A 144,179-nucleotide genomic window follows, 5' to 3' on the forward strand; every position below is an offset into this window, starting at 1 on the left:
AGACTTTTGCTTTTATAGTTTTTCTTTTAGATCGATTAAAACAAGGTCATGTAAGAGACCGCAGGGTGAGTTTTCAAAGTGTTATTCGATCCGAAGCTGAAAAGCTGACAGATGTAAAAGTATCCAATGACATCTAAACAAAAGACATTTAAGAAAAATACTGAAAGAAAAACAAAGAGCATAGTCCACTGTTAACAGTGTCATTCTAACCCTCTGAGTGAGTAATCCATTTTGGACAAATCCAGTGGACTCCCATAATCCTCCTCTAACTCTCAGTCGGCCAGCCCCATGAGAAAAACCCCTTCAAGATTGCCCCTGTAATCCTCGTATCCTGTCCTATTACTGCCGCTTGTTTCGGGGGATTGTTGGTTTGTTGAAGGCTTTTGTGTGTGTGTGTGTGTGTGTGTGTGTGTGCGTGTGTGTGTATCCAACCTTTAACATTATGTTGAAGAGAACTCCAAACTTCAGTACAGCTTTATCTTAAAACGTGTTTAACGGCATTGCGAGATATGCAAATAGCTGAATACGGGGCGACAATATTATCAAAGTATTATGCATCTAATTCACCCAAAATGTTCATTATTCCAAAGGCTGCTCTATGCAATCGCCAGCAGACAGATGGATGAAATTAAACTCCTAATGATGCCTCCAATGTGTATTAATTATGTTATAACAAGGCTTTGTGCGACTTCAAGTGCAGTGAAATGACTGAGAATAGCATTTGAGCCTTTCAATTAGCGGCTGAAAAGAGGCCTTTGCATTCAGTGTCACAGCACTGCTGTACACCGGGGGCCGCATGGGCGCAAGATTCATTTACATTTTGAATTAAAATGTTGTTGCCATATCTGTTGCGGACACAACCACAGAATCAAAAGAGATGCCACATATACGCCGGTCTACCTTTGGTCTCAAAGGCCTGTTCAGGGTGGTGAAACTGGGACAACAGTTGCATTCTAGTGGGACACGTTTATCGATTATTTTCGGCAGGGGAACTCCACTTCTGTTTCTGCTTCTTTTTGTCTACTGTAGCAACTTTACTCAGATTTCTCAATCATTTAAAGGTTTCCACCACGGACTGTGTCAGTGGCCCTTTACTAATCCCCTGACCCTCCTCTGGTATATTGATTTTCCCAGCTTGGAGGCTTAACTTGAATACTCTCCCTGCCTGGGTTTGTTTGTGCTCCATCTCTTTATTCTTTTTTTTCTGCTTCTCCTACCTTACCCTGGAATACTATTACATGTGACATTATTGCACTTTATTGTGCGTAATCTAATAGAGCATGTAAAGTTAATTTCAGCTCATTAGCATCTGTAACAGCCTGTAATAACTAACACGGGTAATTAATATCATAGATGAAGTTCTGGTTAGCATTCATGGCATGCGTCATATTCATGCCATGTTAAAGCTTTAACCGTTCAGTCCCCAATGGCTTGTAGGATGTTGTGAATCCGAAGTTAAAATGAAACTTCCTCCAACACTGCAAAGAAGAAACTACAATAGTGTGGCAGTAACCTTGGCCTCACACTGCCCTCGTGGTGTTTCGCACGCTACTGCAGCACCGAAAATCGAGAGGAGGCTTGCCTGTTTTCACTGCGAGAGATAGACGGTGAAAATGATATGTGAAGGGTCATATTGACCGCTTATGAGCACTATTTAATGTCTCTGTCTGCAATCTGTCCTGTAGAATATGTCGCAGACATGGAAAATAAAGTACCTCTACATTATGGTATGCTTTGCAAAGTAAAACCCTGATCTGGCATTTCTGCCCTCGTTGATTTTTCCAGGGCAGTTATTGACTTATTGCTGCTCCTGCTTCATTTTCTTTGAGAAAAAAAACATAGACATAAGTCTCATCTAGGCCATAAGTACATTATGTCATGAATAGCATGAGTTTATGGACGTTATTTCTTTTGGTGTTTATGGCCTGTATTAAAGTAAAACTCATGTAGAAAGCCAGGGCTGGCATGAGCAGCCCAGCTGCAGGCGCAGCCGACACGCACACAAGCCGGAGCAGTTCAGCGACGATCCATGGAGGCCCCACCTCGCAACTTACAGGACTTAAAGTATCAGAGGTCTAGTGGAGTCCATGCCTTGATGAGTCACGCCTGTTCACCTACACAATATTATGCGGCTGATTGGTGAATACCATGCTTAGACTTTATTTTCCATCTTTTGATACATTGGGAAAATGACAGATGCTCCCAGGGGATATAGTGAAACATAGAAGGAGTACCTCCAGGGTCAAATGGGGTCTGAAAGATAAAGACAGTAAATTTAATGTACAGTTTGTTTTCACACTTTATGAAACTTGACAATGATTCAGTAAAAGATTGAAGCTGAAACATTTTAAGCAACTGTAAGCCACAGATAATGTGATTCATAGGGCAAAGTCCATCAGCTTTCAATATGTTGTCACGCCAAAATGTGATTCTATTGTATGCTTTAAACACTGCAGGTCAGTACTTCTAATATCCACTTGTCAGATCATAAAATAAAGCAAAAAACACTTTAAATGTCATCAACACATCTTCTTATGTATGTATTACATAGACATAAAGCCCTGCTGAACATGTCAGAGTACATATATCTAAACGAGTCTGCACAATGAAGCACAATGCAGTTTCGTCAAGCTGCTTCCCCTCACCACTCAAACAGTTCTCTCATTAATCACAGTGTATTGGCTTATTATCTTAATGACTGCTTAATTAGTTGGTGCTGTAGCTGCAGATTGTGCTAACAACACTACTATAGACTCAGGCCCAGTTCAAAAGTACATGGAAAATACGTAGAAAAAGCTGCCACTTTCAAAGTAGCTCAGATGTAGCCTTGGTTGAACTTATAAGACGAATACATTTCAAATGCACAATACGTGGGCTTCAAATCAGGGTTTAAAGTGAGCGTCAGAGTTCAAAGGTTTAAAGTTTAAAAGGGGAGAAATTTCCAACACATTTTTTCCTCAATTCCCTGAAGTAAGCAGTTCTGGCACTCATTGTTTTTGCCTGGTGGCGAACTGAAATCACACAGAGCTTAGCAGATTGAACTAAAAGCACAGACTTTAAAAAGTACAGGATTAACATGTTTTCTTCTTTACATATCTAGGAAATAAAAAAGGCAGCATGTCAATGGCTCCAATTCAACCCCTGCTTCCGTGATAATTCACAAAATTCAGTACTTTCTTCCAACTTTTCAGTGGAATGGTGATACTCGCGGCAATTTCTCATCTTGCTGGTAAAATGGAGCCAGTAAAATCGCATTATATCTGTGGGCAGTGAGGCGCACCATCATTTGAATCCCCTTTAATAGGAAGCAGACATGGCTTAATTGCAGCTTTAGTTCAAACGCAAAAAAAAAAAAAAAAAAGAAGACCCAATTTTTTCTCTGGCTCGGGGTCTCGTTTGTTGCTGACAAAGGCTACATTAGTTGTGAAGCAGTATTTTTTTGACAACAGCAAACAAACAGGGAAGTGTTGCTGCGAAGCAAAACAAGCCCAATTTACTGCATTTCATATTACGCTTCGGGTGATGTTTTAAAGGTACTATCTCTAACAAGCTTGAATGCTTTGAAGCACTTTGAGGCAAGCTTTTCCACTAAACACATAAACATTGGGGAAACATGAGTTGACATTTTTGTGTTTGTCCCCATGCTAGTGGCATGCCTCAAGTGATGGAATACTTGGTCTGTTGCTTGGGCCAACAGATTGTTCTATTCTGAAATATCATTAGACCTAATGAATGTAATGCAACAACATTTTCTGCAGCTATGCATGGTCCCCAGAGGATTAATCTACTATGCATCACTAACAAGCAGTTTAGGTTAGGTTACTTTATTTGTACCCGGTCTAGGGTTTAGGGTTAGGGTTAGGCCCTACTCGTACACACACAATAGACAGCACAAAACAGACTTGTAAAACAAAGTGATGACAGTGCTCAAGACTAAAAGGGAACCCTGAGTAAAAACAAGATATCAATGAAATGTGCCATCTGTATAAACAAGATAAATGACAAAATATAAAGACATCCATACATAGTCGATCAGTAACACAGGATTTTGCTAAAACTTGTTGCTCTCACTGATGGCTGCTGGGACAAAGCTTTTTTGTACCGCTTGGTTTTACAGGCTGGTACCATATACCTTTGTCCAGAAGGAAGAAGCTGAAATTCCCCATTTAAAGGGTGGGAGTGGTCATTTCAAATGGAGCCAGCCATCCTCTGTAACTGTCTAGTGTACAGTGATTCTGTCCCCTGGATTGGGACACAGCTATTGTCAGAATGTTAGCTTTGTGAGTGTCAGCGAATAAACATTGGCATTTAGCTCAAAGCATGTATAGCTTCAGTGAGCTACTAGCATGGTGCAACAAGAGGTGAGATGTTTAACCATGGGCTAATTTTTTTCAGCCTTGGTTACTGAGAAGGGCAAAATGTTTTTGTACAGGCACAGTGGAAACACATTTGCTAATGTTATCAAGCAACCATTTCCCAGCAGCTTATGTCAATGATACTACTTGTTGTACAAGACTTGAAAGTTTTAACATAAAATAGTGATTTTCTGGTTGAGTGGAAGTCCTGTTAATGCGGTACATTAGCTCAGTTTATTGGGATTATCACAAACCAGTTGTTTTTATGTTGCTAGCTTTGTTCAAAATCATGCTAAACTATGTAAGTGAAATTTCAGGTATCATTGTAGGGCAAAGAATGTTGGAGGGCAAATTCCATTTGAATCCAATTAATATGAATGGGTTAAACAAATGCTTTATTATAAACAGAATAATATTTAACCACACCATGGTACAGAAATATGTAACAGTAGGCTATAAGAGTATTTTATTATGAAGTCTTTTGGCCTGTCTTTTAGCATCATATATAGCCATGCCTTTAGCCAAACACATGCAAATACATGCCTTCTCTGCACCAACCTTTTATTTTGCCAACTTCTGCACACATCTCTGGTTTAACACCATTTTAATTGCATTATTTGCTTCAATAAGGCTTGAATTGAACATCTGTTCTCGCATTTATGTCCCCAAAGTATATCCTTCCTTCCTCCATCCTGCTGGGTTTTTTTTCTGTATTCAGTTTTCTTACCTCTCTTGATCCATTTCTCCTTCACACGTCTCTCCCTTAAGTTCAAAGTAAGCCTTGTTTACTTCCTTCTTTCCTCCAGCCCATGCTTGCTCACTCTGCTAGTTTGCCTTGCCTCCAATCTTTCCAAATTTCCATCTCTCCCCCTCTATGACCCCCTGCACCTTTTTTTTTGTCTTGACAGCACTCTGCAGCTCACCCGCCTCCGCCTCCCGTCGTCTCTCTTCCCATTCTCCCCTGACTTCCGTAATTTCCTCCCCGTTTCTACCCTTACCCGCCTTGTCATTTTCACTTCTGTTCCTGTTCCCCACCCCCCCTTTCCTCCCCCGTCTCGCCCTCATTCGCCCCTGTCTTCATTTAGAGACTTGGTGTGGCTCTGATTTCTTTAAATAGCTCTCATTGCCTCCAGGAGGTTGAAGCTGCAGTCTGGTTCTGCTAATAAATGACAGCGAACAAATGTGAACACTGAATCAATTGAAGGCAGGCACAGACACACTCACAATACAGTAGGTGCGAGCACACACACACACACACACACACATAAGAAATCAGATCACACAACACTGAAGCACCGCTTTTGCAGAAAAGTGACATGATGTGACATGTTTTGGCTTAAAAGACATTTATAGAAAGACAGCTTAAAGGTGTGTGTGTGTGTGCGTGTGTGTGTGTGTGTGTGTGTCCATGTGGCTGCCTGATACAGGCCTACCCTATTCCATCTTCTACCTAAATCTATTGCACTCTTCCCTTTTCTGTTCACCCAGCGTGGAAATAAATGACAATAATAGATTGCACAGTCCTAGTAATTTTGCACATTACTTCTGAGCCATTGCCTTGCATAATGAATGCCTGCTAATGCACTTTTTTTCGTTAATTCATTCTACAAAGGATTAAAAACGCTCTGCTGATATGAATAACTGCAGAAAAATGCTCATATTCTTAGCATACTGTACGCATATTTTCTCAATGGAAGTCTTGAGATGAGACCTGAAGCGTGGCGCCTTTATTCATTGTTTATCTGTGGCTGTGCTTTGCACAGAATTGTGTTATCATCTTAGAGGCTGATATACTGTCTAAATATCTGATTCAATTTATCTTAAAGCATCAGCCTGGCGAGATTCCTAGATTTTGTCCTCATTTTTTATCTTCATAAGTGGTGTGCAGAGAGAACAGATAGTAATAGTTACACAGCACAGAAAAGCAACCTCTAACACCCAGAAGACAGCTTCCATAAGGATAAAACATCACCACATTTCATTTTAAATGACTAATGTACACTACAGTAATGGATTTTCTTTTAAAGGATCAGTCATCTTGAAGCTAAAAGGAAGGCAAATGGAGCCCTTATTTTCTCTATTATCATGCTAATATTCCGATCTCATCTTCAATTAAGAGAAAAGAGTTACTCTACATCAAATTTACCATTAGCTTAACTAAGGTAAAACTACGTCCCTCAGAGAAATGTAGTGCGCTAAGCTGCCAGTTACTTTACATTAAATTTACCATTAGCTTAACTAAAGTAAAGCTACCCCTCAGAGAAATGTAGCTCTCTAAACTACCAGTTAGGCTACTCTACATTAAATTTAGCTTAACAAAAGTAGGCTAAAGATGCCCTTCAGAGAAATGTAGTATGCTAACCTACCAGTAATGCTACATTAAATTTAGCTTAACTAAAGTAAAGCTACCCCTAAGAGAAATGTAGATTGCTAACCTACCAGTAATGCTACATTGAATTTAGCTTAACTAAAGTAAAGCTACCCCTAAGAGAAATGTAGTAGAAGCTAATATCAAATAAAATAAACAAAGAAAAGAAATTAACTTTATTGCCTTATGATAGTGTAAGTTGAACAACTGGCTGAATTTACCCCACAGCATTTGGCTCACTTTGCCTCATAGCCGCCATTAAAAAAAAACAAAGGCTTTTGGCTAAATGGGTGCTTCCTTAAAGTAGCTTAACTAACAAAAAGTGAGCACAGTTGCCCAGAAACGGGAGGTGGGGCAATTTACCCAGTGGCTCACCTTGCCCCACTCTCCCCTAATCCAAACCTTCCAGCTTTTTCACTGTTGCTTGAGTTTTTGTGCACCTCTCCTTCATATGTTCTGTAGTTAGCTCTTGACAAGTTGCTAACTGCTGTTAGCAGACTACACTGATTATGCTAACTTGGTTTGGTTGGTTGTGTTAGCTTATTCACTGGACCATTCTGGTCTAACTAGGTCTCAGGACCACATATATATATTCATATCAATCCACAGAAGGAAGTCAGGTACATTTACCATCAGCCTGTTCATAGTTACATGTCTATGAGCCTGTTGACACCATAGCTAAAAGAGAAGAAGAGCTAGACAACAGAAATTAAAGAACAATAGAAAAACAGACAAAAGATACTATAAATAGACATTGTCAGTTACAGGGTAGAAAGCATGTGTGGATACTTTCTGGACACGTTTACCTCGTCTCCCTTCGCCCATCAGTGGTGTACTTTTTCTTGCACGCCTCTCATGTAACATGAGACAGGAAATCATTAGCATAATCAGATTTTTGCTCAAGCATGCTTCAGGGTTATGGCTGAGTAAGGCTGATGAGATGGATTGAGATGGAATTGTCAAAGTTATTTGGTCGGTGCCCCAAAAGTTTCAAAGTTATGCACCCAGCTCTAATCAATACTTCCATACATAAAGCACAAAATTAGAATGCAGCCTCTTGTGTCACTGAACAAACATCGCTTAGGGCTAAAAACTCAAGTGGAAATCCTAGGAGGGATGTTGAATAAAAATCTGTACCCTTTAAATTCCAGCAACACCAAACACAGCAAGACCTCGTGTAAAAATGGAAATAAATGACAAGCTGATACATGCGATTCATCTCTTGTTCATGTAGTCACTCCACTTCCAGTCGCATGCCCAAACCGTCTTATTGATTCCTCGACTTCATGGCAGGACACTCCATTTGCTTGTCTGCCTACAACTGCAATTTCTCTGTATGAAATTGCACGCTGACAGTTCCGATGATGACCTCCGATCGCAGAAACAGAAGAGAAGAAAGGGGGCGGTGGAAGGATACAAAGCGATGGGGAGACAGAAGGCTCTCGGAGTGACCAGCCAGGCGTGGGCCCCTAACATCAGTCACTATAAATATCGCCTTCAGCCAAGACCCTGATAAGTCACGCCGTCTGCTCTCCATCTCAATGGGTATATGGATTTGATGGCAAGTATGTGGGGATGGTGACAAGGATGTATTCTTGCATGCAAGGAGTATACCCGTCTGTCACTCCTAAGGTCGGTACCTTTTCTGTCGCCTGTCACTTCGAAGTAATACTTATAGGATCAATCCGGCCCATAAAGCAGACTCTCCGTTATGATCGTCTCTTTTTAAAGTACGCTCTGTAATTTCCGAGCAACTTTGGTTTTATCCCAAAATTGGGTTCAGCTTTTATGTCAACCAGCAGAAGAATGTCTCTGCAAGTCGCTGAGCAAAACCGGTAATTATGTGCACTTTCAAAGCCGGAAGAGCGCAGCTTTTGTTATTCAGATTCAGAGCAATTGTAATAAATACTGTAGCTGAAACAGAATAAAGAATAATTCCATCAATGGTCTACAAATTGTTTTGTCACCATTCGGGATGGAAGTGATCTGCTGGTAATGCATTTCTAATTAAGTAGCAGTCTATTTTCTGAGGGGGTTTTTTGTGTCAACTTGGCAGCACCTTTAATCAAATCCCCGGCAGCTGTTTGACCCAGTGTTGTGGCTTTCTGTCTGACAACCTCTGACAGATGCTAATTTGTTATTTTTTCCTGCAAACAGCATCACCTGGAGGCATGATTGACACCACGGCTTACCAATTCGTCTGTCAACAGAGGCTGTGCTTGAGTGAAGTTGTTTTCCCTCTGGTGGGACCGTTAGAAATATTGGATACTGTATGTATGCAATGTGTAGCGTGGCAAATATTGATTTTGTTTTTATTATTTATACGCTCCAACAGAAATCAATTTAACGAGATCATGTATATAGTTATTCAATTCAGAGTCTAGCATCAGTGTCACTGCCTGGGGTGAAGTGAAAGGGGCCTCAATGCAGGACTACAATATAAATGAAGGCCATTTACATTATAGATAAGGTCTATTATTAATCTCATTTGTCCCTGTATTAAAGGGACACTATGTAACTTTTTCAAGAAGCACTAACCCTCAAATTCCACAGGATCTGTCTCCAGTGCGTTCCGTGTGTACTGCAACCTCCGAAGTCGATCTCGCACATTCAAGTCAGTGCTCCTGATTCGCTCGCGCCGTCTGACGGACCAGAACCGCGGCGCAGATGGAACGCGCCGCACACGGATCCTGTGGGATCCAGGCCTAAGACAGTTGCATACAGCATCATCCTCAAGGTACAGAGGTGAAACTTGTCTCCAGCTACTGATACCTCGGAGTACAGCTGGATAACAAATTGGCGCTGCACAGGAAGGGACAGAGCCGTGTAATTCTTTAAACAAGGCTTAGGTCCTTTAACACCTGCAGGCCTCTTTTGCGCACCTTCTTTTAGGCAGTAGTGACCTGTGCTATGTTCTTTAATGTGGGACACGGTGCTCGCACTACAGACAATAAGAGAGTGGATAAACTGATCAGGAAGGCCGGCTCCATCATTGGGACAGAAATGGACAATATTCAGGAGGGCGACAGAGGCAGGAATGCTCTCAAAACTGAAGTCCATCCTAAAAAAATCTCACACACCCGCTCCACAGCCTGGAGGTGATTCAGCAGAGCACGTTCAGTCACAGGGTGATTCCACTGAGGTGCAGGACTGGATGCTACAGAAAGTCCTGCACCTGTTAGCTGCCTTCAAACTGTTAAAGAATGTACACTCATGTATGGGAAACAGTTGCATATGCAGATATTATACTTACATTTGAATATCTATTTATCAGCCTGTCTAATAAATAAATACAAAAACCTTGTTGATTTGGTACATTCATCGGTTTGCCTATAGTCAGAAAGCCCACACTGTTGTGGTGCTAAGCCTGCCTGTATCTCTCATTGCTCCCTTTCCATGGCAACTCATTTGTCGCGCACGGGTGACGCCATGGGAGCAGCTGCTTGACCTGCCTCACAATTACTCTTTGCTGTGCATAAATGCATATAAGGTGAGTGTAAGTGTAAATGAATGTATAAGTCGTACATGACGTGTGTCTTGTTACATGCGGTAACTTCTCTGCTAACTATCACTGTAGCTAATAGCCTCATGTGGCAGCATGCTAGCTGTGCGATGATCGTTAATGTTGAGTTGTAATTACTTTCCTTATCTGCATACGTTTGATTGCATATGTTTTTAGCTGTATGTACTAAATTGTATTGTGTTCATCATTATGCTGATATACTTTCCCTTGCTTGTATTATTGTTCCAGACCGCAGCCAAAATAAACCACCTGAACTGGGAAAGTTCAGATTTTTCCATCCCAATTCCAAAACCTGAACTTCCACTTCCAGTGCCATCAAACATATTTAACAGCTGTAGGCCTATCCCAACAACTCACTATGGCAGCACCTATCTATCTAAAACAACAATGTGCCTATACGTTTTTAAAGGGTAGCACCAGTATGGCAGAATTGGTGCGATACATTAGTGTGATACAAAAGCATACATATTTAACAGCTGTAGGCCTAGCTCAACAACCCAGCATGGCAGCGCGACCCCTTGAAAATGTAGCCTAGCATTCTTGGCATATTGTTGTTTCACTGTTGGAATGGTGGTCTTACATATTGGAAAAATTGCCACTACATTATTTGTTTTGAATTGCCTCGTTGTTGTTTTTGCTGGGGTCATGTGATACATTACCTAAAATCAGCTTTTGGTTGCTTCTATAAAGCAGTCGTTGTCAAAGGTAAAGTATGGCATACCCGCCAATACTCTGTATTTTAGGTGGCATCATAGGCCTTTCTGATACAGATATTGGAACAATTCTTACAACGCAACAAAGTCTGTAATCTGAATACTGCCTTAATTCACTACAGAAGAGTAGAAAAGACCTGGTTTTAACCTAGAGCACTCGCTAATGGTTATGGTTAATTGTGTTCCCAGCTTTATGTAAAAACCAATTACAATAAATGTATTTCCTGCTATAGAGAGGCTATTTAAAGAAGAAAACAAGTCCGCCAGATGATGCATGAATACATGCGCACATTTCCAACAATCAGCCCACATGTCATTCATAGTAACCTAGATGTCTCGCTCAACCATGGCAGTACAGTTTGTGCTCGATACATGCACTTCTGACTGACAGACAGCGCTGATGGCCTGAAAAAACATCTGCGTGACCAAGTGCACTTAAAGCCCGCAAGCGCATCCACGTCCATAATAATGACTTATGTGAAATGAATTAATAGCCAATCCAATGTTTACTATTCTAAAATGAAGAGGACCATAATTCTAATAAGGGTAGATAAAGTGCAAGCAACATATACTATTAAGAAAATGCATTCATTGCACATGTTTTATGCCCTTTATAATCTCCTGTATTAATTGGAAAATACATGGCGTCAGCGAAAACAGGCTTTTATTTTGTTAAGTGTTCTCTTGGCTCTAGGCAACTTACAAAAAATGTATATTTCAAAAAGTAAACAGTGTCAGACGCATGTGCTTTGCTTCGAGGTTCAGTCCTTGAAAAATGTGCTTAAACATTCCTTTTATTGTTTGAAGTTTGGTCCTTAGAGGACACCGTACTGTTTCGTTCATTCATTTCCTGTTTTATTTTTGTACTCACCTTTCCTCTCGTTTCAGACACTTTACACCCCCCCCCCCCCCCCCCCGTACTTACAGTAGGGACGTACGGTGTTAGATATCTCCTCATTTCAGAAGATTAATCGCGAGCCGAAAAGTGTTATTGCACCTGTGAGGGCGGGACAACTGCGGTTGATTGGCTCAAAGAAATTTATGACGTCACACGATATCACACATAACCACGCCCAGTTTAACCCCAGCATCAGGGAAGTTAACAAAGAAAGAATGGCAATAGCTCGAGTTTGGATTAAAACTAATTTCTAAAACTTTTAAGATGCTGACTAGTATGTACATAAAACCCTAAATTACACAGTTAGAAGGATTTTGTGGATTTGGGTTTACAGGGGCTTTAAAGTCAAACATACAAGGATTTTTTTCCTTTGAGTTAGAGGTCCTGGTTGTCTCATTGCTGCCTGTTTTTTGACCTTGCCTTTCTCTTCTTTCTCCTGAAACTGTTTTCCTTCTTTCTTCTTTTTTATCACTTGTGTCTGTCTTTGTGTCGTGAGTCTTTGTGTGAGTCCAGTTGGTACAGGCACAAGGTTATCACAGCTGAGATTAAATTTAAAAAAAAACTTTTAAAGGATTTTCATGTCTGTAGCAAGTAGACATGTTTTCTGTTTGAGTCTGAGTTTTGCTATGTGACACATTACACAGCATCTATAACTTCTATTATGTAATGTGACCTTTTGACCTTTGCCTCCAAGCAGGAAAAAGGTTCATACCTATGGTATAATAACTGACATTATCATAAACATTATAATTACACTTAAGGACTAAATTACAACATTCACACAGAGTGCTATAGAGTCATACAGAGTGCTAAGTCATTTATAGAAGCTGCCTGACCAGCTGCACACTCTGCATTACAGACACTGTGCTGTGCTTTACAGCCATAAGCACATTTTTTACAGCATGCAAGCATTTTCCTTTCTGTGTGAAAATATCCCCTCCAGATTGCCTGTAATTTAAAGCCACTATCTGGTGACATAAATTCCAGCTATGTATCATCTTAGATTCTTAAAGTGGAGAAAAACTTCTTAATGTAAGCATTATTTTTCTGCCATAGTCATAAACAAGAATATTATTTATTTCAATTCATCTCAAATAATACTTTAGAGAGAGACTTTAGAGCAAACAAATATTGTGGACGACAGGCAGGAAGAATTGGCGATGATAGTTTTTGGACTTTTTAGTGAAAATTCAGGAAGAAAAAAGAACAAATTGTACATGAAGTGGTGGAGACAGTGTGAGCGTGTGCTGTACATGTTCCGTCTTCAGTCAGCTTGCTTCCCCATTGGCTATTGTTTCGTTCCACGTGACAATCCACAGACTGTGTGCTCAGTAGTCTTTGGGGTTCCCCCCAGACAACAGGATAATGGATTGTAAATATTCAACATCTTTAATATTTACCATTAGAAATCGGTGCGGCGAAGACGGCCTTCTGAGCAGATTGGGGGAAGTAAAACCACTCTTAACAGACCTCACACCACAGGAACATCTGGCAAGATAATCTTTAGAACCGTCAACAAATCGGGACTTTGCTTACGATTGTTGGAAGGGGGAATCGGGCCCAAAATCAGCCCCGTATGTACCCCGCTTAAGGGGTTCTGTTTTAGCTCAGTTGGTAGAGCAGACGCCCCATATACAGAGACTACAGTCCTCCACACCCCCGGTCTGCCGATCATGTGGTGCATGTCATCCCCGGTCTCTCATCCCCACATTTTTGTCTCTCTTCAGCTGTCTAAACGAATAACACACAAAAAAAAATCTGAACTCACCTAATGAGATGGATGAGATGAGTGCATTCTGGGTTTAATTTTGGAGACGGCCACTCAGAGATCATCCTCCACGTTTAGTCGCAATCTGTATTTAACCTAAGATATCAAAAAAGAGAAATCTTTCAGGACACCAGTGGTTAATGGATCAAAAAGTATGGTTTGAAAATGTATAAAAGTTTTAAAGGGTCGTTGATGAGTAAAAGGTCCATCCATCCATCCATCCATCCATCCATCCATCCATTATCTCCCGCTTATCCAGGGCCGGGTCACGGTGGCAGCCTACAGTAAGGTGACCCAGGTGTCCCTCTACCCAGCAACATTTTCAAGTTCCTCCTGGGGAATTCCGAGGCGTTCCCAGGCCAGACGGGATATATAATCCCTCCAGCCTCCAGCGAGCCCAGGTCTGCCCCGGGGTCTCCTCCCAGTTGGATGTGCCCGGAAAACCTCCAAAGGGAGGCGCCCAGGAGGCATCCTAACTAGATGCCCGAACCACCTCAACTCGCTCTTTTCGATGCGAAGGAGAGGCGGAATAAAAGGTTTTAACCATAATACTCACCATCTCCAAAATACCACAGAGTAAAAACTCTGTCACAAGTCATGTCTGGTAGGCATAAAGTAAGTCTATTTAAGAAAATATACTGTGTGTGTGTGTCTGTGTGTGTGTGTGTGGCTTCCTCCAGTGAAACTCTCCGGCTCCTTCCTGATTGCTGCTCATGCAATACACCTGCTCTAACCTGCATACCTGCTCTCCATCTACTCATCAGCCCAACAGTATATGAACCCCGGTTCTCCATCCACTCATCGCCAGAATGTTGTTTCAGCCACTGTGGTAGACTGCATCTCATCTTCTTTGATTTTGATACAGAGGTGAAGTGTTTTTGCTCTGTATTGTTTGACTCTGATTGCTCACTGTGTTCTCCATGTGCCATAGCATTACCACTCTCCCCATCTGCCTTCCTGCCTGGCTGTCTGCCTTAACCTGCCTGCTGGAGCCTCAACTCCTCAACTTGCCCTACTCACACCCTCACCTCGCCATATCACCTTTCCCTCTGCAACCTTCTGGACAACATCCATCTGCCTTTCCCTGCAATAAACCTCATTACTATCCTAAAACCTCAGAGTCTGTGTTCTGACTCTGGATCCTCATTCACTGATCAAAGCAGACCTTTTTAGCCTGGTATGGCCTTCAGCTTATGATGGCTAATGTTAGGCAAAGTTAGCAAATTTTAGTTATATATTTTTGCGAAACTGACATCATGGAATAAATATGCAATGTTCTTTTGTCCCAAGAATCCTACTGTGCTCTGATTGGCTAGTAATTGTTGCCTCACAATGATGATTCATGGCTAGAGCCCCAAAGAAAATAACTTTCACAGCTTGCCGTTTGAATACAAGGGATGACTAAACTTTAAAACAGGAAGTTCAACATTACTTTGGTGTGGAGAGATATGGTGGCTAAGGTTCCTCACCGCTGCTGTATTGACCATCCGCCTCGTCCCTCTTGTCTGCGCTTCATCTGGAGTGCATATATAATATAGCATATATCATGCATATCGTGTATGGCACTGTAGCCGATCTGCTCATCGCAGAGGGACTCTTGAGAGTAGCGTTGGAGGCTCTTGCCACGACAACATGACCCCACTCCTGGCCAAGTGTGATGTTCTTGTTTAACTCACCACTCAAGAGCTCATTGTTGGCTGGGTGGTAAACGGAAAAGTGGCCTCTGGTAAATGGAATCAGGGCTGGAATCTTGCCCGCCTCGAAGTAGCCTGCCACCGGCACGTCTAGAAAGTGAACAAAGTGGGCAAACAGGAGTTTGTTCAAAGCGTGGAAGTCTAAGACAAAAACTCCAGGGGGTCTGTGCCAGCCAGAACCAGGTGATCCCTGATCTGTGCATACCAGCCACACCTCTGTACTCTATAAATCTTCTGAGGCAACCTATCATTCTGCCAGTCTGTCCACCGAGATGCAGATCGATGTAGACGATGGTGTAGCGCAGGAAATGGGTCTGCTGGATGAGACCTACCACTAGAGTCGTCCAATTGTGTGTCCCATACGTCAAACTGCGTTAGCAGGCTGTCCTTATATAGCGCTTTTCTAGCGTTCCTACCACTCAAACCGCTTTTACAGTACAGGTCCCTTTCACACACTGATGGCAAAGGCCTAATTCTCCAATCAGATCTGTGCCCATTCATACCTCACAGCTATGTCTTCGGGAGAAATTTGGGGTTCAGTGTCTTGCCCAAGGACACTTCGACATGTGGACATCAGGGATCAGCCCCCAACCTTCCGATTGAGAGACGATCGACCACTGAGCCACAGCCGCCCTGTACCTACTTTTTCTTTTCCATTATGGCTGCAAGTACATCATCTGGCTGTTGAAAGCCACTTGTCAGGACTGTAATTAGGGCTTGTTCGGAAAGAGTAGGGTGATCCCTATAGCAAGTGGCAACAATATCACACAGACTCAGCAACCCCACACCTAAATTCTCACTCTGATTTAAAAGCAACCACAGGTGCACTCCCTCCTCTCCAATTAACGCTGGACCTTGCTCGCTTTTGAACCCTAGTGCCTTTTGGTCTGGGACAAGAGCTGAGTCTCAAGGCTTTTGTACGCTCCATGAAGCTTTGAAACAGTGTAGCCATTGTAGATGTTGTTCACAAAGTTTTTCTAAGCCAGAAAGTCCTTTCAACCAGAGACGGCGTAGAAGTCCAAACTAACCAAAGCTATGATTTTGTGGTTAATTTAAGGTTGTAGTTTAGGTCTTTCCTATTTTCTGTAATATTCCTGTTAATTATGGCTGCAGCAGCTGCTGTTGAGTGAAAATGAAGTAGTGTTGCACTATGTGAAGTACCTCAGAATTGTACTTAAGTACTGTTGAACAAATTTTCGCCACCAGATGAGACCACTTCAGAGATAACAAAACTTCCCTGAGTGCAGTGTTAGTTTAATGAGGTAACGAATATCAGCACTTCACAGATAATACTTGTGAAATGTAATTTAATTAACTACCCTACCGTCCTCCTCTGTTATAATGCAACTTTATTGTTTGTGTCAATTACAATCAATTGATCGTCAATCATTCTCAGGCATGTCTAAATCGCATCACTGTAAGTTAGATCCTGCTCTAACTTAATTATTGGCGGCACACAGTGTACACAGGGAAAGAATGAAGTACAAGGCTGTAATTATAAACCGAAGTGTATGTGTGGAGCCTGGATTGAATACAGAAAGTGATGGGTAAATGGGTTTTATAATGATGGGTTGACTTCTAATTCCATACAGGACAGGTAATAACTAGCAAGTTATGGAACAGAACTGAGCCGAATAGCTGCTATTAAGGGAGAAGATTGTGGAGCTAACTTTATTTCAATTATACATGGTAATTTAATATCAAAGCATAATTATAATGATTTTACACTTCACCTCCGATCCTCCTTCACCTTCCTTTCTCTGCACTCTCTTCCAGTCTTCTCCCTCTCCTGCTAGAATCCTCCCTGCACTTAGCTGAGGTCTCGACACAGCCGGGGAACCCTGGCTTGTCTCCAGAATTGTCAAAGTAGCCTGAAGTGATTCGACTCAGCGAGCACAATCCTGTGATGTATTAACTGTCAATACAGGGAGCTCCGCTGTAAAATCAATGTGTCATTAGGTAAAGGAGAAAAACAACATTCACCTGGAATAATCTTGAAAAGGTCACGATTACCTGATCAACTAAATAGCTGTAATCATGACTAAAATCATACATGCTAACATGGTTGAGCACAAGGCTTTCAGCACAGTTAGATGAAGGTTAAATCCTCATTTAGCATGGAGGCTGTCTTACAAGAAATAAAGTTAGTCTTTTTATAAGACAGGTCTATTTGTAAGTTGTTCGTGATAGTATGGCACAGTAGGCAAAAGCATGCTGTCTTGGTTTTGCTAGCAAGCATGTTCGTTAGCAGTAAGACTTAAGCTAGCACAAGTATGGGCCAGTTTATGATCATTTGTTGGCCACTTTTGCCCTCAAAGTCAGTGTGTGTGTTACTAACTCCTGATAAAAACACAAACCTTCAACACAATATGGCAATAGGGGTAGAAAATATGAGCTTAACTTTTTAAGGTAAGGGATTAAACATTGAAACAGCTAATTTCAAAGCAACGCTGACTAGTGGCATTCCTGTCATATTTTACATGTTTGGTAGACTTACTCCTCACAGAATCTATTATATTTAACACACAGCACTATCAGCTCTTTGTCCACAAAACAAGACGAGCAGACAGGGGGAAATAAACCATATCAAACTGCTTCTTGGGTTATCAGTTTTGCATTCCCTTCCTAATTATGCAGCCACTTAACTATCCATTCATGAAATGAAGTTTCCACACGTCCGGATTCTCCTTACCCATAGTAAATAAACAGACATAAATGGTTTGCGAGAGTGGCCCAGAGCAGCTTAACATGGCATACAACAGAAGTAATCCTGGCCATGCATTCACAACAAAACAGTGCATTGGCCTTTCAAAATAAGACTTTTCCTTCTCCATATTAACTGGGTATTAAAGAAAACACATTCTGTCGACCTTGACTTGTTACCTTGGTTTCATGAAGAACTGACAGTGGATTTTAATTCGACAGTTTCCCACTGACCTGGCACTGTGTTTCCAATTGGATTACATATCTAACCAATTGGGCCAGCAAATTAGCTGCATGCTCAGTAAACTAGGCTCAATCCTGTCCGGTGAGCACTGATTACAGAGCTACAGGTTCCATTAGGCTTTTAGTTGTCAGTACTGTGCTGGTCAAATTAAACCCTCTACAAATAGATACTGCTGCCAAGAGACTCTGCTTGGCTGCTTGCTTTTAGGATGTCAACCATACCTGACACCAACACAAACTGACAGCCTAGCTGAGTAGACGTATGTGTGCACACAGTAACAATACAAAAACAACAATAAAAAATGTCAAATCCATTTTGGATGTCCCACTTGTTTGCAACACACTTGTCAAAACTTAATTTAGGAATCTTCCAGAATGCCAATCAGCTTGTCTGTTTGTCCTTCATTTCCATTGTTGCCTTGTTTGTGCTACTTGCTAATGGTGGCATCACAAGAGCAGCAACTGTCTCGAGAATAATCAGTTTTATTTCTTATATTGCAATATTGGAAAATACCAATTGGATTACAACATGAGACAACACTTAAATGCAATTGCAGACTTGGGATATTTCAAAATGCTATTTGAATGCTTTCAATAAAGGAAATCAATCAAAGTGACACCTGAAAAGAACTAACTCTCGTGCTGCTAAGACCCCCTGCAAAGTAGTCTCTTCTGTAGTGGCAAACGTAGTTATTAACCTCCCCTTACAGCGGCTCCAGATTGCATCCACTTGACTTGTAAGACATGACACTTATGCCAGTGGTTATGTGCTATAATAATTACCTTCCACTGAATTTCCTCCAATCTCATCAACCTTCCATCAGAAAATTACAACCTAAAGCATCAATTCAGGGATGTTTCTCATTTTCACATCTAAGTAGAAAGAGATGCAATCAGATGCACATTTATGTTCTTATCTCTAAAGTGGCTTAGGCCTGTGAGCACAGATCAAAATGCACCTGGAAGGAAGCCAGACCGGAACATAATGCCAACTCTAATGCTGTTGAGCGTTCTTTTTGTCCCCAAATGAAGGCCTTTAAACAAAACAGCTCAGCAGGTGGGATCGTTTTTGAGAGTGCTCGTAAACTACTGAAAAATTAAGCATAGAAATGTCGAGATATTTATAGATTTTTCTTCTGGCTTTTATGATTTAGCTGGATCTTGCATGCCCCAACCCAAGAACCCCCCAGCTTCCTGGTAAGCCATTGTGTATCAGGATAATGTAGCAATATAGAAAGTGGAAGGGTGGGTGGAAGACTTCCAGTCCCGTTGACAATCATTGTACATTCCAACAAGCAACTTGACAAGTGGTACAGGAGTTATGTTGAGAGACCCCGGATTTTACTTGCATGAAGAAGTTTTTAAGGTTTATCATCAGCCAATTGGGTCCGCGATTGCATTTTGGCTAATGGTTTCCACCTTGTTTGCTCTCCACTCCACTGCTCTTAACTGTTTTATTGCATGCAACCCAAGCCTGCTCAAATGTGATTGGTATTTACTACTCTGACTCCAAACAGATTGAAATGGAATGCTTCCAATACCAAACTCTTGTCCCTCGCCAAGAGATTTGCCATTCATACGCAGATATCTGTTCATAGGGATTATGTAAGTCTATGCAGGCTTGGCATAGTTGTCTCTAAAAACGATTCATTATTTCAATATTATCTGCTCCACAAAAGAAAAGTGTCATGGTTTGCGTGGGTTCCCACAGTCCCACAGTCCAAAGACATGCTTGTTAGGTTCATTGGTGACTCTGAATTGCCCGTAGGTGTGAGAGTGAACGTAAAGGGTTGTCTGTCTCTATGTTTCAGCCCTGTGATTGACTGGTGTTCTGTCCAGGGTGTACCCCACCTCTTGCCCAATGACAGCTGGGATAGGCTCCAGCACCCCGCGACCTTGAACAGGATAAGCGGTATAGATTAATCAATTATCCTAGCTTATCTGCTCAGCAACCAGCACAAGTGGCCTTCAAGCTTCCAGCAACTTTCCATTTCCCTACGACAAGAAAACATGTTTGTGTTTGAGACACAAATTGCAATCTATCCACCACTTGCATGCTATAAACACCAAAGAAGCCAACCTTGCCGGGTTGCCTGGGTTTTCAAGCTTGATTACAGCAGTTTCATTAATTGGACTTAAGAGGAAACTCTTAGATCCAAACCTTTAGTGCCATTTAGTAGAACTTGTAGTTTTTAGATTAGATACTTTGTGATAATGGCCCCTGTTCTCTTGTTGAGTGGACTGTTCTAGGGCATTTAAAAATAAATACAACCTCTGGCTGAGGATGTCGATTAGCTGAAAATTTGAAGAGCAGAGACCATCCGAACTGCAAGTAAGAAAAGATGGCAAAATAGTGTATTATCGTCTCTTGTGGAGAAACATCTATAGTTAATTTTGACGATTCAAAATCTGAAGTGCACTCTTGATCACTGCTTCATGTTCCAACTTTTATTTGCTCTCCATAAAGAGAAGCCATAATCCTCTCAGGCCGTCTGAAGAGGCCTTCTCATCATAGGTGAGTGGTGTAATGGAGGGCTTTTGTCATTGTCCTACTACTTTCCTAATCAGTGGCCCAAATCTAACCGTGTCATTCAATCAAATGACGACTGATGTTTCATTCATGTATCAAGTGCAACTGACTAATTTAATGCACTCAGACTGAGGACGGGGAAACATAACTCTCTGCTTTGATAAAATATTCGGACCCGAATTTAAGACGGACTAATGCAAGCCCTCAGTAAAAGACATGAAATAAATCGAGTCGGACGTATCATACGCTTGCTTTTTCTGTACTTTTTTGTTTTTATATAACACATTTTCTTTGTGGTATAGATGAGAGAGAGGCTGAAATAAAGGTTTAAAGTGTTTATTATTTCAGCTTTGACTGACAGTGGCTTTTTCCAGGGGTGATCTGCTCCTTTAACTCTCTTAATTTAGGAATAATTATATACACAAGACAATATTTTATGACTTCTCTAACTCAAAAACAACAAATACAACTCTCAAATGATGTGGTCATGACAGTCAGTATCCTTACAATTGAATCTGTGCCTTTATTTTTTGTGCTTTTTTCTATCTTTGAGCTTTTGCAGCCGAGATAATTCACCCGAAATGACTCTCACTTAATGCACTGTTTGCTTGGCTACATTACAACAAGAGCATTAGTATTTTATAGGTGCTGAGGGGGGAGGGGTGAAGTTGAAAAATCTACCAGTCGACATATAATGTGCTGCGCCTGCACTGTGTTGAGGTGTGATGAATGGAATCGCTGAATAAAATATGCATTTAAACAGACTGGGAAAAACAACTATGATAGCAGATGTGAAAGTGTTCTGTGGTTTGTAGGTTTGAAGTGTAAAAGCAAAAGAAGTGTGGAACATGAAGCATAGGTGTTGGACACAAGTATAGCCCACGGGCACTTTGTATGATCTCTTGCTGGAGTACATGCACTCTCCTGGGAAATGTGAAAAATAAGGGTATGTATAGTTTACGTATACCGACACATTTTAGTGTAATTGTACAAAAGCACTGGGCCAAACATAGTTACAGAGATTAGGACGAGTAAGCAGGGAGAAGCCATTCATCCACTCCCTCTCCGCCTGCGCTACAGAGCCTGGATCGATACAAGGGAGAGCTGCATCAGGCAAAACTAATTGTGGAGGTGGAGGTCGGGCAGTTCGTCTATTCTTTAAAGTGCTTTAAAATGTGCAGTGAGCTTTCCGTACGGGAGGGAGACCCCTTCAAAAAACACAATGTTCCGAATGACTGTTTGATTGCCTATCTGCTGTGTCAGTGAAAAATAAAAGGATACTAGAAGTCTGAAGCCAAAATGATTTAGAAGTTATTTGAGTCTTTTACAGCAGGTGGTGGCACAATGGTTGGAACTGTCACTTCACAGGAGCCAGCCCATCCGAGGCGCACTCTGCAGGGATTTTGATTGCTCTCCCTGAACTCCTTCCTTCATTTCAAAGTCTGATTGATCAAAAGCTGTGGGGACAAATGTGAGTGTCGAGGGTGAATTCCTCCTAATGTATGCTGGAGCAGATTCAAGCCCCAGTTTCAGCAAGGATTTATTCAGCAAAAGTGCCCCTAAGCAAGACATTGAATGTCAGAATGTGCTCCCGATGTGTGACCCCTGCAATAGTCTATCAAGCTGTGTCCAAATCAAGATGGGTGACAATTCAAAGAAAAAAGGCAACTTCAGGTTTTTTAGGTAAGTGGATAGGATAGTGCAAATCTCTGCAGTGCTACTAGAGGGATTAACAGCATTCTCCTGTAACATCTAACCTTATACGGGAGTTATATTTAACCACTTAGGCTTTTGTTGACTGCCATTTTGAAGCCTCAAGTTAGGCATTTTGGGCTTCGCTTTTCCGAGCTCAAAGTGACCGTATCTGGACAAATGCTGGAGAGAAGCAAGGGTTCGCCCTAATGTCAATCATTGCTAAATACTCTGTGCCTGTGGCTAATTCATTATCTGGCGAATTCACCAGTGAACTACCATGTGTCTTTTTGTGGTCGTAGCTGGAGTAGAAGCTAAGAGAGCTTGTAGAACGTTGAATGAGCTAACAATGCTAACGCAGACACCCACACCTGCTTATTACACAACACACAGGCTGATCCGAAGTTTTTGGAGGGCCTGTTGGTACAAAAAGTAGCCATGTATTTGCATGGTTTAACTCAGCGGTCCCCGAACGGCGGACTGAAGTCCAGATCCGGAGACAACGGCAGTTGGGTTACCCAGAGCTTGAATCCCCCACCGGCCATGTGCCTATAGAGCATGCGCACTAGACTCCTGTCGCCCGATCGGGCTAACTTCTGGTTTAGCACGGCGCTAACATCAATGGACAAACAAGTTACACCAACTCTGAGGGAAAAAAAAACCTCTGGTGTGCAATTGTGGTCTTAAAATGATTTTATTTAGAGCTGTTTGTTGATAAAGTCCATCAGTCTGCTTAACAGGCGAGTGATTTGTGCGGTGGGGGCTCCATGGTTTGTTGGGAGAGTGGGTACTGAGTAAGCGAATGAGTGATTCAGTGAGTGATCCGTGTAGCTCGTGTCAGACACTAGCTCAGGGCAGGGAGCCATCTCCAGGCGCGGGACGCAGCAAGTACTGAGTTGAAACAAGCGCCAAAGTGGTTGTTTGTCTCACAGGGCGAGGCTTATATGGTGGTCTCACCTCAAATTCACCGTTTGCTGTGGCTAGTAGCGGGTAGGAGGGGTGAGTCAGGGAACGAGTTAGTAGAGACAAGGAGTCTCTACGTGAGTTTGACCGCCAGATAAAAATTTGCGTTTAAATAACAGGCGAATATTCGCCCTTCGCTTCCGGAATGGAAGAGAGGAAGAGGGGCTTATCTTTGGGTTACCAATGGTGTCAGGAGAATCTCAATGTGATAGGCTTTCGCTACACCACGCGAAATCGCAGAGGAAGTAAAATTTTTTCAACTCGTGCGAATATGCGCCTTCTTGTGTCATTGCATTGACTTTGTATGGAATCTTGCCGCAGATTCACGTCTATTCGTGTTCGGTGTGAACGCACAGTTAAGCTCCGAGGGATTAAAACTACCGCAGACTTTATTTAGCAAAAGGCTGGGGCAGCCACGGACACTCCTTCACCGACACTCTGTGAGCCGCCATCGTGCTTCACCATTTTTAATATTCGCCTGCAGCGTCATGACAGGGAGCCCATTGGCTAACAAGGAAATTGATTGGGGTCTGAATAGGTAACGTTGGACGGAACAGCAATTTGGGTGGATCGCTACGAGTTGCATGGGGCTAAGAGTTTTTGTTTTCTTGCTATGAGGGCCAGCCTCAAGTGGCTACTCAAGGAACTGCCATTTTTGGGCACTTCTCTTTTTTAGGAAGTTACAGCATTGTCTTGTTTTATTAAGGAACTTCCAGTCCTTAAAATATGTCTTGGAATACGTAGGGAGGGAGGAGAGAGGATGATCCAAGAGGAGCTCAGAGCAAGGGATCACAAACAGATCGACTCATATTCATACGGCATAAAATATTATAAATGGGTGACCTACAATCACATTTATGAATCATGAGAACATCCTTGCCACTTTGGCCCACAGGGAAAAAGGCTTTCTTTAACTCTTGATTTCGTATTTATGTGCCAAGTGCATCTTGGGTCCTTCAGCAAAATGCATACATATGTATAGCCACACTTTCGCATATGTTAATTATTGTCCTTATGTTACATATATGATCAACCAGTGCCAATTGTATGTAGTATGGTAACCTTGGAGCCGTGTGGATGTACTTCAGTCCTTGGTATTCAATGGTAAATGTACTGCACTTCAGGCACTTTACATTATCTGTCATATGTTACAATTAAAACACACATTCATACACTGATTACAGAGGTAGCTACTGCTGCAAAGAGCCAGTCTACTCATTTAGATGCAATCTATTCACATTTACACACATTCATACAACTTGACCTTGCCTTTGCCAGCAATTAGGAGTTCAGTGTCTTGCCCAAGGACACTTGGACGTTTGGACTGGAGAAGCCAGGGATTGAATAGCCGGGCCAGTGATTATTGGACGACCCAGTCTAATTCTCCATTCACAGCCCTGGACAAAAGAGGAGTCCACTTTTCATGTAATTTCGGTCAGGGGGCTCAGAGGTTGAGTGGGTCGCCCCCCCAATCAGATGGCAGACAGTTGGATCGCCAGCTCCTCCATTTCTAAGTATCCTTGGGCGAGATACTGAACACCAGAAACAGAAAGGAAGCATCTATACAATAGTTGGTATCACACATATGACATAAGATTGTTGACGTAAAAAATTATCATTATTTTAAGAACAGAGATATGTAAGCTTGCACATTAATTTAACATAAATTCTCCTATATTGCCTGAGTTTGTAGGGTCCTTTTACAGCTTCTTATCAAGTCTAGTGCCTCATCTCCAGCTCTTGATTTAATCACAGGGATTATTGTGCAATAAGTCTTAAGATCAACTTATTTTCAGGCAATTCTCCAGTGCCTAATAATACAGATATCTGAGTGCACTCGCACTATAGAAAGCTTTGGAAAGCACCCAATAAAGTCCAATAAAAACCATCTTCAATTACATATGGAGTGAGTAACATAGTGGGTCCACCAGCATGCATATCTAAGTTTCCTCAAATCCAATCACATCAACTGGAGCTCATGGGTGATCAGGGAAATGGTATAATCATCCGAAGACATTCGGCTATTGTAGCCTTCTAATGCTTAAATTGAATTTTTGGTATTGAGACTCAGTTTAGCGTATGAAATTGCTGTTTCATTAGATTCTAACTGACCCCACTTTGGCTTGCTGAGTGGACGACAAGCAATAGTGAAAACAAAACAGTCATTGGTGGATGAATACAGAAAAGGGCCTTGTCTATTCTGATTTAGTCAGTGAAATCCTATTTGAAACTATATAATGTATCAGATGAGAGTCTGCTAATTGATAACAAACGGTTCCTCTAAACCAATTGTCCAATTACAAAGGCTATAAAATCTAACAGAATAAGGCAAGTTAAAGGCTTGATAATTAATAGCTGGGTAGGATGACAAAATAAACCGATTCCCACAAATATTTCTCTTTTGAAACGGTGCTTCCTTACAGTATTCTTCACAAAGCACATTTATTTATTGCCTCTATTAAGAGAAGTACTCATTGACCAGTGATATGGCCCTATGAATCGTTTTCTCATGGTAATTATTTTGACCGGAGGGTTCATTTCCAGCCTAAAGGGATTCCGCCGCAAAATCAACTTGAGAAGATTGTATTTCCGTTTTCTGTTCAGAAATAGTCCGGTACACTCACAATGAGAGCTGCGTCGATAGGAACATGGTAAATGGTAAATGGACTGTACTTATATAGCGCTTTTCTAGTCTTTGCAACCCCTCAAAGCTGCTTTTACACTACATATCACATTCACCCATTCATACACTGATGGCAGAGGCTGCTACATAAAGTGCCCAACTGTCAATCAAATATCACATTCATACCTGTTGGCTATGCCACCGGGAGCAATTTGGGGTTCAGTGTCTTGCCCAAGGACACTTCGACATGTAGCCTGAGGGAGCTGGGGATCGAACCTCCGACCTTCCGATTGAAAGACGACCAACTCTACCACTGAGCCACAGTCGCCCCAGGAACAGTGAACTTAAAATGAGCTAAACGCGCTGTTTTAACTCACATTAACATGAGCTAACCTAACTGTTAGTACTCACATTAACATGAGCTAACCTAGCTGTTAGTACTCACATTAAAACTAGCTAATCTAGCTGTTTTAACTCACATTAAAATGAGGTAACCTAACTGCTAGTACTCACATTAAAATTAGCTAATCTAGCTGTCTTAACTCCGTTAAAATAAGCTCAGCTAGCTGTTTTTTCTCACATTAACATGAGCTAAGCTAGCTGTTTTTACTCACATTAAAATGAGCTAAGCTAGCTGTTTTTTCTCACATTAACATGAGCTAAGCTAGCTGTTTTGAACCGGGCCGCATTAAAATGAGCTAAGCTAGCTGTTTTTTCTCACATTAACATGAGCTAAGCTAGCTGTTTTGAACCGGGCCGCATTAAAATGAGCTAAGCTAGCTGTTTTTACTCACATTAACATGAGCTATGCTAGCTGTTTTGAACCGGGCTGCAGGAATCAGCGCAGCACCTGATCAAGGTTTTCTGTCTCATCACTGTCAGTCTGTTGACATTTTCTTTTCCATTCACCGTCTTTAAACATCGCTGTATCATGTACCATGTTCCTTCCTGTGTTCAGTTTCATAGATCTCTATCTTGTAGCCCACAGACTTTACATCATTTAACCTTTCTTGTTTTCTCTCCTTTCTTTTTTTCCCTCTGGCGGATTGATATGATTAAATCTTGTGTGATTAGAGCTGCGTACCTAGCAACGGAATGCCATCATTAACCAATCAGTACCAATTATTTAACACAGCCATGTAATAAAGGCAGTTAACCAGCAGGGGCTTATATGTTAGCTGTTGCTTAGCTACATCTGTAAATTGAGCTCTAATAAATGTTGTCCTGGTTGACATTCTGTACATGACTTCGTGTTGAAGGACAGTGTATTGAGGTCATCGTTGGTGATATAATATAAAGTTAGATAAGGAGCTGGGCAGTGTTTCCAAGGGGAACTACTGCTTACAATCAGCTGTATGAGTTAAGAGCCTCATCAGAATTGACATTTCAGTACTGTTAGGAAATAGTATGTTAATTGCCCGTTATTGTCTAATTTGTTATTTGATGGCAGGTAATACAGTAGGTGGATTTTTTGTTGGGTTTGGCTCCTGCTACCCTGGGGCCGACCCTCTGTAACCCCATCTCAGGCCTCCAGAGGTGGGCTGACTGATGCCTGACCTCCCACTCACTCCTCTATTGTTTCACAACTCCCCTGAACACGCTGTGCCTTTGTCGTCCCAAGAGTCATAGCAACATTATTCTCTTTCATAACACTGGCCTCCATCAGTTGGAAGCTGTGTCTGCTGGGAGGGCTGCTGAGCCTGATTCCAGTGCCCTTTCACGCTAGCCGTCTCAGAGGCATCCCCTCTTGACCCTAAATTTTATGAATTAAATGTTTATAAGACTACATTTTGAGCTAACTCGCTAGCTAGTGTGCTATATTCTAAATATGTGGGAATCTTTAAATGTAAAAGACACTTTTGGTTTTCATTTTATACATTTTTTAGTTTAAGATATTTTCTTGTAAATTTTCGAGGTTTTTTGTAAATAACCCTTTTTTATCTTAGAATACTGACTAATTAGAATTGCTTTGTAATGTAAGGAATGCTAACGTTACAGCCCACATATATGCATTTTGACACTGTTGTATGCTATAACTGGACCCATAAAAAACCCACATAACTGAAAAAAACACATGAATTTACCACCATGTGAAATATGTTTAACACAAATGTGAAACATGTATAGAGACATGGGAAATGTGGTTTTGGAGCATGTTGTGGTTTGATGTGGGAAACCCATTTTAATTCTTAGCATGTGTATTACAGTACATACTGCATCAAATTTAAAACCCTGTTGCTCATTTACAAAACAGCAACAAAAACAGCTCCTGCCTACCTGAACTCCCTCATCCAGGTCTACACTCCCTCCCGCCCACTATGCTCCTCCAATAAAAGGCGACTGGTTCTCCCATCATAACAGGGCCCTAAGTTGCTAGCTAGACTCTTCTCCTTGTAGTCCCCCGGTGGTGGAATAAGTTACCAAACACCATTCAGTCCGCAGAGTCACACGTGAACACGTGGATAACATGGGAATCCATGTGGTGTTCCTGTCCATCCTTCAGGTAAAATACTAACAACACATGCAGCACTATGTGCGTAGGTGTACATTTTAATATACATAACCATCACTTTGGGCTTGTTCAATACAGGGGGGTTGACGGTGGGAAGGCCATCCATCCATCCATTATCTATACTGCTTATCCTGTTCAAGGTCGCAGAGGAGCTGGAGCCTATCCCATGTGAGATTGGGTGACAGGCAGGGTACACCCTGGACTGTTCACCAGTCAATCACAGGGCTGACACATAGAGACAGACAACCTAGGCCCACCGGGGTTCGAATTAGGAACCTTCTAGTCGTGAGCCAACAGCGCCAAGCGCTGCACCACCATGCATCCCGGGGGGAACCACTAAAGCTCCATGTATGCCACATAAGCAAATGAGCTCTTTCTGTCTAATCCTGTTTTGGGACACATCCTAACGAATTTGACCAAAATAACACTCTTCATTAAAGTGTATATTTCCATATACAAAATTAAAGTTCAAATTCAGATCGGCTTTTAATTAATAATACAATACAAAAAAGAAACTATATTAAATTTCACTTTCATTTCATATTCATAAATAAATGAAACTGGGAATGGAAATGTCTGAACTCACACTCTTTAGAATTGAATAATCGTCTTCTCAGAAGTAATTTTGTGGAACTATTAGAATTTCTGTTGGATTTCATATTGAGTCGCTATTTCCACGGATGATTTGATGAAAAGCCTCAGCTTTCCAATTCATGATATTTGATACTTTTTTCAGAACGAAACCAGAGGCAAACAAACCAGCTATGAAAATATCCTTGCAATAAAAAGCGGCTGACACGTGCAATAACGGAGACAAAAATATCTGCTGCATGGTGTGCGGTTTTATCTCGGGGGATGATCAACAAATCTGTTTAGCCGCAAAGGAAAGGAGCCGCTGCGAGAACATCCAAGAGAAGTCTTTCAACACATCAGAGACCCACCACTAAGAGTTGGATCTATTTTTCTGTCTTGCCTGCCTTTGTACTGCTACCACTCCCTTTCAACATCTGAAAGGGGAGGGATGATGGAGACAGAGAGATGTAAGTCCTCTGGCATGACTTTTTATCAGAAATGCCTTTTCGATTTGCTGCTGCGGCTGATCTCCTCCTCACCTGGTACAGAATGTCACAGAGAGTAAAAGTGAGTGCGATCATAAATCCTACTGATGACTAATTTACATCTATGATCTGCACTCTTCTCCACATTCATACATAAGTGCTTTAGGCAATTCTCAGAGGTTGTGAATTGTATTTTTTTTAACTTGGCCTCCAGTATATTCCTATATGAAGTGGGGGAATATAAAATGCATTACTGCGTACTTCTCGGCCCTTTGTTGCAGCCACCTACGCTACAGTACCTTGTCAAGTTGTTATTGTAAGCCTTTAGAATCTGACAGGAGCCTCTGGAGGGCTCATTTTCTCTCCGAAACAGGCTACAATTTGAGATTATGTAAGCATGAAAGTTTTAACCGCATGCGGTCTTCTTTCAGTGAATGCTGCGGACCTCCTCGCTGTCTGTGACTGAGATATTTTGTGGATAATTGTGTCATTTGCATGTGTACCTGCTGGTTTGGCATGTGGGTGTATTTACACAACAAAGGCGTGTTTTACTTTTGTCATTTTAAGAAACTCATGTACGATATGAAGGAGATAATTATACGGTATAAATATGTCGTTTTTGGCTCACTGCAAAGTGTAGTAGTCTTTTTAAAGAGCAGGCTCCGTATGATACTATCAGCATGCTCACAAGCACAGGGGGATGGTGTAGAGCACATTTCATGTCTCTATTTTACAGTTTAGTGTCCATCCTGGCATCTCATGTCCATATAATAAAAAAAAGTACAGAGTGTCTTACTGTCAAAATATTTTTTATCCATAGTTCTGTGATTAAAAAAACATGTTTTTCAGCATCTTCTCAGAGAGCGTTGGAGCAAAACATTACACGATTTACCACAGAGTCTGGCTGACCTTGTTCGTAACTTAGAGCTGCAGAGCAACAACTGCACAGAGGTAAACATGCAAGTCTGGTCTGTTGGAAGAAAGCAACAGTATCGGATAACAAATTTGTTAAAAAAAACGAAAAGACAAAAAAAAAAGTTGGTTATGCTCTGCCTCCATTGGGCATATCATCGCAAATATAGTTTTAGGGACACCAAAAGGTAAAAGAATTCAAAATGCTGCGAATGCTCGAAGTTACTGTATTTACCCTGAAATTCCACAGGATCCGTCTCTGGCGGGTTCCGTGTGCGCCGCGACCTCTAGAGTCGATCGTACCCATTCAAGTCAATGCTTGTGATCCCACAGCATGCGTCGCGGTCCGTCTCCGGTGCATTCCCAGAAGCGTCTCTCCGCTCTGCACCGCTAAAATGCGCACCAGGTCTATTTGTGACGGAGGCCGCTTCAAGCACACGTCAAGCTGATCGTTCCAAACAGGAAGTGACACACGAAAACAGCAAAGAGGAACGCATGCACAGCCCATGTTTGCGCCGTCTCCACGACTTCATCCATAGTTTGTGACTTTCAGGAAAAAAGTCCAAAAACATCAACGCAAATTCCTCCTGCCCGTCATCCACCATATTTGTTTACTCTAAAGTCGCGTTTGATCACGAGACATTTTGTACGATTTCCAGCCGTTAGAGTCAGGACTCTGACTCTGTTACTGTTAGTGTGTGGTGTGCTGGTTTGTCCATATTGGTGCTCTCCCAAAACTTTAGGAACAAAACTGTTCAATCTATCATTTCTTGTCATCATGTGGGGTCTCTCACATTTTCAACATCTGCTCAGGTTTTCAAAATCTGTTAGTGTGGGCCAGGCCTAAGGGAGGCGTGGGTGGTGGAAAATAGTCCCCAACAGCGCCGGGTCTGCATCACTGACTTCTGTTGAGTTGAAAAATCCCCTGAAACAGCTCCAACTTCCATTTTCACTTTGATACAAGGTTGAACAAAACCAAAACTCAAAACAACATTTTTATAAAATGTGTCTCTTAAGTGTTCACTTTCAAGTCACTGTGACTTCTGAGTCAATAAGACTGCACACGTAACAGGTGCACAAAGCCAAAAATCAAAATGCACTTAGTGTATTATGCTTTGGCCAATTCACAGAAAGCTGAACAAAACCACAAGCTCCATTTTTGGTCCTCTGAAACGGTCACTCTGTTCAGTCACATAAAAAGTTTTCAACAAAGCACTCCACTCAGAGCCCACCACGGGGTCGCAATTTTACATTCGCCCCACAGCGACTCGCTGAAAGGCTTGACCTCAGCCGGGCATGCCCCACTGTCAAGCTGGCAAGCTGGGACCGATTGCTAACCTGGCAGTCTGACTAGCAACAGCTCGTACCAATGAGAGGTGGCCTCACAGCATCACAACAAAGGGGGGGCGTAGAGGCCACAAGCAGAAGCAGGACCTTCATGTGAGGTCAGAATAGGCAGAATGGCCTTTTATCACTGACCTAAAGGTATTTGCTATTTTGTAGTTTTCTATTGTATTATATCAAGCCATATAACAGCAACTTTAACTTAAAATGTATTTTGTAAAGCCTTAACAGTACAGATCTAGAATATACTGTACATGCAGATAGAACATATCAAATTTAATCCACAATAGGAGGTTGAACACAGCGCCTCAACGAAGCATCGCCTTATCCCGCCTTTGCCATTTTACATTGGACCAAGCAACGTCAGCGTAAAGCCAGTGTGTGTTTTTACATTGCGTTCCGGCATTGCATAAAAAAGGTTTCATGCTATTCAATGCTGCGTGTGTCTCTACGCTTCACATAGACACACGGCGCTGTTCAGCCCTGCCGGCCTCCGTTTGGCCTCCGATGTTGGCTCATAGGTGGAACAACTTTGCTCAGCATTCCGCCTCTGTGCGTTTTATATAGATGATGAGGTGTAATAATCTGGCTTTGAACTGGCAGTGTAAAAGGGGCTATTTTTTACTCGAGTAAAAGTACAAATACGTATGTAAAAAAATACTGGTGAAAGTAGAAGTACTAATTTAACTACTTAAAGCTCCTGTGAGGAACTTTCGGTTTGCGTTGATTTTGGCGTCCCCTGTGGACAAAGCTGTCATGTGTATCACAATTTTTGCCCTGGAAAATGTAAACAAAGTCAGCGTGCAGCTAATCGCTTCGTCTGACACCTACCCCCCATCAGCGGTTTCAGGCAATAAAAATAACTATAGAAATAATCAGTCTTGTCACTGATGGTCTGGTTTGCTTTTGTAGGTCATATAAAGTCATCAGAATTCATTTAAGTCTGTTTCATAACCAGCGAAAAACTCCTCACAGGAAGTAAAAAGAAAACGAGTACAGGCCCTGAAATGTACTCAAAGTATAAAAGTCAAAAGTCCGCCTCTGAAGGACGTTTTCTACCGCCTGTTTTTGTGTAAAGCTAACTGAACCTCACGTCACATTTGCTACATTATTAAACTTAAATCATTCTTACTAAAAATGAAATATAGATTTAAAAAAAATCAAATTTGAATTTGACAACCTTTCATGCTCACATTCAACCCTACGAGCAAGTTAGAGTCACCAATTAACCTTCCGAACCCATAATTAAAGCAGGAACCTTCTAGCCGTACAGTGACATCGCAATCACAAGACACGATCAAAACTTTCCCTGTCTTGTCTGTTTGTTGTTTTTATGTTTTATACATTGTTTTGAGATGTTACATCTGTCATATTTAATAAGAGATGGATACACAAAGGAATCATCCCGTCTGATTAGGTTGTAATTGGTCTTAATGATGGGAAGGAAACGTGCCATTAATGCAAGGGGAAAGTAGCAAGTTGTCAGAGAAATAACCTCACAAGTACAGCGCAAATACCTCTACTTAACACAGGAAGTGTTTGTACTTACTTTCACCCCTGCAGGCAAGTAGATAAATTATTTGAGAATTTAAATATGGCCACTGTTATATATGTTGAAACTTGTTAAAATAGTCTGGTTGAAACTTTGGGGTGGAATTCGGATATGGCCAAATTGGTTCTTCTGTTTGATATTCTCTCAGTGGTTTTTAACTGTCCTTGAGCCTGCAGTTAAAAAAAAGTGAACTGGACTCGAAAAAAGATGGAAATTGTCCACAATAAATTCTCCCGGCATCTGGTCAAATGCCTCCAAGATCTTAGAAACCCTTCTCCAACAGGACGAGTGTTTCAGGGGCATAACTATCATTTCCTGAACAAATGTGTGCTGTGCGAAAGCCATGATAGCTGCCCGACTGAAGTGGTAAAAGAGTTGGACCTATCCATGGGCAGAATAATGGGAGACCGCGCTGATAAATATTGAACATCCTCTAATGAAAGAAGATCAAAAAGCCTGAGCTAAAGACGAGCGGAGCAGACACATCTTTGGCCATAAATAAAACATGAGATACTGCAGGCTTCGACTCCCAACCCAGATTTAATGAGAGAAAAAATAACAAACACATATGGTGAGACATAACATCACTCTGCACCCCCAGATTAGCTCACAGCGGGGAAAACTGGTAAAGGAAAGCCTAAAGATTATTTTAAAAAATGCAGTTATTAATGTATTTGCTCCAGTTAGAAAAGCACCGTGTTAAATTGAGAGCAGGAAGTGATAAATGAAATAGTTTTCTGAGGCCTTGGGTATTTCATTTTGCAAATCAAATTGTCTACATTAGTGATATGTAATAGGAAGGTGAGGTCTACATGCAGAAAGCAGAGCTGTTATCATATTTAAAAGCCTCTCTAGGAATCCCATGTTGCTTTCTGCTGGTGGCGTAATAAGAATCAGAGCTCCACACCATATATGTTTATGTTAATTTATGCACATATTGACGAGAATGCATAATTCTGAAAGTCTTTTAATATTAAACGCAAGGTCTGATTCAATATCTATTTCTTTACACAATATTAAGCTATAGGCAAAATAAGGCTATCAGCATTAATAAAGTGATTTAATGAGGTTGTTAAAAGAGTCGCTCTGCTTTTAGAAAGTTTGACCTACTTATAAGGTTTGTCGGTTGATATTTTAAGTATTCCTATAGTAGAACTGAGTGATATGGGCAAAGATAAAATGTTTCGGGATGATTCATGGCCCTAATTTTGAGTTTTTCTGCAAAATGTAGGTCGCTTGTAGTGTTCTTGTGGAGGGTGTCGAAACTCTGGCGAAACACTAAGTTGAACCGTAGTCGCTGAAGACAGACTCTAAGTAATTTTATCGTTTACAATCCTCACTTACATGCTGATGAAAACTGTCAAAGAAAATAATAAACATTCAGTTTCTGTGTTCTTTCTCTGGGTTATATTGTACATTTTCAGAACACGAATACTGTAAATTCTCAAATAGTGGGCTGGGCCTTTATTTACCTCAGCTGCAGAGAGTACAGGCCTTTATATAAAGCAGGTTTATATTAGAGAGAGGCTGTTATTTCTGATTCCCTCTGTACATGTTTCTTTTCGGATCAGTGTTAAAGCTCTAAGCTAGATCTAAAATTCAACTTGAGATAAATTCTCTTGACGCTGCGTCACGAAAGCCATTTGAATGCATCAGATTGATCCGACCTCGAGCATTTTAAAAATAGTTTTCTTCACCTCTTGACAACAGACCTGACAAAGCTTGCATATTTACTTTTTACTAATCTGCATCATGATGTTGAAATTTCAGCAAAGGTCAGACCTGTTAATTAGAGTCAATCACAGGAAAAAACAGGGTTCTTTTTCTGTAACAATGCAGCATGCATGAAAGTTCATTGCCGCTCCGGTTAGATTGCACCCGCAGTGACTAACACAGCACACTAACACTGAGTAATGAGTAATGAGTAATCCACAAGAACAAAGTGTTGATTTGTTAAAAGTAACATGATTGTATGATTATTCGCTCATATTTGTAAATAAAAAGTGATCAAATTCATCACTCTTTTTTTTTCACTATAATTCAAAAATATAAATGATTTGATTTGACTTTTTTCCCAGCCTGCGTTTGGAGCCGGCCGACTATTTATAGAGAGCCGGCTTTTATTTGACTACCTGCTATTATGTGTTCATGTCATAGAAGCATACTGTAAATTCTCAAACATATTTCTTGCAACTAAGTACTGAAATATTATCTTTAAAGCTTCTGCCATCAAATAAAACAACTTACAGCATTGCCTCTACGATGCCATCTTGACCGAGAGTCTATTGGCTAACAAGTGAATTGCTTCCAGGCGTGGGAGGTAACGTGGAGGGAAGACCAAATTACGATAGTCATTGTTAGCAGCAGACAAAGTAAAGTGGTAAATGGACTGTAATTATATAGCGTGCCTTTCTTGTCTTCGGACCACAATGACCCAAGTGCCAATTTCCAATCAGGATCTTCGCATAGCGTTGGCTATGCCACCAGAAGCTATTTGGAGTTCAGTGTCTTGCCCAAGGACACCAAGGGGGATCGAACCCCCGACCTTCCAGTTGAGAGACAACAGTGATGTGCATCTATGGAGCACTGTCCCATGGATCCCTCTGCACCAAGCAACTTACCCAGTCCCAGTGTCCAAGTGGGCGATCACTCTAATCACTGGGGTCTACCATCTTCACACTTGTGGGCAGAATGACCAAGAAGCTCTACAATGGCATCTTGCCATTGTATGATGAATTGGACACTTTGTCTTTGGGTCTGCAAGCTGCTTGATGAGCAAACTGGTATACTCCTCCATCTGCTGCGAATGTGCTGGAAGTGTTGGAATATTCCATCTGATTGTTTCAGAAAATAGGTTACTATCATGAATCCACAAATGCCACCACTGTCCATTGCCTGCCTCTACAACACACAGTTGAATTACCCATTCAGCTGGTTTCATCACCTTAAGAACTCCCATGCCTGTGTCATGTTGATTGACATGTAAACACCCACATGTACATAATAAGAGATATTTATGAAGCTTTTATTATCATGTGTCTGTCAACACTGCTGGTGAATTCATATCTTTTCCTCACAGACTTGCTGCAAAGCTAAATACAGAAACCAGAATCCTTATTGCATAATACAGTACCCGACAGAATCATTATACTAGTTATATATGCAAAGAGACGGCAGTTTTAATGAGTCATTTTGTTTGGATTAGTTACTGTGATTCATCGTTAAATTATTATATATGAAATCATCTGAGGTGAGTTCAGGTTTGCCAATACGTACCAGAACAATATATTTATTTTTTCTTAAAACATTTGGAAATAATAGAAATTTGAAAACAACAAAACCCATTAGAAGAAAAAAAAACAGCAGTTGCAGCTCCGCAAACGGAAGCACTCAGCCCGAGCATGCTCGTACGTCACGCCGCCCTCACCTTAACCTCTCCGATCTGGACATATGTAAGCGGACGCCTGGGAATCTGATCTGGAGATATTTCTGAACACAAGGTTCACAATGTAGTGCAGATTCCCAGACAAGTGAAGTCGCAGCCCATTGGCTGATGGTCCACACTCTGGCTGGGGAACAAATGGTTGGCCAAGAGTTTACAGGCTTTCCTTCAATATGGAAGCCAGTCCCCGCTGAAGAAACGTGTGAACTGGCCCAAAAGAAGGCTCAACATTTGTCACGGCTTTGCTCATCCAGACATGACGCCAAGCTGGACAAATTTAAAAGTGCACTTAATAAGAGATATCCAAACTTAGCCACTGTGTGAGAGGACAATGAATGTTTCCAAGTTGAAAGCACTAATGAGTTTCAGTATCTTGCTGCCTGAGTTGTATTAATTGTAATGAATGTTTATGCATTACAGGAGGTGGGAAGTAACAAACACTTTTTCTTTCACTCTGCATTTCACACAAATATCTATTTTTAAACAATTTGCATCATTCTGGGCCAACTTTTAAAACACCAGATTTCTACCTAAACGGATGGAAAATTACAAGATGATTTCTTAGCATCAGTGAACATCACATGACAGATGTAATATGACAAACAGGGAAAAACAAGGAGAACGACATTGAGACATGAGTGAAGCAGCCAGTATTGCTGCCATGGTCGTAGGAGCCGAGGATGGTCGAGCATTCCGAGCGGCAAAACCTTCTCCATCCAACTGATTTGCACATTGGACTACTACTATTAAGATCAATCACTGGTTGCCAGTTTAGCTCAGCGGTTAAATAGCAAGTTATTATGAGAACCAACCAATCTCCAATCAGTATCTATCCCCATTCATACTCCGTGTCTTGCCCAAGGACACTTCAACATGAGCCCAACCTTCTGATTGAAAGTCGACCAACTCAACCACTGAGCCACAGCCGCCCTCTAAAATCAAGCACGTACTATGTTTGTTCAGGTTTTTTGTGCTGAACCCTTTTTTTTCTTTAGTAGATCTCTAAAAATGTAACGTCCCATAAACAGAGGCCACAGTCCTTCGACTCCCACCCTCGGCACTTTGCTGCGTGTCGACCCCACTCTCTCTTCCCCTGTTTCCGACACTCTCCACTGCCCTCTCGCTCTCTGTAAGGGAATAAAGGCCAAAATATAAATCAATAAAAAACTGTTAATCACTCTGTTTAAAGTGTCTCAGAAAACTGTTTGCGACATCAATAAAAAAAACATTGAAAGATTGATTGGTTGAAGGATTGGAGCGAAGTTACAGTTCATTATTTTCAGTTTATATATATATGTAGTATATATACATATATATAAATTGGTATGTGCTTACTGCACACCTCTGTATGCTGCACACCTCAAAGGTACTGCATGCTCAAAATATGCTGAAAGCAGAACATGGCAAACTGAAGCCCAACAAGCAACAGACGGCATGTTGACCTGAATGTAACATTCCTAAATAATAAGTCACTGAGTCTGCAGTAGGAGATAAAAATAACATCATTTTAGTCAAACTTTAATCACTTAAAGATATGTTTCACAACCTGGGGCTCTCTGCATCAGCTATGTGCTCGGCCAGCAACTGGTGTTTAAGACTCAACACACTCCGGTGGTAACTCTGTTCACATCGACAGTAAATACAAAGAACTCCAGAGAACCATCTAGCAGGGCATTGAGGCTGAACTTGCCATTTAAAAGATTCTTTTCTTTATCCATTTCTGCTCACGGAGGTTTGTTTCTGCATGCTATCCACAACATTGCGGCTGCATCGCTTCCTGATTTCTTAGACTATATATCTATCTATATATCTATATATAGATATATAGATATATATAGATATATTTCTTTTTTTTACTTGACATTGGTATGATTAGGTTTTATAGTCTCCCAAATATGGCGTGAGGTTCAGTTAGCTTAACAGAAACAGGAAAATTATCCTTTACAGGGCTACTTCTTACTTCCATACAGAGCCTGTACTTTTACACTTTTACTTCAGCCATTAGGTTGAATAATTACATGACTTTTACCAGTCTTTGTTACGTAGGTTTCTGTACATCTACTGGATTAAAGAATATGTGTACTTCCCTCCCATCTGTTCATAATACAGTTCATTTTCCCATTACATTTTTTTAGGTCACGACTGTTCTGTTGCCCCCTTACTGTTTCCATGTATGTTAATGAAGTGCATTAACCACCTGGCTGCATACATAAAAGTACCAAGTCGTCATGACAGCTGATCTAGAACACCTTCTCATCAATCAGGAGTCATTATGTCCCGAGCTTAACGAAGGTTTCTGTGCCTCTCACTCTGCTTTATTCACTGATTAGAATACCTTCAGTCAGTGACGTGAACAACTCATTGAAATCAGCTTGCAATAGTGTCAAGTCTGAATGAAAACCGACGTGTTCCGCGATCGTGGCTGAATGCTGCGAGATGTTCAAAAGCAAGGTGAAGCGTGCGTTTGTAAAGACGGATTGTGGAAACAGAAGCAGCAGGAGACAGGTGGCATTGACATCAAAAAGTAGACGTATTGTGCTCATTAGTCAAAGTTATTTTACAAAGTTTAAATAGGCAGTATTTATCTGGTTGGTTTGAGACCATCCAAGGTAACAGGGGGAACATAATGAAAAGCTACAACCATAAAGCAATAAACAGTGGATTTAAAAAAAAAGTTCATTTCATGTACAAAGGTGGAAATAAGTAAAGTTAATTGAAGCAATTTACATTTTTCGGGAATCTATGAGCTTCCGTAAGTAGGTCGAAGCAAATAATGACTTTGGTCTTTAAACAGGGGCAACATCCAAATTGAAATTATAATGGGTTAGCATAAAATTCCAATAATGCGTGTTTAGCTTTGAGCATTCATAATCAGACCACTATATCTTTAATTGCTTGTCATATAGGTAAGAGGCGACCGGCCTAATTTGTCATGGAAATTATGAGCCCCATTTTCCTGGTCGGCCAATCGCATCTAAAGCCACTAAAGGCACTATTTGTTTCCGTGGAAGGGGAATGGGCCTGGACGGCTGCCAATCAAATGTACTAAAAGGGTTTTGAGGGCCACATTAATTAATAGTCCATAAATACTCGTGACGCTGTTTAAGAGGTGAGCTTTCCTTCTCTTACTGCATTACCATGCCAGTCTCAAGCGTTGCCATCTCCTCCGTGCTTCGTTCACATGGTGGACTATGTCAAAGGAAAAGTAGGGCAGTTTAGAAACAGGCATGCAGGGTGACTCATCACTAGAAGAAATAGGAGCAGCACCACCGGGCAGAATGTTCACAGTGGAATCAAAACTGTTCATTGAGTATGACTAAGGCAGGTTAGCTTTTACACGGATCATTCTCTTCAAAAGAGCCGACTCGATGCTTCTCTCTGCTATGTGGTATTTGAATGCATGCTATGAATGTGAATTGATTCTGTGTCAGCGTCATGTTTTAAGCCATATCCACCATGAAAAATAACATGTTGGATTAGTTATTACTAGAGAGAATACTATGCAAGGCCTACATGACCTTTGGATCATTGAATTCAGCAGCAACAGCAAGAGTTCCGGTTTCCAACTTTCCACGTCTTATTCCCTTTTGTCCTTGTAGTGGTTTTATTGATAAGATATTCTTTCTCAAAAGTTTTCTCCTCTAGTTCCAAACAATAAAATCTCAGAGGCAGACATCAAAGCAGTCATAATGCCGGCATGTCCAGCTAGGGATGAAAAGCCAACATCTAACCCTGAGACCAAAACTCTTGCCAAAGTTGTATTAATGAGATTTGAGCTTGTAAATAGTGTTCAAAGGCGAAAGAAAGACAGCTTACCAGATGTATCAAGCTGTGCTTTGATGTGCAAGCTTCACTAACCAGGTAGTATTGATTGAGAAAATGTTTCCTCAGTGCCAAACAACTTGACTTTTACCAACATTACTGCCACCTAACCATGGATGTATTTTATCACCCCCAATCTCTGAACCCATCGGCTATTGTCTGAGGACGATATAACCAGTGTAGCTAGCTGTTACAGCCAAGACTTCCTTTTCCGTGTGTTGCATTGTTTACAGCCCTGAGAAGTGACCGTAGTAGTACCCTGGAGGACTGGCTGTTTCTCTGTTTCTGATGATTATCAGTTCCATTGTTTGGCGACACAGCGTCAAGAGAATTTACAATTGCATTGTTACAATTTCATTAAGCAAACTCTTTCGTCCAAAGCGACATATATCTGAGAGCAAGGATCAAGACAGGAGGGAACAAAGTCAGTAAGTGCAAGTAAGTTAGCTGCACCCGCATGCAAAAATGTGTTTATAGAGACAAATAAATTATTGTCAGATTACCGCTGATGGGAGCCACCCAGGCCACTCAGGCTCTATGCATTCAGGGGCGGCTGTGGCTCAGTGGTAGAGTCTGTTGTCTTTCAATCGGAAGGTCGGAGGTTCGGTCCCCAGCTCCCTCAGGCTACATGTCAAAGTGTCCTTGGGCAAGACATTGAACCCCAAATTGCTCCGGGTGGCATAGCCAACAAATGTGTGTGTGAATGGGTGAATAAGACATGTAGTGTAAAAGCAGCTTTGAGTGGTCGCAAAGACTAGAAAAAGTGCTATATAAGTACAGTCCATTCATACCTGATGTCTATGCCACCGGGAGTGATTCAGGGTTTTGCCCAAGGACACTTGTGACAGCAACATGTGTAGCAGTCGGGGATCGAACCCCCAGCCTTCTGAGTGCGAGACGACCAACTCCACCACTGATCCACAGCCACCCCAAGATAAAGTGGATTTCTTTCCCCCTGCTTTTGCTCTCCTCACGGACTGCTTTTAATGCATACACCGAAGCCTGCTGATACGTGATTGGTCAATACTACTCGGACTACAAACGGAAACTAGAACAATTCTGTCCGGTCCTGAGTGTAGTGATTCTAGATTTTTATGAATCTCTAAATAGAGACTATATTGCACCAAACACAAAACTACAATGCATTGTGGGTGATATACACTTCAAGAGTGACTATTTTTGTTGACTTGCTCCCTCAGCCGTCAAAGGTTCAATCCTGCTAAATTTGCTTCTATTTTTAGGGGATAAAGTATGACATGTATGATTCCTACCAAGACTATTGTCAAGGGAAATGAACGAGGGCACGTCAAACAACCAATAAACCAGCCTGTGACTGCCTGTGTGGGCGTGGCTTCTTCTTCCTGCTGCTGTGCTCTGGTAATCAACACACCTGTACATCATTATCTCGTTAACGGTAGCTTGGTTGTTAATTAGCAAAGAAATAAAATGGCTCTTACCAAGCCAAACAGTAGTTGCCAGTGGACATTTAGCTTTAATTTCACACTCCACTTTTAATAGACATGGTGTTTCCATGTGTGTATATTGTAAAAGCAGAGCATTATAATCCTTACAATTGTATGCCAGTAGATATTTTACACATTTGGTTCAGGGGAACAACATTTTTACTCATACAGATGAAACGGTGCCACTATGTTTATACAAAAGAAGCCAAAACCTACCAATGTTAGCAGGACCAGAAAAACCAGGTAAATTACAGGGTGCTTGAACCATCCACAATTATACCTGCCATGGTTTAGATTAAATGAATTGGGAATTAAATGTTCCATTCCACTAAAATCTCTAGTCACACAACAATTTCTGTTTTGCTGCTGCGCTTGGCAGTTAACCATCTTCCACACTGACCAACTGTGCTTCTGTGGCTCCACACATTGGCGTTTAACAGCCAGGAGGATATTACTACCTCCTATCAAAGTCTGCCTCAGAGATATGTGTGTATACCGGGGAGCAGTAGCAGAGGCAGTATATATACCATAAGAGCGCTGCCGCATTTATTGCATACTGTCACATATTGTTGCCTGCAGGTATAAAGGTGGGTGTAATCTTGTACTCCTTAGAACCCCGTTTCCCATATCATAGTCTGCAGTAAATGCTGTTCATGCATGTGCTATGCTGTTTTATCTTTACGATGACTAACATCTCTCGGTGGATTCCAAAAACGCTATATTTTCCCACTTGTATTGGTTTCCTCTTCATACATTTAAACCTACCATTAAAACAAGGAAGAGGAGAAAAATGAAGATTAGACATATTAAAAAAAAAACAGATCTCAGTTAGGATACCTAATCTGACATATTATAAACGTGTTAATGCCTTTTAACATCTGCTATTAAAACCCAAAGCCCCTGCATTACAGCACAGTAATGTAAAAATGTTAATATCAACAAGGCCTGTTAGTATTAATGTCTATATCAAGCTTAATATCACCCCATATGCTGCACGGAATGCATGCCCAGACACGTCTTCCATCTGTTTAAAAAGATTTCAGTTCAAATTATGCCCAGTGAAGAATAAAAAAACAATCCAATGTACAAGCCCCTCTTCTAATTTAAGATATTGATTGCAGCCCATTTAACATTTGGTTGCATCAGAGGGGAAATGGATCCGCTTGAGGGGAAGATAATGAGCACAAGGCTTTCCTTAAGCACTGATTTTCTTAATATAAACTCTGCAGAAAGTTAAACTGTCAGGATGAGCTAGTAGTTTGTCTAATTTTGGGGATAACAGCAGGTCAAATAAGAACGAGCAAACAGTGAAATAACAGTTGTACTGTTGGCTACTATTTTAAAAATCTTTTTACTTTCTGTGTCAATAATTTCTTTAGCTCCAAATCATAACAAAAGTTATCTCATGAAACATTACAGAAGCACCAGAGGCTTGTTGTCTGGCTCCAGAAACCCTGACAAAGGAGATGGTGCTAGGCGGTCACAGAACTAAGTGCGCTTTCAGATAAAAGGGGCGGAGTTAGCAGCATATGTCCAAGCACACACAGGGACAAGTCTGCCTTAAGCTGAGTGGCATTTTTTACAACTTCAGAGCAAACTATGATGTTTAGAAAGATATCAAGAAGCAGTGTCGTGACCAAGTCATCTTTGCTCAAGTCCAAAGTAAGTCTCAAGTCATTTGGTTCAAGTCTCAAGCAAGTCTCGAGTCTTGGACAAGCTGATAGACCAAGTCTTCAATCATCCACATCTGTACGATGTGTCATTGCCATTGCACAGAGACAAACATGCCTGTCAACATAGTTGGCGAGAGTTCCATTTTAGAAGTCGACTTGGAAACTTGCAAAACTCACATCCACTCAGCTGCAGCTGCCAAATGCAGGAAGGACAACTGGCAAAAATAGCACTGTGGATGTGCAAATTATGTCTATAATGTCACTGCTCCATCATTAGAGCACGATATATTGTCTGTAATGACACTCGTGTATTACATTTAATAAATTGGCTGGGTAGGTGTATTTTTGTGGCGTTTCTGACAGATTTAGACTCATTCTTTCAGCTTCAGCCGTATCAAACGGACTTATGGAGCGAATAAAAAAATAAAGCAGTGAAAAGGCTTACTTTCATACAAGTACAAGGCTTTGGTGCTTTTATCAGTCCCTGTTGTAGGTGTAAAGCACAATGAAAACCTTTCATGAATATATTGCAGATCAAAAATCATGGTAAAGTGAAAGAAGCGCTTTATCAGTCTCTCTCCCTCCTCCCTTTGGGGCGGCTGTGATTCAGTGGTAGAGTCGGTCGTCTCTCAACGGGAAGGTTGTAGGTTCAATCCCTGACTGCCACAGCCACATGTCAAGTGGGCAAGACACTGAACCCCAAATTGCTCCCGAAGGCATAGCCATTGGGTATGAATGTGCATAGATACTGATTGGAGATTGGCACTTTGCCATTGCCATCAGTGTGTGAAAGGCTGAATGTGACATGTAGAGTAAAAGCAGCTTTGAGTGGTCGGAAGACAGGAGGAGTGCTATTTAAGTTTAGTACGTTTAACATTTACCATTCCCTCTCACCATCTGGTTACCATGGTGATCTACACTGATGATCAGTCCTGTAAAAAGTGAACCACCTTCGTAGTACTGGCCTTTGGCCAAGACTTTATGCTTTGTTACATATTTAGAGTGACCCAACATTAATCCACCAATAAGTTAGTGCTTTGCAACAATGGCAAGGAAAACGTCCTTTTACCAGCAGAAACCTCAAGCAGAGTAGTACCAGGTTGGACCACCTTGCAGCTGTAGCACTGCTCCCCTTGCTAAAAGTATCACTATCGCCTTCCACTTGGTTTTTGTTGAAAAATGTCAAAATGGAGGGTACTTGATGTACCAAAGCCGCATCTTTAGCATCTCTTTCTTTCTGCATTTTGTGGACCCGCTGAGCATTTGTTTCACCATTTTAAAAAGAAATGTAACATACCTCACAGCCTACGTCATGACGTCTATGGAATTGAATCGTTAATTTAAAAAAAGAAAAAATAAGATAGTCATAAGTTTTAAGGCCATTGGCTCAGGGCCCTGCGCATGTGCCCCCTTTGCACATGCGGTAATCTGCCTGTGGCTGCACATCCATGATACCAATCTCCCATTCCATCACATCCCAAAGGTGCTCTATTGGATTGCGATCTGGTGACTGTGGAGGCCATTTGAGTACAGTGATCTCATTGTCATGTTCAAGAAACCAGTTTGAGATGATTAGAGCTTTGCGACATGGGAAGACATTGTGGTCATAAAGGGACGGACGTGGTCAGCAACAATATTGGAGGCATTTTCGCCCAGAGAACTGCCGCTCACTGGATATTCTCTCTTTTTCGGACCCTTCTCTGTAAAACCTAGAGATGGTTGTGTGTGAAAATCCCAGTAGATCAGCAATTTCTTAAATACTCAGACCAGCCTGTCTGCCACCAACAAAAACATGCCTAAATGCAGTGAGTTGCTGCCATGTGATCGGCTGATTAGATATTTGCGTTAAAGAGCAGTTGACAGGTGTACCTAATAAAGTGGCCGGTGAGTCTATGACTAATATTAGTAATATAAACTCTAATAATGACAATATAAGAGACTGATAATAACAACAATGGCAGCTGGAGACAAGCAGGCCCATTGCTGTGCTGCTGAATGGACTATCATTAGGCTTAAATGCACCACAGTGTTGTGACACATCGATATCCTTGTAAATAGTGACGTAAAACTTTGCAAATCTCCAATTCCTCTGATGTGTTACTACTGGGAGGGATCATTCCACATCCAATACTGTAGCGCAAATGCACTATAAAAAAAGGGTGACTATTGAACTATAACTCAGACAGCTAAACCCAACCAAGTACAGCTGGCTTTTCTTCCCCTTCCATATGTTAAGCCCCTTCTCTTTAATAGAATGTCTTTAATCCGGAGGCATGTTGTGCAAAGCGGTATGAAAAATCATGTTTAGGAGATTAGCATTGGAATCCTCGTTCTTCTCGCCAAAGCTTATCACTTGAGGGGCTTTTTGATGCAGACTGCGGGGCAGCGCTGACTCAAATGTTTGTGTGCATGCGCATGGTGTGTGTGTGTGTGTGTGTGTGTGTGTGTGTGCGCGCGAGTGAGTCTGCAGGGACCCACAAGTGGTGCATTACTCAGCAGTTTTGGCTGAGGCTGTTTCCACAAAGCTGAGTCTGTATACAGTTCAGAGCGACCCCTCCTTCTTTTACACGCTATCAGAATTTCAGAAATTCTCTCTTACACAACCGACTACTTGGAATTTTAAAGTCCAAATGTGACCCTATATTTGCTCATGCAATTAAAGATATAGTTGCTAAAGTCACACTACTCTCAAAAACAGAAGAATGCATTATGATTCAAGAATCTTCATCTTTCCTTCCATTCAGTCTGAAGTCTCAAGTGAGCTGCAATGCAACAACACTCATGCAAACAGTAGTGTAATTAATGTAGTTATCTTGAGAGGCTTGTTTAATTGATCAGAGACCTTGCTTCAGAGGCACACACGCTATGAATAGCAACACAGCCCAGAAAAGAATTAAGGCAGACAAGCTGATTGAAAAATAGGCAGAAGATAGTGTTCTTTCCAAAGCTCTGGGACGGCTGCAACTTTTAATAGTTTAACAACTTTCAATTTTAAATTATGTTCAGAAATGAAAATCAGATTGTATCAAACAAAATCAGCAAGCAGTTCAGTTTAACGCTAAAGTACAAGCAGTGGTAGCAGCTGATTTGTGGTGCTCCTTCAATTAGTTTTACTTCCCTTTTTCTTAAATTTATTCAGTCTTTTTGGCTTTTTATCAACAAAGCCTCAAGACGTTCAAATATGTGTGTCAGTCAATTCTGAAATAAAGATTGCCTTGTTTCTCTTCTATTGCAGCAAAAACACTGGACAAGATCCAGTTCAGTCAATCTTGGCGTCACCAATTCCCCCGAATCACTGTTGCTTGTTTCTTTTGAGGAGCTGCCATTATGTCGGACAAACCCTTCAAATATCCCTTCAAAAGTCCTACAAATCCTGATGAGCTTTATACAAACTCATTTGTTTAAATGGACCTCTACCATTGTTTAAACAGGTCACAATATACTTGCAAAGCCATCAATATACTGCAACTTTATTTGGCAACCAATCAAGGCCCAAGATGTAACACAGGCAGACAGACCCAGATTAAATAACTCTGCATTGCGAGGACAGTTTATTCATTATATTGAACTTCGAGTTCTTCAAGTTTTTACTTCATTCAGAGTGATTTATGCACATCGAATTGAGGCACAAACAAGTCCTCCAAAAGAACCCTGCACACACAATTATCCCCAGGCAAATTGGGTGACTCAGGCTTCGAGACTAATCCACCAAGGCTGGTTTTGAATGAAGGAAACAGGTGCATTGGGCGGTCAATTTTCAGACATTTTTATTTGTGCATTGGTATTGAGTGTTTAGTTTAACAGTTTGAAGGCTAGCTGTTCCCTGAGAGCTAACTAAACTCCATTGAAAGGCTAAAGTGTCTGTGATCAACCCATTTAAAAGAAGTACCCAGAGAAGGGGAATTTCAACAAGTTCAACAAGTTTGAGGTTAGCAGAAGCTAAATGCTTGGACGCTAATGCTGTGTTTTCAGGAGCTCTTTGAAGGTTAGCCATTCCCTGAGAGCTAATAACTAAGCTTCATTGAAAGGCTAAAGGATCTATGGTTGACCTATTTAAAAGAAGTACCATGAGAAGGGAAATTTAATATCTGATTATAGATTTTACACCTAGAGTTCGAACCCACTTAACAATACTCAACAAAAACGTCATTCTAGTCCAACAAGTTTGAGGTTACTAGAAGCTAAATCCTTGGAAGCTAATGATGTGTTTTCAGTAGCTCTTTGAAGGTTAACTGTTTCCTAATAATTAAACTTCATTGAAAGGCTCAAGTGTCTATGGTCGACCGAAAATAAGTACCAAGTTAAGGCAAGTTTAATGTCTGGTTAGAGATGTTAAAACTAGAGTTTGAACCCACTTTACATTACTCAACATAAAAGTCCAACAAGTTCGAGGCTCGCAGAAGCTAAATTGTTAGAAGCTAATGCTGTGTCTTCAGGAGCTCTTTGAAGGATAGCTGTTCCCTGAGAGCTAATAACTAACCTACACTGAAAGGCTAAAGTGTCTATGGTTGACCTAAAAGAAGTACCAAGGGAAGGCAAGTTCAATGTCTTGTTAGAGATGTTAAACCTAGAGTTTGAAGCCACTAAACAAAAACATCATAAAAGTCCAACAAGTATGAGGTTAGCAGAAGCTAAATCCTTAGGAGCTAATGCTACAAGCTACATAGACAGACAATCAGCCAAAGGATGAAAGCTGGTTAGCTACTGCTCGACTACAGAGTTTGATTAGGTAATGAAACCTAGCTGGGAGCAAAGCTAACAAAGTCAGGTGACGTTTGAAGTAAGAAACTCTACAGTGACGACTTGTGGACAGGTGAGGAATGACAGACACTGAAAAAGGACATTCAGATTGCCGATTAGGTTAGTCAGAGGATTTTGGAGAGTAGAAGAGTTGAGCGGTAGTCATAGCAGCAGGTAATTTAAGTGGATAAAAGCAAAGACATCGCTATCCCTGATAATTAAAGTAAGCTGGCACCTCATTGACCTCAGAAGTTTAAATTACTCTCGGTACAGGACTTTTTCTCCTGCCTGAGGGGACTGAGGTATCTGAGGATTTAATGCTAATGCCTAATTTAGTTCCTCAGTGTCATAACCTTAAACTTCAGAGGGCTGACTTTGACCAGCAGCAGTTTTAAAAGAGCATATAGTACTGTACTCTTCTGAAGTCAGTCCAGCACTCTTTTCCCTTCAATCAACAGCATATGTCATTTTTGCTATATTTTCCTTGACAAGCAATATACAGTTAGCTCCATATATTACATGAGACATTGAGGCATTATTGATCAGCCTTGACCTGTTGCTTAGTGCGATAGCTGAACCGAGGCTCAATATTTCCTAGGTTTGCAGTTATGTTTTCAATTTACTCACTTCTTTTTTGATGGATGTGTTTTCCAGAATTGATAAATAGATGGAAACAGCAGAGATTCCACTGCCTGCATGTGCAGTGGAAGGCAGAGAGCGCATGTTTTTGGTCTGGCGAAACACCACACGGGTTGATTTTATTGATTTGTTTCCGAGGGTTGGAAAATCTCAGACTTCTCTGCAGGTTTTTCTCTGCACATGTGACCCTTGGCATAGCAAAAGAAATATAAAAGGAGGAAGAAAAAGAGATGAGAAGTTCAGAAAAAGATGAAGTGAGGGACTGAACTTGTAAATGAGAGAAAAATCAGTGAGGCTGTAACTTTGGACTATAAGGTTGATGTTTAAAAGGAAGATGCACCTGGTTCTTTCTGTAGCATTACAGTGTTATATTAATGTTAAAGCGAATACAACTCTGTCTTTAGATAGGTCACATTAGCTAGCTGAGAAGCCAATTATCTTATCTGGGCGAGCATCATCCACAAGTCCGATGTGCCTTCTCTTCAAATGCTTGTGCATTACCGACGTGCTCCCGTGATAAGCAAGGTCCGCTTTACAAATCTTGCAGGTGATCTTTTTCTTGCTGCTCCCGGACGTGATGGTGTTGCATCAGCCGCCACCATTTTGCAACGTTTTGGCAACCTTCTAGGGTCGCTTTCACACCTGAGCTGTTTGGTCCATTTAAACCAAACCCTGGTGTGTTTAGCCGGATAGTCCGTTCCGTTCGGGTTTGTGTGAAAGCAATCTTGCACTTTGGTGCGGAATCAAACAAACTGTGGTCCGCCTGAAAACGGGGGTCTCGGTTCGCTTGGGTTGGTAACGGTTGTTGACACTTGCAGAGACAGCCACGCAGCAAGGCAGCAATATGAGTAAGGGACAGACGTGGGGGGAGCGACGGGGAAATAGGAATATGAGGTGACAAAAATGCTTGTTGAAACGCACCGGAGCACAGAGGTATTCAAACTGTTCAGTGAAAAACCAAAGGAGCATGGAACTGATCAAACTGTGGAACAATGTCGGTTAAAAAACAAAACTCGTCTTTGTTTGATTCAGGGAGTTTTCCCACGTGGAAATTCTGACCAATCAGAGAGCAGTTTCCCCGCGCATCAAAACTTTTGGGCCGCTGGTAAAAGCTGCGTGTGAAGGCAAACCAAACTCACATTACATTAGGTGTGAAAGCTAGTTGCTGTTTTGCATGTGCAACTCTCAGCAGAGATAGTAAGGATGCGAGATGGCTCACCCCTAAGCAAACGATGTCATGTCTGCGCACAGCATGAAAAACATGCACGGTGACGCAAGCGACTATCATCAATTAAATTTGTTGTCATTGATGTCATAGATTTTTGTTGCCAATGTCGAATAATCGTTGCACCCCTACTCTGAAACAGGAACTGTCTCAACTTTTTGTCACCATCTTATCATCTTTTCAAAGCAGGAACTGTTGCCATGATCCACCAGCTGTTGGAAGATAAGGAGAGTAAATGAGGTGTCAACGTTTGAGCCTTCATACATAATTCATCAGCAAAGGTAGATGGTTTTTTTTGATGCTATTGCATTTTAGAACTGTTGCAAATTAATTTCTTATCTATGCCTAGATTGTTTTTCTTCATTATTAAGATCTACCATTGATTAGTTTGGTGCAATCATTTAATTATGGAGATTTAGCTGCTGTTCTTTGTTATAAGTAAATGTAATGTGATAAAAGTGTTGTCCTCAATAAGATAGAAGACAAGGTTAATATTATGAAAATGTCAGAGCAGCCAACATTATTCTTCAGTAGATGAGTCCAAAGGAAAATGAAAGATGTTTAAATAACATTTTGTCGTTTTTCATCAAGAGGGTGAGTTGTAAATGCTGGTAAATGCTGAGACCATTATTTAGGTCTGTCTGACACTTTCTTGGCGTGAAACATCTGTGGCAAACTTGCTGCAGTTAATTTCTTTACCAAAGGACCATGCTTGGCGCCAAGAGATTGAGGTTCTTTTTTTTTCTTTCTTCATAGCTTTGCCCATGGACTTTCACTTCATGTGTTAACTCCTGCCTTTGGAGTGCCAAGAAGCACCATGCACAAAATGTTCCACAGAGTTAGCAGGGAGATAAAGGCCAAGCCCTCCACTGTAATTCCACTGCCATCGCCGCATGAGACCCCCTGCCAATGCCTAAGGCTTCAGTCAACTTGCAAGGAGTCCTGCTGTTGCCCATGCTGCTGGTGACGTATATGGATGTTTCAAACAGATAAAAGTGCCAAGGAACTAGCACCGTGCACACTATAAGAACTACTTTGGGCCTATACAAATGCAGACCTTCTTTAATGCAAGAGGAAGATGTCTAGAGATGTTTTTGGGCTATCCAGGCTTGGTAAATGTTCTGCGCAACAGTCCCATCTTCTTTCAGAGCTTATACCCTCCCAGCTGGTTATACCATCCTTGAGGGTTGTACCCATCCTTGCCTGGGAACGCCACTTGGTATCTTGGACAAGCATTCTCTGCAAGGCTGGATGTATGCCTGGTTTAGTGCAGAGGGCAAAGCAAAGGATCATTACCATAGGTTAACTTATACTATACCACTCATCCTGTGCAGGGTCGCAGGGGGGCTGGAGCCTATCCCTGTCAGCTGTCATTGGGCAAGAGGCAGGGTACACCTTGGACTGATCGGCAGTCAAAGGGCTGACACATTGAAACAGACAAGTTATCACGCTCAAACTGACACCTACGAGTCACCAATTGACCTAACGAGCATGGCTTTAGACTGTGTGAGGAAGCCGGAGTACCTGGAGGGAACCCACACAAACATTTCATTGTATTGTTTCGCCATTAAAAAAAGAAATGACCAAAAAGAAGAAACAAAAAGAACATCACATTTTCTCACATAAGGTCAGAAATGCATCTGTTCGTCATGCAACTTCTCACTCTGCTCCTTTCTCTAAATAATCCATCAGTCCTCCAGCAGTCTGATGTCTGGTTCTGGCAGCTGGGGGCTGACGGGGTTCAGATGAGAATGTTAAGCATTGGATTGAGTTGGGGGGCTTGACTTGCATCATTCAACAAGACAGGAGGGGTTACAGATGGCTTACAATCCCTAGCCTTGTGCATTTCATGACAAAATGTGGCAAGGATTTCCTCTCCCTGGTGTTTTCCCAACCCAGTTACAGGCCTTCTTAGTTCCTAGTGCAAACAAAGGCATGTTAGAAATCTCTTTTCTGCATTTAAGATAATAATAGTATATTGATTCTCTGTCAAGTTTACCCTGTTTTCTTTAAAGTTCTCCCATTTCTTTAGGCCTGTTAGAGCGACACAACAGCCTCTGCTTTATCTGCCTTACTTTGCTGGTGTAGTGCTTTCTGACTGGTGCTGTGCTTCGGCACCGGGTTATCAGCAACATTGACAACACCTAGGCCCGGTGTGCCACTGCTCCTCTGTAACCTGAGACACTCCGGTAATGAGGAAATGTGCAACATTGTACTATCATAATTAAAAATCTAGCATTCTAACCAAGAGAAGGGTTACATGTGGTGATGTGGGGGAAAAAATGTGACCTTTAAGTTTTAATTGTAAATGTCCATCTAGGTTTAGTAATTTACTTTTGTAGACTAAAACGTAATCCATTACTTAGTTACTTTTTCATCAAAAGTAATCCGTTACTAAGAAAAAACAAGTAGTGCTATCAAAATTAATGTGTTAATTTTTGCGATTAATTTGAAATATTTAACGTCTAAAAAAAAAATAAAGCAATTAACACAGCTGTGTTTACTTCCTTTCACAATTCCTGTGAGTGTTTCCAATTCAGCGACTCTCTCTCTCCCTCTTGGCGACTTTTTTTCTAAAAAAACTTTTTCAGACCAGTGAAATGTATTATATTAAAATTCATTCCCGTGTATGCTGCTCAGAGTAATCGCAGTTCACGGCTCCTCTGCCAACAGCTCCGAGTTGCCCTCCTCTCTCCTCTTGTCCCGTGCGCACAGCACTGTGCAGGCAGTCAGGGGCGGGCGGGAGCTGCATTGGGCAGGAAGAGGGCAGTGGCCAATCAGGCAGCTCGCTCGCCGCAGCAGTGCCATGACAACCGCCACACCAAACCATCCTGGCTACAGATGGATAAGGACAATGATGGTTTTGAAATTCAACTGGCCCTTATAGGCCTGGGTTTGTTATTATTTCTTTTAGTACATATAAGAAATATGCCTTTCAAGCTGACAGTTAATTTTGATGGACTTGAGGGTTTTATTGGAATTCTGTGGTTCACAGGAGAGAATCTGTGTGAAAAATTAAAAAAGATGCTACTATACAATAATACTTCTTTTGTGTTGATTCAAAATGAATTTCCTGATTTTACATTTAAATATCCATTATTACAAGCTGCAGTCTTAAGAAGAATAAAAAGTGATTAATCACCATATTTCCCTTATCCGTTTTTCCGCCACAAAAAGAAGAAAATCCCTGAAGCACTGTTTCTGTTTCTCTCCTCCTTCTTGGCAGGTTGCTGCGCACCAGCAGAAGGTAAACACAGCTGTGTCAGTGCGCATGTGTAGCTAGCTAACTCAAAGAGCAAGATGGCAGAGAGGACAGCGTTTACTTCGTGGAAATATTCCCATTATTTTTAATATTTGGGTGAAAGGGACCAGAACAACATTGCAGTGAAATGTAAGTTGTGCCTGGAGGATAAGTGCTTGTCAGCTGCAAAGAGCGCTACTTCTGAAGTAGCACCTGCAGCTACTATCTGCAGCTCTGCAACAAGAGCCCGTGTTGTAATGTTGTCTTCGAAACAGCTGTGCCTAATACTGTATGCCTCTGCCAAGCTCACTGTCACATTGTTGGCTGATAAAGAGCTGTAAAGGTCATATTGCGTCTGCAGCGTAATAACAGGAATGACAGAGTTACAGATTATGGGCCGTAAACTAGGCTGCAATGACGTTAGAGTCAATACATCCAAATGTAGACGTACAGTAGGCTACATGCTGTCCTGACAATATAACCATCATGTAACAAGTTGCAAAGGGGTCATTTTTTTAAATATTGGTGACGCAAAAGCACTTTTGTCAGTAGGTAACGCAGTAACTTAACGAGTAACTTTTAAAAGTAACGTTGCCCAACACTGGTTGTTATTAAGTCAGCATCGATGTACACTTTCTGTTGGACAGATTTCTTTCTCACTCTCAATGCTCGCTACTCTCTTTGGGGTGGCAGTTAATGTGGTGGACCCTCCATAAGGGCAGGTTAACAGAGTTGAAGTGGGTAGGGAAAGAGGGTCAGTGGTTGAAATTCTTAGCCTCACTGAAGGCAAACACCCAATGAAATAATTAAATTCTAGTTTAACGCGCTGGTCGAACCTGCAACCAGCGTGCCGAGGACCACAGCCTCTTCACATGGGGCGTCCGCTCCATTAACCGAGCCAAACCAGTGCCACTAAATGGGGCCAGTTAGCTTTTTCAAACCCAGTTTAAAACCCCACTCATTTGTCATGCCTCAAAGTACACAACACAAAGATTATAACTACTACTGCATTGTAGTGCTACCACTTTCAGATAGAATGGCTGACGGAGACTGTTAATGATAGCTATGACCGCAACAAAATCATTTGGTTGTTAAACAAATAGCCAACAAGAACAATCCAGGACCACCTGAAAGACAGGATAAAAACAGAAAATGCTCGAGCATGCAGGAGGATACGATGGACAACTGTGGCTGACTGTCCAGAAAGTATCCTCAGTGTTACCAAGGCAACTTTCAAGATGAGCCGAGTTAAGACGTCACTGCCTTGAAGGTGACATGAGATCAAATTACACAAGGCTCCCTGTTTATGTATGCAGCATATTTTCTCATTCTGAGGCTGCACACAAGTAAAAACAGAGTTGCTTTCCGGGCTCTGCACTGGAAGCATTCGTCTCTTCTCCGAGCTGTGGCTGTTGAGCACACTTGACACGGCTCTGCTCGCACAGGGTTGAGAAACAGCCATGGGCTGTTTCAAAGCGCGAGTCCTCAGAACTTGCGGAGTTGTGAATGACTTGAACAAGGCTGGTACAGCTTGTGATATGTGGATACTTGGTTCAGTGTCACATTGAATATCATTCAGCAGTTTAACGATTGAATGGATATTTAAAGGCTGAGGAGCAGAATGCTTTCTTGCCTGACTGACTGCTTTAAAATGACGACTGCGTCTTGAATTTAGCATGCAAGTGTTTTTTGCGCACTCGGTTAGACAGGCCAGACATTCCCGTGAACAAGCTATTCAAATTCTTGTCACTAGGTTTGATTGGATGATTGAATCATGGATGTGCTTGTTAAGGTTTTTGAATGGCAGTAATTGAAACTGTAGTTTTCTAATTGTCTAAAACCCAGAATGCATTAGGGCCTCTCTCAACTTGTTCCAACTTTGCCACTCGGCTCCAACACCGTTTAACCAAGCAGTATATTTTGTGGGTCTATTTTCGGAACACCTACGCCTCGGAACTTTCGCTACTATGTCCTCAAAAAATGTCAAGCACACTTGAGAGTAAGAGTAAGTACATCAGAGGAAACATAACTTAAATAAAATGTATAAAACTCCCACGCAGTCTCTCTTACTGCTGAATTTACAGTGTTTCCAACTGTTCAATCTTCCCTAGGCATATGAGCAAGCAATGGGAGCGTTCCAAATGGTAATGCTGCCCAATTATCCAATCCAAGGACCAAAAACTTTATCAAGAGTAAACTTCCAAACGTCCAACATACATTTAACGCAGCAAAAATCCAGATCTTTTACATTATCACCACAAATCAGGGAGAACATAAAAGTCGCCACACCAGCCCCCTATTTATTTACGTGTCCTACATTGCTGTTGCCCTTGTGGGGTTGCAGAAGGCCGCCAAAACTGGCAACACTGCAATGTAAAGTCAATAAATGGAAGCCAGAGTCTGCGCAGTAGAGCCCGGCGGGTGGAGCGGCCGTAGCCACTTTCACTAACCAAAACACACACTTAACTTACCAAAAAACCAGCAAGGACCCGCTCATTGGCGTGTTTGAGATCAGAATAGCTTATATTGTTTTCTGATGGGGAGTAGTGTTCTGCGTCTGTCCAGTATTTCTCGGGGAATTGATCATTGCGTCCAAAGTCCGTGCCTTTAAGTTGTCTGCCGTGACGCTGTACCTGCTGTTTTTGCTTGAAGTGTTCGAATATTGCGACTATGTGACGAGGGTGTTTGTTAGTGGGGTTTTTGGGTCAGATGCAGTGTACTCTGTGGAAGGTAATGTCCTATACCGGGCCTGGGGGGATTTTGAGGTGAGTGGTCATGAAATCCTTAATTAGCCGTTCTGGGCTGTCGTCTTGTGTGCATTCAGGGATACCAGACAAAATGAGAATATCTCGTATGCTGCGTGACTGAAAATCGAGTAAGGTTTCTTTCATGTCCTTATTTTCTTTTGCAACGGAGGGGAGCTGAGTTGTGAGTGAGGTAAATCCCTCCAAGGTAAAGTGTTGGAGGGATTTGTTTATTATTGTATCGAGTCCGAAGAGTTTTTGTCTATTGCGATGAGAATGTCACTGACCTGTGTACAACATGATTTGTTCGGGGAGTTGTGAATGGAGTCTGACAGTCGGCATCTCTTACTGTTTGGTGTGGAGGTGTAGTTGTCCTTGTCCTGGTTTATTTTCAGGTCGTCCATGGTTCAGAGTCGGGTGAAACATTCATCAATATAGTCCACAAGGTCTTCTTGATCGAGCGGTTGTGTAATTTCACTTGAAAAGTGTGCAGAAAGGGAGTTTGTTTCGTGGAAGAGAAGATGTTTGTTAACTAGCAGCAGGGGGCTGCCATCTTGGATATACACTGGTCTCGGATCTTGCGGTCACAGAAACAGAGAGCCCTGTAACAGCCAGAGACAGCTTCTTTGTGTTGGTCTGAGCTGAACTCTGCTAATCCGGAACTGATTGGCTGCAGGAGCTGTATTGGTTAACAGAGCTGTCCATTTTTACAGCATCAAATAACTAATTAAAATTAAACTTGTCAGTAAATGAACACTTGGACATAAATCAGCAGGCTAACAACTAACTATAATGACAGAAACCATGTTTGAGAAATATGTATTTGACGTGAATTTTGATTTTATAGTTTGACCCATTTCCCATCTGTTAACATGGAGGAGGCGGGCTTTATGACCTATACAGCAGCCAGTCAGCAGGGGGCGCTCAAAATGTTTTGGCTTGACGATTAGGGAGCTGTCATGTCATCAATCTTTTTATACAGTCTATGTGGACAGTCGGAATGAGCAGATTTTGGCAATACCGCCATCTAATGTAATGAAAGCGCAGCTGTTCATAGAACTTTAATGAATTATTTGTATTGGCTGCATCATCGTAGCTGTTATTTTACATGCCATGCGAGCCACCACTTGAGGCTTGCTCTATACCTATAAGTGCTACCTTCAGGGAGACTTAACCTCTGCCCTGATGGAACTCAATATTCAAAGGATGTTGAGAATCTGAAAAAAATAGTCTGTGCTTTTAAAATGACCCTCACTTCATAAAGGTACAAAAGATGCAGCAATCCCACGACCAAGCTTCAAAATTTCCTCTAATGCTTTCCTATTTAAGACTAAGACTGCCACAGCAGTAAAAGTAAGGACTTTAATCATTAATAAGTCAATATCAAAACTTTGTAACTTCCTTAAAAAAGAACAACCTTTTTACATCTGGAAATCAACGCCAATCACTTAAGTTGCTGACTAATCTTGTGCAGCAATAACCTTGACCCTCATCCGTCAGTGCTGTATTAAAACTATCTTTTCACTCTCAGTTCTGTTGCCTACACCAATATTCAGATGTTATTTAAGTGGATTATCAGTACATCAGGTTACTACTGCCTAAAATATGTTCCCAATAAAGCTAGACCAATATATCAGACATGCTGACATATAGGCCGAAAAAGTATAAGCTGAACTTACCAGATGTATTTATTATTATACAACACTTTGTTCCGACCAAGTGATCCGATTGGATAAGATGCATTGCATGAGTGCTGAATTAGAGTACAACATCACCGGGACTTTTCAGTCAGTATCACTCTGCCAGGTGTTCTGAATACTGTTAATTAACATTACAGCAGACCGTGTACTGTATGTCTACATTAGTCAAGCGGGTACCTCTGAATCACACAGCAGACTCTTATATCACTGGTTAATGGTCAATTAAAACCTACAGATAAATGTACATGATAAAAAACAGCTGATATGGAGAATGTTTGGGTTGCTTGGCAACAACAGTCCAGTTGGGTTGGCGGAGTGAAAAAATAACCTGTGTTTGATATCACACTCCAAGTCGTGATGTTGTCTTGAATGTCAACGTGCTGATATTCAGTACATCACGACCTCGAGTGTTATATTTCATAAATTATATTTCATGTCGTTATTTCTCGGAGGCAGGGTTGCGGAGGTATATGTAGTTAACAAGTAGGCCTCACCATTATAAAATGTGATACAACTTTAAGCCTTGTTTTTCACTTTGTGTGAAGCTTAATTAGCGTGTTAGGAAGATAAATAGATGGAATAAATGATGCACGTGAGCTGGTGAACAGACTGTTCATCTAAATGAAGGAATATATCACTCAGTGCAACATGACTCTGTTTCTAAATTCTCTACATCATAGGTCTCTGGAACAAAGAAAAAACTGATTTTTTTTTAAGGTTTAAGAACAGATAAAACTAAGTTCGAACGTGTTATTGGAGGAGGTTTTCAGAGTTTAACGAGATGGTCCGTAAGAAGCAAAATAAAAAGAAAAACTCCCTATTCCAGAGCGAAAAAACTTGTTCAGGATCAACTTCAAACTGACCAAAGAGAACTTTCACTCTATTCCACTGTGGCATGCCGTAAGCCTAAACATGCATCAAAGCTGTGTCGGGCCAATTTGAAGTCTTCAGGAAGAGCTGACTTGCAAGGATTTCCTTCTGCAGTCAGCAGACCCGAACCCCACTGAGCATCTATATGAAAGGAGACGAGGGAAAAGGGAGTTTTTTTTGGAATATTTTAAACCTGTACATCTTGATTTCTGCTGAAAGTTTCCACGTGAGAACTTGACACTCAACTTGAGTGACTGTCTGCCAATTTTGTTCAATTGGAGGGTGTTTGTGAAAACGCCGTTATATGCTGAAACGGAGAGTGAAAGCAACAGTACAGGGAGTTATTTTTACGCCAGTTCTATTACTCTAATATTATATTTCTTTATGATCTATAAATGTGATAAATCAAAGTGATCTTTAATATATGCCTTGCCCTTCATTTTTAGCTCTGGCTTCAAAGCAGCCTTGGAATAATGGCTCCCAAAGATCTTTAAACTGTTTGTTTTTGCTTTATTTCCTTCACGATAAATTAAGTTAGTTATGGATTCGGATGCCGCCTCCAGTGCTGACCTTTACTTCAATGCTTAATCACTGTGCTAATCCCAATTTGACTTATTTATGTTTTTAGAAGCAGCCGGATTCAAGTCAAAAACAGGATGTGAGGATCTCTCCCAGTGGCCTCAGCATTTCAGCTCGATGACAGTGATACATTGTGATAAGTTAATTAATATGGCTGTGTCTTTATAATGCGTCTGGTGTTCCAGATAACAGTGAAGTCATAATAGCTGTGAGCAGAATTTTAGAGGCCACACGTGCTATCCTTCTCGTAATGGTTGATGCTTGGAATGAACCAGTTTTCGTTGTATTTGAGGGACAAAAAAAGACGTCTTTGCTGGTTCGTTGGTCAAAGTGAACATCATCTATTTGCGTCAGAACGTCTCCTAAGACTAAGATTTTTATAGCAGCTGTGTAAAAAGAACTTCAGGGCCTTCTGAAAAATATGAAAGAAAGGGTTTGATTGTGTTTTGATCCATACTTGTAGGGTTTTTGTGATCTGCAGTGCCACAACAAAACACTACAGATCTCAAGGCCTCCAATTAGAGCCATGGTTCTCGGCTGCGACGGCTCTAATTGTCTGGCTACTATTGAGTCAACCAAGTCCTCATTAAAAACAAAGTTTTGTTCAATTGTTGAGGCTCTACTTATTGTCAGAATCATTTTCAGACCAAACAGGTTTGCAGTGATGTAATTGGCCTCAATTTGAAGAAGCTTTTATGTTTTCTTTTTATTTAGAGTTTGGAGTGTCTTTTTCTATCAGCAGGCTTGAGTAAAGTTGATGGGAGGAGAAATTCTCGAAATATACTGTATTTGTCACATGTTTATACAGATGGCCAGTGAAATGCAATAACTGTATCACAAGGCCCTGCAATAATGTGCATCAGTGCCACGGTTTGACCTGAGGGTGCTGCCGGGTGGTGCAGATCATTCATGGTCCTGTTTGCCCTGGTCATGCTCCTCCTTGTAAAGATGTCTTGGAAGGTAGGGAGTGTTGTACCCACTCACCGCTGTTCTGACTTCAGCACCCTCTGCGGGGTTCTTTGGTCATGCCCACTGCTGTTCATATACCACTGGGTGAAGTTCCCAGTCAATACACTCTCCACCACTCCAATATAAGAAGTCTGTATGATCTTCAGAGAGACTCTGAATTCCATCAGCGGTCGAAGGTGATAGAGGCGCAGGCTCTCCTTCTTCACCTGACTATCAATGTGGGTGATCCATGACAGACCCCCAGGTGCTTAAAGCTGCATACCCTCTCTATCCTCCTTGGGGTGAAATCCCTCTGCTCTCTCCTCCCTAAGTCCATGATCAGCTCCTTGATTTTGCTGATGTTGAGGAGAAAGTTGGTTGGCATAGATTCATCTGCAAACATAATGATGTTGGAGGGGTATGTGGCTACACAGTCATGCATGTACAGGATGAAGATTAGTTGGCTAAGGACACTGCCCTGTGGAACGCCGGTGTTGAGAGTGCAGGGGCTGGAGATGTCTTTGCCCACTCGGACTGTCTATTGGACACGAAGTCCAGGATCCAAGCATACAGGGAGGTGTTAAGCCCTAGGTTGACCAGCTAGGAATGGAATTTGGCAGGGAATATACCGCTGAAAGCTGAAGTAAGTCAATGAACAGTAGTCTCGGATTGTCCCCCACCTTCCCCGTCCAGATGAGCGAGGGTCAAGTGTCATTGCACTGCTAATGAACTGAATGCAGTGACAAATTCCAACTTTAGAATACCTTTTTCTTTGGTTAACAATATACTAGTGATTATTTTTCTGTTTGTTTATTCTTATCACACCACTGCTGTCAAATTAATATTGATTTCCTCCGGTCTTCCATCCTCTTTAATCATGTAGAGTTGTGTGGCATGATAGAATTCATGTGGTTTTCTTAGTTGTTCTTTTTTAGAACATGCCTTCCGCTGATCCGTATCCACTCTTCCAAGTGTCTTGTGCTTCTGTAAACTTACAATTCCCTTATCAGGCTACGCATCTAATTTTATTTCTGGATAATGCTACATTGTGAACAACAAATTCATTCTGAGTACACAGAAATACAAAAAAAGAAAGTGAAAGCGAGGTTTCTTGCGAAAAAAACACCAACTGGTCATAATTTTCTTATTATCATCTTTCTCATGTCCTTGATGCAACAGGAACAATCCTCACTTCTGATTACAATATTTTTATTTCTGAGGTTTCATGGTTTTGATGAAAGTGTCATGCAGTTTTGCACACTTGGGGCCTAATTAACTAAAGAATTGTGCAGCTTTTACGCCCGGTAAACCTGTGCAAATGAGACGGACAAATTTTCGAAGCGCACGCTAAGGGTTAAATGCACCTCAAACTTTGCTGCAGTGTGCTCTAGTACATTTTGCGCATATTTAAATGAATCATTATGCAGACATTCTTGGCGAACTCAAACTCTTTCTATGCAAATGAACCTCATTGCAAAAGGCGTCTTATTCACAAACGCCAGGGCTAACAGCACCGCGCCGTTACAGTGAAATTGTTACCGTCTGCAGAGAGTTGTTGGTCAGTATTATAGGGCTGTCACACTCAAGAGTTTCAAGTGATAAGGAAAAAAATTCCACCTTTCGTGTGATCCAAAAAATAGAATGCCTGTAAATAATAATTTGCTATTATTATCATCAGGAGATCAATCAGTCCAGGGCTGTCTAAGGCTCAACCCCGGCGCAGTTTTTCTCGTGTGTAGAAGTTACACAGGACGGTTATTATTATATTTGTACAAGCTGCTATTGCGGGCAAAGCTGTGTTACAGAGAGTGAAATTGGCGAAACACCTGTCAAGTCTGGGCTTTAAAGTAAAAGAGCTGTCCCCTCCACTTCCTACTCATCGCTTGAATATCATCAGTGCTATTTGCTTTGTGAATCGGACATTGAGACGGATCAGATAGGGGGTGCAAATGATGCGCAGTTATGGTGCTATCAGCGGCCGCAATTAATCCTTACTGAATTCCCACCTTAATTTTCTTCAACAGTAGAAGTGTTGGGCACTCGGTAAATGATTTGATGTACTCTATTTACACCTCAAGATATTCCATTCCATCTTTTTATAAATTACGTTTTTATTTGGACATTTTAATTTTAGACATTTTCAACATACATAAATATAAGCATATTTTTATAACAGTATAACATGAAACACAAAATTAAATTTTGTTGGCCAGCAGTTGTGGATTCCCAAGACTACTTTCAATCAATATCACTGTGCTACATTTTGGTTATTTATTATTTAGATATTTTGCCTGAAATGTACATCTCTGTCAAACATGCGAGTCTTCAGAGTATCTAAGTCTATCTCAAGATGAGCCAGTGTGATATGTACGTGTGGCAAAATATGATGAATAATTGAATAGTTTAGACTTGGATGATACCATCATTAGCTCCCACACTATGTTCCTACTTAACTGTGATATAATCTCTAGTGCAAATACTGAACACGCTGTCATTCACACGGTGAGACTTATTTTAAGATGTGATTATCCATCATTTGCATTAATTTCTAGGCAGGACTACAAATGAATACAAAAAAAAACTCTGCAGCTGGTACAAAATGCTGCAGCACGTGTGCTGACAAGAACTAGGAAGAGAGATCACATCTCTCCTGTATTAGCCTCTCTGCACTGGCTTCCTGTAAAATCTAGAATAGAATTTAAAATCCTTCTTCTTACTTACAAAGCTCTTAATGGTCAGGCACCATCATATCTTAAAGAGCTCATAGTGCCATATTACCCCTCTAGAACATTGCGCTCCCAGGATGCAGGCCTGCTTGTGGTACCTAAAGTCTCTAAGAGTAGTGTTGGAGGTAGAGCCTTCAATTACCAGGCCCCCCTCCTCTGGAACAATCTACCAGTCAAGGTCCGGGAGGCAGACACCCTCTCTTCTTTTAAGAGTAGACTTAAAACTTTCCTCTTTGACAAAGCTTATAGTTAGGGCTGGCTCAGGCTTGGACTAGCCCATAGTTATGCTGCTATAGGTTTAGACTGCCGGGGGGATCTGACACACCAAGCTTCTCTCTCTCTCTCTCTTCCTCTCTCTCTGTCATATTAATGCAGCTCATTAACTCTGTATCTTCTGGTCCCATTAACATTACTGACCACATATCTTCCCGGGAGTTCTTGTGCTCCCTTGTCTTGAAGGTTCCTGAGGATCGTTGCTGCAGACCACCTGCTGCTGTGGACCTGCTCGACTGCAACAACTACTAACATCAGCCTTCCCCATAGTATCATTATTGTTGCTGCTAATGCTAATAGTAGACCTGTTGACTCCAACTGTTACAATTACGATTACCTCAGCCTTTATCATTACTCTGCTTCTCTCGCTAATTTATTTATTTATTTATTTATTTATTTATTTATTTAGCCAATCTTCACCCTAGTCTACCACTATTATTGGCATTGTAACCATAAGTATGTGTCTGTTGTTGTTCATGTAACAAGGACATATGTTGTTGTGGTAACAAGAACATATGTTGTTGTTGCTCTCTTTGCCTGTCTCTATCCTGCATCTCCTTCTATCCCATTTTCGGCCCATCCAGTCGAGGCAGATGGCTGTTCAACATGAGTCTGGTTCTGCTCGAGATTTCTGCCTGTTAAAAGGAAGTTTTTCCTTGCCAATGTGCCGAATTGCTAAGTGCTACTCATGGTGGATTCATGTTGGGCCTCTCTTTAAATAACTTAACAAAGAGTCGGTCTAGACCTGCTCTTTCTGTAAAGTGTCTTGAGATAACCCTGGTTATGATTTGGCGCTATACAAATAAAATTTGATTGATTGATTTGATTGAAATGTATTCGCAAATGAGCACATAGTACCATTACTGTATAATTTACACTTACACAGCAAACAGTCAGGAGTTGAAATAAACAAGTCTGATTTACAGCGATGGCTAAGTGGTATAGACAACTCAAAAGTGTACAGATATAGCAGAGACATTCTGCCAGAGCGTGTATGGATTTCTTGTCTGGAAGTTGTGTGAACAGAATTCAAAGCTGTGAGAAGTAGAAAGTAATGTAGGTGAGAGTCTTCCCTTGAAGTAACTTTTTTTACCCTTAAGTAGAACCCCATCGCTGCAAACAAGTCGCTTTACATTTCATGTTTCATGTCTCATGTCAGATCCTCTACTTCCTGTGTTTCCCGCCTCTGTGATTGCCTGGCCCTCCCTTATGTGTTTCACATGCGTCTAATTGTTACCAAGTATTTATTCTGTGTTCCCCTCCCTCTGTGCCAGTTCGTCTTGTTCCTTTGGGACTACATTCCAGCATTCCCTGGTGTATAGTAAGCCCAGTGATCTGACCTTTTGTGTTTTTGACTTTGCCTTTTGTCTGATGTTTTTTTGGTAACCTTTGCTTGCGTTTTTTTGGATTGACTGATTAAACAGACTTTAAATTTGTCTACCCGTCTTGTAGTTTTTGCATTTGGGTCCTTACCTTGGTTCATTGGGATATATGGTAAATGGACTGTACTTATATAGCGCTTTTCTAGTCTAGTAAAGTGCTCAACGGTCAGTGATCACGTTCATACCCGTTGGCTATGCCACCGGGAGCAATTTGGGGTTCTGTTTCTTGCCCAAGAACACTTCGACATGTAGCCTGAGAGAGCTGGAGATCGAACCCCCGACCTTCCGAGTGAAAGACTGTAACGGTTTTGAGGTTAAACCAAAAAGGTGAGGACCCAGATGCAGACTTATATAAGTTTAATAAACAAAGGCCAAAAATGCAAAAACAATCTAAAAATCCAAAAAGGAAAATCAAAAAGGCAGAGCAAAAACCTTATGTTTGTAAGGTTTTTGCTTACAAAGCAGGAAACGGGTAATCCAAGGGAACACAAGGAAGTCAGGCAGGCACGAAGGTAATCCAGAGTAGACACAGGAAGGAAGTAAACATACAAGGGGCAAGAACTACAAAATAAAACAGGAAACACTAGAAACTAAAACGCAAGACAAACAAGGCTACAAAGTAAAACAGAAAATTCTCTAAATGAAATACACAACTAAACCAAGACAGGAAAACAATATACTAAATACAAAACTAAAAAATAAGAACTCAAGACAACAAGAGACAAAGTTACCAAGGAAAACATTAATTAATATCTAAAACACCAAAATACAAAAACACCACAACTCCCCCTCTCCCCTCAGGAGACCGATTCCAGATGTCCCAAAAGAAAAAAAAACAAAATGTCTGGTACACTAACCAGGGTGGGTGGATGGGGTCCGGAGGAGGGACTCAGGGTCAAGAGTTCAGAGTTTCAATGTACAGTAGGGGCTGGGGCTGCTGAGGGGCAAAGTCCAAGCCTTCTGGCCTGGAGCAGGTGTCGGCCGGGCCACCGACGGGGTACCAGGAGGGTAATCCTCCAGCTGGACCAGAGGGGGTGTCGGCCGGGATGCAGACGGAGAATCAGGAGGGGAATCTTCCAGCTGGACCAGAGGGGGTGTCGGCCGGGATGCAGACGGAGAACCAGGAGGGGATTCCTCCAGCTGGACCAGAGGAGCCGTCTGGACCTGGGGAGCAGGAGTCGGCCGGGGAGCCATCTGGACCCGGGGAGCAGGAGTCGGCTGGGGAGCCGTCTGGACCCGGGGAGCAGGAGTTACTGGGAAACTAGGCAGTGGAGACTCTGGGGCTCTGGGCAGGGGAGAGGAGCTAGGAAGACGAGAGCCATGATGGCCACGTCTTTTCCTGGTGCCTCCACGGGAGCCAGGGAAAATGGCCATGCGAGTCCCAGTCCACGGAGACTGCGGGTCAGTTTGGCAAATGCTGTCCACAGAAAGCTCACATATTTCAGGAGAACAGGCAGGTAATGGAGGAGTGGGCTCTGGACAAGCAGGTGATAGGCTTGAAGACTGGAGGCCTTTGGAGTATATAAAGTCATTTATCCACTCAGGTAAAAATGTCTTTAGCCAAGGCTTAGAAAACACATCTTGGCGTGCCATAGAAAGGGCTTCCTCCCGGTCCTCTCTACTACAGGCATATTTAAAGTCATTCTTGATGCACATTAGTTTATATGTAACCTCACGCAGTTCCACAAAAAATAAAGGGTCTGCTGGGTCCATGCTTGGCCAGTTCATTCTGTCATGGTTTCCGGATAAACCAAAAAGGTGAGGACCCAGATGCAGACTTGGATATTATAAGCTTAATAAACAAAGGGCAAAAATGCAAAAACAAAATCTAAAAATCCAACAAAAGCCAAAAAAAGGAAAATCAAAAGGCAGAGCAAAAAACTTAGAAACAAAACCAGGAAACAGGTAATCCAAGGGAACATGAGGAGCTACGAGGAAATCAGGGTTTGGCACGAAGATAATCCAGAGTAGACACACGAGGAACAATTTCACAGAAGTAAGGTCAGACTGAATGAACTGGCACAGAAAGGTAGGAACACAGAGACTAAATACACACAGGGTAATCAGGGACAGGTGAGACTAATTAACACAGGTGAACACAATTAGGGCAGGGCACACAATCTAAAAGGCGGGAAACAGAACAAAGGAAGGAAGTAAAACAAGACATGACATACAAGGGGCAAGAACTACAAAATAAAACAGGAAACACTAGAAACTAAACGCAGGACAAACAGGGCTTCAAAGTAAAACAGGAAATTCTCTAAATGAAATGCACAACTCAACCAGACTAAACCAAGACAGGAACACAATATACTAAATACAAAACTAAACAACAAGAACTCACGACAACAAGAGACAAAGTGACAAAGGAAAACAAGAAATAATATCTAAACACCAAAATACATATCAACAACATAACTACACCAGAATAACTCAAGTTATAGTCTCTTGGTCCCAGTTGTTCAAAGGTAATCTGATGGGATTAAAGTGATCAGATAGGATCAAATCTTGGAAACAGGGTTTTCAAAAGATAAAAGAAAACGCAATTTTTACAGTGATGTTGATACCTTAGACATTTCTTTCATGTTTTGCTCTTGAATTGTTGCTACCGTGACGTTGATGAGGTAGACTTAAGGGTCCTCAACTTTGGCCATGAGCTTTGGGTCGTGACCAAAGAATGAGGTTGCGGATGCAAGCAGTTGAAATTAGTTTCCTCCAAAGGGTGGCTAGGCTCAGCCTTAGAGACAGGGTACAGAGCTCGGAGCCGCTACTCCCTCGCATTGAAGGATGGCAGTTGAGGTGGTTTAGACATGTAATGAGGATGACTCCTGGGTACCTCTTGGAGGTTCCCGGGCACGTCCACTTGGAGGAGACAACAGGGGTAGACCCAGAGCCAGCTGGAGGGATTATATATCCCATCTGACGTGGGAGTGCCTCCAGATCCTCCAGGAAGAGCTGGAAAATATTGCTGGGGTGAGGGACGTTTGGGTGACCTTTCCAGCCTACTGCCACCACGACCCAGCCAGTGGTTAGTTGGTTGGTTGGTTGCTTTAATTGGGAGGTTGGTTGGTTGATGAAGCACCAAAATATGCTCCAAATGAAAATAAAATAAAGACTCCATACATTACTTTGCAATTTGTCTGGACTGACATAAAGGCAGGGGAATATGTGTGCACTAATACGATTCAATTTATGATGATTGTGTGACCATTTCATTGACTGGGGTGCGACAAGCTTTGTTCTAAGACTATTTTGGAAAGGTGATCAAAATTCACAACGGTCTTTCTCTACATCTGTTCAACTTCCCGAGCATAAGGAGAACATTTCAAAGATTTTGACTACTAAGTTTTAAAGTCAGTCCACGTCAGACACCAAGCACACAGTAACACACACTGTTGGTGCTCGTTGTAAGCCAGCTAACATCTGCGTTGCCATGTCCTGATGCAACTTTGTCTGGGGTGGTATCAAATGATGAGACTGTGTGAATATTAATACGGCACATCACAATGCAACAAGGAAGACAAAATGAACGACAGCGTATGCTCATTTGATTCCTGAACTCGTTTACACTGAATAAATGTCATGGTACTTGCTTGAAGGTGGATTCGAATGGCTGTGCGAGTTTTACGAAAGCAGCTGTCCAGCACGCAGTGACGCGATCCAGAGCAGATAAAAGGCTGTCCAAATTTAAAGACCTTCAAGCAGTGTCACAATGTAAAGGTTGTAAATGCGCCACGGGGCTGTGTGAGTGAGATAGTGTCAGCCAGACATCCTCGGTCCATCTGTGGTAACTAATTATGTCAGCGTCAGCAGCTAATTAGAAAGGGAAAAATATGGAAATGCCAGATGCTGAATGCCCAGATCAATCAGCATGGAATAAAAAAGTAGCGGCTGCGAGTTTCACTGCAAGGTTGGTTAATTCTCTTTAGGACCCATAAGCTCATGCGGATCTGATTTAAAGAGTGAGAACTTTAGCAGAAAATATATCTGTGTGCCAAACAGAATCAAACCACAGGCTCAGAAATTGAGAGCTTTCCATATTTCCATGTTTTTTCCTGCTTCTTTTGGATCAATTGTGCAGAAAAAGGAGCAACGAGTAAGATTGCTTTTTTTTCGCCTGGCTACTATTATCCGAACGGAATCAGCACTGAAAGTTTCCCCCATTAATCATTACAGCAACCACTCACTTTCCCCCGGCACGTATGAGTTGTACAACCCACACACACATATATACACACACTCAAAGGCCAACACAGGAAATGCTACCTGAAAATAATATGAGAGCATATTGCACTCAGACAGGCGGCGAGACAAATAAATACACACATACACAAGCTCCCCACCGCGCCATTGAATTCCCAAACTGATCACAGCGGGGGTCGGCGTGGTCGAAAAGCTAATCCAAAGGTGTGTAGGTGGTGTGTGAGGGAAAGAGAAGCAAGGGGCCTCTGCACAGTAATACAAGCCAGGCAAGTTCAATACGGAAACAAAGAGGTGCAAGTAGTTTAGATTGCAGATGTAGCTATTTTTTACCATTTTACATTTTGCAGTGTAATAGTTTTGTAGAAATATAACCCAGGTAAGTTCTCTGACTTTTAGCAAATTGTGTGTATATTCTTTGCAAACATTGTTATATGATCAAATGTACAGAACACAGTTCAGAGCAATTGTCTGTATGCACATGGTGTTCCATTTTAGTGTTTTTAAAGATGCATGTTTTCTACCAATAATTGCTAGCATTTTAAAGATCTCGAAGATTTCAGTTTCATTCTCTTTGGCGGCACCTTTGGATTTGCACTTATTTTTAAAGTTGTACCTGTAGTCATCGATCAATTCTTTGTTTGTTTAGCCATAGTAGCCGTTACCGTTCACTCACAACACTTGCAGAGGCCGGAAAAGCAGCCGCTTAGCTCCGCCTACCCTTTCTGGCAGACCAACCACTGCTGGCTGATGGAAAACACGTCACTAACTGGGTGCCGCAAATGCTTTCATCAGTGGGCCATTGGCTAAATCACCATTGTGTTACCTGATCCAGTGATAGATTAACAGACATTTATTTAAATGAAAATCTTCAAGATTATGTCTTTAATATTCCTTTTTTAATTCCGTTTAATAAATGTTCGTTTTCTATTCCTGTGACAATTTATGGACCCATTTTGGACCATAAAGGTAAGGCCAAAAATCAAGATCAGGATGACAGTAAGGAACTATGGAAGCCCTAAGCGGACATGCCTCCATACACTTTATTTACTCTGTTTTCCCGTGATAATGAGTAACATCAGGTTGTTTACTCAAGATCTCGACTTATTTATCACGTTATCTCGAGATACAAACAGCTTGATTAAATTTAGAGTAGAATTTCAGCATATTATTTTCCATTATATTTTAAGCATGTTTTGCATGTAAAACTAAAATTGCATCTTTAAAATCTGTTCAATAAAATGTTCGTGTTCTTTTCCTTTGACAATTTAGTGGACCTGTTTTGCCATTTTTGGCCTCAAAGTTATGGCTTTTACGGAAGCCCTAAACGGACATCATCCATACATTTGACTTTGTTTTCCTGTAATAGCGAGTCATTTCCAGGTGTTTTCTCAAGATCTCAACCTTTTTATCTTGTTATCTCATTAGTGTGGCAAATGGCAGCATGGCATGTCCTGGTCTGTAATAGCACAGTGTCCAGTCTATTGTATTGTTTTTTACATTGATGGAAAATCTTTCTGTTATCAGGAGAAAACAAGGTTTGTTATCCAGAGATAATGAGAAAAAAAAAAGTAAAGCTCTCAACAAAACAACTGGAAATTCCTCGTTATCGTGGGAAAATGGAGTAAAGAAAAAGTATTGATGCATTTGGGCTTCCGTATGGAAAATAGTGAGGGCTTTTCTGTAGTCTAAAAAAGTGCCGTCCATTTACTGTGGACTATGAATTGAATTGAATATTGCTAGTTTATAGTTTATTGCTAGTATGTTTTTAACATTTTATTTCATCCTAATCCTGATCATGGGAAGAATTAATACATTTCTATTTTTACAAAGAATATTATATATTTTTAACATTGGAAATTAAGGCAATGACCACTCAACTTACAGAATGTAGGAAGGCATTGTTTTAAAGATGCTTCAATGTATCAGCTAACATTCAATATTTCTTTCAAAGGATCCTGTAAACACGGTTGAGGCTTTATACAACACTATTATGCAATAAAACCTTGAAGTAAAAGCCTCAAAAGAAAGAGAAGAATTTGTAAAAACCTCTGTACTGCAGATGTATTAAATGTTACTGTCTGCTAGAATAACAGATCACGCCAAACAAGAGAACAAGACAGGCTTTTATTCCAAAGCTCTGTTATGTGATTAATTAATAGAGTTTTGTTGCCTGAGGAAACATGAAATACTTACAACAAAAGGAAGCTGAAAACATGGCTGAGACAGCTTGTTCTGGCCGGTATACTGTGTATGTGTATACATTGTGAAGTACCTAGAGGGATTGCCTTTTATCCCGCATCCAGTTGTCCTCCTTGGAAAACAACAAATGAGTGTAACATACTGTAGCACCTTATAAATATTGGCTTGGATATAGTCTCACACACGCACATCTATATGTGTGAAGGTATTACAATGTGTGGTAATCTGCCTTCTCGCCTCTATATTTTGTGCAAATGATCAAAGGTGGTGTAAAGCCTATTTTGCTCCACTATCTATGGCAACAGGAAGTACACACTCCAAATAGCAAAAGGTTCAGCACCAGGGATAATCATCATCACTTGCCTGTGCCGCTAAGGTCTTTTACTATTATCTGAATGACAGCATCTTATTATCATAATCACCAGTGCTTAAGTTTTGTTTATTACTGAATGTTGCGTCTTGTACATGCCAGATTTATCCCAGAGTGACAGTAAAATGATTCTTAAGCTGTTGTTCCCTTGTTCAGACTATAATTACAAACAGCCGGGAAAATGAGTCCTAAATGTAATTCCTTGTTAAAAATATCAGGAATTTCCAATACTTAATACCTCTAACCTGTTGAAACAAATGGCTGCATTTACATAATAAGCGATATTACACTTGTAATTTTGATCTAGATCCAGCTCCCGCTGTACCTGCCACTTGTAGTGAAGAAGTCTAACTGTGCATTCACACCAAACGTGAAGCGAATATTCGCCTCGCATAACTCGCGTCAGATCAAATTTTGCGTTTAAATAACAGGCGAATATTCGCCCTGCGCTTCTGTAATGGAGGAGAGGAAGGAGGCTTATCTCCATGGTTACCAACATCGTCAGGAGAATCTCAATGTTGATAGGCTTTCACTACACTACATGACGCGAATTCGCTGAGGAAGTTCAAGTTTTTCAGCTCGTGAAATCGCGTCACAATCATTTGTGTCATTCGCGTCGAGTCATTGCATTAACTTTGTATGGAATCCCACCGCAGATTCGTGTCTATTAGCGTTCAGTGTGAACGCACAGTAAGAGGTTTATTGCCAGCTCTACAGTTCCCTTTAGCCCATCTGTAGAGCCTTTCAGGGCCTTTAAGCTAGTTTTTTTTGCTGTTTTGGTTCAGTGCATCTGCTCTCAATAGCGTCTTTCTATAGTCACTGCAGCTTTGTGTTAGCTTAAAAGCTATGTTAGCCAGCTACACGTCCTGTACCTAACAAAATGACAGCAAGACAGAATTAGCAACTAGCTGGTGAACACAGTGAGCATTAAGCAGCTAAAAGGCCAGATCATTGTCTCAGGAGTTGGTGGAGAACAAAACTGAGATAAAAGACACTTAGCAACTAGCTAGTCGACATACTGGAGCAATTAGCAGCTAAACAACATGGTCAGGACTGAAGCAGCTAAAAAGTAGGTTTAAATACCAGTTTCAATTATGTAACATAATACAAACAGATTACGCCTAACTTTCGATCTGTAACACCAGAAACAAGATTAGCATGATGCTATCAGGTAACATTGTGGATTAATCAGTGACTGTATATATAGATGGACGACTCGTCTCCATCTGCTCCCATTGTACAAAAGTGATGCCAAAATAACGTTCACAGGTATGGAAACTTCTGTGACTGTAGTGATTGTTTGAGTTACATCTCCTCTCGCTGTTTGTCCTCTACTCTGCTAATCCGGAACTGATTGGCTGCAGAAGGCGTATTGGTTAACAGAGCTGTCAATCATCATTTTGACAACATCAAATAACTAATTGAAATTAAACTTGTCAGAAAAATGAACACTTGGACATAAATCAGCATGATAAGAACTAACTATAATGACAGAAACCATGTTTGAGAAAAAATTATTTGGCGTGTATTTTGATTTTATAGTCTGACCCATGTTCCACATGGAGGAGGCGGGCTTTATGACCTATACTGTAGCCAGTCAGCAGGGGCTCAAAATGTTTTGGCTTCACTATTAGGGGAGCTGTCGTGTCGTCCAACTTTTTATAGTCTGTAGTCTGTGGGATTAATGTGTAAATGCTGAAGTCTGCAAGTGGAGAACACTGCTAGCTTAATGCTACTAGCAACATTCTCTGAGCTTTACACGTTTCTCTTTGAACATGTAATGAATGGGGGAGCTTTCTTGTCACATGCATTTTTGTCCCCAGCCAGTCAATAGAATAATGATGTGATAATTCACCTCTGTGCCTTCACCTGCAAGGGCACTTGTCTCCCTCAGCCCTGAGCAGATTGGTTGTCAAATATTAGCATTACTTGAAGTAAGCTTCTTGTGTCTCGCCAGGGTACTTGATGTGGCCTTGAGTGAGTTCATCTTGTTCTTGAAGATAAAGTGCTGCTCATGTTTATACATAAAAGCTAGCAAAAACTCACTGAACAAATAGCACTTAGTCTTTAGCCTTCTAAGCATTTAAAGTTGTGGTTATACTGTGTAGCTTTTGTACCCTATATTTTTCGATGTGACAGAAAATTAAGTATGGCTCTGTTGTAAGCCCCACTCAGCTGATGATCCATGCAGAATAAAACAAACACCACTAATTATTTGCAAATGATATTTGAGCTGGGACAGCAACTAAACACGCTGACAAACAGGCAGGAGAAAAGAGCACGGGTGTACAAAGTAAATGTTTGCAAGCAGCTTTAGAATTCAGTGTGACAACAGGCAGGAAAAAAAGCGCCGGATCTGTGTGCAACCTTTAAACAAAAAAGTTCCATTAATAGCGCTTGTCAGTGGTTTCTATTTGGAGTGCAACTCCAGGACCCCCTGCAAAGGTGTCCGGGGACAAAATTGGACACATCTTCTCCTCCTCGATGAAGAACAAACTACTGATGCTAACATTTTTTGAAGCTGGGTTGACACATGCCCGCACTCATACACACACACACACACACCCTGCGGGAGGGCACGCTCAAAGGGCTCATCCAATCTGTCAGCATTCTGCCAGCATGCTCCCCTCTCCCTCTGTGCCATGACCTGCACGCAAACAGAAGCTTTTACCAAAAAAATTCACATTGTAAGGCTTTGTTATGGCTCTGTCATTTCTCGTTCAGAGGTTTCATTGTGCATTTTTAAATGCTTCTAGTATAAATAAATAAACAGCTTGTGGTGATGTAATTGTTATAAGCAGGCATGATAAAGACAAATGTGCGGGAAATACTGATTTAGGGTTAATTATAAGTATTATAATTGCAAGTGGGGCACTGTGAAGGCAAAGATAGGCACAAAACTTTCGTTAAGTATCAGTATTAAAGATGGGCTAAAAATACCAGAGTGCATGATCAAAAGTTAAAAAGGTTCAAGCCAATTTGCATCAAAATTTAATCTAAAAGTCAAGTATGACTCCAAAGGAGCATTTGGTGAGATAGATCCAGTCACTGAGCTTAACATTTTAGCAAGTAGAAAGTACAGTTCATGCTTTGTAGAGATTTAATCATATATTTATATTTCTTGATCAATTTTGTATTGATTCAGACACATAAAACAGCATTTTGTTCCCAATTGCTGCAACAAAGTGAATCCGTACAGCTCAGATTAACAGGAGAAGCTGAGTCATCATATTAAGAGCCTTTCTGATCAAGTTATTTTGCCTGAATCCGAGTGAAGTCGATGGACTTCAACATGAAAACCTACAATTTCATATATCTGACATACTGAAAAACCAGACACTGCTTTTAAATTTTTAACTCAATATTTTCTGGAGGTGTTTGATTGAAATTACGAAGATGTAGCAGCAGGAACTTTCAACTTCAATTGATATGAAGTTTAACTTCTGGTGGCGCGCACCTGTGATGGCTATATAGGAGAAGGAGAGCGCCGCTGGAACTTCGGACCCCCCCTATTCAAGTTTTGTGTAGTCGACACTGGCGTTAAGTTGTTAACTGTGTGAAAGGGCATAACAAAATGACCCAAAAAATGTCAATACTCTACTCGAAACATCACGCAAATGCAGCGAAAGCAGTGGAGGAACTGTTGAAACAAAATCGGCTTCTGCGGGACCAGGTGACCACACGAGAAGGATTCTCCCGGCGTCAAAATATCCAGATGTGGGGATCAAAGAAGGCACACGTTCCGTCAGTTTTCTCTCCATTTTATGAAGATTTATTGAAGCTGGGCATTAGCTTATCAAGAATTAGCATTAAATTAGCTGTACTAGGGACGTTAGCTTCTGAACAGCAGTATACTGTCCTCCGATGCTTTATCAGCGGCCCGGCTATGGGCAGTCACAAAATGGAGAGGAGAGAAAATAGACGGCATATCAGTCCGTTATGTTTGTTTTAAAATGAACGTTTGAAACTGCTGTTGTGCGGTTGTCAGTGTAAACAGACAAATCAGCACTGCACAACAAATGGATACTCCTCATTGAAAATAATTAATGTTTATCCCAAAGAAGACCGGAGACGGAGTAACTTCCTGCAATTCATCACGTGAGATAAATAAGCCGCGGCATTGGCTGGCTGCCCCCAGTGATGTTTTCATAGCGCATGCCGTGCAGGATAACAAAGACCCAACTAATTGATGATGAAATTCATTGGCAACTATTTTAATCGATTAGTTGTTGCAGCCCTAGCTTTTTGACACTTCTTTCATTCGTTGCTGACAATCCGCTACGTTACATTTGATGGTGATATTGTGAGATTGAGCACACAGGGTCACTGACGGCTAATCTGTGCATTAATCATGCTTTATTCACTCGTCATGATGAAAATAAAACTTGAGCTCTCAGGCGCTGTCCAAGGTGCTGAAGTTGTAAACATGCAGAAACAGATATATGACATATCAACACTAACGTTCATGATGTATGTTTATAACATTTTTAAAATTATTTAAAATTTATTCAAGCTTAATTTTATGTGAGAATGAGGCTCAAACTGACTAGCAGGCAGATCATTATGTTGCATTGTGAGTGAGGGGGCCCACTTTTAGCTGGAGACCCGGAGCTGGACGTTACGCCACTAGTCACGCACTACAGTTTCTTCTGTCACTGATGATCGTTGGTTAAGTAAAAACAACAGCTTTAGATAGAGCATAATGACCCACATCTGCTGCCGTTGACCTTTATCATTTTAACCAGACATCTCTGGTAGTTTTCTTATATGATTTTTTTCTGACTTACAATGAAGCAGGAGACTTTTGTTTTTCCATATTTAAGTATGTCATTAAAAAAAGACTATACACTGAAGCTTAATGAAGTTAAATCAATTATTACAAAGATACCGTTAATTTGAAATCATAAGGAGCCGCTATCATTCATCTCTACTGTAAATTACATGTCCAATCACGCTAAAGAATTCTCAGTAAGTACATAATTTTCAAAATGCATTGCATCACACACATACAGTGCAATGTAGTAAGTATGTATGATGCAATGCATTTTGTAAATTGGCTCAGAGATTAAATGTCCCCAGTCTGATGCATTTGGGGATGCAGAGTAGCTCAGAGGCAGAACATCTGACTACAGATCAGGAGGTCTGAGGTCCCTCTCCTGGTGCTGAAAAATAGCATTGCTCCTAAGTTTAATGAGGTTTTCCCTTGTCAGCAGCCCTGGATGATTTACTCTTGTGGCCATACCTGTTCAGCATACTTAACCCTTACCTCTGCACAGACTTCATTTCCTCCCACTAAGTCATGACTATTTATCTCTCCCATGTTATTTTTCAAAGTAAACTTTATTTTTTCTAGCATGAGCGTCTCTCACAGACATTTAATTTCACACCAATTCAGAATTATTCCACATTGATCAACTTGATGATAGCTTGTCAACTGTTTATAATATCTAGGCGTCTCTCATCTATTTTGACATTTTTCCACAGGTTATCCATTGTATCAAAACAAAGTACCTGCGCAACCGCGCGTTACATTACCTTTTAAAAATTGCCATCCAAAATCTTATTAGATTGTGTACCCACATTTCACGCATGCAACACTTTTTGGCACTTCAAATTCTCTCTTACAGGTGCGACAACAAATCAGCAGGGCTAATGCAAGAAATAAAGTCCTGGCAATGCTCCTTCTGAGAAGTTATCCCAGCTTTTTTTTTCCACCTCTCATTCATGCAGAGACCTCTAAATATTAAAAGTAAATCCGAACTTTATTAAAAAGGCCAAGTCCAACTTTACTGGAAGACGTGAATAGCATCCAAAGATATCTCTCAGTGGAAGTTCAAAATCAGAAAGTTATTACACACCATATTTTCTATCCTAAAACTTATACTGTTTAAAGGGAAATTACTGTATTTTTCCACCTGGACCCTGTTTCTTATATGTTAAGGTGTGTAAATGACACATCTTCAAATCATTTTGGATTCACTCCAGTAGGTTGCTAAAGAGAGCTGCCGCACCACAGCTCCGGTGGTTACAATGTAATCCTTTGGGGCAATTACAGGCAAGCAAGTTAAGTCCTCTTAAAGTGTTTGTTTTTGCCACTGACAGTCTGAAATTATTACTTTAGATGTTGGATAACATTATGGAAATCCTTTTGACAGTGTTAAACTGGAAAATAAGCTCTCTTTCCAAGGAAATTCATGCTCTAAAATATCATGGGAAGGAGACTTGTAGAAGGAAAAGGCTCTGAACAGTTTGTTGTGTTGGACAGCAGATAACCTGGCATGTTTTATTTTTTTTAGCCCCCAAAAAGTGGTGACACTGTGCAGCTCAGTGCCAAAACTATTATCCCATCAAGACCACCAACATCAGGCATCAACAGGTCCCACTCTTAACAACAAAAAAACATTCCTTTGTTAACATAGTCTTATAGCACTCCATGGAACAAATAAGCTAGCTCTAGCTCAAATAAAAAGGGAAAACCATCAAATGCAACTGCCTCATCTACAACTTTCACAATAGAGCTATGACTTCTCTATGTTAAGGTGTGTAAGTGACTTGTACGTTCAAATTATTTTGGATTCACTCCAGGATTGCTACAGAGCGCAGTCACACCACAGCTCTGATGGTTACAATGTAATCCTTTGGGGCAACTACAGGAGAGCAAGTTAAGTGTTTGTTTTTGCAACTGAAAGTCTGAAATTATTATTTTCGGTGTCAGATAACATTATGGAAATCATTTTGGAAAATTAGCTCTTGCTTCAGGGAAAACTATCCTTCAAAAAATATTGTGGAAAGGAGGCTCTGAAGAGTTTGTTGTGTTGGACTACAGATAGCCTATATTTTATCCCCCCAAAAGCGGTGACACCACGTTGTTTAGCGCAAGAGCTATTATCCCATCAAGACCACCAACATCAGGCACCAAAGCTGTGTAGCATTACAGCAGTATCTCCTTCATCTGCCTGTTTTCCCACTCCCTCACTTCTCATGAGCTTCTCTCTCTCAAATAAAAAGGGACAACCATCAAATTCAACTGCCTCATCTACATTTTTCGAAATCATTTCACAATCGAGCTATGACTTCTCTATGTTAAGTTATGTTTTGTAAATGACTTGCATGTTCAAATCATTCAGCTCTGGTGGTTACAATGTAATCCTTTGGGGCAATTACAGGCGAGCAAGTTAGGTGTCTTTGCCACTTGCCAAGCTTTCTCTAGCTCAAATGAAAAGGGACAAGCATCAAATGCATTTGCCTCATCTATACATTTTTCTAATCATTTTCACTTTCTGACTTCCGTTTTTACTGTCCTCTTCCTTTAACAAGCCTCCTCACGGTGAGATTAGACTGTGAGTCTCATACCAGTCCAGTACTGTAGAGATGCTTTCCATGGCGTTGACACTAAGATTAACAATCTGAGCCTGTAACTGGCAAACGCAAGCACTTTAAGTGGTCCTTAGCTTGTCTGTAATTGCCCCAAAGGATTACATTGTAGCCATTACAGCAGTGGTGGGGCTGCTGGCGGAAGGACTCTGCGAGAGCAATTCCAAAAGGATTTGATCCTAGTAGTCATTAACACGACTAAACACTTAAAAATAGGGCCTAGGTTGAAAAGTACAGGACTGCCCTTAAAGTACTTCAAATTCAGCAATTTCAGTAAAGCTTTGTGGAGGGTTTTTTCCCAGAATGCATTCAAAACTGTTCCCCTGCTTATGCTTAATGCATCATCTCCATCTGAAGGAAGCTTTATTGGCAACGCCCTCATACATGACATGCACCCCAATCTATATTAATGATTGCAGCCTGTTGTGGTTATTATTGCCAGATGAATGCAGACATTTATTAACCTCCGGTGTCTGTTGCAGAGACACATATAAACACATCTATTATTTTAAGTGGTGTCAATAAGCCGACCTTTGTTCGTGTGTTCAGCATGCTTGATTTAGTAATGTTTCCACAAACAACAGTCCTGCAGGGCCGACGCTTAGTACATGTGCCGATGTATGCATAACGATTTTGCCTTTGAGATCATAGGATGATGAGTTTAGTTTTGATTAATACACATTCTGGAAAAAGAATTAGTCCTTTATCTGCCAGACTCAAGCCTTTGCTCCCAAGAGCTCTGTCCTATTAGCATATAATATCATTTCCTCTCCATGCTCCCTTTGATATGCCACAATTTTGTTTCAAAGAGAGCTGCAGAAACTTTCAAAGTAAAGTTGGGTCAAGATTCATTTGCAATCTGTTGCCCAAGGAAACTGCATATTTCTGTAAAGTCACCATGTATCTTCATTTACATGTAAATTCAAATAGAAAACCATTTGAAATTCATGATTGTCTTTACTTGGGATAAGTTATGATTTATTATGACTGTATTATTATTTATTTAACTGGTTTTAATTTTATTCAAAGGAACTCAAGAGGGAAGCGTTTCATATCAGCCTTCTTGTCCTTCTTCCTAACATGCTTATGAATGTGGCCATCAAAGAGACGCCGGTCTGTGATCTGGGATCAGCAGTCTTAACAAAGCTGACAAATAACAGCTCGAAATCGCTTCCGACTAATTATAATCCCTTTTGTAATCATCTCTGTTTCCATCGACTCGCAGCGCCGCTACAATGGCTGCTTCTGTGATTGCGTGACACTCTGGGAGATTTGATGGATTGGGCGGATGCGAGCTGCCCTATCGTACAGGTTGATTGAAAAAGCGGTCTGTCAGCAGCCTTGAGCACTCTAACAATTAGGCGCAGTGTGTATGTGAGTGTACACTGTGTGTGTATTGTTGTGTGCACATGTGCCATGCGTATATAGAAGTGTGAGTCTGATGATGTGTATCTATGAAGTTATGCAGGTTTGTCTTTTGTGTGTGTGTGTGTGTGTGTGTGTGTGTGTGTTTGTGTGCAGAGGCCCTTGGGTACTTCCTGCATACATTACAACCTATTTAATAAAAGCTTGATTAATCAGTGTCATGGCCCCTGTCTCTAGAATTTCAGGCCCATAAAATAATACAACAAGTCATTATGCACATTATTATAATTAGCTGTAAAATGCAAGTTATTTCCCATTAAAATGGCAATAAATGCAAGCTGAATACACTTAGAGTTTTTGTCTCTGAGAAACAAGCGGCGGAGCTAAATGTAAATCAGAATTGTTCCAAAACATTGCAAGCGCTGCTTTTGCTATTTTAATTGCAGATGCGTCCGCTGTCAGCTTGTGTGAGGACTTTATGGATGCAGATATGCAAACAATGCACCGCCTGAAGATGAAAAGTTGCATATTGTATGTGTAAACCCCCTTTTTTTGTGGAGAATGATTTGCATTCTAAGCGTATAAACCTGGGCTCAAAGTGTGATTTGATGTGAGGTGACTGATGGTGTGCATGTAGAGGAGAAAATGGATGTGAAAACAAATCTGCATACTGTTAGTGCTCTTGTGTGGCTGTGTATTTGTAGACTCGGAAGCGAGTATGAGAGCTGAAATACATGTTCAGTACTGTCATTCCGCCTGTGTGGAGTCATATATATTAAGTAACAGCCCAGACGGAGATCAAAAAGCAGGATCAGCAGACTTGATCTCCCGATGACTGTTGCGTATTCCGTTTCATCCTCCACCCCCGACCACATTCCTCCTCCCTTCTTCCCCGAGACCTGCTCTTCGTCTGTGATCTGAAGACAGCGGCCATGAGAATTCCCAGGACTGCTTTGATCACTACTTTTATTTGTTTTTACGACTTCGATCAATGGGAAATTGAGCGGCCAGACTGGGTCGGAACGGACTGGGCGGATTGGGTCATGATCTTAGGGAGTTTGGTGGTTCCCTCAACAATATAGGAAACTGGTGCAAATTCTCAGTCTCTAAATTAGAAGCTGGATAAAAAAGTAAAAGAACGCGTGGGAAACAAATTTAATGTCTCCTAAAATAACCACTTCAAATGTTATCAAAGTGGCGACTAATCTCATTGAATGACTTGACAAATGATTGAAGGATGAATGAAAAGTATGGTAGCAAATTTAGGACAATCTAAGAAAACTGACAGCTTTTCACTGCTCGGCGTACGTCACGGGTATGACAGCTCGAGAAAAATGACGACCACTTTTGATGTATCAAAGAAGGAAAGACAACCATCAACCCTTTTCTTTTCTTTGACAGGAGTTAGCGAGTGTCTTCAAAGAAAAAGCTGTCCAACTGAACATGACATGGAAGACTTTTTGAGTTGTTACAGAAGACTGAAAACATTTGAGTGTTGTGTTTTACAACTTATTTGAAGCATATTTAAACTCATCTTACTTATACCCATTGAGAAATTGATGCTTCTGTCACAACGTGGTTCACTGTAACCATCTGGGTAGCTTGATCTGAATGGACAGAAACAAATTATGATCTCAGCATCGACATCTATTCCTGCTACTTCAAGATTAGACAACAATGCTTTCTTTTTTGAACAGTGATGTATGTTTATCAGGTTAGAGTACTCCAAGGTTATGTTTTGGATCCGGTCTTGCCTCTAGTGACAATAAGCCAGAAAACCAACTTCCTAAACTTGCTTAATTTGCAAGTAGTTAAAAAATTCCGTTCAGCCATTGTCTTCTGCTTATCAGGAGTCAGGTTGCGGTGGTAGCGTTGTCTTCAAAGTAATTCCACACATCTCTCTACCCAGCATCATTTTCTTGCATCTTCTGGGATTTCCTCAGGCAATTTGGATCGGGTTCAACCTCAAACCAACTTCCTTAACCTGCTTTATTTGCAAGTACTACAAACACCCTATGTACCATCCATTCTTTTCCGCTTATCAGGGGTCATGTCGGGATGGGTAGCATGCCTTGCAAGGTAATTTCAGATGTCCTTCTCCCAAGGAACCTTTTACTGCTTCTTCTGGGGTTTCCTCGGGCAATTTGGATCGGGTTCAACCTCAAACCAACTTCCTTAACCTGCTTTATTTGCAAGTATCGCATGTACCATCCATTGTCCTCCACTTATCAGGGGTCATGTTGCAGGGGCAGCATGCCTTGCAAGGTAATTCCAGATGTCCTTCCCCCCATCAATGTTGTCCTTCTTCTTCTGGGGGTTCCTTAGCTGATTTGGATTGAGTTCAACTTCTGCCTTAATGATAATCAGTAAGAAAACAACCTTCGCTAACCTGATTTATTTGCAAGTGGTCAGAACACTCCATTCATCCATTCTCTTCCACTTATCAGGGGTCAGGTTGCGGTGGTAGCATGCTCTTCAAGGTAATACCAGACATCTTTCTCCATAGCAACATTTTCCTGTTTCTCCTGAGGGTTCCCCAGTTGATTTGGATTGAGTTCAAACTGTGCTATAGTGACAATCAGCGAGTAAAACAACTTCCTCAACCTGCTTTATTTGTAAGTACTTCAAACACCCCATTTACAATCCATTGTGCTCCACTTACAAGGGGTCCTGGCGTGGAGCAACATGCCTTGCAAGTTAATTCCAGATGTCATTCTCCTCAATAACTTTTTCCTGCTTCTTCTGGGGGTTCCCCAGATAATTTGGATCAGGTTCAACCTGACAATAAGCCAGAAAACCAACTTCCTTAAGCTGCTTTATTTGCAAGCACTTCAAACACCTCATCTACCAGCCATTCTCCTCCAGTTAGTTGCGAGGGCATCATGCCCTGCAAAGGAAATGTCCTTCTCCCCAGCAATATTTACCTACTTCTTTTGGGGATTCCCGAGGCGATTGCGATTGGGTTCAACTTCTGCTATAACGACAATTAAAAAAACAGTAATTCCAGGAATGTTTCCCAGCTTTTCCTGGGGAATCTAAAGGCTTTTCCAGGCCATAGGAAAGCCTCACTGGAGCTTTTGGTCTAGGCGGGATATCTTCCCATTTGGACTGTTGGAAACAAGCCTTTATTACTGCTGACACAGCACCGTAGCGCCATTCCATTTCACGCTCCCAAGATACTTGAACTCCTGGCTTGGGGCAGCCATCCACCATTTCCATCAGAGAACCATTGTCTCAGAATTCTTACTCTCACCCTCGCCGCCTTACACTACTACTACAATACATGAAGTTCATACTAAAAGCATATACATGTACAAAAAATATGTACTATTATTGTCGCACCATCTACATTACGCCTGCAACAAGCCTACAGACCTAAAACAAAAGTCAATTTTTCACATAGTTGTTTGATAATCAACTATTTGCAACTATTTTGATGGTTTAAGAATGAAGTAATTGTTGAAGTAGTTTCTGATGTTTTATAACAACAATAAATGGACATTATATAAACGTTTTAGCTTTCTGCTATAACAAGTGAGAAGCAGAAGGGAAAAGAACCAGAAAGCAAGGACATTGGCAAAACCAGGACTTCATTTACATTCACTCTTCACTTTATATAACTGAATAGAAGGATTTCTGAGCAATGATTGCTGAAAGTGTGTCTTAGCTGAATAGTGTCTTCTTACCAGAACAAACAGAACATCTTGATAAGAATCTGTTTTAGAAGATATGCTCCTTTAACAATGAATGAAAACGAATAGTTTTGAAAATAATATGTGCAATACTGGGGCAGTATTTTCCTGGGCACTTTGTGGCCAGAATGTCAGATGACCACTGGTACACTAAACAGTCTCTGTGCATTCATTATGCATGGTAATTAGAGTCATACAATCTGCACACACACTGTAGTTTTCATTTCAAATACCAATCAGCAAGAATAAAGTTGTGTTTACAGACGCTCATTAGTGGGGCCATTTTGTCAAGCAGTTCCAAGTTGTTGTTTCAAGTGAGCTTTTTGGTGTCTCTTGAAGTTGGAGGTCATGTCGGGTTGCTCTCTAATTGGGTGTCAAGAGGATTCTAAATATTTTCACACCCACGCGGCAGACACATGCAGACACACACACACACACACACACACCAAACACACACACACACAGCAAATACATCCTGGTTTAATTGGTCAAATAGGCTTCCCTGGCCGGTAGTGCAAAATCATAAACCCTTACACACACATTCACACACATATTGTGGTGATGTACAGTAGAAGCCCCTAATAAGGATTTGTCAGGCCTGTAGATTTGCAGAGCACTGGAGGAAAACCGCCTTTGCCGCTCCAGAGACAGGCCGCTGAAGCGCTTCAACTTTGACTATTGCGGTCGTGGTTGTTCTCTACACTTACAGCCAATTAAAATGCAGAGGAAAGTGGGGCAGACAATCAGACGTACTGAGGTGCTTTTCAGCATTTTGTGAAATTTGTGAGACAAGTTTTCTCTCTTGTTTCTGTAAAAGCTGCAGAGATTGAATGGATTATTTATTATCGATGTGCTGCGCAGCGAAACAGGCATCGTGCCTGGAGTTACTATTCTGAAAGAAAGGCAAAGATTAAAAAATAGGCCAAAACAACAAGAGCTGCCAAGTAAATTCTGACTCACTCAGTGTTTTCCTTCATTTACACCAATTACAATACATGCACTGAATATGATACGACCCTACACTCTCCTTTTTAACACCTGGTTTGAAAGATAAGAAACAGTTTAAATAGGAGGTAGGCAGATTTATTAGAATTAACATCTTTGAAATGTCAACTTTAATTAAGTATACCATAAAAAATAATAACAAAAAACAACAAAAAAATATATTTTTAAAATAGTCATCATGAAATTATTTTAAATCTCAAAGACGAATACATACTCCCACATCCTGTCAAGCTAGAACAGTTGTTGTTTTTTTTATTGTGAATTTAAGAATTAGTCAATCCTTCATGACTCGAAATAAGCTCCTTAGACCAGAACATGAGCATCAATTTTCATGAACCTAAAATAAACTGAAACAACATGTTGCACGACATAAATGATGACCTTTTATTTAGTTTGCAGGATTTTTACCAAAATATGTTTATAATAGTATAAGTGATTAGTAAAGGTGCTTTTCGACCAAAATTTCCAGGAACTTTTAGTTTCAAGAACTTGTTGTCTGCGTTTCCACAGCGGCCTAAAGTCCCGGGAAGATTATGCAAATCAGACCAATGACGTATGAAGAAACGGTAACTGCACTACACCGCCAGTCCAGTAGGTGGCAGTAATGCACCTTTAGGCCGGTTTGCCAACCGCCATTAGAACTCAAAGAAGAAGAAGGTATCATCATTTGTGCGACACAGTTAGCCTGTCAGCATGGAGGAGATTCATCTTGTGCTGTGTTTGATCGTGCTTTATTGCATTGCAAATGGACTGAGGATGAAAGCTTGCATCTCCTACTTCCTGTCGGCACACAACCTCACACTGTGTGTGTGCTGTCCGCTTCGTCCGCTCCGTGAACTACATGAACGGTTCACGGAGTGGACGTGCCGGGGAGTGTTCCAGCTGTCGGAGAGCACCTTAAGTAAGTAAAAACAACACCTTGATATGTTACTGAATATAGTTAAATGGAATGATAAATGGACTGGTTCAGTATTTATCCAAAGGCTAATTCAGCATGTTGACTGGAGGAGCTGGGGATCGAACTACTGACCTTTCAATTTGAGGGCAACTCACTGTACCCCTGAGCCACAGCCGTAAGTATAAGTTACAATGTTACAATTTCATTTTTTTCTTTTGTTCAAAGCGACCTCCATCTGAGAGTTAAATAGCACAAGCAAGGATCATGACAGGAGGGAATAACGTGACAAGCAATGCACAGGGTGGAGGTGTTCATAAAAGAGCTGTGTCTTTAGCTTTCTCTTAAAGGTGGAAAGGGACCTAACAGAGTTTGGTAACTCATTCCACCACCAAGGGACTACAGAGGAGAAGAGTCTAGCTAGCAACTTAGGGCCCTGTAGTGATGGGAGTACCAGGCATCTTTCATTGGCAGAGGATAGTGGGCGGGAGGGAGTGTAGACCTGGATGAGGGAGTTCGGGTAGGCAGGAGCCGTTTTGGTTGCTGTTTTGTTAACAAGCAACATGATTTTGGATTTGATGCGAGCGGCAGCTGGGAGCCAGTGGAGGGCTATGAACGGCGGAGTGACGGGTGCTGTTTTGGGTTGGTTGAAGACCAGTCACACTGCTGTGACTGTAACAAGAATTTGCAGCTTCAATATCCTTTGTTTTTTTGCAAATAGTAGTTAAAGCATTTTTTTTAATTGAATGTACTAAAGTAAACAAAACAAAAAAGAACTAACACAAAACGCAGTTCCAATATCCTATATGTGTTTTCTATATTGCGTACAGTGGTATAAGCTGGTCGTTGTGTATGTATTTTGAGCACATATTTTTTGGCTAGCATCTTTAAAGATACAATTTATAAAAATATAATAAACATGATTGAACACGCTGAAATATTTAAATGTACAACTAAATGCTACATGTTTAAACTTGGCAAAAGTGACAGCTTTACCACGGTGACAGGATAGCGGAGTTTGTTTGCAGCCTGCACAGTTCAACACTTTCAGCTAGTTCCCTCAGGTTAAAGTTACACAGTGTTCCCTGTGCAAAGAAAATTTTGATAAAAAATAGTTTCAAAATGTGGCTTTGAAATGTCTTAATAAATAGGGCACAGCCACTTTTTGAAGACAGCCTGCTTCATTGGCACAAGGCACATTATACTCCCTGATTCAGTCCGAAACATCCAAGTACATGGTGCTTCTTTGATGTAACTTGTATTATCTTTCACTTTTTTCATTGTGTTCTGTCTCAATGTGTTTTAATTTAACCCTTTTAAATAGCATTGTAGGTGCATAGACATGTAGGCTACAGGTACATTTCTTTTTCTTCATTCAGAAGCCAAAAAATGAAAGGGGGGTATTATCCTAAATTCCGGCTTCATATTTCACTCTGTTATACCTGTGGAGTAGCTTAGCATAATTTAAAGGTTGAAAAACTCATCATTTTTCTCACACTGGTGCTCTGTGCAGGCCCTCATATAGCCTCTGCCTGAAACGACTCAGTCAGCTCTGTCCCTTTAAGAAACCCTGCCCCCACAAGTCCACTTTCTTCTGATTGGCCAGTTCTCAGAAAAAACTGTCTGAAATCTGGCGTTCGCAACAGCCTGCAGACTGAGCTAAGAAGCCCTGGGGATTACATACTTTTACAACAGATTTGAAACTTCACCCACGTTTAGTCTGGACATGCAACATTATGAAAATCTCTTTAAAGTATATTTTTATTTCTAAATTGATGGATATATTGTAAAAAAAAAAAAAAAAAAATTTACATAACGTTAATAAAAGTTGCAAAAAAGCATTATGTCTTTGTGTGGAATCATGTACAGTCACAAATGTTATGCTGTCCCAGCTAGCAGGGATCATTCCCATAACACTGGCTAACATTACCTACAAGTTCTAATTACATATGAAAGAAAAAGTTTTAATCTAATATTCAAAGAATGTTGTAACGTTAAAACTTGGAAGACATAACGTTTTAACTGCAACATCCTGAAGATATGTTCAGGATGTTATTGAGGCCTGGGATGTCAGAACGCCTTTTAGAAAACATTTGCTCAATGTTACATAAAAACAAAGGTAGAACATGCTTACTGCAACATTCTGAGGATCTTTACGGCCTGAACTATCAGAACGTGTTTTATAAAACGTTCCTGAAATGGGAACATTCTCACTGCAACTTTCTGACAATGTTTTCAGAGAATGTTCTACTACTATTAAAAGGAACATTCTGGGAACCAATTAAAAACTTCCGGCTCAAAACATTACCAGAACTTTGCACGTTACATTCTCAAAACATTTCCAGCTGGGGTAGAACAATTCTACAAGCAACCGCGAATCTACCACAGGTGCGTGACAAAGGATTACTAGAACCAATCTAACAGAACTGTGGTGATGTATCAGTCAAAAAAAAGTTACTAATAGCTTCCCTTGGACTGTTGGAGGAGCAGAAACTCTCTGGCCTCTAGATATTAATGCTTTAAACTGCCTGTAGCACAACCCTATAAAAGTAACTTTATACCAAAAAAGGCAATGTCTGTTCAAGTTTATCATAAATATTCTAGAGCATAAAACTAGCGAGTTTAAGTCAAAAGTCTTTTAAAATGTCCCTGTGAGGGAGGGATATAGACTTGGAAAGGGAAGATAATACAAGCCAAAGTTATAGTACCTTTTAGTATATTTCACTATTTCACATTTTAGCACACAGACTAAAGGAGGTCCATAAAAGTCTTTGGAGAACTTACAGAACTGTAACTTAAAGCTACTCCTAAAATAAATGTCACGGTTTAAAGATAGGGACTATTTTAGCTCGAAAGTGTACTGCAATGACTACAAAACCTGCAGTGCATTATGGTCATTTTTATGGCGTTTATAGTATTTAAAGTCAGCTGCAAATATGTCTAGACGGCTCAGTTTTAGGTGCTAAAAAGGCAGACATGATTTTTCAACAATGCCCAAAAAAGCAGTTGCTGAATATTTGATATAAATATCGTATTAGCATATGTGAAGGCTTACTAAATTTTCAGCTGGGCTGAGTTGGCACAAATCTCATCAGGCGGCGACAGCAAGAGGAGGACTCGCTGGATTTAAAAGGCTGTGAGCCGGTCGTTTTGCAGCGTGAAAACAACAGCGCTGTGACGAAGATGGTTCAAAATACAACACGTTCCCCCTGTTCCCATCTGTCGCGTGCGTCGTCTGCAGAGTAATTTGGGATGATGCACTCGGCGGTGAGCTCCTATTTTACATTTATCATGGCCCTAATGCAATCACACACACTGAGTTATTAGAGGGGAGAGGAGGAGGACGAGGCAGCCCATTGGATGAGAGCATGGCTGGGGATGAATCTGAGTAGCTGTCTGAGTGGGGGAAACAAATCTACAAGTGACATTCGATTTCAGCTGACAGCTCCTTATAAACACCGGGCTTATGAGGTGATTTATGTGAGTTCATAAGAGGGCAGAGGGAATCTTAAAAAGATCTTCATGATAAAATCTCTCTCTCATATATCTTCTTCATGCTCAACTGTCATTCATTTTCCACCCACATTTGTGTGAAGTGAAATTAAAATAGAAACACCAAAAAAACTTCAAGGTAAAAAAACAAGCCGATACAAAAGTTCGAACGAGAAGAAGAAACGTCATTGACCCGGCGTTTCTCTCCGCAGCTTGACAGCACAACAGTGCTCGCATCATTATCAGAACTTATCCACTTCTCTGAAATTGCCTTCTGCCTGTGAAATTAATGACAGGCATTTGTACAGTGACAGGCGGCACCCAATACAACTGTAATCTCTCTCCGACTGTGTCGCGACGCCACAGAGGACATGAGGAAAACAAATGGAGAGACAACAAGGCTTGTCATTAGTCTTGGCACGGACTCAAGGACGCAGGAGGGATGCTTTGAGAGTGACGACGGGAAAACAATCTCCCGGCTGTTTTTATTTTTTAATTATGGGATTCATTTAGGAATGGAAATTGTGAAAGTGACTATTAAGGCACATTTATCAGTAAAGCATATATACAGAAATATGTGCAGAAAATTCCTGCTAATTTTTGCATTTCAAAACACTTCTCATTGGCTAATGCTGTGGCAAGAAATAGATGTAAAATCACCCAATTTTTATGAAACTGAATTATAAAATATGAATATTGATATTTGATAAGTTAGCATTTTGTCCACAACGCATTCAAACTGGGCCCCTCCTCCTGGGCTCTTCGTCACCAGAAGCTCACTCCCATTCTCTTGTGCGAGAACACGCCCACCCCGCCGACACCAACAACACCAGTTAGCTTTGTGCTAGCATGCTAACCGCTGGTTAGCTTGTCCTACCCGGTTTGAGGCACCTACCTGTCCAACAGAAAGAAGGCCAACTCTGCACTCTTTTGCCATGTTCGCCGGTCTGAATGGGGCCCAGTTAAATTTTTTTGTTCATTTATTTATATTTTAGATTATTTTTTGGGCCTTTTATGCCTTTATTGATAGAGAGGACAGTGGATAGTGTCGGAAACACGGGAAGAGAAAGTGGGAATGACACGCGGCAAGGGGCGGAGGGCGGGAAATGAACCCAGGGCCGACGCATCGAGGACTGTAGTCTCTGTACATGGTCGCCGATTTAACCGCTGAGCTAAACCGGTGCCCGGCCCAGTTGCTAATTTGAACCACTCTCACACTCACCTCTACGCTGTGATTGGCTCAGGGAACCACAACAGCACCCCTCCTGAAACCATCGCGTGCAAAGCAAAACAACAGAACAGCTTGCTCGTAGTGATAACCCCAACAGAAAATGATCTCCAAACTGTAATAGAACTGCATAATACCCACAAGAACTTTTCCTGCAATGTGGGGTAGGGGACACGTGGGTCGGCAAGTACATTGATAGTTCAAGGTAAGAGCAAACGTATAAAAGCTTGTATACAATAACCTTCTAAACCATTCCTCTTGGTGCTCTGTTTGCTTTTCTTTATGCTCTCTTTCAATTGAGAATAACATCTATGAAAAGGTTTTCAATGAGGCTTTTATGAAGTCATTGTAGTCCAACTCCCCACTTGAACGACAGGGTAGACTTAGTGCTGCTAATGACAGCGAAATGGTGCCAGGCCCATCCTGATATGCTGTCAGCCATGTCCAATACAGCATTTGAGCTCTTCATAAAACCATCAGTTGAGAAGGATATACTTGAGATGACAAATGTAGAGGGAGGGTGCGTGTATGGGGAAAGACTTGAATGTGACCGTCTTGCAAGCCTACACTGGGTTGCTCATTTTGGCAAGAGTGCAAGAGTCATAAAGCAACAGCAAGCCTTTGGAACGCTGACATTGGAAGGGCAATATTTCCAGCCACCATGTCTCTAAAGACATTCATTGATTTCTCACGTGTCATATGCTTTGATGACAGAGAAACAAGGCAGGGCCGACGAGAGCGTGACAAACTGGCAGCAATAGGGGATGTACGGGACAAGTGGGTTCAGCGATTGCCCTTGCTTTTACAATCCAAGCCCCCATGTGATTGTGATGAATGTCTGGTCAGACAATATATACCAAGCAAACCGGCTGAATACGGTAATAAAATATGGGCAGCATGTGATGCATGTGGGTGGATGAAACATAATACAGGTTACTATCCTTGATAAAGGAAATTGTTTGTCTTTCCAAATGTTCTAAATAACCAAAAGAAATTGTACTTAGAATTAATATAAATCCTTTAAAATACAGAAAAGATCTCTATTTCCAATTTTAGATAAGTTGGTGAGATTTTACGGTGATTAGCATATTTTTAGGTATTGTGCATGTATAAAGGGGGTGGGTAGGGGGTTATGTTTTATTTAAAGGCCTATTAAGGCAGTCAACAAACAACCATAAAGTACCTGTTACATAAACTTGTGTGACATTTTTTGGAGGTTTAAATTGCTGGGGTCAAATTGAAAACCTCTTGATTCCACAGCACGCGCCACTGAAGCGTCTCTACGCTCCGCGTCTATTTTTGACGGAGGCCGTGTCAAGCTCAACAGAGCAGATTGTTCCAAACAGGAAGTCAGACACAAATACAGCATAGAGCATCCGGTCATTTCAAAATAAAGCACCATGTACAGACCGATACAGTTTTTTTTTCTTTTTACACACTGAAATCTTGAAAAATGATTTTTTAAGATTCTTTTTTTGGCTTTTTATGCCTTTATTTTAGAGAGGACAGTGGATAGTAGCAGAAATGGGAAAGAGAGAGCCGGGATGACACACGGCAAAGGGCCGAGGACGTTTGACAGTTGAACCTGGGGCCGCTGTATCGAGGACTATGGCCTCTGTATATGGTTACCGATTTAACTGCTGAGCTAAACCGGTGCCCAAAAAAAGAACACTTTTAATTAAGTAGTATACTCACTAATGGTAGAAGCACAAAAATCACTGAATGATCTCCAAATGAGCAGATAATCATCCTCGGAGGTGCAAACTGAACTGCTGTTTCTGTGTTGCTCTTTTTAACATTGATGTTGTGAGTGATTTCGCAATTCCCGTGCGATAATGTAGTTCTCCCGCTATCTTGTGATCTCGCGAATACAGTTGCTTGGGCCAGCGCTCCTTGTCCTGTGGGATCCAGGCGTTAGCATTATGTAATTCAGAAAAATGTCAACTAAGCTATGAACAACCCAAAAACTGTCGTCACATTTCATTTTAAATGTAACTGTAATTGGTGCGCAGTAAGTGCACTTTATTACAACGGAACCCACTTTAAACCATCCAAACAGCACAGACAAAAATCTGCTCTGTGTTCTGCAGCCAAATAATCTCTTCACTGAACTTTGTGTTACTGCAAACTTTCTCCCTTAAATTCACTCAGGAACCAATTTGAGTGGGTATTTTAGAGGGAAATTGGACTTTAACCCAAGCTGCTGTCATATTTTTCCCAGACTGAAAATCATGAGTGAAGACAATGACATCCCATTGACTGATTCGCTCATGCATTCATGTGTAAGAGGGGTTTATGTTGATGCCTGTGAGTCAAGTGTCCACTGAACTGTGCCAGACCATGATGACAAATATGAAATTTCAGGCTGAGGTTGTGAGGCTATGACTTGGAACCTCGGTTATGTGATTGCACCATGGCAGTTTTGATGAACCAGGAAGTACAAGAAATATCAAATTGGTGCAATCACTTCGGTCACGTCAAAAGACATGACATCTATGTACTTGCAGGCAGCTTGGGGGTGGATCCTGACGATATATAGTGCATCAAAACCATAATAATGAATAGAACACATATTATTATGAGCTCAATTGGGAATAGAGTAGGCCAGACAACAAATATTCAGCACCAATGGGAAATATAGCTTTTACTTGCCTTTTCTTCCCTTCACCTTTGATAGAGAGAGATATAATGAAAAGAAATGGAAGGGTCTGCGGAGGGAGGGGGTAGGAGGGTGCTTCCTGTTGCCTGGCAACGTCTCTTTAGGGAGATATGAGTGTGGATGTCAGTGCGTGCGAGAACATCTCCATAGGCTAATGTAAAAGCAGGTGCTGTGTGTCTTTTTTGTTTGTTTGAGAACATGGCGGTCAGGAGGAAGCTGAGAGAAAGCATGGGGCGGGCTGGAGCACCACATCAAGGCAGCACAGCAGTGCAGGCATTAAAGCCCTTCAGACAAAAGGGATAGGTATTTCAAAGATCCAATTAGGCCCGGACGTGTCGCCCATAAATCATTAGTGCTGAGGATCCTCGAACAGAGAGATGGGTAAGACACTCTTTAGCTTAAGAGTCACTGTCAGAGGCGATTTTTTCCCCCCCAATTCAAATGGGCTCCTCGGGAGACTTTCCATCTAAATTTTAAAATTAGATAAAACGGGTGAAATGAAAAGCTTTCTCTGGATGAATAGGCTACCACTTAATGTCATTTGAATTTAGTTCGGAAAGTGACTTGACTACAGACTTTGGGGCACAGTGGCTGGCTCATACCGACAGTGGGAATCATGGTACACTTCCTGTATTACTACTTGTTGTCACTCCTCGTAAAAATAATCTAAAACTATCGAGTTACAAGACGGCACAAAGGTGCGGTGGTTAGCACTGTGGCCTCGCAGCAAGAAGATTCTTGGTACTCTTCTTCCCACAGTCCAAAGACATGCTCGTTAGGTTAATTGGTGACTCTTAATTGCCCACAGGTGTGAAAGCAAGTGCGAGTAGTTGTCTCTATAGCTGTGTGTCAATTCAGGGGCTGCATCCTTTGAAGAACGCGGGTTCCGAACCTAGCCTGAGATGGTCTGGTCTACAGAGGACTTCTTGTTTGCGTTAATTGTCAGTCAATTATATCCTTCGAAGAATGCAGCCCCACAGCTAATGTTTCAGCCCTATGATTGACTGGCAACCTTTCCAGGATATGCGTTTTGCCCAATGTCAGCTGGGATCGGCTCCAGCCCCTGCAACCCAAGACGTATGGTAAAGATAATGTATGAATGGATCATGGGGCTCAGCAGTAGAGTCGCTCGTCTCTCAGAAGGTTCGGAAGGAAGGCGATCCCTGACTGCTACAGTCACGTCAGTGTCCTCGGGCAAGACCATTTATCATTGGCACTATTTTAGGGTCAGTGTGCCGTGTGCAGAGTTCCACCTAGTAAAACAAATAGGAAAACATTTTGAAACAGTTGCACTTTGGTTATATTGAGGCATCAAAACTACTTGGTTTGGTTTTTGAAAAAAATCAAGGTTTGGATTTAAAAATGTATGGTAATATGTAACTCACGTACGTTACGTAACAAAGTCACCACATACGACTCAACTTGCGTACATTTGTTGCTAACTTACATTACATAACTTTGAAACAAGCGGACCTTTACTTCATTATTTGATTTCCTCAGAAACTCTGTCTCCTGGATGAAAGTCCTGCGGTACTAGAAGGGTTCCAACAGCGCCATATTTTGATGCCTTGGGCCACTGATAGAGCCGCAATAATGGACACCTGGGAGTGAGAATGGGGTGGTAAATGACGAGATATTTTTCTACACATCTGCAGAACTGCATATTGGCATATATGCAGTTGCACCTGTACCTTCCTGACCTGTTATTCATTTTTAATGCATTTGCACTCAGGTCTTTTGAAAAGACAGACAATGCATTCAAGCATGACTTGAGTCTCCTTAATGAGGCCTCGAAAAAGGAAACGTGTTACATCATGAAATGGATTACAGGGCGTCACATAAACCTGCCGGCATATATCATGGCACATTACAGTATGGCCGTGTTTGGGCCCTGCGTCAAATATGCATGGCAGAAGACAAAGTGTTTAAAATGCCAGCAGGAAAGCGTGAAATATATACATACAGTCTACAAGCGTGGAGAAGGTGCGGCGTGCCATTGGAAATCATAGACATTTCTTTCCCCAGTTTCCTCGCCGGACCTTTTAAGATACGCCGTGCAAATGGAGTCTGATTTGTTGCCCTTTTGCTCCGGCTGAATTGCCTATGAATACCTGCCGCATTGCCACTGGGGATTTGACGGGCAATTTAAGATGTGTTAAGACCAAAAAGGTTTGTGTCAAATGCCAGGGCTGTACACTGTCACAGGGTATCAGCTCAGAAGCTCAGAGCTTTCACACCATGAGATGAGACTCTCGTAAAAGAAAAGGAAGGAAAGTTTTTAGCTTTATACATGGCAACCTAATGCTATACAATTCTATTTTCCTTCATTTTCTCCTTAAATATGTGATTTAATGCAATTACACAAGTAGGAGTGCTCTCAGACCAGTGAAAATATGTCTTCAAAGCAACAAAGAGATGGACTACAGATTAGATACTTCAGCATATGTTTGGCAGCCAAGATAAAGTTCTTTATGTTTGAAATTTTGGGCATCAGCTTCACAGTTTGAAAGGTGGTTGCTGCTGACCACAGAGAACAAAGACACACGCTCAGAGCAAAAACCTCAAAGTACAGAAAATGTAATCTTATCTTACACTTACATGTACTCATGCTCCATTCTTTGAAGTCCATTCCAACAAGTGGAGATAAGGCGGGAGTTCTACTAGAGGGCGGAAAATGTTTGATTCAAGATAAAAAAACATCTCAGTGTGAACTAATGTTGAAAAGACAAGGTCTCTTTTAAAATTCTACCACATCAAGTCAAGTCAAGTTGTGTTTTTCTGCTGTCAGCACAGCTTTCAAAATCATTTTCATCCTGTCCAAAGATCTCTTCAGTCTTATCGCGAATAAACTGTTTACTCAGTTGTCATGGCGATGCTGGTGCTCTTGAAGATTTCCTGGAACAAGGCTGAAAAGTGTCTCCCCCAAATGTGCTGTGTATTCAATAAATCGTACCGTTTAAAACCATTACAATCAAATGATCCCACTTCTCTACCAAACCTATTAAACAAGCAACATTTCTCTTCATAATTTATATAATATTTGAGCTGGAAATACTAAAAAACTTCAAGGAACAATTACTATTTTTTAATCTTTGACCACCTGCTGTCCCAGCCACTACATGCCTGAAGTCGAGTGAGTTGAAACCTGAAGGTTAATAAAAGCCTTTGGTTCAGTCTAAGTAGAAGTGTGTAACCTTTCAGGAGTGTTCAGCAGACTCCAAACCCCAGACATATTTACTCTACTATCACATGACACAAATAAAAGCTGCATTTGAATTTTGGCAAACACTATTACACAACCAATTAAAACTATTCCAACATAACTATTCAAGGATGACTAGAGCCTTAATTACAGTCATCTGAACAAACCCAAATACACAGACGTATGCGATTGGAAGTCTATAAGCCAATCATGCTCCACATCATCTAAAATGGACTGCAGAAGAGCCACGCCCCCTTTTCAGAAAGCATGGCTGAACCTGAAGCAAGGAGGAAGATCAAGGTTCATTTAAATGTATTTATCATAATGTTAAGGTGTATTCTGTTTTTAAATGATGTCGTGGTTGGATCTGGAAGGCACATTGGGAAATGCATTGGGAAATATGTTTGGTTAAATCTGACTGTCCTATTTAGATTTCCTGACAGTACAAGCAGTGCATAATGTATTGTATTTATTATATACAAGAATATTTTAAACCCAAACTTCCTGAAGATATTTTTAAACAATACTTTTGTCAGCAATTTGTCTTTATAGCATCACTTTTGTCATTCTGTTGATTATTTATTATGTTATTTATTATACATTTTTCCTATTAGATGGTTTCTTGCATTGAGATTCTCCCTCCATTGGAATGGATACAAGAAATAACACAAAGTAAGGTAATTTATTTTATATACTGTATGTTTTAATGTTATAATCTTGAAGATTTTCATTTAAATAAATGATTGTTAAGACACTATCACTATCGCCAAATGAAGTTAAACAATGGTGATTGAGCCTGTGGCCCACTGATGAAAGCCTTTGCATTTGCAGTATTACACACTGGGTGTCAATGGTGACTTTCGTAGAAAAAATCACAAGCGGCGTCCATCAGCCAGCAGCGGTTGGTCTGCCAGAGAGGGTAGGCTGAGCTAAGCGGCTGCTTTTCCGCTCTCTGCAAGTGTTGCGAGTAAACAGTAATGGCTGAACAAACAAAGAAAAGATGGATGACTACAGATACAACTTCAACAATAAGTGAAAATCAAAAGAACAAGAAACAAACTCGATGCTCAGATGAAGGCAAAAAAGGAAAGCAACGGTCAGTGAGGAAACTCAAGAGTTACAACCGGAGCCAACCGTGGACGTCTGGTTATCTGGGACGAGTTGGTGAAGACTAACTAAATTGGGAAGGTCTGTGTTCACATACAAGGAATATGATTTATTACTCTCAGTGTACAGACACAGAATTAGACATACATGCAGCTTAAAAAAATATTGCAAAGATTAATTTCGCAAATGATGCCAAATTAAATTTTATTTTATTTAGAATAGCACCGTCAGTGGGTGGCATATGTTAAGCAGCAAGTGAACATTTTGTCCTCTTAGTGTTAGAAGTGTTGGAAGCAAGAAAAATGTGAGTGACTTTGACAAGGGCCAAATTGTGATAGACGACTGGGTCAGAGCATCTTCACAATTGCAGCTCTTGTGGGGTGTTCCCGGTCTAGTCAGTCAACCAAGTTTACTTTTATGTCATGGTTGGCCAGGTGCGTGTGCGTTGCTAACCTGGGAAAAACACACAACACACCAGGATGCACTATGGGAAGAAGGCGAGCCGGCGGAGGCCGTGTGATGCTTTGGGCAACGTTCTGCTGGGAAACCTTGAGTCCTGCCATTCATGTGGATGTTTGACACGTTCCACCTAGCTAAACATTGCAGACCAAGTACACCTCTTCAGAGAAACAGTATTCCCTAAGGGCAGTGGCCTCTTTCAGCAGGATAAAGCGCCCTGCCACACTGCAAAAATGGTTCAGGAATGGTTTGAGGAACACGACAACAAGGTCAAGGTGTTGACTTGGCCTCCAAATTCCCCAGATCTCAATCCAATCGAGCATCCGTGGGATGTGCTGGACAAACAAGTCCGATCCATGGAGGCCCCACCTCCTAACTTACAGGTCTTAAAGGATCTGCTGCTAACACCTTGGTGCCAGATACCTCAGCACACCTTCAGATGTCTCGTGGAGTCCATGCCTCGACGGGTCAGGGCTGCTTTGGCGGCAAAATGGGGATCTACACAATATCAGGCAGGTGGTCATAATGTTATGGTTCGAATTGGTGTACATACAATATATACAGAAGAGAATGATCTGTGTTTAAAGAGTCAGTAAATAGTAATCAAATAACAATAGTGTGAAATTATTGAATCACTCAGTGGAACAAACAGACAGTCGTTAGGCAGGAAACGACTCCACACTCCAGCGCAGCATGAGCTGGCATTTGAACTTAATCAGATAATGGCTTCCCAGGCGAGCATAAACACATCATTCTGATTTCCATTATTCCAGGTTCAGCTTGTGCAACATGTCATGCTTTCGATTCACACATTCGCACCTGAAGGCTGCCCCGGGGCAAGCGCTGGAATGCACGGCCGGCCAGCCGAACAACTCTACCGCAGCGGCGGGGAGCCTCACTGGAGGGCAGCTCGGTGTTAATTGCCGACGGAGAGGCGGGCAACGTTCGGTCACCTCGCAGTCTGTCACACAATCCAAAGTGAGGGTGCTTTCCAGCCACAGAGATGACAACACAACTTGCAAATTTAGTCATGTGCATCCCTTATTGACGGAAAGAAAAGCCTATATTATTATAGTTTCCCCTTGCACGCCATCTGTACGACAAGCCTGTTGCTTTTTCCTCTGTTAGAAGCTTAATTAGTCCTTTGCTGAGCCACTGCTTGCCTCCGTACGCTTTATGCCATGATCATACACTCGGGCATTGGGCAGCTGGTATACTCTCAAAGCAATGAGTCATAGCAGATGAAAATGTTTCACACTTAAACAAGGGCACGCCAAGATAATGGCCGACTCTGGTGGAAAGGACGGGGACAAAGATGAGGCACAGAGAAAGAGCGTTTGTGTTCGTGCATGGATTTTCATGGGTGATGAACGAGCTGAAACAAAATCACAGTGCTGAGTTTGCTTGTCTTCTCTTATGGGAAGACATTATCCTTCGCTGTGTGTGTGTGTGTGTGTGTGTGTGTTTGCAGCTTCATTTGTGTGTGTGTTTTCTGCTTCTGCAAACAATCTCCTGCAGGGAGGGAGGGAGCTAGCATCTAAGCGCCAGTGCTCTTTCTTCATTTGTTTAGGCCTCGTGAACGCGAAGCCCATTCGACCTCGTGCACAAGAAACAGACTTGCAGAAACTCGGCAGTCTTGTTAAAAAAACCCTCTGGGTTATTTCACATAAGGCGAGCTGTACATTGCGAGGCCTAACCATGCCTTATTTATGCTCCACCCCGGGCAAGCTGTCACCCCGTGCAGCTCTCCCCTATGTATCCACACTCTGGTAGTCCTTACAGTGACACGCTTTATCGAAAAACAGCTCTGTTCCACCCAAATGCCGCTCCGCTTTATAGAGCCCCCCCCTCCTTTTCTGAGCCTTACATAAACACTCCCCCTCCCCTCTTTTTTTCTCTCTTTCTATCCCTGGATATCACTTCATTAAACCCTAAGTTATGGGAAAACTCTTTGGCACCCAAAATCACATGCAAGCACATTTTCTGAAATGTAAATTTAATGGGACGAAGTCTTTTTTTAGCATCTTATCATATGTTGCACATGCAGTTATTGGCAGCTGGATAATTCAGTCCACTGTATGATTCACGTAACTTTTATGGATGTTCGATAATATTGTTTCTTCTTTTATTTGTTGTCTCTTCTACAAACTGCTGACACCAAATGCTGCAGTGTGCTGCATGCGTAGGTATCAGAGACTGTATAAATAATGGACGTAGTCTCAGTGACGTCACCCATTGGTTTCTGAAGAAGCGCATGGGGTGCACCAAGCCGAACTGACGCCGGTCGTAGCTGCGCTCTGTCTTATGATGAGCGTCCTCATGAACACTTGAAAAGCGGTGACTGTTACCAGGCAACACATGTCTCCACTCGCTAAGTTCTCTCGTCAGATGATTGACAGAAGATATGGATAACAAAACAAGTAAAGAAAAATACATTGTACGGATGGTGAAATGAGGAAACATATTTAATCAAGCATGCTGTTGTCCGTTGTCTGTTCTGAAACGCCCCACTGGCACAAAATCTGTCAGCACCTGCAGGGCGGGGACAGCGCTGCGTTTCTGTTTATGCTGCAGCTGAGGGGAGAGCGCTTCAACAGGAACAAAAGCGAAACCTTTCGATCAACTCACTGTCCGATCACAGATGACTCTCTCCCTCATTTTAATGCCCTTTTATATATCCTGTAGAACAGGACGCGATGCCTCTGTTTCCTTGTAGGTTTTGTCACTTTTACCGTTTGTTTTACCGTGGATTTAAGTCCGACTTTCTAAACGTACGCCTGCTAGATCCTAGTTGTAAAAGACACACCCGGCTGCAACACAAACAGGGCTTAAGTCTTGCTGGTGCATAGGGTGTAATTTAAAGTCTGTCGTAACTTTCAGCTCTAAGTCGGACGTAAGGTTACGACCAGGCGTACGCCCAGCTGGTGCACCCAACATGAATCTACAACAAGTAGCACTTAGCAATTTTGGCACATTGGCAGAAAAACTTCCTTTAAACAGGCAGAAACCTCGAGCAGAACCAGACTCATGTTGAACAGCCATCTGCCTCGACTGGATGGGCCGAAAATGGGATAGAAGGAGATGCAGGATAGAGACAGGCAAAGAGAGCAACAACAACATATGTTCTTGTTACAACAACCACATATGTCCTTGCTACATCGACAACAACAGGTAATACAAACTTATGGCTATGATGCCAGTAATAGTGGCACACAAGTGTGAAGATGAGCAAGAACAGCAGTGATGATGAAAAGCTGATAATAAATTAGCAAGAGAAGCATCGTAATTATAAAGGATATCGTAATAGTAATTGTAACAGTTGGAGTTAACGATCTACTATTAGCATTAGCAGCAACAATAATGATACTATGGGGAAGACTGATGTTAATAGTTTTTGCAGTCTGAGTCGACAGAGTTGTCAATCATGGCCTTCGAGCCCTTTTGACAGCATCAAATACCTTTTTAAAATAAACGTATTATTACGTATTATAATGACTAACTATAATGAAACCATGTTTGAGAAAAATGTGTATGCGTGTATTTTGATTTTATAGTTTGACTTGTGTCCCACCTGTTAACATGGAGGAGGCGGGCTTTATGACCTATACTGCAGCCAGTCAGCAGGGGGCGACAGATGTTTTGGCTTCACTTTTAGGGGGCTGCCTTGTTGTCCATCTTTTGGGTAGTATCCAGAAAAAATATATCTTAATTACTAATACTTTGTAATTTTTATGACGCCAGGAAAGAGCTAATTATGAAAATCAAAGTTAGATTAGGTATGTGTCTAATTATTAATCAACCATTTAAAATATCAAGCACACCCTTAATCAGAATCAGAAATACTTCATTAATCCCCGGGGGGACATTCGAGAATATCACTAATAAACCGAGAGGTTTGCCTTTTAGAGAACAGAACAGGGTTTATCTTCTTACATGTCCCTTTCTAAATAAGATTTCCTATCCTGTCTGACACTTTCCAGATCTTGCAATCCCCATGAGTATAAAACCGAACGACAGGAAAGACTGCCAAAACTTTAGCAACTAAATGTTGAATGAAACCTGAACTTCTCTTTAAGTATTCACAAGAGCTACAATTGACATTGCCCACATAGCTGAGTCACCTCATGAGTGGAAGCTCCGGCCTAGCCTCTGCTCCGCACCCTCAAACTTTACTCCTCAACCCCCGCGTCTCTTTCTCTTTTTCTCTCGGTCTGCCTCCAAAAGCAGAGTCAAATAATAGGCGCTATGAATTTGGAAATTGATTTTCATACCTCCTTCTCCTCATGATTTTTCTCATCTCTAATTTGACTTTAAAATCCTGCTCAGGGAATGAAAGGTACTCAAAATTGTGTTCACCACTTTTAACCTGACATGTTGTTAGCCTCCACTGGCATTTTTTATTGTGCGATGCCACATCTCTCTCCTGTTTTTCTTGTCTTAATGTTCCTTCAGCTCCACTGCTGGTGTCATCTTATCACAGCAGGCACTGTAATGTTAAATAGTAGCTTGGAACCTGCGAGGCACCAAAATAAAAGCACAAATCTGAGCTTATTATCTCTCTGATATCAGTTCAAAAGAGTTTTTTTAAAAAGTTTAATTTTAGCCTGGCATAATATTGTGAAAATGTGTTGCTTTTGTGATTTACTTGGCCAACTCCTGCAGATTTACTGGGTGTTCTCCAACACACACACGCTCGCACTCCCCACCATCTGCGACCGATGGGAGTGATGTGCTGCGATCAGCTCCCTGGTGTAAGGAGCACGCAGGAGCGCAGTGCGCAGCAACCGCCCCCCCCCCCCCCCCCCCCCGACATTTTAGAAGCCCCTGGCTGCTCCGCCTCGAGTCGATTAATGATCTCGCGAGCCGCTGTACTCACGGATGACACGGTCTTGCACGCGCGCGAACACGCACATATGCAAGGACATGATTAATGGAAGGGCTGATATGATGAGAAAATTAAAACTGCAGCTCGTTTGGTGCAGAGGGAAACTCTTTCTGCGCACTTTGGCCTTCATTGTGTTCACTCAGAAATGCCTGTTTATCTGTAGTTCACATTTTACATTACTTAAGGATATGCATCAGAAACGAGGCTGTTGCAACTTTCAAATCAAGATAAAAAGAAGCTGCAGTGTCTCCTTTCTGCAACAGCAGCACAACTAGCCGTGGCAGCTAGCCAGGTTAAAGTCATATTTCCTGCTGTTCCGAAACTGGTTTTATTGTACCGCAGCTCTCATCCGCTGACAGGCAGATACAGCAGATAATTACAGAATTAAGTTCGGCTACAGTAAGCAGTGATAATAACCTGTCACCTATATCTACCTCTGTATAAATGTGGGGCTTCTGGGTCGTAATAACACTGCTGTGCTTTTAAATTTCTCCTATTGAGTGCGGTGACACCGTTACTCTGTTGATGCCTGTTTGTGGGGGAAAAAAAATGGTAAACGTGGTGTTATTGTTTTCCTTCACACATAGTTTAGCCTCAGCTTACAGAGCCGCAACACATAAGACAACACGTCTGTATGCAAAGATGCACTGCCAGATATGAATGTGTTAGAATGCATAGCTTTGCAGAAATCTACAATCAAAGCTGGTCTCAATTGAATGGATATTACGCAATCATAATATTTTCTAACTTCTGCTATGCATTCAGATGTACGTGGAATTCCAGCCTCTTTTCAGTAAAGTTCTGCTTCTTTTATCTTTCTGCTCAGCATGTGAGCTTGACCTCTGACCTTAAGGGGGAAAAAAAGTAGGAAAGAACATTTGTAAGAATTATAATAACATTAAAGAGGGGTTATTTCACATTTTAAGACATGTATATATAATGTTACAATGTTGGATGTCCAGACTAAACGTGGGTTAAGTTTCAAATCTGTAGGTAAAAGTATGTTGGAGTAATCCCCAGGCTTCTCAGCTCAGTCTGCACTTTGTGAGGTCACAAAATGCAGCCTCAGCAGGCTTGTAGGGGCACAGTTTCTTAAAGGGACAGAGCTGACTGAGTTGTTTTAGGCAGAGGCTGTATAAGGGCCTGAACAGAGCACCAGTGTGAGAAAAATAATGAGTTTTATTTAACTGTAAATTATGCTAAGCTATCCACAGTTATCACAGAGTGAAATATGAAGCTTGACATTTTAATAATAAAGAGTGTGGGTGTTTTAGGATTGTAGAATGGGCAAAACCTCGAACTGTTTGGACAACTTTCTCCACAGCTGTGGCTCCAATTTCAAATATTATTGCTTCTATTGATTACAGAGAACACCAGCATTGACTGACAGTGGCTTTTTCCAGGGGCGAACTGCTCCTTTAAGGTCTCTAGCAGCTCCCCTAAGGCCTCCATTACTGCTTCCACTAGGAAGCCCCCGATAACACATAAGCGCAAATAATAGTCTTTTGAGCAACAAATAAAAATAAAACTTTGCATCTTACAATTTATGAAATCCTTCATTGTTGTCTTGCAAATCTAATTATTAAGTCACAACATCCCCAATGCGTCTTCTTTGATTATACGTCTTTGCACATTAAAGCAGGAAGCAGCACAAAGCAGCAGAAGACAGTAACACATTAGTGATAAAGGGCTGCTCCAGTGATTTAGTATTGCACTTCTATAAAGTCAGGGGACCGCTAAGAGGATTAAAAAAAAACAGATGAAACAATTGAAACTTTTGCAGCAGGGACTGAGCAGGAACTTTTAATCTCCAGTTTTGGTCAAGCTTAAGAAACATTGGTTCCTACAATTCCCACAATGCAAATAAACAACTCTTCGAAATCCATGCCCCTGATTCTAATGTAAAATACGTACATGTAATATAAAGAATAAAAAGTTTCCGTCTCCATTTTCCCGTCATAACAAGTGATTTCCAGTTGTTTTCTCTGGAGCTCCGGTTATCGCAGCACCACCGTAGCATTAGATTGATCAGAACCAGAGTTCCAAAAGCACAAAACAAACATAGAAACAGGCTCAACGTACCTCATGAGTTTGGGCAGCATGGCATGTCACGGTCTGGCGTATTACAGTGACCAGCCTGTTGTTTTGTTTTCTAGATTGCCGGAAAATGATTCCCTTATCACAAGAAACAAGCTTTGTTATCAGTAGATGATGAGATAAATTAATCCATTATAATGGGAAAACCATCTTTGTTATCCTGAGATCTCGAGAAAACTACTGGAAACGACTCATTACCACAGGAAAACTGAGTGAATAAAATGTATGGATGTCAGCTCCGTCTCTTTTAGCTTATCGATTGCAATAAGTGGTTATTGCAGATACAGACTCTGCTTTATTTTAACTGTTAACTTATGAACTTGGAATTAGTATCTTTTTGGTTGGCCTTTGGCTGCGCGGTCACCTCATAGTAGTAAGTTCCTCGTTCAAACCCCGGTTTGGGCGAAGTGGGCCTTTCTGTGTATAGTGCATGCGTTGGTTCTCTCTCTCGTACATGCTCGTTAGGTTCATTGGCTCTAAATTGCCGGTAGGTGTGAGTGTGAGCGTGTATGGTTGTCTGTCTCTGTGTCAGCCCTGAGATTGACTAGCAATAAGTCCAGGGTGTCCCGCCTTTCGACCAATGACAGCTGGGATAGGCTCCAGCCCTCCGACACTGTGAACAGGATAAGATGTGTAGATATTGGGTGGATGGGTGGATGGTTTGGCCATTCACTTATTTTACACGTTTCATCGTACATAGTCATTAATCTGTTTTGGGGGATTTTTGGCAAGAGTGACCCTCAAATTCCACAGGATCAAGCTGAACAGAGCAGATCGTTCCAAACAGGAAGTCACACACAAAAACAGCATACAGCATCCGATCATTTAAAAAAAAAACACCATGTACAGACCGGTACAGGCTCCCGTTTTTTTCCGTTTTTATAACAACACACTGAAATCTTGAAAAAAGAACACTTTCAATTAAGTAGTGTCCTCAGCCATGGTAGAAGCACAAAAAAAACAGAATAATCTCCAAATGAGCAGATAATCAACCTCGGAGGTTTAATATTGATGTTAACTAGTGATTTCGCAATTCTCACAATAACAGAGTTCTCCCACGATCTTGTGATCTCGCGAATCCAGCTGCTTGGGCCAGTGCTCCGCTGTGCTGTGGATCAGACACGCTTCCTGTGGGCGAGGGCTCGCGCTCGTGCGGCAGACGGAACATGCCAGACACGGAACACCGTCTCTCTAGACAAGAAATAACAACATGCTGCTTTAAACTTAAGCTCTGCTTATCTTCTCTTTTGGACCAACCAATGCTTGGTGATAACAAATGCATCATTAACTGCGTTCTGCTTTTTCCCGAGAATGTTTACACCAACTTTCAGATTGTAAAACTCCAAATTTGAAGACTCAATCGCTATTGCGTTAAGATAAATGTTGACTAATCTTTCAGAATATTACTTTAAATTTAGGATAACCCTGAAGACATCACTGGAATATTGTGTTAGTCTTAGCAAAGCTCCTCCAAAACCATAGCAAACATCACTGCTTCACAGGCTGTATAGCGCGTTCTGTGTCTATTGTGCTAAAATCCATCAGGAAATTGTTCCCCCTTGTTTTATATTCCAGCATTAGCAAAAAATATATTATTGCATAAAGAGCATTTTTGAACAATCACACACTCACGGATGAAATCCACGGGCCAAAGTCAGAAGGTCACAGAGGCCTCGATGTCAAAACTCCTGAGTCGTTTCATCCATCTGAAAGAGCGGGGCCGCTGGTGAATCAGATTTAAATAAATTAGAATCCCCGCTACATTGTATGTCCTTTCAGGTGAGTAGAATAAGGTTAAATATCCTGCAGTACGGGCGCGGAGGGAACATCACTCAACAGAGGTGACATATCTATCCAAGTGTAATGTGGTTTTGGGTTGAGAATTGGTTGAGAGGTGTAATAACGTCATATTTCATTGTATAGGGCAGCCCTTCAGCTCTATATGACAAAGAAAACCCACGAGAGGCGAGATAGCTTTAGAAATGTGTCATACTGGGCCATATTTTGCTGTAATTCTGCCATAATTCCTCTTTTTAGTGTTGATGTTTGGGTTTTAATTTCTTGCCAATGAGGTCGTCTGAGCGTAACGCCTTCCGGGCCTCTTGCAGGGGGACAAAAAAGGAACTAAATTGGGTTAAAAAGGTGAATATAAACTCCAAGCAATAATTAGAGCACAACAAAGTGTAGAAGGAACTTATTGTGAAATTCGTAGGAAGTCAGAGATTTAAGAAAAGCGCTCGAGAATTCCAATTAGTCCACTATCTTTCTCATTAAATTAGCGCTTAATCAATGCCGCATCTAGCTCTCTTTGACATGTACAGCCTTGTTATTTTTCCCTCTCTCTAACTCCTGTGATAAAATAGAAAGGTTAAAACTTATGTTGTAAGCATTATGGAGCTTCCCCCCTCCCGCTGCCTTCTCTCCCCAGCCTCCTGCAGACAGCTTTACCCCGGGGCCAGCTAACGAACGGCCTGCCCAATGAACCAAAACGGCTAAATGACTTGTTGTTCCAGCACGGCGCATCAAAGCCAGGTGCATTTATGGCACCGCAGACGACGGGGTTGAGGAGATTCAAAAAAGGAACGCTTGCTTGTTAGTGTCAGCATGTCAGCTCGGCTGTGGGAAAAAGAGAAATATCGAGGCGAGAGGATCAAGGTAATAAAAGCAAACCGGAACCAAGGCCGTGGGAGAGGAATGATAGGGATGGTGGCAGGACCCGTGTGGGTGGCAGCCTTCCGGTTTCAAAACTGAAGTTATTTTTATCGCTGCCTTTATTGATGGTAAGGTAAATGTCGTGTTGTGGCAGAGAGGTGCCATTATCTGTGTGTTAGGGCTAACAATATGGAATAAAGGTAAAGCAGACAGATAAGAAAAGAATGAATTCAGAGACTGTGTGATAGGGATCAAAGCAACAGAAAAAAGGGACCTGTATTCGGAAAGATACATTCGTACCCCCGTTTATATAACTGTCGCATATCCATAGAGAGGATACAGGGAGATCTGAACCATCACAAATACTCAGCATATGATTTCTGTAACATATCCCACAGATCGACTGACTCAACAGGCCCCTAACTAAACACAGGAATCAGGGTTTGATACAGATATTCACCTTAAAGGGGGGGTATTGTTCTAAATTTAAAGCTTCATATTTCACTCTGTGATACCTGTGGAGTAGCTTAGCATAATTTACAGTAAAAAAAAAACCTCACACTTTTATCACACTGGTGCTCTGTGCAGGCCATCATACAGCCTCTGCCTGAAACGACTCTGGCTCTGTCCCTTTAAGAAACCCCGCCCCTACAAGCCCGCTTTCTGAAACCCGGCATTTGTAGCAGCCTTTCTCCAACATACTTTTACCTACAGATTTGTCACTTTACCCACGTGTAGTATGGACATCCAACATTGTTACATTATACATATATCTTAAAATGTAAAAAAACATAATGCCCCCTCTTTAAGAGATGGCATGTTTTCGTTCACTTTCTCAAGAGTAGCGAGAACTGCGCTCGCATTCTTGTTCCTTCAGTTCACCATTAACCAAAATATGAGCACATTTAATGAACACGCTTTCTTAGTGTGTTCAAGCATAATACTGCTAACATTACATAGTTGGTTTGTAGCCTAATCAGTTGCTAATGTGGGATTGGAAGGTTAGGTCAAGGCCTTGTATTGGAAGAAATAAACACAGTTCTTCACTAAAGTTGAATTACATATACTTGTGTTAAAGAGGACTTTAGTAAAAGTAGAACGACTGATCTAACTTCTTTAGAGAGTTAATCAGTTAGGTGGCGAGTGTCCTGACATCCTGAATCTGCCCAAACGTTGTTGGCAATATTGGCTAGTTCACTTTTTTTTTTTTAGATAATTTTTTTGGCCTTTTGCCTTTAATTGATAGGACAGCTAAAGATAGACAAGAAATGTTGGTAGGAGAGCGTGGGGAACGACATGTACCAAATGATCAGCAGACCGCGAGTTGAACCTGCGATCAGTGCGGCGAGGACTGCAGCCTCTATATATGGGGCGCCTGCTCTACCAACTGAGCTAAACCAGCGTCCCAGCTAGTTCACTGTTCAAGTTCTCACTGTTGGTCACAGACATCGCTCAACTTTTTCAAATGTATACTTTATATATGTTGTTTTTGTCTTGTGACGTGCGTCTGTCGTACGTCAAGTGCATTGTTGGATGCACCAAGGAATTGCCTTATTTGTATGATTTGTCCGATCTGTTATCATGGCATTACAACTAAAGCAACAAGCCTGTTTAATAAATGCAAGGAGCTGAAAATACATGTATTTTTCAGGAAATAGCCAAGTGAAGTACAGACACCTAAAACTCTACATAAGTACAGCTTTGAAGTATTTGTACTCTGTTACTTCCCACATCTTCCTGTTGGATTTTTCATACCTGTAAACCCCTTACAACATCTTTGCAGATGCATATTAAAGATGCACTTCATATTAATTTTATATATATTTTTATTTAACTGGTTGGTATCTGGATTTGGAGTTTTATAGGTTCTTTCCTGTTTTCAGAGATATCTCAAAATAGAACACCTCAAAAATCAAGTGTGTAATCTCATCTGTATCTGTGACAAATACAAATGTATCAGCACCTCACATACTACCACATTTTGTGATTTTATCCCAGTAATAATGGTCTGATCATTTCCAGACAGGTTCTGGCATGTGGATATCTGCCATAAATTGCAATTGGGAGGCCAATTAAACAAACGCCTGGGTAGTTTGAGTCACTGGAAAAACAGTCGGCAACACAAGCCTGAAAATTTCCTCCCAGAGTGAAGTCAACAGTCGCCTCATCAGGCCGACCGCATCGCCAGCTGCTACAATCAATTCTTCCTAGTTAACACCCATGGCTGTGCATAATGAAATAATTATAAATAGAAAGGGGAGAGTATCTTGTTGATTTGCAGAATTTCAATCTCATTTTCAAAAGGGGATTAGCTTTGTCAGTTCCAAACGAAGGCCCATACCAGCTCAATTACACCAAAGTACAGAAAAAAGGGTTTTTAATTAATTCCAAAGATTAGTTATGATCTCTGAGATTGCATTTGTTAATGGAGTCATGGCACGGTGGCAGCCAGGCTCTCGATAGGCAGGCTGCTGCTCCGCTGAAGGCCCGTCTTTGTGCGGGGTACAATCACGAGATACAATCGGTTCTGAATGGAATGCAGAAAATATTGTCACCCATACTAAGTGGGGAAATTGAGCTGATTGAAATGCCTGATTTCATTCAGGGGATGTGTAAACTAATTCCAGGTCGGCGGCACGGAAAGCTCGACTGATCAGAAAATTTGAAAGATGATACAATCACATAAAGATTCAGCACATCAAAACTCATACATGTATCCCCTATACCATTTTATGAGTCAAGGCTTTATTGTTGTGGCACTAAGAGTGAGCTTGCAGTGCTAAAAATCTTAGCTTAATGTCCTCTTTAAATGCAATCTATGTAGAAAATATAACAACGATAAAAGCTGAAAATATTTAAAGCAGAAAGTAAGATAAATATAAAAATAAATCAGCATTAAAATTCAGAAATATGCATGAGGTTTTGTTGTGAGACAGCGGGGCAGATGTGCAGCACTTACTGTCATGTTGTTTGGAACATTTTCAGTGGTTTGGTTTTAAATTGTGAATTGATTAAAGTGTTTTTTGTGTTGCTTTCCACAAAGTAATTACTTTTCCAAAAAATGATAACACAACTGTGAGGGAGCGCCGCTTACTCCCTCAACAATCAGGTGAAAAACTATTTCATTTATCCTTTCGTTGAATATTTGGTTGTAGTTATTTAATGTTTAGCAGCTAATGTTAACATCCACGTGGGTTGATTTGTACATATCTTTGATTTAGTATGTTATTATTTAAAGTTAACATCTCCATGTGGTGTTTTTCATGCGCTACAGGACATATCAGGGACAACATAAGCAGTCATGGCTGGGCCTGTCTGCTTTGAAACTGCAGTGTACCAAGGACAGGCTGAACAACACATTTTCAGATGGGCAGAGTTTGTGATGTCACAAACCTAAAGGTGGTGATACACGTATCAACTTTTACATCAACGGACAACGTAAACATCAACAAGCAACATGATAAGACTCAAGGCAACAGGTCCATGGGCAACAAGGTTCTCTGTACTCCTCAGTTCCAGTTACCATAGCAACTAGAACGACCATAGCATGACCGCAATTTAAGCTAGCTCAGACGACCTAATACAAATCTTCTCACTGTCAAATTTCAAGGTGTGTGTTTTTAGTTTATAATAAATTATTTTTACCTGACAGATGTTCTCCACACATTCACTTTCCAGAGGAATGCTTTATCAGTAGAAGTTCCTTCTTCTCGGTCCACTGCGCTTGGATGGCCACCATTGTTCAGAAAATGTTTCAGGCCAGAGAAATCACGTGACCCAAAATCTGGGATGTGATTGGCGCGAGCCAGCTGTAACCATCATCGTAATTTTTGCAAACTCACTACTGACTGCTAACGTTAACATTACTACTACTAATAACTAAATTTAAAGCTAGCTAAGTTTCAACAAGGTGCCACTAAACGATGGCAGGGACGTGTTTTGTTTTCGGTCGTAGTTTTATGAAAGGAGACGTAGTACGTAGTAGAGAGTGGGCGGGGACTATGCAGATTGAAGAACTTTTAATGAGGGAGAAGGAGGAGATGCCTTGGGAGGATTTCCACAAGGTAATTAAACGTAGGCTATTTTGCAGAAAAAACATCAGACACAATTTATTATTATGAGCAGAGCATTTTATATGTCTTAAAACATGACTGGAGCTGGGCTTTAAGGTATTTGTTTTCTTGTTTCTTGTTGCTATGATTTCTCATGATTTTTCTGTGGTCAAATTCCTGGATGAGAGTTGTTCTCTCTTGAACACACGTACATGATTGCCCATGCTCCACCAGGCCTTGGCAATCTTGAATGAACCAAGTTGGATTTAGGGACGGGGGAGGATGTTATGGTTTGTCTTTTGTATTTTGTTAAATCCCTGCCAAAGTAAGATTAACTCTACCTTAATGAATATTTGAGTTATTATACATTTTTAAGACTAATAGAAAGATTGATGTTGGTTTTATTTTTAATAGCATGAATAGACCTAAATGTAAATTTAACCTTGCTAGGTAATGTGGTTTCATCCAGCTGTATTAAAAGCTATTGATTTGTCCACACAGCCTCTTTGTCAGTTGGCTGGGGACCCCCTTTTATGAGAGTTTCCTCTGTATTTTCATTGTGCACTTTTTTGATGCATGTTGATGCTGAAACAAAGAAAAGCAGAGCTCTAAGAGAAGTTCCTGGACTGTTGTGATTTTGCCACTGGTAACCCATTTGTTAAATCACACACAAAGTTAATTACTAATTCCTGCATCCTCTTAAAGGTATAGTAAGCAGGATTTTTCCTTGCATTTTGTCAACAACACATTCAAACTGGGCTCCTCTTCCTGGACTCTTCGTCACCAGAAGCTCACTCTCACTCTCTTGTGCAAAAACACGCCCACCCCGTCAAGCTAAAACCAACAGCGCGTTACCTTTGCACTAGCATGCTAACCGCCAGTTACCTTTGCACTAGCATGCTAACCCCCTCCAGAAAACGTCCCGTGCAAAGCAAAACAACAGAATAGATGCAGAGGAAAGGGTCTCACAAGGGTCTGCACACGCACTCACCAACACACATGTATAGAGGCCCATGAGTGATGATTTATTTTATATCATATTTGTAAAAGTCTATATTTTATTTTTCTAGGAAAATCTTACTTATTATACCTTTAAATTTGCACCAATCAATATTTTTTATAACATCAGTGGATCATATGACCACTATAATTGGAAAGGCTTGCTTGTAGTGATAACCCCAACAGAAAATGATCTCCAAACTGTAACAGAACTGCATAATAGTCACAAGAACTTTTCCTGCAATGTGGGGTAGGGAACACATGGTTTCCACAAGAACATTTAAAGTTCAAGGTAAGAGCAAACGTATAAAAGCTTGTATACAATAACCTTCTAAACCATTTCTCTTGGTGCTCTGTTTGCTTTTCTTTATGCTCTCTTTCAATTGAGAATAACATCTAAGAAAAGGTTTTCAATGAGGCTTTTGTGAAGTTATTATAGTCCAACTCTCGTTTTGTGTTGATTTTGGCGACCCCTGTGGACGACGTTGTCCTGTACATCTGTAGGAAGAACAACAAATCTCATCCTGCTTTCTCTTAACGTTCAAAAGTATCACTCACTGTGAATCTTTGCAGTGGAAAATATAGAAAAAAAGGCTGATTTAGCAAAGCAAAGTTAATAACCTCACCTGACACCTACCCCCAGGCAGCAGTTAGAGGCATTGAAAAGAACTAAAGATGAAATCAATCTTCTTGATGATGGTTTTGTTTGCTTTTGTAACTCATATAGAGGCATCACTAATTATTTCAGTCAGTTTCGTAACCAGCTAAAAACTCCTCACAGGAGCTTTAATTAAAAACGATACATAAAAGCTACAGTCCTCAAAGCTAAACTATCACAATTACGGACACGTGCTACCTCGGAGCAGAAACTAGAGTCAAATCAGGTTTGCTTAGTTTGTTGTTACACTTTTAAAATTTAAATAAAATCAGAACTCGTGTGTTCTCCAATTTATAGTATAAATACTCAAGTATTTTTCTACAACTGCTATTCCACATTAACATTCAGTAATTACCTAAGAGTTTTCATGCCTAGCAGCAGATTCGACCATCATTTACTGGACTCAGATTGACTTCACACTAATGAGGGATTCACAGGAAACTATTCAAGTGTGTAATCGAGTGTAATTTTATTTAATTGACATCAGCCTGGCTGTTTACTGTTCAAGCTCTTAACAGCTTATCAGAAAGCTGTTTTACCGTACTGCTAAAGCTAAAGGGACACGATACAGCTGCTTCTTCACAAGAAAATGGCTGGGGCAAATGAAACGGTAATGCCCAAGGCTGGAAAATGAAGCCAAAAGGGAGTCAATCCTCATACACCCTTTTTGAAAAGCCAAATCTATAGCAGAAATAATCATGTTAACAGTGTGTTAATGTTAACTCTTTAGCTAATTTTCCCATTCAAGACAACTGTACAGTTGTATTAAGTCTGAAAGGGATTGGCTGTTTTAAGTGACAGATGTGTGCTGCTAGCCACTGGCTAGGTGTCACCTCGGCAACGAGTCACTGAACTTGACATTTTAGCTGTGTTTGTGGTAAGCTGTGTTGGCTTACTGTGCGGTTAATTGTACTAAGAGGCTGCCCACAAGTCTGTGCTTGTGGGTAAGTGTAATTACATTTTATATTACTTAAATGTTAGCACTGATTAACAGGTATTGGTCGCTTCTAGATCCCAAAAACCAAGATGATGACAACCATAATGCACACTCAAAGCCTCAAAACAGCACTCCACAAACTAATGTTTGATGTCACGGTTGCTACAACCATGCGACGGTAAATAATACAATGGGGAGGAAACAAACCAAACCAGATGTCTAATTCTGTGGGAAACAAAATCACTTGCTAGCTAATTAGTGAGCTAACATATTAGCCTCAGGCATAACTTCATTATCTTAGCATTTTGCCAACCCTTTGTTAATATTTGACATCATGGCTGCTAACGTCAATATCTTTGCTAATCTTTGACGCCTCTGCATCCAAAAAAACAAAATGGCGACCACCATTATGCACAGAGAAGGCCTCAAAACAGCAGTCCACAAACTAATGTTGGACGTCACCGTTGCTACATCCATGAGACGGTAAATGACACAATGCTAGGGAAACAAGCTAAGCAAGATGTCCTCTATGAGTACTGGCTGATTGTGAATGAGATGCTGCTGTACTGGCTGCTGATTGGGCCATTTTATAAGAAGAGGTGAGAGCCAACTAGTGGACAGGTGCAGAATAGCACCACAATAGAGGACATTTTGCTTATAATTAGAAATTGAAAAGTCGGGTCAGAGAGTAAAAAAGGAGCGGAATAGCCTGTTTCACATTTTGTGCGTCTTCGTCCTGTTTTTTTGCTGCTATTGTATGCCTAATGACAATCACTTCAAAAAACGTTCAACTCCCTGTGAAGATCTAAACCACTACAACATCCCCATCTGTCTCTCTGCTCTATTGTGGCTTTCCTGAATTCATTAATTCAGCCGGTCTCCTCTCAAAACGCCCCCCTCCTGAACCTGTGCAAAGCCTTTGTTGTACAACACATCCACTGCTTTGTTTGGTGGAGATGTCCGGTGACTGTTGCGATGAAAGGCGTTTGATTTTTTACAGCAGCTTTCATGTTACATGGCAGGGTGGAACACGCCGTGTACAAACGTTAGGATTGGAAAAAATCGAGTCAAAGGACAAATCCTCCAGAGCGTCAACAGTGTGAAAGATCCTTTTATCACTTTGCTGTTATATGTTAGCAATTATTCATTACAATTGCAGCCAGTGTGCTTATTTTATAAGGTTGAGCAGCTTTCAAACTGTGCAAAATTAGTTCAACAACTGCACTAAAAATATTAGGAATTCCCAGATGCACCCTGTTGGAGCCTAGAACTAGTTGGATGATAAATGTTGCCTTCAAAACACAAATAAATGAGCATTAATGCAAGAAAAATCCTCATTAAGATTCCAGACACATACTTTTACTTTAAGAAACAAAGAATGTACACACACATTTGTGCACGTACACACGCACCGTTTGACAGATCACACGTCTGAGGAATGCAGGACAAGGATGTGAGCGCTAACAGATGAATCTTACAGTGTGTGTGTCCCTGCGTGCCTCCCTCCGAGGGAGCTTCAGAGTGCTTTATCTGTCATCATAAGGACAGAAACAAAGGCTGCACCGGCTGCAAACAACAGCCACAGCGCAGGACGCTCAAACACAGACACGAGCAGACGGTGTGTGTTCTGGGGTTTGGGGATGCTGCGACCCTATATTGTTTTAGAGTTTCCGGTGAGTCAGCTGATGCGAAACTGTCGGAGGGAATAGAAAAACGTGTCATTCAAATGTGGATTTTTGGGATCAGACGATGAACTTTCTAAAAATGACATTGCCATGCAGACAGTCTGTGTCCTTGTTGTGCCTGGATCCAGATTATAATCCAGCCATATTTTAACATACTTGGGAAGGTCTGTTTAGAGGTTAAGCACAGTCAACTGTTTATCCAGTACTTTCTGCTTTGAATGCATTTAGCTCTGAGGAGTTTGCAGTAGAATAACACATGTAGCCCTGTAGGGCCGCACACATAAACTACCTATCAAAAAAATTATATTTTCTTTTTAATTGGATTTTTATGCCTTTATGACAAATGTTACGTTCCAGAATTTATAGTTAGTTTGGCGTAGTGTAATCTGGCATCCAAAGGCTAACCACAGTGACAACCTGTCTCACTCCCAAGTATTTAAAAACACTCCCAAGTCGTCAAAATATGACGCCGTAGTGTAAATCTTGGTAAGTCAGGTGATGTAGTATATGCTGTAAAATTCGGTGTTTAAGACACTTTTAATAAAACATTTTTTCATCTAAAAAGTGGGGTGCGTCCTATATACCGGTACGACCAATGTACCAGTATAAAATGCAGAGAGATGTATGTTATTGTTTTACGCTATTTGACTGAACTTACCGGAGATGTGGACTTGAGTCGACTCGAGACACTGTTTTGATGACTTGCGACTTGAAAAAATAAATGACTTGAGGCATGATGACTCGGATGACTTGCGTGTGTTCATAAGTTTGAATGTTAGCTGTTAAATATAAAATGATAAAATTCAAAGTTTCTAACTATCAAGTATGTACGCAGCGCAAACTGGGAAACCTGATTGGACGACTCAAAAAGCTCCCCGGTGTGTGATTGTCATGATCGGATGACTGGCTGTCAGTCAAACTCCTCGCTATGGCAACACGCAGAATCAAAGCCCCCAAAGAGAAGCCTCATCAGTCGTACTCGTTGCTACTCAATACAGTCTCAGACCAGACCATCATCATGGCTGCGCCAAGATAATACAGATACAATTCATCGTCATACTTTTTGAACAGGTTATATAAATTGACCAATAATATTATTAGACAAGCTACTAACACCTTGTCTTTTCCCTTTATAAAGACTGGATACTACAGGTAAGAGTGCTGGATCTTGGGTGGAAAAAAAGCGACTCGACTTGACCTGACTTGACATAACCTGTGACTTGAGACTTGCTGGTACTTGAGCAAAGATGACTTGGTCACAACACTGGAACTTCAGAAGCTTCATTTGAACCCATATTTGAAAGTCTACCCAGACACTGCATAAGAAAAATGCAACACTATAGTACAAATGCTTTAATGTCTCTTTAAAAATAATGCTTTTTATCTGTGTCTGTGTTTGTTTTATTGACTGCTGAATTCACAAACAACACCCCGACATGCTCAATAGAGGCCTAAAAGGCTCCGTGTGTTTTATCCCGAACAACTTTGCACAGTCTCTAAGCAACATCTGCCACTACTGTCGCCCTGATTAGAGAGAGAGCAAACAACAAAGGGAGGTGACAGGTGAAGGATAGTCAAACACTGAGGCGGTGCTGGGGAACAGCTGGATAAGGGAGCCATGTAGCTATGGTGCATATGCTTATGCAAAGTACCATAAAACATACACGAAATAAAAGAGAGAAGAACTTAAATGTTGAAATGATTAATTACATTGTTTGCCTTTTAATAACTGTACTTTTAAAGACCTCTCCAGTGAAAATCAAGTGTTTAACCTTGTCTCCATGTGCTGTTTTTAATGTGCTACAAGACATATCAGGGACAACATAAGCAGTCATCGCCATGGCCGGGTCTGTCTGCTTTTAAACTGCAGTGTACCAAGGACAGGCTGAACAACATGTTTTCAGATTGGCAGGTTTGAGACGTCACAAACCTAAGGAGGCAATCCCGTTAACAGACGGGGTGATGCTATGCACATCATTATGTGCAACCTATAGCAACCACCACTGCGCAGTAACCATCATCATAATTAATTTTTGCTGACTCACTAGTTTGCACTTTGCATTTGAATTATATAGTATAATGGACTGGGTGTCAGTGGCGACATTCACCCAGCAGTGATTGGTCTGCCAGAGAAGTAGGCGGAGCTAAGCTGTTAACAAAAATGTACTCACAAGATGTTTGTCTGATAGGACTGTAGCTAAATTTAAGGAAACAATTCCAGCTGCTTTTAATTCTTTACCACATCTGTTTACTACAGAAAGCTCTTATGCTAATGTTAGTCCCTCTCAGCTTGATCAGTTTGTTGATAGTACTGCAGGTTTGCTGAGAAGTACTCTAGACTCGATTGCCCCCTTAAAAAAGAAGATTATTAAACGACAGAGGCTAGCTCCATGGTATGACTCAGTAACTCGTAACTTGAAGCAAATGTCGCGTAAATTTGAAAGAATGTGGCGATCCACCAAAACAGAAGAGTCTCGTTTACTCTGGCAAAATAGTCTTAATAAATACAGGAAGGCCCTACGGCATGCTCGAGGTGTCTACTACTCCTCCCTCATAGAAGAACATTAAAACAATCGCAGGTACCTTTTCAGCACTGTAGCCAGGCTGACAGAGAGTCACAGCTCCACTGAGCCAAGTATTCCTATAGGCCTCAGCAGTGATGATTTCATGAGCTTCCTTAATGACAAAATCCTAAAGATAAGAGACAAAATTTGTAACCTCCTGCTGTTAACTGGTGCAGATGTATCTTTGGAAACTGCTCAAAAACCTGATGTTTACCTTGACTGTTTGTCTCCAATTGACCTTCCTGAGCTAAATTCTCTGATATCTTCGTCTAAACCATCAACCTGTCTTTTAGACCCGATTCCAACCAAGCTGCTTACGGAAGTCTTTCCCTCAATTAGCACTTCTTTACTAGATATGATCAATATGTCTTTATCGACGGGCTATGTACCCCAGTCTTTTAAACTAGCTGTAATTAAGCCACTTCTTAAAAAGCCTACCCTAGATTCAGGCACCTTAGCTAACTATAGACCTATATCTAACCTTCCTTTTATCTCAAAGATCCTTGAGAAAGCAGTCGCTAATCAATTATGTGACTTTCTTCATAACAACAGTTTATTTGAGGACTTTCAGTCAGGATTTAGAGTCCAACATAGCACTGAGACAGCCCTTGTGCGAGTTTCAAATGATCTACTTACTGCTTCAGACAGAGGACATCTCTCTGTACTCGTCCTGTTAGATCTTAGTGCCGCTTTCGACACGATAGACCATCACATCCTGTTACAGAGATTAGAACATTTAATTGGCATTACAGGATCTGCACTAAGTTGGTTTAAATCTTATCTATCAGATCGATCTCAGTTTGTTAATGTTCATGATGTGTCCTCTATGCAAACCAAAGTCAGTCATGGAGTTCCACAAGGTTCTGTGCTCGGACTGATTCTTTTCACCTTATATATGCTTCCTCTGGGTAATATCATGAGGAAACACTCCATTAATTTTCATTGTTATGCAGATGATACTCAATTATACTTATCTATGAAGCCAGACGAAACCAATCAGCTATCCAAACTAGAAGCATGCCTTAAGGACATAAAGATCTGGATGACTAGAAACTTTCTGCTACTTAATTCAGACAAAACTGAAGTTATTGTGCTCGGCCCAAAACACCTTAGAGACTCTTTCTCTAATGATATAGCTGCCCTAGATGGCATCAGCCTGGCATCCAGCACTACTGTTAGGAATCTGGGAGTTCTATTTGATCAGGATATGTCCTTCATCTCCCACATAAAACAAATATCAAGGATAGCCTTCTTTCATCTTCGCAACATAGCAAAAATCAGACACATCTTGTCTCAAAACGATGCAGAAAAACTAGTCCATGCATTCGTTACTTCCAGGTTGGATTATTGTAACTCGTTACTATCAGGCTGCCCTAATAAGTCACTAAAAACTCTGCAGCTGGTACAAAATGCTGCAGCACGTGTGCTGACAAGAACTAGGAAGAGAGAGCACATCTCTCCTGTATTAGCCTCTCTGCACTGGCTTCCTGTAAAATCTAGAATAGAATTTAAAATCCTTCTTCTTACTTACAAAGCTCTTAATGGTCAGGCACCATCATATCTTAAAGAGCTCATAGTGCCATATTACCCCTCTAGAACATTGCGCTCCCAGGATGCAGGCCTGCTTGTGGTACCTAAAGTCTCTAAGAGTAGTGTTGGAGGTAGAGCCTTCAATTACCAGGCCCCCTCTCCTCTGGAACAATCTACCAATCAAGGTCCGGGAGGCAGACACCCTCTCTTCTTTTAAGAGTAGACTTAAAACTTTCCTCTTTGACAAAGCTTATAGCTAGGGCTGGCTCAGGCTTGGACTAGCCCATAGTTATGCTGCTATAGGTTTAGACTGCCGGGGGGATCTGACACACCAAGCTTCTCTCTCTCTCTCTCTCTGACTCTCTCTCTCTCTCTCTCTCTCTCTCTCTCTTCCTCTCTCTCTCTGACTCTCTCTCTCTCTGTCATATTAATGCAGCTCATTAACTCTGTATCTTCTGGTCCCATTAACATTACTAACCACATATCTTCCCGGGAGTTCTTGTGCTCCCTTGTCTTGAAGGTTCCTGAGGATCGTTGCTGCAGACCACCTGCTGCTGTGGACCTGCTCGACTGCAACAACTACTAACATCAGCCTTCCCCATAGTATCATTATTGTTGCTGCTAATGCTAATAGTAGACCTGTTGACTTCAACTGTTACAATTACGATTACCTCAGCCTTTATCATTACTCTGCTTCTCTCGCTAATTTATTTATTTATTTATTTATTTATTTAGCCAATCTTCACCCTAGTCTACCACTATTATTGGCATTGTAACCATAAGTATGTGTCTGTTGTTGTTCATGTAACAAGGACATATGTTGTTGTGGTAACAAGAACATATGTTGTTGTTGCTCTCTTTGCCTTTCTCTATCCTGCATCTCCTTCTATCCCATTCTCGGCCCATCCAGTCGAGGCAGATGGCTGTTCAACATGAGTCTGGTTCTGCTCGAGGTTTCTGCCTGTTAAAAGGAAGTTTTTCCTTGCCAATGTGCCGAATTGCTAAGTGCTACTCATGGTGGATTCATGTTGGGCCTCTCTTTAAATAACTTAACAAAGAGTCGGTCTAGATCTGCTCTTTCTGTAAAGTGTCTTGAGATAACCCTGGTTATGATTTGGTGCTATACAAATAAAATTTGATTGATTGATTGATTGACTGTTGCTATTCGGGTCTCTGCAAGTGTTGCGAGTAACGTTAATCTACTATGGCTGAACAAACAAAGACAAGATGGATGACTACAGATACAACTTTAAAAATAAGTAAAAATCCAAAGAAAAAGAAACAAACTCGACGCTCAGATGAAGGCAAACAGGAAAAGCGACCGTCAGCCAGGAAAATCAAGAGTTACAACCGGAGCCAAACATGGATGTCTGGTTAAATTGGTAAGTGTGCTCCTGCAATTACTGTTTATCGCCATTAGAGGCGCCAAAGAGAATGAAATTGAAATCGTCAAGATTGAATCTTTAAGGTTACTACAACTAATTACTAAATTTCAAGCTAGCTCCGTTTCAAGAAGTTGCCACTAAACGATGTCAGAGAAGTGTTTTGTTTTTGCGACAGAGGGGTGTGGTTGGAAATTTGCATAGTGGGCGGGGACTATGCAGATTGGGGAATTTTTAATGAGGCAGGAGGAGATGCCTAGGGTTGAGTTTCTTATTTTAATCAGAGCATTTAATGTCTTAAAACATGACTGGAGCTGGTCTTTAAATAAACTGTTAGCTACATAGGCTGTTTTATTCCAGTTCACCAAACATTATAGCTATTTTAAACACTTAAACATTGAATTATCTGAACTATAATAAGCTACAGTACTACTATAGTGCTGGAAAGAATAAAATATTGAACCCCGATTTACACAAAGGTAACAGGAATCAATATTTAGCAAGAACAGATATGTTGTCATACATTTCTAATGTAGGGTGGTAAATGAAAATGTTGATTTACTGATTGGTGTGTTACATTATTAGAATTATAAATTACGTCTGTATTCCCAAAACTAAACACATGATCTTTGTACTTTGCATGTAAGAGCAGTATATTGTGTTTAAAGGTAGTAATTTAGAGCGTCAGCCGTGCACTTTGCATGCATTGTGTTGCGCAAGAACTGTCTTCTTAATATTGCTATTCAGCCCCTGTCTTTGCACAAACCGTGTGTGCATCAGGGATATTACTTCTCGTGCAAGGAAACACACCAAAAACAGAGTACATCCCATTTCACACTAAGGTTATCTTAATCCACAACAATGCAATAAGTGACTTATCAGCAACCAAAGCACATATTTGAACAACAACAGGCCACCGCTGATGCTGACCCTGATGTGATGCAGCAACCTGTTCAGCGGTGCAGCAACATTTTAACAAACAATCAAAGGCTAAAGGCGCAATTGACCCCGACCAGCACGGTTGAGGACACACATTGCATCGGAAAACACACTCGAGTGTGCGGATGATCACGCAAAGTAGCTGTGGGCAGTGTAAATAGTCACTCCTCCTGCAAAGAGCCATGTGCTGGATCCGTTAGCATGATGCTACTCCTCCCTGCCTTACATAAACCCTGAGTGTTTCGGCTTCTTTGTCATATGCCTACAAGATGCAGAAATGCTCCTAAACTTTATAAAAGCAGCAGAGTGTTGGACTCTGATACCAAACAGACTGTTAGTCATACAAAGGGGGAAAAGAAAGAGATAAAGACGCTCACAGATGGTATTCAGCAGAGAATATTTTGCTTGGGGCCAATGTGTGAGACCTTTGTACGCTTGATTCAAAGAATGTCATTTGCCTAGTTACTCAACAGAGCACAACAGCGACGGAACATGCTGTAAAGTGTGTGTATGAGTGTGTGTACCTCAGCCCACCCTTGATATTTTCCTTTGCGTCACTCAAGAGCCTGGCACCGAAGGCAAAAGTCCTTGACCTACAATCCCCCGGCTACGATATTTTTTCTTTGTAGCCTGAACATTTGGTTAGAAAAGCTCTTTAGCATATTTGATACGCTCCTGTTATTCTTACAGAAGCACAACCCACCAAAATCGGAAGTTTTCATTCTTAAAAGCAGCCCTCTGTCGTTTCTTCATGAAGCATTCAAACTGCAGTACATCACCATCTCATTTATTCCCTCCTAATCGACATCACGCTGCTGCTTCATCCTGCCAAAGTAATAAGCTAATGCTCTCTGGCATTGACTGTTTGCTATTGATAGTCTCAAACTGCGTGATGCACGCTGGGGAAATTAATCATTCAAACAAACAAACAAAGAAATAAATATATGTGTTTTATTTGTTTAGCCTGGCAGTCGTTAGCGCTACATGTTCTTCACTTCCTGGAAAGTTGTATCCATGCAACTCTCATTTGTTATGCATCATATAGTGGCACGCATTCATATTTATATGCACAATTTTTTTGCACAGCTAGCTTATCCTCATTCTTATCTTTAGGGCTGCATTGTGAGCCAGTGTGTTGATCGATTAGTTCGGTCTAGATGGACACATTACTATAAAATCTGCTGTTAAGTACACTGACTTGGTGACCCCCTTCACCTTCCTTGTGGAGCCACCAGCAAGTTGACATTTGTGGTTCCTGGAGAAATGTCTTGACAGCTATTGGATGGATTATCATGCTTATTGCAACTGACATGCATGCTTTATTTTGGTTGTTATGCCTTGACCTTTCCTGTAGCGCCACCTACAGGTGAAATGTTTTATATCATAGCTTTTATTTTGAAATATCTTCTAAATTAATGGCATTCCTGCCAGGCTACGCTGTACTTGTGCTTTGTGCTAAATGCTAGCAAACTAACAAACGTATGGGTAGCAACACTAATGATATACACTGTGAAAAAAGGCCAATATTTTACATATTATAAATAGTTTGTCTTAAGATGCAGGATTATTTTGAATGTCACACACCCGTTACACACTCATGCTCACTACATAATAAACCTTTAACCTGTACACCTCTAAGCACTACAGCGTCACAGAGCTGCTAGCGTGGCAGTAGACTAATAATGTTGTGTGGGAATTGTAGGGTAACTCATGATACGATATGCGATACATAATGTAATGATACATCACAATGACTGATTGTCTGATTGATTAACTGAACTTCTTCTGCCAATGTCCGTTCATGTTTCCTTCCCCTCGATCGATAATTGTCTTGCACGAGTCAGGAGGACGATATATTGTATTGATATTTTGTCCCACCCCCACTGATAAGAAACTATTTTTATAAAAAACAACTCAGTAAATACGTTGTTATTCAATTTATCTTTAATAAAGTATGTTTTGAAAAGTCGGGAGTACGGATCATCACACAAGGTGTTGGCATCCTTCATGTCTGCCACGCTCGCTCTGAGCTCTGGGAGGAGCAACAGGCACACCTGTGTCGGCTGGAGTAAATGAGACACAGGTGAACTAATCTCCCCTCAATCAAGACTCTTATAAATAGAGGGATAACCCGTTGTTCTGTTTGCTCCGCCACCAACCAGACCTGTGCCCTCCTTTGCCCGTCATGTGTGTCTAAAGTGAGTTATGATTTAAGCTTTATTAGTTTGATGATGCCCTTTATTTAACAAGCATAATTATTTTTAATATAGTGTTTAATTGATGTTTTCCATGTTAATTGAGAACATTTTTGTTAATAAAAGACATGGAACTGAGCCATTATATTATTTTTCTCTTTGTGTAAACACAAACCCACCACTTGAAGTAAAAGGTGCAACTGTTTTACTGAATAAAGTCCTTTTCTGTGGAATCTGCTGTCTCCAGCCCTCCTCAATTAGGATACACCTAAAACACAAGGTATGAAAAAACGCTTGCCAAAGCATCCATGAATTTAAGAGCTAAATTGTAACTTGTTGTTATGCTTTTTTTAATGACACTACAAAAAATACTTAAACATTTTGTCAGTGTGACTTTCTTTGAGCTTTGGCCATAAAGTCCTGTCAAAGTCTTTTTCATTTTCCAAGACAGCTTATACATATTTAAAACTGCTACCTGAGTATTGATGAATGGTACAAATGAGTATTGATGCACGCTGTACACCATGTTAACTTGAAACAGAAAGCAGAAAGACTAGAAAAACTTAATTGAAAGCTAATGGCCACCGAGGGAGATCCAGGGGCGGATTGGTAAGGGCGGCCAGGGGTGGCCTGGCCCCCCCGAAAAATCTGATTGGCCACCCTAAAATCCTTAATTGGGCATTTGCCTTTTCAGCTATTTAGGCTGCGTTAGAACCAATGACTGTATATAACGATAGAAGACGTGTCTTCATGTACACTCATTGTACAAAATTGAAGCCAAAATAACCTCCATGACTGGTGCTGCCACCTTGCGCTGGTGACGTCATTTGGAGCCAGAGCTGCGCAGTAGAGATCAGCGAGTGGAGCCGCCGTAGCCACTTCCGCTAACCAAAACACAAAGTTATAATCTCGGAAGATCTCAGTTTCGTTGGCGGTATGGGGGTAAATGGTAATTGCGGGAACTTCCCAGATATCCAGACAGTGGGTCCTTCTCATTACAGTAATTTGTGCATCATTAATTAAATGTTAGGTGACGTATTTTACTGATGACGTGCTACTCAGCTGTCAAATTGATCTCAAGGAATGTTTACAGAACTGCTTCTTTACAATTTGAAACCCTGAAGTATCTTTTATAGACGGACAGACAGAGACAGTGGGATCACTTCTGTTAATTATTTTAAATTATTTAATCTTCCTTTTAAATCTTCTTTATGTACAGATCAGATCACCTTTTTATTTTGTTGCATTTTCATTGTCTGCACAAAAATCCACCACAGAGTTTTTTGATTTCATTGTAAAGTAAATAATAAATAATAGGCCTACTGCTGCTTTGTAATGCCACAACATTTTGTAATTAAATAATACTGTATCCAGTTATGTAGTTGTGATGTGTAGCAATTTGTTTCGCCTTCACGGTACATTAAACTATTTTCTGTTGATCCACGCTGTGAGAATAAACTGTGTGAATAAAGAATGATCTGTGAGGAGGTGCGGCATTCGGCGAAATGCGGTTGGCTCCGGTTCTAACTCTTGATTTTCCTCGCTGACGGTCGCTTTTCCTTCAGACTGTTTGCCTTCATCCGAGTGTCCAATTGAAAAAGTTGTATCTGTAGTCATCCATCTTTTCTTTGTTTGTTCAGCCATAGTAGATTACAGTTTACTCACAACACCGAAAAGACCACAGAGACTGGAAAAGCAGCCCCTTAGCTCCACCTACCGTCTATGGCAGACCAACCACTGCTGGGTGATGGAGAACGTGTCACTAACTGGGCGCCGCTTGTGATTTTGTCCGCGAAAGTTGCACCAGACACCCAGTCTTACATCAGTGGGCCATAGGCTCACTCACCATTGTGTTACCTCATTCGGCGATAGACAGTGACTTAACAGACATTTATTTAAATGAATGTCTTTGAGATTATTACTTTAACCGTGCCTAAAAAAAATGGCAAAGATCCCGAACGTTAGCATATTTAACAGTAGAACAGCTTCCTCATACTTCATGCCACCCCCCTGCGTAAGTCAGTGCCCCAGTTCGGCCAAAAAAGTCTGGATCTGCGCCTGCTGAGATCCCAGTCCAATAATCTCTTAATATAACCTGCTGTGACAGTAAATGTGCTATTGAAATTACAGTAAATGCCGATCAATTGTACCTGTGCTGATGACAGCGTTGCATCCCTGGAGCCATCATCTCATATCAATCCATCAATTTACTGCAATCAAGCAAATGCAGCGAGAGCATTTCAATAGCACATAAGGTGTATGATGTACTTTAATTGATGCTCTTAATGTGTATAAAGATAGAGTCTTACAGTCTCTTAACAGTGCGGGGAGTGGCTGGGCTCCAATTATCCCATACATGAAAGGAAGCACTTATTAGGATCATTTTACTTCCTGTTGCTTAAGAAGGGAGATATTTGAATCATTATATATCATGGTGCTTGAGTTGAAAGGTTTTTTTCTGTCATTATGTCTTTAAATGGTGCTGGTAAAGTACTGTAGTGTATTATGTGGACTTATTTTATGAAGAGAATGGCTCTGCGGTTCCATACTGGGGAACTTTTGATAGTGGCTTACAACACCAGTTACTATGGGAGCAGTAAATCGCTCCTGAAACTGTTCATATACCAGTAACAATTAGACTTTCCAATAAGGGGAAAATAATGGATAATATAATGGCAAAATGTCTGTTTCCGTGTGTCTTTACGCTGCAGTAAAGAGTGCAAGTATACCGATCTTAATTGAATATGCCTCCAGCCGTGGTCATGCTACTGATAATCAGGTCAATGGAAAAAGCTAGGTGGTTCAGGTATAGTAGCAGTTTGTGTGTGCAGTATGTCCCGCAGCCTGCTTGTAAGCTTTCCCTGGAAATTGATTCGAGTTAGGCCCCTAATTGGGTTTCCTGTTGTTAAATATTGGAAATCAGTCGGCCTCTTTCTCCCAACCTCTTACCTGTTACTGTGATACAAAAATGTAGAGCTGCAAGCAGAGGTGGCTAAAGTATGCACATTCTTTACTCAGGGAAACGGTGCAGATACTTGTGTTAAGAAATAACTTCTTTATGACGTACAAGCAAAAAAAGTACAGGCCCTAAAATGTACCACTGTATGAAAGAAAAAAGTAGCCCGGTCTTGAGGACATTTCGATCAGCTGTACAGGTGCAAAGCTAACTGTGGTTGTGCTAACTGTAAATGTGTTATTGTCCCATCCAATTTGGCTGGAATTGATGTCTGGAAGGGGTTGCATTAGAATATATGTAACTAATGAACCTAGCCTCTCTTTTCAAAAGTAAAGGCAATACGCTGGGTGCCATGGGAACCTGTCTACCATGATACATAGCAGTGTGTATCGATTCTGTCGTGCTATTCTTGTCACTTCTAAGCTGTGACCCAATCCACGGGCTGCAGCCTTCGAAGGAGGCGGTCCACGGAAGTTGCTCCATTCATAGCCTGCGTCAACCGCTAAAGCCCAACTGAAATGAGACGGTCTGGTCTACTCTTGTGTCACCAAACGCAGCTCCTGTCGCCTGGCAACAGGTAGCTAGTGGGCTAACTAGCTAGCATAACTAAGTTAACCTATTATTTTAAAGATAATTTCGTTTTATTAAACATGTGTAACACTAGCTATTCGAGTGTATTCCTCGGCTGTTTAAATATCCACCACCTCGTTTGAATTCGCGCACAATGCATCTCATGATACGGTGGGCCAGGGAAACGGAGGACCCATTTGAAGGCAGCATCTGAAGGAGCCTTCTTGACGCAATCTGCTTTCAAATACGGCCTTCAAAGGCTGCAGCCGCTGGATTGGGACACAGCTCTAGTTAAAAAAAACAACAAGATAGCGATTGTAAAGAGGCTGAACTCAAGGCTCCGACAGAGAATCACAAACCAATGGGTGACATTAAATCGTGTATGTTCACTTTTTTTATGCAGTCTATGAGTGGCATACAATGGTGCAATGTAAAGTTAATCAAAAATTCCCATCAAATGGGCCGCTGGTTTGGCTCATTTGGTAGAGCAGGTGCCCCATATACAGATGCTACAGTCCTCGACGCCCTGTCTCTCTTCAGCTGTCTTATCAATAAAGGCAAATCCCCCAAAAAAAATCTTAATAATTCAAGTAAAATACAGATACAGGAAACTGAAGTTCAGTACAAATTCTTTGTACAAATTACTTTCCATCTGTCTTCAACTAACTAATATTTAATTCTATTTTCCTGTGACAGATTGACAATTTTGGCCATTTTAGGGAGACATACGCTTTTAAAGGTTTTTACTTCACAATATTTTACATTTAAAACAGTATTGCATCCTAAGCTCCATAGAAGAATGAATAACCTAAAATATCTTTACATACATAAGTATAAATTTAATTCCCTTTCAGAGACCTTCGCATCATCTTTCTTAAGATACCAGATCTGTTCTTATATTTAATATTGATTACATGCTATTAATGTGTAAACAATCATCTACTACTACTACTACTACTGCCACTTTAGTACTTATAGAATTCCTGTAGCTTAAGTGTAAACCCAGCAGCAGCAGTAACTAAGAAATCCAATTGTCCTCAATACAACCCTAGAGGCAACCACCCACACTGTAGTTTTCTGCTCTAACTCTAAAGTGGTTCAAACTAAATGGGGGGAAAGCTGATTGTTACTTACAGATTCCTTTAGATCAAACTTAAAAAGCTGCCACATTTTGAATAACAATAACAATGCATGGGCGCACATTGCTTGGAAAATGAACCCATTTGACAGGAAATCAGTAGTAGTAGAGTATGGAAATTATGTGTATGTCGATTAACATGCCCTCAAGCTTCAGGCTGTTGAGGGGCAACAGAGCCTGAAACTTAGTATCAGAAAGTATGAAGAAGAGGTTAAGCCACTTAAATGGTTCGTTAATATTAGGGTTAGGTATTAAATCAGCTTGGACTTATCAAAACTTCAATTCAGCATGTTATCTTGCCATGCTTTGAGCAGATTAAACATCAATATAAATATGTTAATCGTCTGCAAATGGACGGATATTGCAGAAAAAAAATGTGTCTGCTAGTACTTTATTTACTTGATTTGCTGTTTAAAAGTAGTTTAATTTGATATTTAGGAGACAGGATTTCTTTTTGTCCACAGTCACAAGCAAATGCTATTTCCTAAGCACATTTAATTTTTCCTCTAATTGTTCAATTATGTTTTTTTGGTAATTTCTAAAATAAGAGTTCCCCTGAAAGTCGGCGAGTCGCTACTTGCTAACAAGTATGTCATTATCCTGGATTTTAATACAAGGCTGTGGTTTTCAAGAGCCTTTTCCATCCTGCCAAGAATAAAATGCTGGGGCAACATTGAATACTAATAATCAATTGCAGAGAGAATAGTGGAGTGTGCTTCTCCTTGTGTGCTGTGAGTGTCGAGCCAGCTGAGCCCCGGTCGGTCCTGGTCCTGCCCTCCGGCCATGTCGAGGAGCCGTAATGCATCAGCGCATATGACAAGCGTGCAGGGCGTCCTTATACCCACCAGGCGAGTGGCGACTTAGTGTGCAGCATGCCATGGAACAAGCAGATAGGCACTGGGAGAGAGATGCAGCCGACCAAATACAAGTGCTTGGCTTCTAACTGACCCGTCCGGTCCACATGAATAAACGTCAGTGTTTTCAAACTAGAGGCAAATAACGGTGACGCTTGTCCATCTATAGGACACGCTTCATGTGAGTGGTAAGGATCCCGATATCCTTTCCTTTTTTTTTACTTTTTTCAAACACATGTCAGGTAAGGAAACAAACAGCTTTAATCAATGTAGTTGCAATTAACCCTCTAGACCCCATTAGAATAATCGAATATAGCTGCAGTTCACTGAGCCTCATTTAAATTAGACTGTTTTTAACTCAGTCCAAACAAACGGCTCTATCTCAAACAGAAATAATTTGACAATAACAAGTTTAGATTAGACAAGCTTTAAAACTGTTAATACCTACTTCCTTATGTAATAAAGCAAAATAATTATTTTGTTTTTTTATTTAAATGTTACATTTTTTTACAAAAAGTCTGAGTCAAAAAAAATTGACAACAATAAATAGCATTAAAACTGTTGTTAATACCTATTTCCTTATGCAATGAAGCAAAATTATTTAGGCCTTCAAAATCAAAGAGAAATATCACAAACTTCAACCACCACAGTTATGCTATAACAAAAACCAACAATATTGTGGTAGCAGGTACTTCTTTGGCAACTTCAATGAGGACAAAGTGGCCTTATATGTTGAAGAATTGCGATAAAGTCTTTCCTCCTTACCAGCTTTTCATGTCACTGTTCTTAAGAAAACAGCGTCCATCTTTGGTGTCCTTCCTCAGCTGGATAGACCTAGCTTGAATACAGATGGTGATTATTTGATGTTGATGTTGAAAAAAATCTCTGCTATACAAAGACACATTTCTAGACTTTCCACTGAAACTCACCAAAAAAGAACCCCACAAACTTCAGTCTTATAATGTTTTCCATTTTTGGTTATATATATAACATCCACAATATACAAAGCTTGGACTTTATTTTCCGTGTTTTGATACACTGAGAAGGAATACAAAATGATGATGGCTCCCTCACGCTATGGGGTCCACAAACTGACCATGTTCAAACACTCTCTAATGATATTATGTAATTTCATTGTAAATACAGAACTAGTAAAACATTACATGCAGTTTAACCTTTCCTGGTTCAGTGACCCGACCGTAGTCAGAAAGCACAGGTGAGACTTTTTATTGTTCTGCTCCAGGGCCGAAGCTGTAGCTAGCTTCTGAGCTAACTCCCGTCACTTTAACACACTAGTAGCAGACCACAAGCAAGACACAAGAACGCGAGTTAAGTCTTAGAAGAGTCGTAGGCTTTATTATTTACACACAGCTCAACTGTACATTCTTGTTGTTTCTTATAGCTACCAATCACACTTTCTTCTGCTGCTCTGGTCCCTGACAACTGCTTGGTGTTATTACCTGCCATTCTGTGCATTGCCATTACTGTGGATTGTTTTCCAGTGCTATCACAACATCGGCTATTTTTGCCCCTAGTTTGTCAAAGCAAATACTCCAAGATGGTGTGATTAATTAGTTAGTTAGATTAATTAATCTTAATTAGTTCTAAAGATTGAAAAGATCTTGAAAATTGTGTTGCTGACCTTTTGTTGTATCTGTCACATAACTGCAGGCATCTTAGCTTCCAATGTGTTTCACTGTAACCACTGATATGCTAACATAGAGAGGCTAAGCCCAGAAGTAATCCTGCTGTTTTATGACGATATTTGCTGTGTTGTTTTTGCTAGCATGCTAGCCTTAGTCTTTGAAAAGTGCTGTATTTTTGTGTTACAGCTTTTGGCACTGCTGTATTTGTTGTTGTTTTTTGACATATTCTTTTATATGAACAGACTCCTGTCTTCAAGGACTCACGAGTGTTTCAGAGGACAAGAGAGTAAGGTTAAGTACCTTGAGTGTGCTTTAGCAAGAGCCTGTTGTGGTCTGCTGGGTAGGTTAAAAGCGGCAGACACACCCCCATCTATATTAATAACGCCAAGGTGGAACCATTTTTATCCTCCTCACATCTACAAGGACCCTTGTGTGGACTTATACCACCCTCTCTCTGTATAAGATTGGTCCTTTCTGAGGAGGCTAAAGAGGGCCTGCTAGTGCCTCTGCATAGTGGAAAACATCCCGACACACTGCAACACAGTATGACTCAGTAAATGTTTAGGTGCCGACTATAAAGCTGCACAGCAGGCTGTTCACGACAGGTGGGAATGGTTTTCTGTACTTTTTGGTGGAGCACATTTTGAGTTTCTTGTTGGCTTCCCTCCAGGAACTGCTTGTGGCCTCTTAACCTGTTCACATCCCAGGTTGTGAAATACTGATGCTAAGTCACACAACTTCTTTGTATCGGATATTCGTATAAAGTAGCATCTGTTTTCTTTCAGTCTTAGATGCAGGCTATCTACTGTACATACATTGTTGTTGCTTTTTTAACTGCTCATTAAACAGTCTGATGGCAGCTAACAGAAAGCAGAAAGGACTTCCTGCAGCGCTGAGTCCTGCAAGTCGGTGGAATCAGCCTGTGACTGAACGTGCTCTGCTGAATCGCCTCCAGGCCGTGGAGTGGGTGAGTGGGATTTTTTAGGATTGCCTCTTTCACCTGCTGAATATTGTCCATTTCTGTCCCTATGATGGAGCTGGCCTTCCCGATATGTAGTGCGAGCACCGTCTCCACAGCAAACCACACCAAAGAACATAGCACTGGCCACTACAGTCTGATAGCTGGTGTGCAGATGTTATAGCCTTCTTTAAAAAATTAGACAGCTCTGTCCCTTCTTGTACAGCACCTCCAGGTGTGCAGTCCAGTCCAATTTGTTGTCCAGCTGTATTCCTAAGTATCTCTAGTTGGAGATCAGTTCCACCTCAGTACCTTGGATGATAACTAGGGCTGGTAGGGGTCTATTACATGTAAAATGTTTATTTTGGGCGCTTTAAAACAAGTCTCTTTTCCATTAAAAGACATGTTTAGCATTAAATAATTTATTTTTTCACTGAAATGGAGAAAAAGTTGTTGATAGGCTTCATGGCTGAAAATACATATCTTATTGGTAGCGTTGCCATAAGCCTTAAAGCCAATTGTTGTGGGGAAAATAAGGACTTTTTTTGCTACTTACATGCATTTTCTGTTTTTTAAAGCTACTGTGAGGAACTTTTGGTTTAGTCGATTTTGGCGCCCCCTGTGGACAAAGCCGTACCTCTTGTCTCAGCTGATTTTGTCCTGTACATGTTTAAAGCAGCCATATCTTTAGAATGGATATTCTCACACTTTGCATGGGTTTCATCTTTTGGGTGTTTATTGTTCACAATGATAATAATTCTGCATAATTCTGTGTTTTTCTAGAATTACATTTTTAAAAAGGTAGCCTCTGAAATGGGCCGTTCAGAACAGCTGCAGGTTTCTACATAGAACCTTTTCCTGAAATCGACCAATTGTCATTCATCGTCATTCACCTCAGGCTGCCTTCTCACACTAGCTTGTAGTCATTGTCAAGATTTCAATGTACGGTTCCGATACCTCCCGGCAATTCTGGCTCGTACACATAAGGCCGAATAATTGATCCGAGAGCAGCCATGTTTTCTACAACTTTGGAGTGACGCGTGGAGGAGGGGCTATGCGGTCACTCTAAATACTGTCAGCCAATCGTGGCTAAGGTCTAACCTTTGAATGGCAAAAAGGCTTGTTCGTTTCAGAAGGAAGGAGAGGCTCTGAAAAATATTTAAACAAACAAACTTTTCCAACGTGATTCAAAAACACATCAGAATAATAGAAAATTTATTACATAGCTAAAATATGTCCCCTTTAAAGTTGCTGTGAGAAACTTTTGTTGATTTTGGCGCCCCCTGTGGACAAAGCCATACCTCTTATCTCTTTGCTGAGTTTGTCTTGCACATGCTTAAGCTGTGTTTTTTGAATAAAAAATCTCAGTCGTATGTATCACTCACTTTACATTTTTTCCCTGGAAAATGTAAACAAAGGCAACATTCGTCTGACAACTACCCCCCCAGCAGATTCGGGCAATGACAATAACTATATAGAAATAATCAATTGCGTCGCTGATGTTCCGTTTGCTTTTGCAGGTCATATCATCAGAATAAATTTCAGTCTGTCTCATAACTAGCAAAAAAACTCCTCACAGGAGCTTTAATATACATGCAAAATGCATTATTTGTAATACTCTGCACTGCAGTGAGGATATTAATGCCTTAAATGATCACCAGCTTTGCTTTGAGCTTTAAAAGTACGTAAGTAACATTCCTATATGCTATATATTGTATACTTTGACTTCCTTAACATCTAATTATGTGTTGACAGTGTGCCAAGTATTATGCATCCTACACTTATTAAGGAATGTAAAAAGTTAAATCTGGCGCGCGTTCATATTTAGATCTGTTTCAGAGGCAGAATTTATTTGCATTCCCTCATTTCAACCGAGAGATCCCCGACTTTGACACTTTGGTTTGAGTTCTACATTTAAAAGGACCTTCTACTGCTTCAAGTAATTGCTATTTCCATCCCACGCAGACCATTTTTACAGGTGCCAACTTGCATGTTTAATATTCCACAGCGGAAGCCAGGTTAGGAGCCTTCAAGATGAAGAGTGCATCACAGAGGAGACGCGCTCCTTTTGCAACAGAACGGGCTTGTGTCAGCTTTTACTGGCAGATTCACGGCTGCCTCTGTTATCTGCGATTTTGTGTTTTTATTTGTAGCACCATGTAGCTGACAGATCTCGCAAAATCGTCCTTACTGTTTATCTCGCCCCGCGCTGCTTGATTTATGCGTCCATAAATAAATGATTCATGCTCGGGAGTGTGTGTTGCAGTCATTACAGATTTGCTGCATCATTCCTGTCTGGCTTTAAGAAACAGCCTAGGAGCAAGACCACTTTGACAACAGGCTGATCTGTTACACAATCTACCCCAGTGTGCTGCGACTTCTATCCGGCTGCATCTAGTTATGTGTTTCGGCTCGTGTGCACGTGTGTCTGTCCCCCCTCCTCCCTCTTCTTTTCCGCGTTACATCATCCTCCCAGAGGTTGTAGTCACCTAGCAGAAACACAGCTCGGTGGTCTCTTCTGTCTGCAAACTCGTACATGCAGCTGACAAGCTGTTAGTGTTCAGATATCCGCTCATCGACAGGCAGCGCACACACACAGATTGACTCTGCAGCGCTGGGGGATTTGCACATAGACGCACACATGAGCACGCTCAGGTGTTTGGTACTGGGGAACTTGCAGACGTCATGTACAAACAGTGACAGACGTGGCAACCTGCTCCTTTTGAAGTGATGGTTTCATTCTCCTCTATTGTTATTAAATACAAAATACGTCACTATCCAAAGTGTTGGTGCATTTGTAGCTGTCAAAATTACAGACAATATCCACCAAATTACACACAAGACATTCTCTATTTTTAGATATCTTGAAACGGACAAGTTTGGACCCAAATAATGACACCCAGCGCTGAAAAATACGTGGCACATCCTTATACTAAATCCTTTAAAGATTTCTTACATTTATTACATTTTGACTGCATCTTTTAAGTGCTGAATGGACAAGATTTGACCCTGAAAAAAATCCACCTGAGCCGTGAAATATACTTATAGTCTCCTAAAGTTTGGTGGGCGGTTCACAGGTCAGTGATAAACATCCAGTGATATTCACTTTTAAAATATCTCAATCAATGGAAAAGATTGGACGCTAAAAACATCCATATGCCGAGCGATGAAATATACATATAATATCCGTAAATGTAATCCTTTGAAGATTTCAGGTCTTTTTACATACTGAGTCCATGTTTAAAGTGCATCTGTGATGACGTTTGCAGAACAGGTCTGTAATATCCAATCGGGTCTTTGGTGGGTTGTCTTCAAATAGGAAAAAATTGAACCTTAAAAAAAAAGACAAATCCTGTTACCCAGCAATGAAATATACATATAATGTCCTTGTATTTAATCTATTATGTCCTGTTATGATGAAGTTTGGGGGAAGGCTTAAAGGTCTGTTATAACCAATATGATCTTTGAAGGATTCTTTTTGGAGAAATCCAGATAAACAGAAAAGATTGGTACCCGAAAAACCCCAAATCCAGATACCGAGCCATGAAATATATGATATTATCTAAAAATGTAATCCACAAAACATCCATTTTCTGATCTTTTTTTACATATTTTTTACATATTGAATGCATCTTTAAAAAAAAGTTTGAGGGAAGGTTTAAAGGTCTGTGATATCCAATAGGATCTCTGATGGATCCCATTTTAAATATCTCCATTTACGGAAAAAGATTGGTTTCCTGAAAATACCCAAATCCGGATAGAGAGCCATGAAATATACACACATAATATCCTTTTTTTTTTATTAAAAAGATTGTTTTTTGGCTTTTTATTTATTTATTTAAGAGAGAGGACAGTGGATAGTGACACGCGGCAAATGGCCGAGGGTGGATCGAGGACTATAGCCTCTGTATATGGTCACCGATTTAACCGCTGAGCTGAACTGGCGCCCACATATAATATCCTTAAAATGAATCCACTCTGATTTCTGATTCTTTCACGTGTTGAGGGCATGTTTAAAATGCACCTTTAAGAACGTTTGGGGAGAGGTTAAAAGGTCTATTAGATCCAGTAGGATCTTTATTGGATTCTATTCGGTGATATCTTCGAAACTGTCAAATTTCGGCAAGTGTGGACGCTGAAAAAAACCCTAATCCAGATACTCCGTGGAATATACACATAGCATACTAAACCTTCAGCCACTTAACATCTTTTTCCCGATTTTTTTTTCCACATATTAACTGCATGTATTATGATCTATGAGGATTTTGAGGGGAATTTACAGGCCTGAAAAAGGAGCCTAAACCAGACATTGTGTACTTGAATTTGTAGCAGATTACGCTAATGTTAGCATCTCTGACAAATCTGTAAACATTGCTTAAATTTCCCTCATACCCTAGATCTTTTTTAGTAAGATCACATGTTGCAATGCAGTTCCCTTAAAATCCAGTGATGCCATTTGCCAGATACTTGGTGCTTTTTGCAGACGATACCATTCTAATCATCTGTGATAGATCAGATCTCCCTGTATCCTCTCTGTACACTTGTATGCCATTGGATCTTCCCAGATACAGGTTCCTTTTGTCCAATGTAATGAGCAAAGTACAATTGATTCCCCTGTAAGGACGCTGCATGTTGCAAAAGAGAAAGTAGGAGACAAGTAGTCGATGGGTAGAGAGCGAGAAAAGCGAAGCAAATGTAATGCTCGCTGCGTGTCTCACTCGGCGGCACGGCCCTTGGGGGAAAGCTTGACTGGTAAACATGTTTCCACAGAGCGCTATATTGCTTTTCACAATTACCCATAAACAAGGCCTGCTCCTTCTCAATGAGGTCTGAGGTATTTGTTGTAATTTTTCTGTAATCTCTCCTCCAAGGATGGTGTCATGAAAAAAAAACATGTGGCCCAGAAACTAGCGGGGTAATAATGGATGTAATTAACACAGCGGGAAGACTGATATGATGTTTATACCACACTTACCCTTCACTTACTACCCCCTTCTATCTTTAACCCCACTAAATCTCTCAAACTCACTCCTGCCTTCCTGTTTCTCCCCCCCCCCCCCCCACCTCCATCTTTTTTTCTTCGCTTCTTAAGCTCCTTCACTTTGCTCTGTATCTCTCGGCCTTCACCCCGCTCATTGTATCTCTCCTCTATCTCCCTCTGCATTTTACACAAGCTCCATCTCACACACTCACCTCCTTCCACTTCCACTGTTTTCTTCAGCTCAACAGCACCACTCAGTGTCCTGCCTCAAAAGTGTTTTTTTTACATAACCATTGTTGATGAGGTTTTCATTTTGAACATCTGCTCATATCTCATTTTTTCTCCCCTCACTCATTAAGGCCGTTAGATTTTTATTGATGTCAGCTTTGCATGCGCATTAATGATTTATATGCATGCCCTCCATAATAAGTTTGATTAATTGAACAAGAGTTCCGTGTTTGAGGTGCCGTCTGGGTTGCAACAGCGACCATGACACTGTTTTCCTTTTTCATAATGACGGTAAATTGGGAAAAAATAACATTGTTGCAGGGCTAACTACTTGTTTTGAATGTTAAGTAACACTCATTAAGTGTGTGATAAAATCAGGGGGTTGAAGCCAGATCCTACCAAAAAGAAACACATTGTGACATGAGTGTCATTTAGTCTGGACTTTAATGAAGTTTATTTACATACTTGTCCATTTATTTATTACATTTTACCTTTTTTATTTATCTGGTTTTTAATTAAGTTTGATTTATGCCTATATTTTTGATTGAGATTTATTTTGTCTATATTTATATTTATTTATTATAGTATTTATATATATACGTGTGTGTGTGTGTGTGTGTATAAAATATATGTATACATATATAAAAAAATTATATTATATTTTATATGTGTATATATATGTGTGTGTGTATATATATGTACATAATTGTACTTTATATGTACTTTTTAAAAACTATTTCTAAATCTCTTCCTTGTGTTTTTACCACTTTGAATTATTGTTTCCTCATTTCCTGTTGGTTTTTTAATTTGATTAAATAATGCTTATATTGAATACATTATCATTCGTTATTACATGGCCGTGTTAAATACTTGAATCTGATTGGTTGATTACGGCATTCCAAAGTCTACTATTTCTCGACAGCAGACCGTTGCTATGAAGAACAGACCATTGATAGGGACTCACAGAATCACAGAATCTGAAGGACGAGCTGTAATCATATGAATCCATTGAAAGAAGTCTGGTAAACTTGACATTGGTCCATTTACAGAGGGAAAAAAAGAAAGAAGACTAACACGGCTGGGGGAAAGCAAAAGAGGTTAAAAGACGTGAAAACTTCCACAGTGGGATACGGCGGTGTTTAAAGACGGTGAATGGAAAAGAAAATGTCGACAGACTCTGACAGCAACAAGACAGAAAACCTCAATCAGGTGTTGTGCTGATTACTGCGGTCCCGTTTACCTTGTCTTACTTCACTACTGGTGGACATCCGATTTAATGTGAGTAAAAACAGCTAGCTTAGCTCATTTTAAGAAGGCTAGAGTTAACTGTTGCTATGGACGCAGTACTAACTGTGAGTAAAACTGACTTTTTAAACAGAAAACTGCAATATAATAATTTTCTAATTGATAAAATAATTTAAAAATCAATAACTTGCCGTAAATAGCCGCATAATTATCTCATTCTTATTGAAGTCATTAATCCCTTTATGGCTTTACGTGTTATATGTGAGTGTATGTTAAAACTACACAAATAAAGTCTGTTATTGATTGATGAGAACTGTTTTCAGTGTGTAGAATTAGTTTTTACACTCTTACCACATTATCTTTCTTCTTAATTATTCTTGAAATACATCTGCTGAGCAAATGGTACAAAAACAGGATTAAATCCATTAAGCATGTTTGTTCTTTTCCAGCAGCGCCAGTAGCCTCACTTTGAGTCAGAGATTTGTTGCTGCTGGCACACAGCCACAGATTCATGGCAATTGTGTAAAGCTGTTGATTGTTAATTAAAAATCCCCCTCTGTTTCTTGAGCATTTCCTTAGCCTTTTGTAAATAAAAAATGTGCTTTTGTATCACAATCAAAAGAAATATGTTTCAATTCAAATGTTTTGCAGCTTAGGTGGGAGTCTAGAGCTAGATGTTCTCATACAGAATTAACTCAATAATGCACCTTTACGGCAACATTTCCAAAAATCCATTTTACATTGTGTAAAGGAAAAGTGCAGGTGCTGATTAATTTTTTATATCAAAGTGGAGTTTCTTTTAGACTCACTTTAAGCACTGCAGGAGATTTCTCCACAGGGTGTATGTCTGTGAGGTGCTGGGGTTAGAGTCAATGCACATTCAATCCATTAAATTTAAAGTATACACTAAAACAGCTCCTCAAATAACAATCAAAGAGCCATTATTCTCAATACTTTATTCATACGCAATCATTATAGTAAAGGTTACAAATGACCTAAATCCATGTCAAGTAATTAGAAACACTGCAGCCGACAGCTACCATATATATGACTCAATCAGCTTCCAAGCACTTATCATGGAATCCTAATAGATGTACATAAAATACATTAACATAAAATTATCTGCATAGTTAAGTTCTAGTTGCCTCCAGTATGTTTTAATGATGGAAATTATGGTCTTTTCAATGAATTAGATAATTATTATTTTAGGACGGATGATAATAACACTTTCTTGGTTGCAATCAGTTCAGCTATCACTTGATTAATTAGCATGCTATGTTGAATTTCACAAGATTCTTAATAGAAATTTTTACAAGGCAGCCATTTTCTGCTGATGTCATGCTAAGGGTGGGAAGCTAACATGTTATGATGTTGTACTGCTGTGTTCAAGGTTTGAAAAAATAGTTTGAACAAAGATAATCTGACATATTAGCATTTCATCACTTCTTGATTGATCAGCAACTGAAAAGCTAATAAGGACAGACATTTACGGTAAAAGAAAATATTTGGTCACACATTAGTTACTAACCGAGGGGTCACAAAAGCTAACGTAAGCAATGAAGCCATTCCTAGCTAACGTTAGCTATGAGTTAACGCCTCCCCTATTGTATCGTCTAATACTATCAAGCAGTAATGTTAGCTAAGAAGTGGTTGAAGGCTACGCTAGCATACGTAACATACCAAACATACCAAAGGGATATGATTTTAGTCTGTTCAGCTTAAAGAAAGCTTTGGCTTAGCTATGAGCCTGAGCTAACGTTATGTTAGCAAGATTCAAAAGTCGGTAACACAACAAACTGTTGACATCAGCCATTTTCACATGTGAACTTTGGATACCCTAAGGTATTACCACTTGGACCGACATGGAACAAAGCTCTACAACATCATACTAGCATTTTTAGCATCCCATACTAAGCATGTCATCAGAGGAAAATGGCTGCCATGTGAATATGGAAAAGTTTTTCGCCCTGTCATGTATATGGAGGCTAAAATTTATGGTTTTTATCATACATTAAAATGCAGCATTTTTTGCCTATAACTCTTGCTAGGTGTTTTAAACCCTTTCTGCTAGCTAGATGTTGGCTAGCTAGCAGCAAGGGCATTTTGTTAAGGTATTTGCAAGCTAACACAATCTAGGTTTGCATTTGTCATGTTTGTTATGGATTACACTAGCACTTTGGCTCCCTTACGTAGTGGTATAAATCTAAATGTGTACTGTTAGCCCTCATCAGAGGATATTCTTCAAAATGAAGGCTTAAGATAATTTAAAAAACAAAAGCACATTCAGTGCCCCTTCAAAGACGCTACCACCCATCCCTTGATTAAAAATGACTGTGGTATCATGATGAATGGAAGTTACTGAAGCCACCCAGCATAATAACAGCAGCTCCTGTATGCAATATTGTACACAAACAGTGCGTTATTATATTAGAAGACATTCCAACACACTGACCCTTGAAGGAAAAGTCAACCCCTGCACTCTCACGCTGTAATACACAGTATCCATCATGAGCGGGCCCCTGGAGGTGTTTCATGATGAGGTGTTGTAATACACTTTGCGCTTCGCCCATTTTCCCCTCAACCTGCATCATCTAAGTTGTAATTGCAGCTTGTGATTTCATACATCTCCCACGAGGGCTTTTTTTCAGTCCCCAGAGGTGTTGGTTAAATAAGTTTATTGGGTACAGGGGCTAACATCAAAACAGTGAGAGGAACACAGGGCTGCCTAGTTCCTGCGGAAGATGAAGCATCCGCTTTATAAGCCTGTGCATGATGACCTGTTGGGCATGTACTCAGATTGACTAGACATTAGAATTGTCATGAACTCGTCTGTGATTTGAGTAATGGAAGACATTATAAGACATAACTGAAAGAAGGGGGTCAAAAGGATACAAAGTAAATGTAAGACACCCTGAATTCACTTTCTGAGTGGATTAACACAGATGACCTTACATCACATGGAGGAGCTATTTATGAGAATGTCCTTTCCCTCCTACGATATTTTATGCCTCTTAACAGAACAGTAAATAAGCATAAAACCCAGCTGACTGTAGCACCCAAAAGAAAAGGAGCCATAAATCCTTGATATTCCCCATAATGGCTTGTTGTGATTTTGTAGTTAGTGTTTTAAAAGGCTATCTATTTTATCTGTCTTTCCCTACTTCTTCAGTCACAGATTGTACACTTCACTGTTCATCGACTCCACAGCTGTGCAGCTAATATCTTCGCATGATGTCATATTGTCTGTTGGGGGACTAATAATTCATAACGATAAGACAGATAATCCGCAGGCCCAGAAAGGCACGGCATACATCAAGACTGAAGTGTTTCGCTTTGTTTGTGGTATTCCATTTCAGTGATGCTCAGATTGTTATGACAGCAAACCCACATACGGGTGTTTTCCCAACATAAAAGAAAGAAAGAATACCTAGAAAGAGAAAATCACTCAATTTATGTACAATTGATCAAAAAGTCTTAAACAGCAGCTTGGTCGAAGGCCCAATCTGTAAAAACATGGCGCTGTAAGAACCCTTCAGGGGTCAATTCACTGATTGTTTTGATGTGGCGTGGAAGGCAGGTTATGTATTATAACAAGCTTTGGGTGGCAGTTTGGGTAGAAGGCAGTGTTGTGACCAAGTCATTTTTGATCAGGACTCAAGCAAGTCTCGAGTCATTTTTTCTTGGGCAAGTCAAGTCAAGTCACAGGTTATGTCAAGTCAAGTCGAGTCCTTAGTTAAGGCAAGTCAAGTCATTATTTTTCCACCCAAGATATACCTGTAGTATTCAGTCTTCATAAAGAGAAAAGTCAAGGTGTTAGTAGCCCGTCTAACTGTGCGTTCACACCGAACGTGCCGTTAATATTGCCTCGCGTGAGTTTGACCGCTGGATCAAAATTTGTGTTTAAATAACAGGCGAATATTCGGCCTTCGCTTCCAGAATGGAGGAGAGGAAGCGGGGCTTATCTCCATGGTTACCAATGGCGTCAGGAGAATCTCAATGTTGATAGGCTTTCGCTACACCACTTGAAGCGAATTTGCCGAAGAATTTTTCCAACTCTCACTCTCACGTCTCCTTGTGTCATTGCATTGACTTTTTATGGAATCTCGCTGCAGATACGTGTCTATTCGCGTTCGGTGTGAAGACACATAATGATATTATTGGCCAATTCATATAACCTGTTCAAAAAGTATGACAATGAATTGTATTTGTGTTATCTTGGCACAGACGCAGCCATGATGATGGTCTGCTCTGAGACAGTATTGAGTAGTGACGAGTACGACTGATGAGGCTTCTCTTTGGGGAAAAACATCAGGTAGCGGGGGGCTTTGATGTTGTGTGTTGTGTGTGTTAACAAGGAGTTTGACTGTCCTCCAATCATGAAGATCACATACCAGGGAGCTTTTTGAGTCGTCCAATCATGATTCCCAGTTTGAGCTGCGTACATACTTGATAGTTAGACAGAAACTTGACAACATTGAATTTTATCATTTTATATTTAACAGCTAACATTCAAACTTATGAACACACGCAAGTCATCTGAGTCATCATGCCTCAAGTCAAGTCTCAAGTCATTAACTTGCAAGTCCAAGTGGAGTCTCAAGTCATTTATATTTTGTCAAGTCACAAGTCATCAAAACAGTGAGTCGAGTCGACTAGAGTCCAAGTCACCAAGTCTCAAGTCCACATCTCTGGTAGAAGGACTTTTATCCAGCAGGCTTTGGTTTGATTCCAGTGTAAAACAGATACTTAAAGTTAGTTATATTAAGTACGCATGTTAAATAAGTCGTATATGTTGTGTTAGCTTCGTAACGTTTGTTCGTAATCAAAGTTACAAGATAGTTAATCTCTATTTACTGATTC

Source organism: Semicossyphus pulcher, unplaced genomic scaffold (assembly GCF_022749685.1).
Source record: "Semicossyphus pulcher isolate SPU_LCO1_2020_fin unplaced genomic scaffold, fSemPul1.0.p SCAF_24, whole genome shotgun sequence".
In the NCBI taxonomy this organism is placed as follows: domain Eukaryota; kingdom Metazoa; phylum Chordata; class Actinopteri; order Labriformes; family Labridae; genus Semicossyphus; species Semicossyphus pulcher.